The sequence below is a fragment of the Medicago truncatula genome, chromosome 1, assembly GCF_003473485.1.
Source record: "Medicago truncatula cultivar Jemalong A17 chromosome 1, MtrunA17r5.0-ANR, whole genome shotgun sequence".
NCBI classification, from domain to species: domain Eukaryota; kingdom Viridiplantae; phylum Streptophyta; class Magnoliopsida; order Fabales; family Fabaceae; genus Medicago; species Medicago truncatula.
Window position 1 is genome coordinate 52,157,874 of NC_053042.1, and position 119,815 is coordinate 52,277,688.

Below are 119,815 nucleotides of genomic sequence, written 5' to 3' on the forward strand. Positions count from 1 at the left end.
ATTTCCCAGAACTTTCTTGGAAGAAGCTCATTACCACGGAATTCCAATCAACTTGGTTAGTTGTAACATCTTTAATAACAACTAAATATAGACCTACGCGTGACTTGATAATAAATTTGATTATGTTTTATTCGTATATTAATTGCAATTGATTTCCAAAATAAAACAATTTTACGTTGACAATACACATCTTTTTTGATTTTGGGGTGGTATTAAGTTTTAACGTAATACTACCCAAAATCAAAAAAGATAACTTGCTATCATAATAGTAATTAAGAAAATAACTTGCTTGTAAATTGTTACCTATGATTTTTAATGATGTGGCACAAATGGTATGGGTTGTCATTACCAAAATTTGAGGGTCTAAGTTAATATAGATAATAGATTTTTTGAAGGATTATAATTTTTTTTTGGTACAAAAAAGAGGGGAGGCCTGAAGGATTATAAAATTAATATAATAGATGATTCACTTTAAAAATAAATTATAAATTGACCGATTTTATACATTTTACGGAAATCTTTAAATGTAAATCTTACCGTCGAAACCTTGTCGAAGGTGTGTATAAGAAGAATAATTCTTGAGTGGACACAAGGATTTGGACCCTCTATTTGGTCACACACACAAAAAAGTGGACATGATATAAACATTTAAAAATTAATGATATTTAATTATTATTTCTTCTACCTTTTTCCATTTTATGTGTGTGACCAAATAGAGGATTCAAATCCTTGTGTCCACCCAAGAGTTTCTCGTATAAGTAGAGCTGTCAAAACGGGCGGCCCGACCGGGCCAAGGGCTTTTAAGGACCGGGCTAAAAAGCCTGGTTTGAATTTGGGCTGGAAAAATAGAGCCCAAGCCCGGCCCTTTACGGGCTTTCGGGCTAACGGGACAGCCCAGACCCGTTTTTTTTCTTCATCATTTTTTTTCATTATTTAAGGACTGAAAACATAATAACATAAATGTACACAAAATTTATAGTGAACAATAAATTAAGTTTGGTCCAAGAGAATAACAATTATCCATACTAACATAGTAACATTAACATAATTGTACACTAAAAAAGTATATTTATTAAATTCATTTGCTAATCAGTATAGTTACTATATATAATTTTTTTAGGGAACAACATAGTCACTATATTGTCTTGCAAGATCCACATATATGATATAATTAATTAATTAGCCAACACATGTAAAAATAAATTAAAAAAAGAAAGAAAGATAAAGGGTACTAAACTGAGTTGATAGTGAGGAAAGGAAATCACAATGCAACCATAAGCAAAAGGGTTTCAAAAGTGGGGAGTAAAAGCATAACATTTTTAACATCATAGGAGAACAAGAGTTAAGAAACAATGATGAAACACGACCACTTTGATTTTTGTTTTTCCTTCATTTTAATTAGAAGTAACAAAATTTCGGTAAAAAAAAAATTAGAAGTAACAAAACAAATGAACATAATTATATACAATTTTTAGAAGAGAGAATGACTTAAATACCAAATGAACATAATTATTTGGGCTGTCCGTTCAATCCAGTGTAAAAATAACGTTTTTTTTTTTTTTTTTTTTTTTGCGGGCTGCCCTTAGCCCGAACGGGCTTCGGGCTTTTTCGGGCCGGGCTAAAAAGTCCTGAAAAAATTCGGGCTGCTATTTATCGGCCCAGACCCTACATTTTATTCGGGCTTTTGGGCCGGCCCGTAAGGCCCGACCCATTTTGACACCTCTACATATAAGAATACGCTGAAGGTGGAAGATAGCCCCACATGCAATAATAACACCATAACCGGTGAGGGTAATATTAATATGAGAAATAATATTTGAACAACAATTTTGATAACTTTGTGACAATTTTCTCTCTCATACTCACATTACCTTTTTACTTTCTCTCTCTATTGTTTTGGTTTCTGTGCCAATATCTCATTTCCTTTGTAAAATTTTGATTGTCACAAAAGTTGTCACATATATGGATGTTCAAATAACACAACTCGAAGCTATTGGAATGTTTATGCACAGGTTATTTGGAGATGGGGTCAATGCAAGCTCTTTCTGAGTATAAAAATAAAGGTGATATTTCACATGGGAAAGGATACCATGAAAAAGTTTTTTTAAACCACTAGATTAAAATGGAACATTAATCTTACCATAGACTGTCTACACTATATTTTTTCTCACTGTCATCAACCTCTCATGTTATTGACAGGCTTAGCTTTCTGCTTCTCTCTCTCAAACAAAAAAAAAAAGCTTTCTGCTATCAATACCCCCAGCCAACGAATTCAATGGCAAATGATAGAGATGATAAAATCATCTTCAAGGATAAGATGAGATCTTCAACATTTACTGCATAAATAAAAAATGGACAAAATCATAAATGTTTTAACCTTAAAAATTCCATGGAACATATAATGCAATATATGATTATATACGCCATCATGTGTTAAAAGCTTTAAAAAAATTACTTTTTTTGACTCCATTGATTTGGCCCCTTTTTTGCAATCCTGGAATATATTTTTTAATTAAATGTTGAAGAGTCCGTAAACCCCCCAAATTCTCAAGAAAAAATCATTTCTCAGTACCAATTTTATCTAAAAACACAAAACGTCAATAGTAAAAGATTGCAGAAGCTTCCGTTAAATAAGATTGAAGCTTGTTGGAATCAGGAAAAATGGGTTAAAGATAAATGGATTTAGAAAATGGGTTAGAGGTCATTTGATTTAGGGACAATAGCCAAGATATATGCTCTGTAACTTTTGGATTTGAGAAGATAATGAAATTGTTTTTTTTTTTTTTTTCGGTGGGGGATTGGGAAGAGGATGAATATGAAGATGGTGACTAGAAAAGATTTAGGCTGAAATCAATGGTTTAGGGGTGGCTCTTGGAATCGGTGGTGGGTCTATTGGTGCTTCATGAGAGGTTGAAGACAATAAAAAGAAAGATATAGTGTGGACAATTTACAGTAAGATTAATGTTCCCTTTCAATCCAGTGGTTTAAAAAAACTTTCCCATGTAAAATGCCACCAAAAATAAATAGCTAAAGTGCACTTTTCGTCCCCTATGTTTCAAAATGTTGCGATTTTGGCCCCCTATTAAAAAAAATGGCAATTTTGGCCCCCTTCATCCCAAAATTGCTGAGAAGACGCCACGTGTCCCAAAAAAGGGACCATAATCGCAACTTTTTGTAAAGATAAGGGGTCAAAAAGCATATTTCTCTTATGTTAGGAGGTCAAAAGAGCATATTTCCCTAAACATAGGGGGTCAATTTTGCCATTTTTTTTAATAGGGCTAAAATTGCAATATTTTGAAACTTAGAGGGCGAAAAGTGATGTTTAGCCAAAATAAATCCTTTCGATATGATAACGACATAACAAAAGGTTCATAAAATGTTGAAATCTCATTATTTGATGAAACTGGAAGTGAGGATCTTCCTAAATTTAATTACATTCCAAGTAATTTGATACATCAAAATGCTAATGTCAATATTTCACTTGCTCGAATTGCGGATGAAGGTTGTTGTTCTGTAGTTTTTTTTGTTTCGTTATGACTGTTAGATGAAGTTATTTTTGGATCAATCTCCTATGTTTTTTTTTTTTGTATCACAACGTTACTGTCTCAACTATCAATTCACTCACTTTGCTGCAACTGCAACATATTGTTTGATAAATCCTACAAAACGGTTTTTTGTCACACTGATTGTGCACATATTGTTGCTAAACTTATTGTGCACGTTGTTATCTGTTATTCTTTAGGTGTTCTTGACTCGAGAATGAAAGGGGTGGGGCGTTAGAACACTAGAAGATTTGCCCAAGGGATCCTTTGTCTGTGAATATGTGGGGAAATTTTAACCAACACAGAATAAGATGAAAGGAATGTAAATCGCAGCGTCAATGACAGACATACATATCATGTATTGCTTGATGCAGATTGGGGCTCATAATCTGGATTAAAGAATGAAGAGGCTTTATGGTTGGATCGAAGCATAATGGAAACGTTGCAAGATTCATCAACTATAGGTGCTTTTCAAATTATTAGTTATTAGTAGTTAGCTTTATAGAGTTCCTTTTGTATCACGTTTTTAAATAGTTGCATTCAATTAGTGACACATAAAGCATTCTTTTGATTGTGTATTTGTGTAGTAAATATGGTTTTCTGATATTGAATTCTTAATTTTCTGCTGTTAAATTCTATGAAATTGTTTTCAGGATTATAGCATTGACTTTGATAATCATACTCATCCTATTAAAGCATTTCAATTTTCAATGTTGTTGTGGAAGCGCTTTATGCCGTGATAAGAAAGAAAAAAAAAGGCCCTGATAGGAAACAAAAAGGTCAGTTTTTTTTTTTTTAAACAGCAACAAAAAGGTCAGTTTGATAATTTGGTCTCGGCTGCTATATCTTATTTCACTGATTTATCATCTGAACTAATTTAATAATTAAGCTGTTTCTATCTCCCCCACTGGTAAGAAATAGATAATTTGTGTTTGTGCAACAAAAGAAATGTCAGTGGGTGGAGCAAGGTGATTCCACAAATCGTATGATTTGTAAGGAATATAGCGTGCGTTTGATTCTATGATGATATAAATTAATTTGAGTGAATTAATTATGTAAAATAAGTTCCGTTTTAAAAAATGAGTTAAAAATAAAGTGATTTATTTTTGAATATATTCATGTAAATCGTATTGAACAATAAATTTGAGTGTAAAAATCAAATTTAAAATGAAAAGTGTTAGAAATTTCAGGGGAGCCATACACTTCAGGGTGGATCAAAGTATTGGGTTAAAGAAAACACACAAGTGAGTTTTGACCACCACATATTCATCAAAAATATTAAGACATTAGGTATACGTGTCTTCTCATTGATATGTTGTTCAACGCCTACTCTTTCATCCAATATGGTACTTTTAACTTACACTTGACAAATCAACATTCTCCCCCTTGAACGTGAGACTCTCTGCGTTTTTGATTCAACACTAGGATCCACTCTCACTCCCCCACCATCTTGAACTAGGCTTTGATACTGTTGTTGGGAATTCCTGGGGAGCCTTAAACACTAAGGTCGATCAATACATCGAGCTAGAGCAATCACATATGTTAGTTTTGAACACCAGATTTTCACCCAAAATATTAAAACATTAGGCATATAAGTCATCTTAGTAATGTGTGACATCTTACTCACACTTGACACATTAATAAAATATTTGAATTTCTAATTTTAAATTAGAATTAATTATATTGGTCAAATCAATTCGACCTGAAAATAATCTAACATGTAAAAATCAATTTTATCCGCTCAAAATCTATTTTGACTATTCCAAAATTAAAATCAAACATACATGCAAAAGTAGAGTGTAAGCTTTATAACTACCCCTCTCCTTTCTATTTTCATATATTATGTTGTCTATTGACTATTGCATCTCTAATTGCTCGATGTTGCGAGACCTCATATTAAACATTTTGTTAGTGAAATTGTCTAAAAAAAATTTGTGTATGTCCAAACATTTTTTCTTCTCAATGATGTCTTTTACGAAGAACTTTCTTGTTTTTATATCTTTACTATTATGGCTGATTGATGAGGACATAGGAAGCAAGAACACCAGTGAAGCACTTCAAGGATTAAGAGGACCAATGACAAGAGCACGTGATAGAAAAGCTAAGGAAGCCAAACCAAAAATGGGGACGACTATCGTGAGAGCAAGATCGACTTGTGTGCTTGAAATGCTGCCCATTTGCTTTGTTTAATTTGATTTAAGTTGTAATAAAATGTGTGGACATAATTTTGTTTTAATTAGATCCAACATTTTTTTAGTAATGTTATATCAAGCGAATACTTTTTTCTGACATTTTTACGAAACATTACGTATCTTTGTATTAAAAGAGTGGTCAATTTATTCAGAAGTCATAGCTTAACTGATAAAATGTCGAAATTGATAGGTTGGATGCCATGACTAGGGTTCGAATCCCGGTTCCTCCACTTATATGTGTGAGTTTATAATGGCTTTATCATTTTCGTCTATCTACCAAAAAAAAAAAAAGAGTGGTCAATTTTCACAACTCCCGTATTTGGTGGAAAAAACGGCAAATAGTGGCATAAACTTGTATGTATTGAACCTCGTAAAATTGTCGCTATTAGTTTTCTCGTGAGGTCTAGCATTATTTTTAGGGTTATTTATGCATTTAGTCCTTGTAATATGGATGAATTTGAGTTTTAGTATATTAAAACCTAAATTTAGACATGTCACACAAAAAGACCAACTTGACAATGAACAACTAACTTTGACTATTGCCACGCAAGCAAAGGTCGAGACTCACCATTTTTTTTTCTCATTCATCAATAAAAGAATTAAAAAAAGAAAAACAAAATTGTCAAAGGATGAAAATCAAAATCATGAACAATTCATGTTCATCTTCATCATTCTTAATCTGGAAATTCATGTTCTTCTTCTTCATCACTTTTAAGCTTCAAGCTCTTGCAACCTTACCTATATTTTCCGGTAATTCAATGAAAAATCCCATCTTAAAATTCTTATAAATGTACCTATATTTTCTTACCAAAATCAGTAAATTTAGCAACTTTTCAAAATCCAACAAAATGGTACGATTCTCAACCAAAATCACACAACATCAAACTCAATAAAGCTTCAATTTTGATTGTTTGAATAAAAAGTATTAGCTATTTTGATTGTTAATATGACAATTTATTCTGTTTGTATATATTTACGGTGTGAGCAAGACATGTTCAAAAGAGTGGTATTTTAGATAATTTAGCTCCCTTCAATCCAAATCAAGAATATACCAATGCAACAAATCAGGTGCAAACAAGCAAACTTGTGCTGCATTTTTATTGGCTCTTTATTTTGAGGTAATATGGTAAAGTTTTGCTATTAAAATACCAATTCACTTCATTCATGTCTTTTTGTTTTGGAGGGCCAACAATATGAATGCTCAACAATATTCATATAGACAAGGATCAACTAGAACTTCAAGGTTAAAGTTATTAGCCACTTGTTGAAAGAAAGAAGATGTCTGCTATTTCATTTTAAATATTTAGCTTTATTTTGTGTTACCATTATAATAATTTTACTTGGAAGGATCTTGATACTATTAACTTATGCAAGTATGTGCTGAGAGTAACTAAATAATGATTGTACATCTTTATACTTTAAACTGAAGTTCATTTTATTGTTACTTAAAGCAGTAAGCTCTTGTGACTTATACACTCTAATGTTGATGCCAAGATATACTTCTATTGCAAATTTTTAAAATTTTTATCCAGTTCATTCAAACTGAAACAAAAGGAATATTACACTGTGGAGTATAGAAAAGAAAAAAAAAAGTGGGGGTTCCCCAACCAAGTCTATGAAACTAACAAGGGTTTCAATCAACAAGTTCACGACCCTAAACATTCAAGGTTCTACTTATATGAGAGACGTAAACTACATTCAAGGTTTGCAATCTTGAATAATATGGTTAGTTGCAGCAATAACAGAATCTTTAACATGTATGTACCTTGCTCCTCAAGATCATGCTAAGCTTAAAAATTAGACTCATCTAATATGATGAACCAAGAGAAAAAGGTTCAATTTGAAAATTCCATTGTTGGACCTTTAGATTAGCAAAGTGATTGCAGTTACTTTATTCAAAAAGCTTATATTCAGGTGCAACATACAACAACCAACAGTCATGATCCAGGACCCAGGGTCAGGGTGCATAATGTTTTAAGGTAATACACACACACAAAAAAAGTTTTCAATGTAGTAATTTTTCTCTTTATTTTAGTATTTACTTAAACTACTAATTTTATCTCTTCGTGAGCATAATTCAGTTGATAGAGACAATACGATATACAAGGGTTGAGTTTTAGACACTAGACTATCCGATAAAAAAAAAAATTAGTTGTCCATTTTATCCCATTAAATAACTAAAATTTTTAAAATAAGCACATACTTTTTTGTATCTTCCATCATCATTCTTACATGGTAAATTTTAAAATTTACCATTCAAATTTGAAATGATAAATAATAGTCGGTTACTGGTCATAGTCACATGTCTCTTGAAATGAAAAAATAAAAAATAAAAAAGAGAAGAAATTTTAAAATTTTCCGACCTTCAGCTTGTTTGATCCTTTCTTATTGTTGAACAAGCTAAAATTAAATTAGAGTACCACAAATGATTCATCTCACACAAGACGTGCAAAAGAGAAGCACTCAAAAGAGATACAATGTCAGTTCATCGATACCACAATAACGAACACCAAGAGTTTAAACAAAAACAACAAGAAGATTGCATGAAAATACTCATTCAAGATATAGAGTGTTGCCACCAGTCATGGTAACTCAAAGCAAACGAATGTAAATTAGCTTTTAGCCAGTGAAATGAAAGTAGTTTCACCATGTCTGCTATATTGTTAATTGATGTAGCATTCTGATTAAAAATGTGATTGTTTCTCTCCTTCCAAATGGTCCAAGCACAAGCCAGCCATATTATATGTAAAAAAGAATGTGAAAAATGCGGTAATCCAGCCAAATGCCCAAACTGAAGATAATGGTCTCGACACCTCACATGAGCGACGAAGAAAAAACAAAGCCACTGTAAACCTCTGCCCCCACTCGCCCAAAAATATCACAGCCAAGCAGAAGGTGTTCGGCAATCTCTGGTGAGCCGCACCCTCCCACACAAGCTATGTTATCCAAATGTAACACTTGTCGACGTAACAAATTATCTTTCGTTGATAACCGGTTGCGAAGTAGTCTCCATGCGAATATCGACACCTTAAGAGGAACTTGTTCGATCCTAACATCTGCAACATGTGTTAATTGAGTCTGATTCGAAGTTTCAAAAAAATGAATTGAATTTGATTCTAAAGTGGCAGTGAATGTGATTAAGTGTGGCTATCCCAATATTTGTGTATGTCCAACATGTACTTGAAGACATCGTTTACATTCTCCATACTCCTAATATGAACCTTTAATTACATTATATTGGTCGCAACCAAAATGTGCAGTCCTTCTTTCGCACTGAGCTTATTCTACTTTTTTCAGTCTAGCGGTGATGAAAATTTCTTTTTCTTTATCAACAATAACAAAAAATATAATAAAGAAATGAGATTAAAGTACATGTACTATTAGTGTAAAATTGTTGTTTCCTCGTCCCCGTAAGCATATCTAAGTTGGTAGACATTGTATTATATATGCAGGGTCGGGATTCGAACCCCGTATTTTTCATTTATTCACTTTAAAAGGTGAAATTTTTAGCCACTAAATTATTTGACAATTTTTTTTTGTTGTATTCTCACTAATCACCGCCCATCAATTGCTACAATGTTTTACAATTTCTGAACAAAATTATATAATTTATTTTCTCTCAATTTTTTTTTATATAATCTGTCTGTTGTCTTGACGAATTGTGATTGGTTGCAATATAAAAATAATTTTATATTAACATTACATTTCATTCAACTACTAAATAAATCTTCAATCTCAACCTCCTCAAGCCTTTCTATCTGCTTTGGGGTGGGTGTGGAGATGGAGAAATCATAGGATCCTAGGTGACAACCAATGGAAGAAGTATGATGTGCTTAGGTACATTCATACTTTGCATGAGGATATAGATCATTATCTCCTGGGGAAAGGAACATATGCAAAGATTAGAAAAGAGGTGCGATGGGAACCTTCACAACCAGGTCTTGTGAAATTGAATGTGGATGGAAGTTGCAACTCTCATGGAGGGATTGGTGCTGGTGATCTTATTCAGGACGATAAAGGTGATTGGCTTGCTGGCTTCTCCTCCAATGATGGTCAAGGTGATGTGTTATTTGCATAGCTTTTTGCAATTTATCATGGTATCACTCTTTTGCTTCAACACGGGCATTCAAGAGCAATCATAGAATCAGATAGCCTAGAGGCTCTTCAGTTGTTGACTCGAAGAAATGAGTTAGAGTTTCATGAATACAGTTCGTTACTGCTAAGGATTACCAGTTTGATCGACTATGCTCCAGATTTGGTCTTACATCATATATTTCGAGAAGCTAATCTTAGTGCTGATTGGTTGGCAAAATACGGAAACTCTTCCACTATGGGTGTCACGACATGGTCCTCTCCGCCTTCTGAGCTCCTAGATCAGCTGTCTAGGGATTCTTTGGGCACTTAGTTTGTCTTTTGTTCTTTTCCTTTTGATTTTTTCAATTCACCAAAAAAAAAATCAATAGAATTAAAAATTCAAAGAAATTACGAGCCCATTTTTATATTAGATCGGATACTAAATTTTTAGACTAATTCTTAAAAAAAAAAACATTAGGCTAATCGATTTTTAGACCTAATACCAAATTTTTAAAAGGGGTGCATATAAGAAGTTGAAAGGTAAACCTTATCAATTTTTATAAAATATTATATTATCTATATTTGAAGGCCTTTAATAGATAAACCTAATACAATTCAGCCGATCCTTTGCTCATTGTTTGACCAAACCCTAAAATGTAGAGATACAACAATTTACGGTTAAAAGTTCATTTCTTTCACTCACGCTCTCAACTGTCGACCATCTTCTTGTCTGCAATCCGATAACTAATCAACTTTTATCTAACTAGACCAAACCCTAAAAATTAGAGATACAATATTTTACCTTAGAAGTTCCTTTCTTTCACTCACGCTACCAACTGTCGACCATCTTCTTGTCTGCAATCCGATAACTAATCAACTTTTATCTAATTAGACCAAACCCTAAAAATTAGAGATACAATAATTTACGGTTAGAAGTTCCTTTCTTTCACTCACGCTACCAACTCGTCCGTCTTCCTATCTGCAATCCGGTAACTAATCAACTTCCACCTAATTTAAGAATTATATCTCTTAGTTCTTTTATTTTTATTTTTAACACTGTTATTTTTTTTTTTTGACAAGAACACCGTTATTGTTCGTTCGTTTTTTTTTTTTTTTTGAGGGACTTATTGTTCGTTCTTGTCTGTTTTTATATTTTGTCATGCATCCTTTTAAATTTTTTTTTTTCTCTTTTTGTTTTTGTTGCGATGTTTTTATTTTTTTTTATTTTTTTGCTGTAATGTTTAGTATAAGTAGAAATCACAGCTAAATCGTAGCTGAATTGCAACATCGCTCAATGTTATTTTTTTCGCCATCTTTAATTCAATCATCATTGGCCATATATGTGGGTGGGTATATCAATAAAAACGTTATTTTGTTGTAAAAAATCGAAAATTTATTATCACACATAAACGAAAGTTTTTAATTTTTTTTTTTTTGTGGTGCAATGATAATTTTATTCACGTAAAATGTTTCTGTGTATTTTTTTTATTGGATTTAATTGATGGATATTGAAAGTGTAAAAAGTTACCAATCATAATCGTGTTGGATCATTAAGTATTGATCTTAAAAATCATACAAACTATGGTTTGTGATTGGTCTATTTTTTTATTTTTTCCGCGTTGAAATTGCCTGCCACCATATGCATTGATTCACTTCCATAATTTGTAACTTCGCAATTATCATCGCAAGCAAGAGGATGTTGGGACGTATGAAAACATGTAACCAAATGAATACTATTTAGAGTTAAATATACGTTTTATTTAGATCACAAAGTTAATTTTTTCTATATTACTTTCACTATTAATGTCTGAGCTATGTGATTAATCTCAAAGCTGAAATTTTGTTAGACACTATATCATCATCATTCTTCTGAAAATGGGAAAAGCCCAAGTTGCTGCAAATTCTAAGATGGAGAAGAGTTGCAAGAAGACTACTTCTCCAGACAATGTATGTATCTTTTATATTTCTCTTCTTACTCTTCCTCTACTTATTTCGTTTCTCAGTTGTGTTTATTTGCATTGTTGGAATTTTTGTGTTGTAGAATTGAAGCTGTAGCCATCCTGCAAGTATGATAATAATAAGTAGGAGTTATTTAAAAAAAAGTATGAGTTATGTTTTCTCTAAACTTGATTAAAGGATCATGCATGCCACAATTTAACTTGAAAATTCAATCATAACATAGGAAAAAAGGTATATTATTAGGCAAATTCTATGGTATACCCAATGAATTTGGGTGTATCGGTACACCAAGTCGTAAAATTAATAATAAATCAGTTGTTTTTTTGAAGAAAAATAATTATTTTCTATCATTGACAACTAAGATAATTAAATTTTATTTACCAAAAGTTTCGACGAAATAAAATTTAATTTTTAAGAATTTTTATTACTCATAACAATGAATATTGATTATTTTTATGACAAAATGTAATTTTTTTAATATAATCCTTATAAACAATGAAATGATGGTTTTTCTTATGAAATGATGTTTTCTAAAATATAAATATTGACAAATACCTTTTTATTTCATTAAAGTGATCGTTAATTTATAAATTTTGTGCAACAAGAGTACCGGTACACTCAAAATTGTGGGTGTACCATAGAAGTTCCCATATTATTAAACCATGAAAGAATGTGTTGAAGTGATGAGTTTTATTTTAAATAAAAGAAGGAGAAGAGAAATAAGAAAGACTTTGAATATTTTTTGGTCAACTAAAATTAAAGACTAACCCCTTAATGTAACTGAGATTTTTTTTTTTTTTTAAGGAATAGAATGAGTGAATCTTGAAATTTTCATTTCGGATTTTAAGTTTTTCTCTTAACCCTCAAAAATTCTTTTAGCGTGAAACCAAAAAATGCAATGGGAGAAGAAAAAATCAATCAATTAATAGACATTTATTATTTTGTGGTAATGAGTGTTGACTATAATAGAAAATGGAATTAAAGCCTACCATATCAATTAATCTAAGTCATTAATCAAAATTGAAATTAAATATCAAGATTTGAAGTAAGTTATTACACTTACTCTTGGAGTCAAAATATCCCCCCTCATAACTTAATATACTAACCTGATAAATAATTTGGTACAAAATACTAAACATTAATCCCTATTTATAGCGACACGATAATCCTTTTATAGCTCATTGTTGAATCAATGGTGTCTGTAATTTTCTTTGGATCTTGTTCGCTACTAGATCTAGTGTGTACATGACATAATTAGACCATCACATTTTTACTTCTTAACCCATAGATTATCCATCGAAAGTACGATATTTATGGCTGCAGTTCAGCCTATATTATCAAACCCATAAATATCTCGTTTTTAATCGAGTCCTGGTAGCTTCTAAATAGATATTATATTCTACATTTTTGTAGTCTTGATTTGTTGGTACTATTGGTATGATTTGTCTGAAGCCAAGTATTTTGTATGATTTTGGTTCCCTAACAAATCAAAAATATAATTATTTTTCTATATGGCAAATAGGTTTTCAAATCTTATTTTTCTTTTTGTTCAAATCCTGTTTTAGTTTAATTGCAAGAGAGAGTCTGAAGGTTCTCCTCGGCGTTCAAAACGCTTAGCCGGAGAAAAACCTGAGCTGACCATCGATGTCACCTCTAAAAGAACTCTAGAATATACAATCAAAAAGACTAGAGCTGCCAATGCAAATTTGCAACAAACAGAAGCTACAAAAGATACACAATCAGAAGCTACACAATCCTTCGCTTCCCCTCACTCCTCGTCTGACTCATGCTTGGAATCAACAACTAATGAGACTGGCCAAGAAGTTATGTTGTTTGGGGTTGTCATAGGATTTAGCAGCAACAAAAAGCTTCCACATGGAGTGTCTGAGGTAATGCAAACTGAAAGAGCTCTCATGGTAATATCTGCATTTTCTCTCAAACTCCTTACTCTTTTTTCATATTTGTTGGTTGGTGTACCTTGTTTAAACTTAGTAACATTAAGATCTCTTTACTTGTAGTCTACAATATCATAATGTAAAGGCTCATATACAAGTATTGTTTACAATGTTGGTCCCCAAACATATCAGAATACTTATTTTTCGATGAGGCAAATGAGTTTACAAATCGTGTTTTCTTTTTGTTCAATGTAGGTATCATCTGCAAATGAAAAGCAGCATATCGAGAACACTACAAGCAACCAACGACCTTTTGTAGGTAAGTAGTCTTGTATGATTATATTAAGAATTGGATTAGCTGATAAATTGTTTTACAAGTTTTTCCAAAATACAAGGACGAGAAATATGATATTGCATCTAAAATCTATTTCTTTCTTGTTATTGCAACCAAAGGCATGTATGATGAAAGCACCAAAGAATCACAGATGTAGCAGTGTCTTCTGAATTGATGGTTGCTCCTGCTCCAAAGCGGTCCTCAAACTGACTTGCTAGCAAGAAACCGGTTGTCGTGTCTAACGGAAGAGCACTCAAGCATGCATAAAAATCATGCATTGAGATATTTGGGACTACATTGGTGGATTTTTATATACTTTATAGGCTAAACTGACGGACTTTATATAGTTTAAGGACTATTTAATATATTTTATAATGTAGGGATTAAATTGAAGAGTGATAGTTTAGAGATTAAATTGATGGTTTATTCTTGAATTATACAGTAATCTATAATGAATTCTTAAATTATGCAGTAATCTACGACGAATGATGATGATATCTCGAGCAACTTCCCTCCTTCGGTTAGTATTGCTCGGCATTTGGTTCCTAATAATTTTCTAATCTTGGATTAATGGGTCCAATAACAAATAGTAACAAACGACACTAATATTCACACCCAAAACAACACAAAAATTGCTTTAACAAAATGCTTCTCCATTAAATTACATCTTCCGAGACTAAATGACTCGTGGAGAATAATTATAGGAAACAAGAAAATATACCAATACCATGATCCGGCAGACTATGTCCAATAACAAATTGTAAAAAAGTTATGCATGTCACTTAAAACTTTATTGGAAAATTGGAAGACAAAAAAGATTAAAGATTCACCTCATTAAGGGGGTATGTTTTAATACACCTCAACCAATTATTATACGAGTAAACTTTGCCTGGTGATAAATTTGTCACGACCATGCTCCCTTTATAATGTAGTCTCATTTTGGAATTCTGGTTTTGACACCAAAGGCCAACTTCATGCAAATTTCCTTCTTTCCAACAGATGTTGACCGTAACACCGCCACGCGCTTTTAATCCTTTCACACAACCATTTGCCCATTTATCACGAGGTAATGCAGGAAGTAAGTAGAGGTCCTTTGTTGTGCTCTGAACAAGCATTTCTGCAATTGCAGATGAAAAACTGACACCAAACAATGATGATTTTCTCAGCGAAACTAATTCAAAATTATGAGCACAATTGCCTAGTTTCATCACATGCAAGATATCTAAGTGAACATATTTCAGCTCAAGTTTTCATACGATGAAAGTGAAACCAACAAGATACACAAACAATACCGTTAAAGATGAGACTTACCCAAAGTTTGCATCAATTTGGAAAGGAGGATGTGCTGTGAACAGGTTACTATAAAGTCCTCCTTCGAAATCTTTTTCACGCTCAGGGTCCACCAATATAATCAAATGTTTTATCATGCGATACGCATGCTCACTGTTATGGAGATGAGCCCACAATGCAGCTTTCCAAGTTGTTGACCACCCAGGACCTTCGTCTCCTGTAACACAATGCAAGAATGAAGATTACTGTTGAATTAATTTCCAGTACTAAAGCTGAAAAATACAGCCTTATCTCATTCTGGCATACAAGGTTGTACATGACCATGGTAATACTTAATTTGAGAATGCAATATAATTGTTGTGATAATCTTCTACATTACCAGAGGTATTCACACATACAATAACTTAATATTTTCCCTAAAAAAAAAAAATTAACTATTCAAAACCAACATATATAGTTCCATTACGCTACAAAATATATAACTAAAATAACTATTTTGTCGTGAAAAAAACAAGTTCAGTATTTAAAGCTCGCGTAAAATACCTCTTTTAATTAGACTATAATCCACAGCTTTACAGAGATCTGGAGTTTTCTCAAGATTTATTGTGTGCCCCGGAAACAAACCAAACAGATGTGAAACATGCCGATGATGTACATCTGGGTCCTGGAAATCTTCAGCCTGTCAAATAAATAAGGTGTTAAATTCAACATGGAATTCCTATTCTATTCTACCGTCCAAACAATTTCATTGAAAATGAACAAGATATTATATGACATAAGTTGGACAAATTGACACTTGAGAGATGAAGAGAAGGAAAGCAAATATTGAATATGATTGCATACCCATTCCATAATGGACCCATCCCTAGCAATTTTTGTAGGAGGAAGCTTGGACTGAGACTCAATTACTCTTTTGATAATAGCATCATCATGTTTTCCCAAAACCTGTTTTTGACAAACTCAGTGACCAAGATAAAAATAGATAACTAGAAACCGGTATCTAGTATTGGTTTGAGAACTAAGATCAGTTCACCTCAGCAGCAGAAACGACTATAGAGAAAACTTCTTTTATGATTGAAATGTCCATGGTTGATGAGTAGCTCACACTAGCTTGCTTTTGATCTGGTGCAATGAACATGTGCTCTGGTGAAGTTGATGGGTTAGTTTCCAATAATCCACCAGGGCCTTTGATCAACCAATCCAACAAAAATAATGTACATCCTTCCAGCAAAGGATATGCTTTACTTTTAAGAAATTCCTATAATAAAAGAAAAATCAACTATCACTTCACTGAGCCAATAACCGGTATTTGGTGTGTGAGTAATAGCACAAAGCATAGAGCAAATCTAATTTATGAGTACATTACTATTATTTGCAAATAAAATAATGCATATAGTATTTTTTTTTGAAAGAATAATGCATATAGTATGTATCATCATAATATATTAGAATTTTCATCCCTCAACAGGTTGTATGCCTTAACTGTTGCATATGTATATAATCTTGAAGGTTTGTTGATAACAGCAGTAAATAAGTTGACCATTATACTCATAAAATGAAACATGAAGTTAATTATACTATTAATAATCATAGCTAAACAAGGTATTTGTTGGACTAATACCAGTTTGACATCTCATTTTGTAAGTTAAACATAATAACCAAAAATTGCTCAAAGGGGGTTATATTTCCATCATCTCTAGTACAACTTATAGCAATGCCATGGAAATTGAAGGTTAATTTGGCATGTATGGAATATTTAGCTCTTCGAGGTAAACTTGATAGATCCTCCTTTAGCAATAAAGTTGTTTCTACAAGATTAATTTTGAGACAATCATATAAGGCTCGGATAGTTTATTAAAAAACTTGAACTTACCTTGTCCATTGTATAACTGTAATGCTCCCATAGATGGGTACAAAGCCAAGCTCCACCCATCGGCCATAAAGCCCAAACAGCCTCACCTCGATCTGGCGATGTTTTAGCCCATAAGTCAGAAACTTGATGTGCAACCCAACCATTTGCTTCATAGTTCACCTGCATGCCAGATCAAATGAAATTATGTATAGAATATATAAGAGTTACAACATGGTGGTACAAAGTTATGATAGGTACTGACAGATATGAATAACTAATGGGTGGAATATAGTAATAATATTGGTAATATAATTCACACTGCTCCAGGGATAACTTCCTGCAGAGTTGGTTTCATGAAGCAGAGAGAAATACAAACTGCTGTATCCTAATAAATAATTGATGGAAACTAACACAACCTCTGGGAATTACTCTGCCAACCTACCCCAAACATAAACTACCCAATTGCAGTTCCATTCCTATCATTATTCTGTTTGAAACACACACAATTACACTAAATTGGGAATAATTACTTGGGCTTGCGCCTCACATACACTTGATTAATAAGAGGTTTACTAACAAGTTACTGATATCTGACAAGCATAATTATAAATGATCCTTTTCTTACATAGAATGTCAAAACTTATAGGAAAGAGTAAACAAGCAAAATACCTTTGCAGTTTTACTACCGGCGACAGACAAAGAGGAAATATAATCAAATAATGGCTCTTGACACTCATGTAGGTTGCAAGAAAGAGATGGCCAATAATTCATTTGAAGATTTATGTTCAAGTGCTGAGCCCCACTGGAAGACAAAAAAAAAGAGATTACAAAATCTCACAAATTCTTTAAGAAATTACTTCTAGGTCTTTATTCCATACTCCTTATCCATATAGAAACTTTAATCCTTATGATCTAGAAACTGTTGAATCAAATTTCTTTACTTTGTTTTTACATATTTATTCATTGCTAGAGAAAGGATGAAAAGAGAAGGGAAAACATACTCCCATGCAGGTGCAACTTTATTGTTCCATATACCCTGTAGGTTTGCCACCTGAGTTCCAGGACGTGAACAAGCAATTAGCAGATATCGACCATATTGAAACAAAAGTTCCACAAAGGAAGGATCTTCATCATTTTGAAACGAATTGACTCTCGATGAAGTTGGAACAGCAGAATCACCTCCCAATTGAGAGATGTTAGTTTGACCAGAAACCAATTTTTCATCCAAAATAGGTTTTCCTAAAACCGTCTTGGAACTTTTAGAGAGTTGCAATGAGACCCGATGAAATAGATTCTGATAGTCATCCAAGTGACGTGCGTAAATATCATCATATGAAAAGCTTTTTGCAGATTTCATTTTACTCAAGGACTCAGTAGTAGGATCCTTCTTTGAGTCTTCAGGATTAGTAAATGGACCATCAAAGGACGAGGAAGCTGTCAGAAGCAAAATAGCCCAATCTGAACCTTCAACTCTAAACTTCTTGTCGTCTAAAACATGTATAACACCTTTGTCATTACTAATCTGCATATCAAGAACTGCACAAAACTGAATTCCTTTTTGTTCACCACTTGAATTCATTTGTGGCGCGATCCTTTTGCCAGGACAACTTCCTTCCATTATTATCTGATTTTGGCCGCTTACCCGCGAATTGTGATGTAACTCGCTATCCAAAGATACTGTAAATGATAATGAACCCGACTTGCTTGTGGAAAACTTTGTCGCTAGCACTTGGTCCGGTTTAGAAGCAAAATGCTCTCTGGTAAATTCTATATCACCTACATTGTACTTTATTTTTGCTGTAGCACTATCCAAATCGAGCTCCTTGTGATAAGATTCTTCCGAATATTTAATATGAGAATCGTCGAACTCTAATTTAATATCGCCAAGAAGTTGGTATACCTTCATAGAAAAAGAAAGAAGTAGTTATGACTATACAAGGTTCCTTAACTCATGCACCAACACATTTTAAGGAGTGGAATGGGGCGAGGGAGTAAAAAATCCATGAATGAGAACACTAGTAAACTGAAAGCATGTGATTTATATCATAGAAAATAGCTACTACTTGGATTCCTCTGTTTATATATCACGTTCCTTGGTTTTCAACCCCTAACATTATTAGTCTAATAAATTGAATAGTTGCTCATAAATTACAGTAAGGGTTATATCAATTTATAGTGCGTTACATACTTCAGAAGGAGCTCCTGACAATTTGACAGCAGCTGTTGTAGCTTCAGGATATTTTTTGTCATCAACAAGTTTTCGGACTTCAGCCAGCACTTCAGGAGCATTTTTGTCGGTGTAGTTGCCAGGTATCCCAGTCCATAGCGTGTCGTCTATGAAAAACAATTGAATCCTCGTGTTAGTATGTTTTAAATGAGAAAGACTGATAGACATATCTAATTGTTTGGCTATGGGAAATGCAGCATGAACTTGCCTCTGATATGATTATAAATATAAATTTGCAAGTAGAAATGCCTATAGTACTATGATCCCCTTTATGCAAAAGTTGAACTTGCAGTACACAAAAAAGATCCTAAACGAACTACAAAATGATTGATGTTAAATTTAGTACAGAACAGTCTTCCCTTCAAATCGGAAGTATCTACAAGTGATGTGTCTCTCAGTTATTGTCCGAAATAACAATTGACAGAGTCGAAAAGAAAATCAAGCAATACCACAGTCTACAACCTCTGCTGCTCTTGTTAATTAAAGTTTCTAGCAACAAATGGCAACAAGAAGGAACCTTCTAATCGATCGTTAAATTGTTTACTACCATGAAGTATGACATTGATTTCACATTTGGATAAAAATAAAGAGAAAATCTGAAAGATTGGAACGGAAAACAAAAAAAAAAATGAAAGGTTGACTGATTTACCATTGAGCTGGAGAAGTTCAGTTTGAACACCACCCCAAACCATGGCACCAAGACGACCATTTCCAATGGGGATAGCATCAGTCCAATACTTTGCAGGCGCAGAAAAAGTAAGTTTCAAGGGTCTTGAAGGTTCATTATCAGCAGCATTTGGTGAACTTGGGTTCCATAAGTCTTTCTGTGAGGGGCTGCGTACCAGAACCCAATCTCCATCTTCCATTGTTGAGAAAAGAGAGTGAGATGAATTTGGAAGAATGAATGAAAGAGTCGGTGAAAGTGAAGTGAACAAAGTAACGTGATAGTTGTGTACTAGTTTGTAGAAGTAGGTGGTTTTAGCTTGAATGGGAGACACAAAAACATTTTTGTTGTAACTATTTATGTTTTGAGGGCCCCACATCGTCCTCATTTACCTCACGGAACAATTAAGAAAAAGAGGTATTTATATATTTTAATTTTGAGTTATGATACATAGACACTGGCAATACACCCTGGACATCCACACAAAAATCTGACATGTGGTCACGTGGATCCCGCACAAGCACATTTTCTATTTTCTCACCTCTTCTCTCTTCCTAGTATATAGGGTGTATAAAAGTTGGGTAATGATACATAAATCACCTTAGGTGGCATATACCACTTGTACATCCATATATAATTGTGACATCTGTCCATGTGGTCCCTACGCACACAAGAAACTCATCTTTTGTGTCTCTCAAACACTATCACATGGAAGTGGTACAATGTATGTATAGAGAAAATGGTGTTCATGAAACATTATCTATAAAAGTTTATGAAAATAAAGGGTATTTACGTAACATTTTCCTTTACTTTTATCTTATAAATCATCAATCATTCACGTGCAACACTGTCATTTTCATTAAGGCCTCATTTTCAAGATACATTTTAATAATAAATTAACATGCATAAAAAGTGTTTCAGTTATGTCTTTTTTTTTTTTTGTTAACATCTCTCAAAGGATAAAAATGACGATTTATCTTCTACTTGGCAGTAATAATCTTATGACAGAAAGTTTTGTAGACCAATATTCATTTGCCAGAATAACTTGAGATTTTTCTTTACTTTGCACACAAGCTGTTTGATAGAATGTCTACTTCATAGATCACTAAATTCTCACCAATATTGGTATGAACCTAGGAGTCAGGTTTGATTTATTGATCGCGTGGCAAAATAACTAAGGTGTTTTATTCATGATTGATACTATACAATTTGTTAAGACTTTTACTCCTATATGATCAATGCATAATGAAATCTTTTCCAGATCTTTCAGGTATATGTCTTGAAACTTGAAAGTTAGAAGTGTTGGTGCCAATGAAGAGAAGCAATACCCAGACACCAAAACTATTGTGGAACCAACAAATGGTTCATCTGGTAAGTAAATTATGTTTTAGTTCCAAAGAAAATAATGGAATGTTTGAATTAAGTATTTTTACATTAAAGTTGTAGTTTCTTGATTTCACATTAACGTTGGATTCTTCTTAAAAGCATTTTTCATGCCAATTTTCATTATGTTAAATGATGGTATTCTTTGCTGAGTTGAAAGGTTAGTATTTCTGTATATAAGGATGGATGCTTATGTGATTGTGGAAAAGAGTACTTATACTATAGCTTTATAAGGGTCTCCGGCATACAATTGATTTTAACATGTTTGAGTATTCTTCGGTATAATTGATTTTGCATCCAGAATTGATTATAACTCGAAGTTAGAATTTGAAACTTTTGCCTTCCAAATTGATTCTTTTATTGAATATTGGAAACCTTTCAGATTATAGGAAAAGAAAGCATAATATATTGGAAAACAATTAGTTGCTCTCCAATATTTGTTTTTTCAGAAGAAGAAAAAAAGTTATTTCATATTATTAAAATATAGTATCAAACATAGATAAACATAACCTTGAATATGACAACTTGTTATAGATATGACCACCATACTAGAGAACGACACCAAATTAGAACACATCTTAATTATGATTTTGATACTATCCACTACCAACTTAAAATCAAATTAAAAAATTACATGATCCATTTCTGCGACCCACCCCAATTTCAACGCAAATAGGAGAGTTCAAGCATTTCCTTCATGAACCAGTAGGAGTGTCTGATGTGAGTTTGTCAATGCTTGAACAAGATGCCCTGAACCGTCCCTGGAGCACCTTCTATCCCATGGCAAGGGTTATCAAACTTTGAGTTTTCTATTTTTGGATTGAAAAGGATGCGTAATTTAAAAACTTAGGCGGGGTTTGTGCAATTTTACGAAGGAACTGCAACGTAATTGATGGTAAATTAAGTACACAACACTGTCTTCTCTTCACATCAAAGTATCTAAGAGTGTTACTCAGTCGTTGTCCCAAATAACCATTAACATGACATTGCACAAAAGAAAATCAAGCAATACCAGTCTAATATTTCCAATACCCTTGTTAGTTAAAGTTTCTAGCAGCAATATGCAGCTCATATAGACAGCAACATTGTATTGTATCAACCAAAGACTACAAGAAGAAAGCTTCTACTGTCACAAACTAAAGAAAGAAGTGGCTGATTGATTTACCATTGAGCTGTAGTTTTTCTGATGGTACACAACCCCAAATCATGGCCCCAAGACGGCCATTGCCGATGGGGATGGCATCGACCCAGTACTCTGCAGGCTCAGAAAAAGTAACCTTCAATGGCCTTGGAGTTTCATCATCAGCATTTGGTAAACTTGACGGGGCCAGACAAAAAAGTTTGGGATGGCCGCCATCAAAATAAACTAAAATATATAAATCATATTGTTTACAACACACTTAAGTTGTAATAAACATAAAGTCAATTATGATGTTGTATTCAATAACGGCAATTTCATATATGGAATCATGTAGTCGGATTAGAGATAGAACAGAGAGCATTTCAAATAGGAAATCACCTAAATGCAAAGAATAAAGCTAGAGTAAACGGTGATATCACCCCTTGTCCAAATAGGAAAACCTCGCCCAATCTCCACTAACATAAAGAGCAGCTACCAGGACACCAAGATAGCACATAAAGAAACAAATCCTTAACTGTCTTACTGCACTTGAATTGCTCCTAGGAGAGACAAAAACAAACACGATAAGCCCTCCATCTCAATTTTGAAACAACCAAAATATCGACCACAAATCTAAGCTACACAACAACCAAACTCCAGAAGATTCTATCATTCGGAAGCTGCTAATAATCACCACACAGTCCAAAAGCAAAAAAACCAAAACAGAATACTACCAAAAATGCTGCAAACCCAACACACTGATGAGATATGACACAAAACCAAGAGAAATAACAAAAGAAATGCATTAGAAACTAGGGAACATATACAACCATTGATTGCTAGCTAAGAATCCATCCAATCTAGCTTTTATGTGATGAAAATATCCCCAATATAGCCCAAACCAGTTAAGCCACACTGTTGGATAGTGTCTTTGAACCGGTTTGTAATACTACTGTCAGCAAGATTACCTCCATTTTTTTTTTCAGCTTGACCCAAAATCAAATCGAAATCACCAAAAACTAACAACCTATTTCTAGAATTATCCCTGTATATCTGACTAAAAAGATCACAAGCAAGTTATTAAAAAAAAGCACATTGTCTAAGAACACAAAACAAAGAGTAGTAAACAATCCATAATAATTAGAATCAAGCTAAGAATTAGAGCTGTTAGTAAAAAATTGATCAATTAACCCTCATATTAGTAAAAAATCCATCTGATAATACAAGAAAAACATGAGATAGAATTAGAGCTGTTAGTCACTGAGTCACATAAGATTCTGATTCCTCAAATTAACCCTCACTTTAGCAAATTAAAAAGGGAAAAATTAAGCCAGAATTAGAAACAATTAAAATTGGCTTAATTAAACCTTTGGTCCTCTAACTTATTTGTTGTTTTCATTTTGGTCCCATAACTTTAAAATTTTCCTTTTTGGTCCCTCAAATATGCTCCGTCAGTCAAATTGATCCAAGTCTGTTAACTTTTAACTCCAAATGTCTATGGTGGACCAACATTATAATGGTCCACCGTAGATCTTATTAATTTTGTTAATTTTGACCCCTTGATTTTTTTATCATAAAGGAGACCATTAGATCATGTAGATCCATTATATCTTATGATGTACCGTCTATAACAAATTTATTTACCAATCCTTCTTCTTCTTCCTCCCTAATCGCCATATCATATTCATCATCATATCATCTTAAGATCTAAACCCAGAAATCATAAAACATAAATCTATCAAAATCCACAAATCAGTAATCACAAAACACACATAAAAGCTTTCTCTTTCATACACACTGCAATTTCTAAGATTCAAAATTTTCCCTTTCAAAATCAAAATCCATAAAAGCTTTCCCTTACATCTGACAACAATCGAAATCCATAAAAACTTTCCCTTTCACGCGTATAACCCATACACTTCTTGAATTCACCCAAATCCCTAATCGCTCATGGATTTCTATCAACCTTTTAACCTCAGATTGACGCCTCATATTAAACCCATATTCAATTCTCCAGCTGCATTCACAAAACCGCTTCCCATGTTAAAAGAAGTAGGTGGAGTTTGGCTTAGATCTGGAAAGGCATATGGTTGCTGAGCCATTATTGGTCCACCACTCTTGTCATTCTGAGATGCAGTAGTTGAAAGTGCATAACCAATGGCAGCGGGACTGAAATTTGGAAATTTTTGCTTAATTAGCGCAACAAGACCTGTAATATGTCGCGTCTCCCTTTTTGTTTTTGATTTGGATTCAACTTTTGATTTAGATACAAGGTTTGTATTTTGTTGTTGATTTTGAGTTGGATTCTTCATCTTTTGTGTTTCATGATTGATTCTGCGTTTGGATTTAATCTAAGAAGGAGAAGTTTGGGATGTTGTTGATTTGGATTTTGTAGATTATGAATTAACTATTTGGATTTGATGGAAATTGTTTCTGTTTTTTTTCTTCTTCTGAATTTCTTTGAATGTTGGATGAATATACGATGATAATGATGAATAAGAAGAGGGAGGCTGGGTTTGAAGATGAACATGAAGGGAGCAATTAAATTGAATTGAAAAGAAAAGGGTGGCTGAGATTTTAATTCAAGAAGTGTATGGATTTTTAATTCAAGAAGCTTATTTTTTTCGTTTGATATCAATATGCAATAAATTGAATTGAAATCCATAAGTTGAAGATGATGAAATCTATAAATTTGAGATTTAAGTGAAGGATTCGATCAATTCTAGCATTTTTTGAGTTTTGTTGTTAATTTTTTTTTGGGTTTATGTGAATAAAATGTTGAAGATGATGAAGATCAAGAATAGATTGAAGGAGATGAATAAAAGTCAAAAGATTAGGTGTTGATGGTTCACCATTAGAAACAATAGACAAGCAATCAAACGGTTAAAATTACATCATGAAAATTATGCATTTAAAGACTAACGGTGAGGACTACGAGGGACCAAATTGGAAAAATTTAGAGTTATGAGACCAAATTGAAAACAACAAATAAGTTGAGGGACTAAACGTTTAATTAAGCCATTAAAATTTATTCATGGGTATAATGGAATTAAGCCCTTTTGCTTTCAACAAACGAAATAATGGAAGCAAGGGTTCAAGTTTCCTACAATTGAATCAAACAACAATGGAAATAAAGGGTTCAAGTTTCCCCCAATTTTTTATTAACATAGAATAATTTCATACCAATGTTGAATTGAACCAAACGATAATTTTAAAGAACAAATTATTAGCAGACAATAACAACAACAACAACAAACCAACACATTGATTCTAAAATCGAAATGAAAAAAGGGAAATCAAATGTTGAGATTGAAAAAAATAACTTACAATTAGAGTTTTTGGTTGTGTAACGGACGAAGAGAGATGGATAGAGAGAGAAGATGAATAAGTATCAGGTGAGCTTCAACAGAGATGGAGGGCGTCGCTGCGCCGGATTAGTCCAGAGAGAAGAAGGGTGAACTTGGGTGGTCATCGCCAGAGTAGAGAGATGAGTGCGTTTCAAGAAAACTGAAGGTGGCATGGTTGTAAATTTCATATTAACTCAAGGGTATTTTGGTAATTTTCCACAAATAATGGGACGATCATGGCCATCCCCTGTCCCCACGTGGTTCCGCCACTGTGTGGAGGGCTATGCACCATAACCCATTCTCCATTTTCCATTGACAGAAAAGAAAATGATAGTGAGATGAATTGGAAAGGAATAGAATGGTGTAACAGAAAAAATAATCAAAGTGATGGTTGTCACTCTTAGATTTTTCAAGCTCAAGTAGGTGATTTTAGCTTGAAATGGACCACATTACCTTCCGGTCCAGATAATACTGAAGTGTCTATTGAGTTGATGTCAAACATGCCATGAAAGAGGTTTGATAAAATAACAAGGAAAAATGGACAATTCTCCGTTTTTGGTATCAAAGGAAACGTATCTCTTACGAAACAATCTCCTTATAAGTTACATGAAGACAAAGTATATATTTATTTCTAACATGATTTTTGTGTGGAATTTAATGAATTTATGATGTTTAATTTTTTTTTTTCTTTCTATTTCATATCAATGACAAGATAAGATGAGATAATGACAAATCTAGTGATAATGATAAATTTAGTGACAAAATTTGTAATTATACTAATAATGATAAGATTTTTTTGACGATTAGTAATAGTGATAATATAAGATAATAGATTTCGAAAAAATCTTACTGTGTTGTGGCTATTATTTCAACTCCTCACTTTTCTTTTCTTTTTTTGCCTTCGTCCAAAAAAGTACATGAATTTTATGATTCTGTATAATTTTATATTGAATTTTTTAGGAAAAGAACTCATGTAGTTGCTCGTACTTTTTGATAAGGGTCGATAGAATCATAGAGAGATATGGCTGGTGGAAATCATTGTTTATCATGGTGACATACACTGTGTCAAAAAAAATGAGACAAACATCAATGACTATTTTACGATTGTTTGACGTCGGATTTTAATTTTATTTTTTAAAATTACAAAGTTCATTTTTTACCACCGACATCTTTTAAGACCAATTATACCGAGGTTTCAATTATCAATTAAATAGTGTAACACTTCTTTATAAAAAAACATTATCCTATGAAAAATAATAGTTTCTTTGGATAATTTTGTTATTAACAAATCAATATCAGTGTCAATATTTAACCATTTACTATCAATTTGTACTCTGGTATATTTTTTGAAGGACTAATATGAGTAAAACTTAGCAGAATCAAGATCTTTTTAAACATTCATAAAGTCGAGGACCTATTTGATAGCGCTCTACTAAAATTAAAGATCTGATTAGATATTTTACTCTTAGCAGAATCAACTTCATTTATTTTTTAATTAAAAGAGGGTCGAAAGCAAAAAAAGGCATGATGCAAACAAATATCTCGAGGCATTAGTTAAAAAATATATATATATATATATATATATATCTCAAGGTAGTTAAAAAGACAAATATAGTAAAATTTATTCATTCTAATAAGCTTTTCGGAATCAAACATATCAATTTTTTATAAAAATAAAAATAAAAATGTGCATTATACGACACCATTAGAGTCGCCATTACTAGTATTAATTTCTCCTTCCTCGATTCTATTATAATTTTGGCTTATTTATGTAATTAGTCCTGAAAAATATACGTCATTTGAGTGTTCGTACCTAAACTTATTAATCCTTCCAAGCAGTTGTTGTAAATATTAATCATTTCGCTTTTGGTTTTAATCTCGTTTGATTACTAATGTGGATTGTGATTAGAGTTGTGGCACAAGCTGATTCGAAAAAGACCATGGCGAATTACATAAATAAGCATTAAGTTTTTTTAGTAGGCTAGATTACACTTTTTATCTCTTACTCTTGTGGATATATTTTCTTATGTTTTGTTTTGTTGATTAAATTAATCGATTCCTCAAACTTTTGTTTAGGTCAAATATTTCTCCAATCTTTTAAGTTAAATGTTTATAATAAGTTAGTCTTTTTAATATATTTTTTTGTTATAAAGTGGTCATTTATATTTGTTTTGGTTACAAATTGATCATTTAAGCTAAGTTATAAAATATTTACACTATTAATCATTATTTCAGTCAGCTTCGTTAAAAAATATTTATGAACCATTTAACATTGAGGTGGTAGGTTCAAAAGGGCTTATGATATCAAATAGGATTACTTACACAAATTTTATTCTTATTGTTTTTGAATTCAAGCTTAATTTTAGAGATGAATATTTTATCAACAACTTTATAAATCAAATAATCGATAATGATACAAATATGAACTCTAGTTTTGAGAGTAGTGAATTTTATTTTATTTTATTTTTGGTCAAGTAGCCTAGTGGCTAGAGAAATTTACCTTAAAGATGAATAAATGGAGTGTCCGGGATTCGAACTCCGGCCCCTGCACATATTGTGCATTATCCCTTACCAAATGAGCTAAACTCATGGGAACGAGAGTAGTGAATTTAAACCTCCCAACTTAACATTAAACGTCAACATTATCACTTTTTAATTGAGTTCGATTAAAACATGATAATGATGCAGATATTCTATAACTTAAAACAATTTATTAAAAAAAAAAACTTTATGACTAACTTGTTGTAAACTTCTAACTCAAATGATATATTTTGTTTATGTAAAGTTAGTTGTGGCTGACCAAAACCAAAATTAGAGGATTTATGCAATTCTCACTTTCTCATTTCTTCTCAAAATTAGAGGATTCTACTGTTCATCTTATTCCTCTTAATTCTACTTATCTTCTTCTTTTAATTTCGTCTCCAAAACCAAAAATTGTTACATACGGCCACACTGTTGCTGGTGTGAGATTTGCAAATACTTGAATACCTTCTCGTATAGCTGAAGCAGTTCTTTCTCTAGCTTAAAATGTTTCTTGTATTTATCCCATTTATAGCTTTATTGATTAAAGGCTTAAATGCTTTTTTGGTTCCTTAAGTATTTAATTGGTATCGCTCCGGTCCCTTAACTAAAAAAAAGATTGTTTGAGTACTTTAAGTTTTTTTTTAAGTCTCGTTTTGGTCCCTTCTGTTAGATTTCCGTTAGGTTTAATAAAAAATGTTTAGTGTGGGCACGTGTCACCTTGTCATTGGCTCTAAGAATATTTTTTTTATAAAAAAAAATATTTTTCATTTTTTTTATAAAAACATATTTTTCATTTTTTTTAAATATATATTTTTTTTTAAAAAAAAACTCAGCCAATGACAAGGTGACACGTGTCCAGGAGTTAACTTTTTTTTTTAAACCCTAACGGAAACCTAATAGAAGGGACCAAAACGAGACTAAAAAAAACTTAAATACTCAAACAATCTTTTTTTTTAGTTAAGGGATCAAAGCGATACCAATTAAATACTTAAGGAACCAAAAGAGCATTTAAGTTTAGATTAAACAAAACGATTTATATAAATCAAAGAGAGAGGAAAAAAAAAGTAACAAATATGAAATTGATAAGGTAAGCACCCTCCAATGAAACCAAGAAGAACGTCATCAGATTGCTTAGCAATAGAAAGGGTATCAACCACATACGGAAAATACTTGGGTGACATAGAGTTGGGTGACATTTGTGACATTGGTCAATCATAATACCACAATGTTTGTGTTTCTCTCTCTTTCACAAGCATGGTAACATTGTGATTGGTCAATGTCACCAACTCTATGTCACCCAAGTGCTACCCCATCAACATACATGTAGAGGGACTCTAGTGGCTTCAAGTGCAGCTCCACCCAATAGCTTCTTTGGGAATTGCAGTAGCGACAAGTCCAAACTAATTCCACTTTATGAAAAGTTAATTCGACGGAAATGGCTACCTTGACTAACAAGTTTAAGTTTGAGAACTAAAACGGAACAAAATATATTTATGGGAACAAAGTGAAACCACAAAATAAATTAAGAGATCAGTGTAATTTAACCCTTTTAATATAGTAAAATCAAATACTTCGGCTCCCTTATTATATCCCAAAAACAAATCAAATACATACAACTTCAAAAATGAGTGATGATACATGTACCACCCCATGTGGCAATACACCCTTTACACCCACATAAAATTCTGACACGTGGCAACTTGGACCCCACACAAATAGAAGATAAAGTGTGGTTGTGAGATGAACTTACCAAAATATCCCTAATACATGAGGTGTACAATGGAGTGTAGAAATAAAGAGTGTTCATGTAACATTTTCCTTCAAAAATTGATGGTGATGCTCTCAATGGTCTTGTTAAGAGGTGTTTATCAAAAGTCCTTTGCAAACATATGCATCGTCAATCGTTATGATCTTAAAGTGCGCATATTTGCTATATTTACGAAGAAATCATCTCTTGCGCGGATGTTCTTTTTAATATTGGCTGCTCTCAAGCTACTCGTCTGTTGATTTATGACCATCCATGAGTTCAAGTGAGGCATGCCCTCTGTGATATTATGGGAGTTGCTACTCCCTGAACTTGTTTCGTTTTTATGCAGTTTTCTTTTTGAGCTTCAAACTGATCCTTCCATATAAAAAAAATATATATGATGTATCCTTTCTTTATAAGGATGTTTTTCTCCAAGCATAAACTCACAAAACAATTCAAATTCAAGTGTTTGAAGTTTTTTTGTAGGGAAAATGCATACGTAGGGTTTCAAGTATTTAAATAATTTGGAATAATTCGTGATGAATTTCACTTAGCACCGGGTCAAATATACATACGTTAGTTCAAATTCTCATTTCCTCCTTTATTAGTTTGGCCAACATGCATGCTACACGTATTAGCTTTGTTCCTTGGTGCCTAGGCCCCTCAAAACCACAAAAAGAAAACACCGATTCTAATTTTTTTTTTGGTGACCAGGTTTAAACCTCAGACCTTTCATATATTTATACATTGTTCCTATCAGCTGAGCTAAGCTAACAACACTGATTCTGATTTAAAACTGCATATTGTGCGCTTACAAAAAAAAATTGTATATTATACTGCTAATCGTTCAATTAAAAGCAGACAATCCATATTTAAAAGATATTTTCTTTATTGGTTAAATAAAAAGTACGTGTTCAAAATTTAAACCACCAACCTTAGTTAGGCAGTTAGGAATGACCCGATTGTCGGATTATATGTACTCTAATAAAGTATATTACACTTGATCAGATGAGTAAGTATATATTATACATCCAGTACAGAAAAAGTCCTTATAATATGTTATATACATGATAAATAAAACATTTATTTCACTAATGCAGCACCAACGGCTTGCATACTACTAGCTAAGACCTAAACCATAGTATCATACACTATAACATTAACCTTGCCTTTCTCGTCGCACAGCTTCCTTCAATATAATCCACAAACTTTCCCCCTCCTTTTGTGGTTGATTTAATTTGAAAGGAGGTGTTTCATATAATTATTCACATTCAGGGTAATTTTCCATGAATTAGAGGCAAATCAACTTCATCACACCACTCAATACATCTAGTTTCAAAATGACTCCCTTTTGCTTGGTCCGGCAAGTAACTAACCCAAAATTCTCCCCCTATCCTCCACTTCAACACACTCCCTTCCATCTCTTTACTTAACCTCCACCCTACTTCTTCTCCGTATTCATCCCCTGCTATTACAACCGACCCGCTCTTACTAAACGGTCTATTTGCCCCGACATATCGCCCCCTCAACCCATGAATCGGGTCATCACCTGTGGGCTTCCACGAGCCCACTTCTTGGCCCGTCATATTATCATGCAAAACAACATCAAATATAGCTGCGTTCCCCTCCGCGTCTTGATCCATTCTCCAACTCTTTGTTCTCATTCTCCTTGAAGACTTCGCCGAAGCTTTCACCTTTGAAATATCTGATTTCTCGAAATTACCATTAACAACCTTCTCAATTTCCACTTCTCTTTCATTATTCTCCGTAGACCGACCCAAACTCAAGCCTGCCACATAACTAGCTCCAATTTCCGGGCCCACCCAAACCCGAGCCCGGGAAGGAAAATGTTTCTCGTCAACAAAATCCACATCATCACCGTGTTTAAAACCTAACCTCGCCACATGGAGACGCATATTATCAACACGTGTATTAACCCGAATGAATCCATCATAAAATCCAACTGTATATTCCAACTGCACGTGTGCTTCCAATTGGTGGTGAGCTAGACCGTACCTGATTATTGACTCCTTAGCATCAATACCTTGAAATTTACCATTTTGCCCATAGTTTCTCGCCAGTTTCATCGTCATAACCGGCGCGTAGCCTTTCAGAATCCAAAAACCATGAGACTCCGTCGCGTAAGAGAATTTCGGATTCGATGGCACGAGTGTTTGTAATCCTACACCCAATTCTCTTATAATGCACCATTTTGCTATTATGTACCCAAGGGTGCGCATGAAACAGAGTTCAGTGTCTACACCTACGGTAATAAAGAAGGTTCTTAGCACCGAAGCTAGTTTCTTTGACAACGCAGTTTCTAGAACCGGAGCGAGTAACGAGTGGAAATAGAGTGAACCTGCTTCGCTAGGCGCGTCGCAAGCACATAGCCAAAAGAGACGAATGGTGAAAACAAGGTTGAAGAAAATGGAGAGAGATTCTGGTGTGTGCGAGTCTATGATCCATGCAATGGGCTCTGGTTTGAGTTTTTGAAGCTGGGATCTAGGGCAAGTGCTATCGTGCGCTGTGGGTGAGTTGGATATGATTTCTTGGAGGAGTTGGAGAAGGAGTGGGAGGAAATTAGGGTTTTCTGAAGAGAGTGTGCATTTCTCGGAAATCCAAAGAGGTTTTTGAGTGTTGAATGGATGGAAGCCTTGTAAGAATACCATGAAGGTTACTAAGGCTTCTGAGTCTGACCCAGAAGTTCGCTCTGCTTTGAGATAAATAGAACGAGTTGAATCGTTATGTCCATCTCTAGCAAGTTCGAACTTTGGTGGTGAGTCAAACTCATAATTCCTCCACTCTACTGAGTTGGGGAGTTCAGATATCCATGACCAAATATCCATATTGATATTGTATGGTGTGTTGTTAACGGAATATGGATTGAAAGAGGATTGAGTTAATGGGGTTAGTTTTAAGGAGAGAATGAATGATAATGTGATTGCCAACATGGAAGGATTTTGAAGCCATGAAGAGAAGAGGAACGGGTGGTTGTAATAAGGTTTTTCTGTCTTATTTGAGACCTAGTTTGGATTTATAGATAGTGTTTGTAGTGAGTTTTTGTACTTGTTTGTTAGATGTATAATTGAAAGGAAATTGTTGTCGTATTCATGTACGCAGATTGGCATTGTTTCGGTTAGTTTATGGGGTCTGGCGCATTACACGTATGTAGTGATTAAATAGTAGTAACTCAAATGAATCACAAAAAATATTTTTATTTTGAGAAGCTACATCTTTTAAAAGAAAAATTGGTTTGAATTGCTTCTAATAAAAAGTGGTTTTAAGTATTTTATTCTTTTTGTACAACTATTTTTGGATGATAAAATTTTAAAAAGATCCGGATTCCAGTTGCAGCGTTGATCAGATAACTGGTAATTATATGTATACTTGCTAGCTTGATATTGTGATTAAGTTATGGATGTCACCCACTGGTTTGTGGTTTAGAATCTTTAGACCGATTGAACAATGTGGCACTGTTGAGTGTGGACAACGAAATATATTCATTTTCTCAAACATTTATAGTTTTCTTGATGATAAAAAAAAAATGAGAATGTTAACCCGTATCTCCGGAGCATTGGTTAAGTAACCTAAAGAGGTAAAATTTTATTAAAAAGTTGTGTAATAATTAGTTAGTCAAAAGTAACAGCTTATATTTTCAAGACAATTTTTCTACTTTTAAAATTTTTTAGATTTTTTAACCAGTGCCCCGGTTAACAAGACCTTAAAAAAAAAAAAAAAAAAAAGACATATTTAGTTATTTTCTTTTCAATAACGCCGAACAAAATTTGATAGCTTTAGGTTTAGCATGGTTCACTCAGTCCAAAAAAAAAAAAAAAGGTATAGCCTGCATGGTTCACCACAAAAAAAAAATAGAGTGATAATTGATTGTACTAACGATAAGCGGAAGGGAACAAACTTATTTTTGTGATAAAGGAAGAAGAAAGACCCACACAATAAACTTGGTACAAGGACTTTTTATAATTATGGCTGATCCTCCTTCAAAAAAAAATATATGGCTGATCCAATATATATTTAGCCTTGATTTAAGCGAACATATTCATTAATTATAGATGTTTTTTTAGCTTAATTGTTTAATAAAAATTGAGAAACAGATAAACTATTATCAATTAAAATGACACTTATGATTATTTGAATCATAAATTTGTAGGGGTTAATATGAAATTTTTTTAAAATATGGAGACCAATTTGTATAATTTGAACAAAAAATTATATGAAGAGAGAAATTTAAAATTTTTAACTTTTATGTGTCATTTGAAATTCTCTAATAAAATTAAGTTGGACAAAATACTTTATAAGTTGACGTTATTTTGATAATTCTCCAAATTAATCATCCAAACTCAAAATTTACCTAAAAGTATTTGAACTCACTCAAAAATTACATTACTTTAAAATATTCTTTTATTCAAACACACTCCAAATTTTGCACTATTTTTTTTTATCTACAGATAATTTGCTAAATAATACATTCAAAAAAATAATACTTTGTTTCAGTGAAGCTTTAGTTTGTTGGCGAATTATTTTTAATATTTGATTATAAGTTGTAATTTTTCTTGCACGTTGGTTATGGTGCACTGAACAATGAATATCAATATAATTTAACTGCATGCAAACACACCCTTGATGCTTTGTTTTATCAATAATAGGTTTAAACACCTTTTTGGTCTCTTGTCATTATTTTGGGGTTTATATTGATCCATTATTGAAAAAAATATTTAAGTAGGTCATTTAATTTGTTTAATTGTTACCACAATAGACCTTAGCGAATTCGTGGTAGATCCATGCAAATTTGTGTTGGATCAACCCTTTGCATAATTGTTCAACGATTTCATAAAGAAAGTTGATGAGAAACCTTATAAATTTGACATGTTAGCTCGGATGGGAAAGAGGATTGATTGCGATCTCTAAAGAGGTATTCTTCCATGTTCATAAGACCAAATCAATAATATTTGGACACACATATAAAAGGATTCTCATCAAAATACTCAATCAACTACAAGAATTTTGGTTTTTATTGGGGGAAATAAACCCTCAATAATGTAAAATTTCCCTCAGTAACACACATTAGTGGCAGATTTGCATCCTTCAGTAATACTGGCGTCAGTAATGTTACTGACGGAATTTTCCCTCAGTACTGATGATGCTATTGTGACAAAGCATTACTGAGGGATTATTCCCTCAGTAATTACTGACAGAAAAGTCCGCCAGTAATTACTGGCGGAATAATCCTTCGGTAACGTTCTTATCAAATTCGTCACATTATTACTGACGGAATATTCCCTCAGTAATGTTTGGATAGATCTGCATTTCTGACGAAAAATTCCGCCAGTAATGTAATGGACCTTTTTTTTTTCTTTTCATTTTGATCACTTCCTACTTTTTAATTCTAATTAATGAAATAAAATTAATTCAACACAAATAAATAAAAGAAATAAAATTTTAATTTAATAAGACACAAATTAATTAATCGATATATCATAATATTTGTACAATCCATAAATAGTTTTCGTAAAAAATCATAAATATTTAAATAATACTCATACAATCTAGAGAACTAACATAATAAGCTAATGATAATAATATTCAAACAAATTTGATCGTGGTCTCCCTCCTGGTAATTTGCAGCTCGTATTTCCTCTTGGTGGCATCAGAACAAAGGATGAATGATGGATTGTGAGTTTAGGTCCTCTTCTATATGGCTTTGGTGGCGGGGTGGTGGTGGCGGCTCTTCTTTGTCCATCTATAGATAGCAAAGGCAAAATCAACCCGAAGACAATTTTGCAGACATAAACAATTGTACACAAACACACTCCAAGAAAAATACAATTTATACATAAGCATTTATCATGTATATCCAAGTCAAACTGTAATTGAGATAGTGTAATTGAAATCTAGTTGTTAAAGGGAAATATCAAAACCATTAGCATCAAAACAGAGCCAAACCATATTTATTCACAAGCATTTATCATGTTTATCCAAACTATAATTGAGATAGTATAATTGAAATCTCTTTGTTTTTTTTAAAGGTAAGCCAATTGCATTAAGATAAAGAAAGATGAATACTTGACAGTAAGGCATCAGAATAGTCTAGGACAAGCCCCATCCATTTCTTAATCCTACTAATTTTGCTATACCCACTAGCTTATGGGCTTCACCATTGTTTTCTCTACTAATATAACAAACAGAAGCTGAAACAAAAGTGTTTAAATACTCAACACAGTCAACAATAATAGGATCTAAATTAGCATTTGAACTCTTGCCTGAGATACAATCTGCTATCACCAGAGCATCAGTTTGGATTTCCAATTTTTGAAGACCTTGATCACGCGCCAATTGAAGACACTATCTAACACCAAGCGCTTCTACCATACAAGGATCAGTCGCAATACTTTCTTTCTTGCACACAATCATCGAAATGTCACCAGAATTGTTTTTAAACACACAACCCCCAAGTAGTGTAGCCATCCGAAAAACATCCAGCATCCACTTAAGCAATACACACATCAGTATCACCTATGCTTGCAATCTTCTTGTACTTTGTCTCTTTGGATTGGCCTGGTTGAATTTAAAAAGGGGAAAATACAAATCTCTTTGTTAATTATATCTAAAAGGGGAAAATCAAAACCATAAGCATTTATATATTAGCATCAAAACAGAGCCAAACTATATTTATACATAAGCATTTATCATGTTTATCCAAGAGCCCACTTTATATCATAATACAATACCATTAATCTCACATTCTATTGCATTCAATTAGGGTTTCAATTAGGAAAAATACAACCTGCTAACAACACAAAAACAAAAAGGGAAAATCAATTAGGGTTTCAATTAAGGAAAATACAACCTGCTAACAACACAAAAACAAAATGGGAAAATCAATTAGGGTTTCAATTCTCATTCTATTGCATGTCAATTTTCTTAATTATAATTGCTAATTCCAATTCCCTTTTGCTTAAATTACAACCTAATTTAAGAAACTCACCTCAACAGATCCCTCAAGAATGAACACGAGCCCTTTACTCCTTCACCAAGCTCCAAACCTTCATTCTTTTGCCATTTACTCCTTCTTCAACACGAGGAGGGAGCGGAGTCACTTGAGAATCACAATCCACTGCCACTGCTTGCGCGAACGATTTCCTTGAAACTTCCGGCGCCACCGTCGCCGGTGATGCAAGAACCGGCCACGGACAAATCGATGAAGCCATCAGAAACAACAGAGATATTTGTGAAGGAAGAAAGTGTAGAGAATGTGAGATCCGAACAAACTGGGTTCCAGATCAAAGATGAAGGTTATGGATCGATTGGAAGAATTGAGGGTTTTGGAATTTCGATTGAAGATGAGGATAGAGGAATCGATTGGCAAAATTGAGGGTTTCAGAATTTCTATTGAAGATGGGTTTTAGAGGAATCAACGTGTTTGAAGCTTTGGGTGTCATCTAAATCATCCTGATACTCACCAAGCATATTATAACTTGAACTAATAATTGGGTACTGGCGGAATTAAAGAATCACCGGCGGATGTGTTTTTTGAAATACCGTCGGAATTAGTGAATTACTAGCGGATTCTTAATTCACAGATTACTGGCCGACTTTAATGGGTACTGGCGAATTGTTTATTATTACTGACAGATTTCATCCGCCAGTAATACGATGCCATGTGCAGCTGTCATGCACCATCATTATTGACGGAAATGATCCGTCAGTGATGTAAGAGAGATTTATCCATCATTCTTGTAGTCTTTTTTATCATTTTCCTCCTTATTATTAAAAAAATACTTCTTTATATGTGTGTGATCAAACACTATTTCTTTAGTCAGGTGACCATATTAGAATTTCTCATCTCTAAATTGGGAAAAATTGGCTTCAATGAACCCTAATTTTGATTTGTAGGAGAATTTGTAAAGTCGGAAGAAGGTGATGTTGACATACATGCCACGCGTATATTGCAGTTAACATCATTAAGAATGTAAACTTAATTTCTCATGAATATTTTATTTGTTCTAATCATATTTGCTTAAATCATATATATCTACTTGGATGAGTATAATTATAAATAATGTTAATTTTGCACGTGTATATAATAGATTTATTGCTATCTTTCGATAAACATTTTTTAGTTTGCACATGTATATTATAGATTTATAGATTTATTGCTATCATGTTAGAGTATATAATCAAAATAATACTTTTGTTAAAGCTAAGATAAGGAAAACAAAAATTGTTGTCTCTGATTGAACTTTGAAGGGTTTAAGATGAACCTTGTTTACTAATGCATTTGTTAAGCTACATGACTAGAAAGGTTTGTTACAGTGAAGTTTCTATAAAGTCCTACTTGTAACTTAAAATGCAAAATTGTTGAAATACTAGTGAATTTGAAAAGGTCATCAACCATAATTGAGGTTCTTCATACTTCATAGGCATATATAGCAAGAATTTGATGCTGGGAGTGGGAACTAAACTTAGAAACTATACGCCACATTTGATTATTTCAAATAAGTTGGTTTATCATGGGTGTTTTTGCATATTAGTTTCCATATAATTTTTATGTCATTGTGACAAACTTCAAAGTGAGTTTTAATTTGCTATGCTAATGCTATTATTATGTTATAACGTTGTAAGTTTATGTACAAGTTTTATTAGAACGTATATGTATGTTTGGTTTTGCAATGATAAAAATTAATTTTGAGTGATTTGATTATGATGAAAAGTGAGTTGAATTTTAAATTTTTGTGTAAATAAAATTAATTTTGCATCTCTATGATTCTAGAGACCATACAATTCATAGTCTCAAATAAAATCAATTTTAAAGACAAAATAAATTATACTCAAAAGCAATCAAATATGTTTGAATCAATCCTACACATCCATGATTAATTTTGACCATTTCTAAAACACTAAGAATGTGTATCTATTTATCTATTGAATGTCTTTTGGTTACTATGTCTTATTTGACTCTGGATCATATTAGCCTAAAATTTAATTTTTAAAGTGAATAAGTGGGATGTACTAAATTTAAACTCTGGTCTTTGTATACTAACAATACATTGTCCATGTCAATTTAGCTATAATCGCGATGACACTTCAAATTTTATACTCCCTCCGTTCCTTTTTAAGTGTCTATTTTGAAGAATTTTTATGTTCCTATTTAATTGTCACTTTACACAGTTCAATGCAACATTAAAAGTTATTTTACTAATATTACCCTTATTTATTATTGTGGAGAGAGAAATATATGTAATGAGATATTAAATAAATAAGGTTATTATAGTAAAAATAAAAATTATTGTATCAAAAGTAACAACATTTATTGATTATTTTGGTTTGTATAAAATGTCAAAATGTGACAATTAAAAAGAAACGGTGATAGTATTAGCTAACTTATTTAATATTTTTTATAAAACTATCCACTACTATATGCTAATAACTACCTTATGTCATGTGTTACTTTTTTACCAAATATAACCTAAAATCAAATCAAATTAATCTAACATAATTTTTTTTAAAAAGTCATCCAAACTAAATCATATACTCCCTCATGTCTTAATTATAAACAAGTCAAATGTATTTAGTATAAATTTGAATCAAATATATTTGACATTTTTCTTACGTGAAGATCTTAATTAGTACTTTTTTATTCTCTATTTGGTGAAAAATATAAGATAATTTATAAGCTTGCTTCTTGCATTTGAACTTACGACGGATAGTGATTAATAGTAAATTGAATTTACAGTATTTAGTAGAATTATCGGTTGAATTAGTTGATAAATATAAAAAAAAATATTTTCTTTCAATTAAGATAATAATGGTAAAACTGATAGAAAAATGATATCTATAAGATATAATCTCGAACACCTTTTTAATTAGTTTATAAAAAAAAATTCTAAGTCACTAAAATATTCCATAACTTCATAAAAAAAAATGTTTAAGTTAGTAAAAAATGTACCAAATGATAATTAATTTTTTTTGGTGTCTGAGGTTCGAACTTCGGATCTTGCATATGTTATGATTGTGCATTGTTCTTATCAACTGAGTTAAACTCACGGGAACAATCATAATTAACTTTCATAAGAGTGTAGTGAACATTCTTTTTCTAATATTCACTTTTTTATTTGACAAACTTACGTGAGTCTCATATTTCAGAAATTGATCCACATAAAATGGTCAGATGTGCATGAGTTTTACTAAATAAAAGAGTGAATATTAGAAGAAAAAATATGGTCATATTCATTGCATTCTCTTAACCTCATAATTGATTTAGCCTATATTTGGTTTCATTGTTGGAGAAGTCAAAATTGTTTCTTGGTGTAAAATTAATTGAAGAACACTAATGAATACTATTGGAGCATCGATTAAAGTATTAAAATAAGCAAGGCAAATGTTAACAAGTATTATGAAACTCAATAAAAGTCTGTGTAATTAATGCTAAGATAAAAATAAAAAATTTATATTTCCAAGACAAATTGTAGTAATGAATTTCATAATCAATACACTTAAACATTGGTTGTAAAATCCAAATTAATTTTGATATGTTTAACTGTTCTCGAGTGAATTTAATTTTACCTACAAACTTTCATTCTATCCCGATGCACAGATTAAGGAGGAAAAAAAATGTTTTAAATTGTAAATGACGTTTTTTTGACTTTTGAAAGATTGACTACACAATTTCTAATTAATGGCTATTATTCCCTCCGTTCCAAATTGTCGCTTTAAGGAAAAAATTGTCATAAATTATATGTCGTTTTATAATAGCAATGAAACATTTTGTTATTTTTTCTATTATAATTTTAACTATTTATTACTTACTCTTCTTTCAATTTTTTATTTATCTTTTCCATATTATTTATTAAGGACAATTTTATAAAACAACTCATAATATCTCTTTTCTACATAATATTAATTGCATTTCTTAATATGTGTGAAATACCCAAAACGTCATACAATTTAGGACGGAGGGAGTATATTGCATCTTTAAACACTGCTTATAACATTACCCTTAAATTTATCGTTGAATTCACTTTTAACCGGAGTCAATCTTAGTGTCTCTTTGGTTGAGTGTTTTTGCTCACCAAACCTACGTTTCCACCTCCAAACGTGACTTTATCACTTTTTGTGATATTTGGATACAATTAAAAGCAAATCTGAAAACGCAGGTTTGAACCCAAAACGTGGGTTTAGAAGAAGCCAGAAAACATAGCTTCTGCGGCAACTCAAACTTGGTTCAAAATTTGTTTTTAGCTGACAAATGTATTTTCCCTATTTACCCATGCTTCTCAAGCTCCAATTTTTCCCCCTCAATTTTCAATTTTTTATTTCTCTAGAACAGTTTCTACTTATTTTTTCAGATCTGGAGAAAAACAAAAATGAGTGAGGAAGAATAATTAAATCACTCAATCTCCATGAAAGCTTCAACCAACACAATAATAAAAAATTAGAAATTTTAGGAAAGAGATGAAGGAATTAGAGTGGTAAAAGAATATTGAAAGATGATAGAATGAGGAACTATTAAAGAAGAATAATGAAAGATTTGGAAGGAGATTGAAATGGAAGCAACCATAGAAGACTATGGAGAAATGGAAGTGAGGCTGTGAGAGCCGCGTGACTTTTTTAACAAGAAAGGCACACTTATTTGATTTTTTTAATTGCATTTTTTTATGCTCATGTTCTATTAAAAATCACCCGATTGATAAAAAAAATTATTAAAAAAAAAAACTCTTATAAATTCTTAAAAAAAAAAAAAAAACTCTTATAAATTAATATTATTTTAAAATGAATTTTTGAAGCAATAAAATCAATTTATAATAAGCTGAAATAATTATCTAATCAGAATGAGATATTTACTTTTAAATATAATCAAAAGGATAGTTTGATCATTACACACTTAAAATCAATTTTGATACATACTATTCAAACAACATCAATTCATAAGAATCACTTTTAAGCAAGTGTATCCAAACATAAATCAATTCACATTCAACTCACTTTTAACCAAAATCAATTATCTCAAACTCAATTCAATCAAAATCAATTCTCGCCGCCGCCATACCAAACACACACTTAATAGATCAATTAACTTAAAATCAATTTTGATCACCGGCAGAATCAAATATTCACTCGAATTAAGACACGAAAATCGAATATTAGTCTAAGTTAGAACTTAGAAGTGATGTCTATTGTCTGGTGTGATGATGGTGGGGGAATTGAAATGAGTCATTGGAGAGTAAAACACACAGTTTTCTCGGGCCAGGTGGGTTTGACCGTTGCTTTGCCGAATACCGAAACTCTTCTTGGAAACAGCCCACTCAGCCAACCCAATTCTTTCTTGTAACGCCTCTCTCATTTACTACTTACTAACTTCACATTTTTTGATTTTGAGTATAGTTTCACTTTCACACATATATCATCACAAACACAAACGTGCTTACAAATGTCTCTCACCCTCACTGCCACTTATTAACACTTTGTTTTTCTCTCTTTTAAATAACCCTCTTGTTCTTTCATTTTCTCTTCCATAAAACCCTCCTACATTTCCTTTTCAACCTTTGAAATCATCAATCCCATTTCAACTTGTAATGGAAACCAAAGATGAACTTCAAGTAATGGACCATTTGACCATACCAACAACAACATCTGGGACCAGTTTCTCTCAGTTACTATTAGGTGATGATGATAATGATCATAATCCATTAGGTCTTGATGTGGACCAAACTTTTTCCACCTCTCTTTTCTCTCTTCACAACACACCCAAAATGCTTTGTTTTGGTGACTATCAAAATGAAATTCATGAAACAACCACCAACTTAATATTAACTCCTCAGAAATCTATTATCACTTCAAGTGATTCTTCTTCTGCTTCTTCATGCAACCACCAAACCAACACTGGTTTCAATTCTTTGACAACAACTAAATCCAATGTCTGTGTTTATTTATTTATTTAAGAATGATGTTGGTGTTGATTGTTTTAGTATATAGTATATATTTTTCTCTCTCTAAAATCTATTTTTTTTTATTAAAGAGTTTGCAGAAAAAGCGGAATGGGTCAGGAGGACAAGAACTTGGGACAAAGGCAGGTGTTGGAGGGCAGAAAGGTCCTAAAAAGACCAAAGGAGACAACCCCACCTCAACTGGACATGCAAAGGTAAACATAAAAATCAACTATGAATATGTGTTTGCATGTCTCTCTCATCAACACAACAATATTCTTAAACAAAGATGACAAGTCCTTTTCTATATTAAAAAAAATGTAACATATTTTTGATTTAATGTTTTTTTGACTAAATTTGATTTTGGTATTATGTTATTATTAATTTGAATAGCCGAAAAAAGAGAAGCTAGGTGAACGAATTGCAGCGTTACAACAACTTGTTTCACCCTTTGGCAAGGTAAATTAGATATATTTTCCAGTGTTATTAAATTATTGTTTGGGAATTTAGTTTTTGAAAATTGTAAATTGAAATTGCATGTGCAGACTGATACAGCTTCGGTGCTTCACGAGGCTACTGGTTACATAAGATTCTTACATGATCAAGTTCAGGTTCTGTGCTCTCCATACTTGCAACCTTCACAAGTTCAATTTCAAAATCACCCTGTGAGTCCTATCTCTCATTCTAAATCTCATATTCTTCGTAATTCTATGTTAATGTTATTTATGGTCAATGGATGGTCAAATCAGTGATATTATTTTCGAGAAAATAGTTGTAAAATGATTATTCTTTTCGTAACAAAATATAAACAAATTCATATATGAAATCAAATGTACTTGGTTCAAATTTCGGACAAAAATATTTGACTTTAAAATATTTTGGAGTAATAACTTCTTTATTTGATGGCTGAAAAAAAACTTAATTAATTTTTTTATTTAAAATATTTAGTCTAGTACACTTTATTTATATATTTATGTTGTTTTATTATAAATGAACAAACAAAATATGTACCTCCCCTCAAAAAAAAAAAAAAAATATGTACCTAGCTAGTTGAAGGGAGGGTCCACTTGATGGGGACAATACTGAGTGAGCATAGCCTTACTTAAAATGTTCACATTGAGCAAAGTCTTGTTTGTGACAGTTTATCCATTTAAGGTAATACTTGATGACATAAGATTATAATTGTGTATGCGTTATTTCAGGGGGACGGAGATAACAATGTCAATATCAATGTCAATGAAATTGAAGAGATAGGAGAAGAAGTGAAGAATGATTTGAGGAGCAGAGGTTTGTGTTTGATCCCTGTTGGATGCACCTTACACGTGGCAAGTAGTAACGGTGCTGATTTTTGGTCACCTGCTTCAATAGGGAACAATGTTTCATCTTCAACTATTACTACTAAGCAGTAATAATAAATCATCAAATAGTATAAATCATCAATGAGTACTTTTTATATAAAAAAAAAAAAAAAAAGTTGAATATTTTGAAAAATGGGTTTCTATGTCTGCTCAAATTGGAGTTGTACTCAATATGACATTGACAGCTTATTTTGATATGGAAAGGAAGGATGAGAAGGTAAAGTATTTAGAAAAGGTAAAGAGGGATTAACAATTAACAAGAATAGTTTAAAGTTCACACATGGGGTACAAATGAAATGTCATGATTTTGTCCTTAATCATGTATCATCAGTTTTTTTGGGGTCACCTCTATATATTCCTATAGAAAGAAGGAAATATTTTATGTAGGATTTAGGTATGTGTGTAGCCTTGAACTAGGAGTTTAGGATGCCGATATATTTTACTTTGTCTATGTATATTTCGGTAGGCAATGAAAAAGAAATACAACTATGAAGCCTTTAAAATGTTTAAATTTTTCATTTCATGTATGTACGGCGAATTAGTTTAGTTTATTTCCTAATGTTGGAGCTCACATCATAAATATGGAGAAGTGTGGAGTGAGATTTGAAATCCAACCTATACACACATTATGTAATGTCTTTATTAACTGAGTTAAACTCACGTGAATCAGTTTTATAATATCCAGAATTTAACGTGATAAAAGAAGGGAATAATGTGATTAAAAAATTACTGTATTTTTTTTTTGTGTGTCGTCATATATGACAGAGATTGGCGTGTATATTGTTGGCGTCTTGTACAAATTAATTTGGTGGGACAAAGATGAATGACTGTAGGTTCATCGTTTGAATACGCGTGCTCTTATGACCCAATTAATATGTTTTCGTACAAAGGGTGTTCATGATTTCATTGGTGTGAAATTGGTATATTAGATAGCAATTTGCTTGGCACATTGTTGAAATAGCAAATCACCATTTATTTTTTTGTTTTGTTTTTTTTTTTTTATTATTAGTATTAGTATTCAGTAGGGATGGCAATGAGTACTTAATGGATAGGGTACTATAGTATCCATTCCCATACCCGCGTTTGTAAAAAATGCTCGTACCCGTGTCCGTACCCTCGTGGACAACAACTTTAGTGCTCTTTCCCATACCCTATGGGCACTTAAGTGCCCATAACCGTACCCATTACCCGCATTTTAGCCATGAAAAGATAATAAAAATCACCATACTTGAAATAACACTATGATCCAAAAAAAATTAAATCAACTTACGAAATAATATGAATCGTAATATTTAGCCAAATAAGAAAACATCCAAAATATTTATGGAAAGAAAAAAAAAATAGATACCCTACATCAGTTATAAGTTAAAAAGTTATAGTTGGATGTTAAAATCATAATAAATTGTTACTAAAGTTTTTATTAAACTGTTTTAGGTTTAAGGTTAGACTTAAATAGTTAAATTTATTAATTAATTTTACACCAAAAATAAATAAATTATTTATAATATATATAAATACATATATGCGGGTTGCGGGGCTGGGTAGTACAGTGCCCAAACCCGTGTCTATACTCATACAAATTTGCGGGTAATTACTCATATCCAAGCTCGGATCCATGAAAGCGGGGTTTTACCCTATCCATAGCGGATATTTTTTGCGGGTGTCTATAGGATCTGGATCCAATTGTCATCCCCAGTATTCACCTTCCGTTTATAGTTTGTTTATAGGCTTATAGCAACTAAATTTTATTTACTCAATTCATTACAATTACAAAACATAAAACTAAGGCAAAATTACACATGTAGTCACAAACAAACAATCATTGGTTACAAAAATAAAATTTAAAACAACCACAAGAACAAAAACTTCAAGTATGATTTAAATAGGTTGGTCTATCATTTTTATTTTTTGACAATAAGTTGGGGTCTATCCTCTTTGTTGTCTTGGTAGTGTGACTTGTTAAAGTAGTCTTGATGTTTTGTCATACCTCTTTCCTTTTGTTGATCTATTCTTAGCACACTTTGTGCTCATATTCATTTGACTTTCTCAAATATAGAACAAACGATATATGGAATGAAGGGAATAACTACAAAATGAGTTAAGTTTTTGTCCCTTTTTTCAACCCAGATTTTAAGGATATTTTTCTAATTTTTAATTTCTCTTCTCCATTCATTCACTTAAATTTGTTATAGGTCTCCTTTTAATGCAATCAATATTCAATAAGTCAACAATTATAATTCAACACATATTAATAACGTCATCTCTTATTAATGCAATCAATATTCAATCAGTCAACAAGTTTTTATTCTAGCACATACTACTGTATTACCAATACAGCTTAAACGTTTCACAACACATGTAAGAAAAATTGCCCTTGATTTTAGTCGATTTTCATGCATCTTTAGTGTCTTACAATTTGTTCTAATTTCAATCCATCTTATGGATTGTCAATGTTTCAACTATTTTGGATATCTTCGCAAGTAGAAGTAGTTCCACTAAAAAAAACATAATAATCACATGTGTATTTTGCTCAAATGATTGATATGCACAGTCGGTGTGTTGTAAATTATAAATATCAAGTTCATTCTTAACAATGAGAATGTAATAAATCAGCTAGTATTTTATTTTGAAATATTAATGAAGACTTACTTGAGAGTAGTAGTAAGGTGACATGATGGTTTGGGCAGGAATATAAAGGTTGGAATGATAAGGAGATCACAAAATTACATATGATAAGGAGGTCGTGACAACTATGAATGAAACTTCACCCACAACCACAAACAAAAGAACAACTAATCGCTAATATTTATCATTTAAAAAAACTTAAATTTATCCAAACAACATGGTATTTACAGAGTATACATATGTTTCTAGTTATTAAATTGGTAGAATTGTATTAGGCCACTTGATCAAAAGGCATTAGATCTAAAAGACACTCTTGGAACAATGTATGCAAATCTTTGTGAAATTCAAATGTGAGATAACTTGATCGGGAAACAAAGTGTTGGTCGTTAAACCAAGTTTCACTCCCATATATCTCATGCAAGATTGGAAACATCGTGGAGCCAACATTTTTTTTTTCTTTTTGTGTGTTATCCGTCCGGCTGGCTCTCTGAGAAAGAGCCACTGATAATTCAGAGTTCGGCCATGAGTTAAGGATAGTGTGATAAAAGATTGTTCCAACCAAGAATGAGACTCAGATTCTCTTAAACGGTTGTTTATGGTTAAACTCATTAAACACTTAAATCCAATTGCTTGGTTTGGAGCCAACAAATTTTGACCCACCACACTTTTAATAATTACTTAACATCCTCATGAGTCACTAGCAGCTAATTCAGTTTGGCTTGTGAATAGCCTTAAAAGTTAGTAAGTTCGTTGCTTAAAAAAATCTTTTAAATTTCTAGATTGTTGATCATGATTGACTAATATATACGAATAAGGACATCATATTCATATTGTATCAATATGTTTGGAATTGGAAATATGAGACTTTAGAGAGTCTGAATCTCCAACAGACTTCTGTTATATAAGAGTTTACCTTAGACCACTGACTTGGATTTGGATAGCGTAAATATTAAGACACAGTACAAACATTTTATTTCTTAAGAATAGATCAATTCAAACGCACTTTCCAGTCTTCTCCAATATGGATCATTGATTAAGGCAGCTCTATTAGGAAACTAGTGCTTGAGTAGGCGGCATGCTTTTATAGTTACAGAAATCTTTTATTGTATTAACACAAAGTTTCAATTTTTTTTGAATGACTTTTAGCCATTGCAACAAAATTAAAATAATTTGTTAGATGATCTTGTTGGGATCGGTATGATGGCTTCCAACGAGCGTCGGTGGTGCGAGTTGGGAATACCTGCAAAAACTTTGACACTCAAATCAATAAAAGAGCAAAGAGTGAGAGGATAAAGAATGGATAAAGTGTACCTTATAACGACGACAATGAGTGCCTTTAAATTTATAGGTGTGTGGGCATGAAGCCTTCCAAAGTATTGATGGGAGGCTGTTATGATCGGTGCCCATCAATGGGTTTGACGGCGTCGGATCAAGTAATCTGATTTAAAATGTTATTAAAAAAATATCAAACAATAATTTGATTTGATTTTGAAATATGATTTTACATTTAAAAGTAAACAAGAATAAAAGACTAAGATGAAAAATAAATACTCTCCTTATTCAAACTTTAAATTCAAAGCACTACACATAATGAATAACCTTATAATTCCGCTACCTAAGTTGCCATAATAACTAAAGTCAAAGAACATATAACATACTTAGTATCAAATTAATTCAATTGTATTGACCTTCACACACACAAACTGTATATAAATACTACATTCACCATACTCCATCCTGCAGTTTTGCAAAACAGTCTTTGTTTATTTGCCTCTTCCCCTCCCTAACATTAATTTGTCCTAATTAGTAAAGAAGCTTAACAGCTACAAGACTGTATAAGAAAATGAAGGGTTACTCTCTTATAGTAGCACTTAATGAAATTTCTCTTATCATCTTCCTTCTCCTGGTCTCGTACTCCATGAATGTTCAAGGCATGAGACCTCTGAAAGATCAATCTCCTCCATCATTCTTAAGTTTAATAATCAACCAGGCTTATTCTGGACCAAGTCGCAGAGGACGCGGTCACTGAGAATTAAGACTTTGAATTAAAATTCTTAAAACTTATTTTTATTTTATTTTCTCCATAGTATACTACAAGCATAAATGTTGCAGTAGTTTTGATAATTCTGTTAAATATTGTTATTATGACTTGAAACTTCATAGAGTTGGAAGTTAGCCAAGGGGAGACATTATGTTAGTTGCTTATAACAGAATGTAACCAAGTTAGTTAGTACGTTACTAGTTAGTGATAATTGTTAGGCCTACATAAGGATTGTAATTGTTCATCAAGGAAATAATAAAGATAATCCATTCTACAATTTACTCTCTCTAAAGTCTCTCAATTCTTTATATAATTGCCACTATATTCTTGTTCATGTTTGTCACTGCAATCAAGTTGCAGGTTTTGTTTATATAACAGATTGTTATCAGCAGCTCTGGTTAATGTTTCAGGGTAATTCATCAAAGGCAAGGACGGGTTCTACTAAGTTCTAGGTGGAGAAATTCAAGAACAATAATGATTCCAGTCTTTGGAGAATGAAGATGAGGATTTTCTTGGTTATTAATATTAAATTTATTTAGTGTAATTAATTTAAAAAAAAATCGTAATTAATATTGTGTGAATGATTAGGTAGATGAGATCACATTATTATTAATAAGACTTAAATCTAATCCATTAAATTTAGATAAAATAGAGGGTGACGATTTAGAGTTACTCTTGGAGTCAATATATCCCTCCCGTAATTAAATAAGTTAAGGGGTTGAAAATGGGTTAATTAATTTTAATGATTACTTTTTGATATTAATTACAGGATAAAATACAATAACTAATATTAAAAAATTGATTAAATATTAGTAATTACAAATTGATATTTAGATTTACTGGATGTCGTTATGTTTTGGCCAAGATTTAATGGATGTCTTCGCTTTTTGATGTGGATTTTGGTGAGGTTTTAGGTTTATTATCAGTCATGTACTGGGTTCGCGATCTGCAGTTAGGTATTGTGGACTTTGAACTTGATTCCAAAATCGTGGTAGATATTCTTTGCGGCAGTAAAAGTGACGTCTCTGATTTTAGCGCAATAATCAATGACTATAGACGTCTGTTAGCTTCTGATTTAGTAATCTCTGATGTTATGTGTAACACTCCGTTTTCCCAACATAAAAATTTCATAAAAATAATCAGAGTTCTCTACTTAAACGGAATGCTACACTTCTTTTCTTAAAATCATAAACGGAATAATTAACTAATTATCCATTAAAGTTTAATAATAAAATATTCAATGTTTTGCAGCGGAATTTATTCAACATCTAAAAACAGTCTTTGGCACAAAGGCCTCATCATTAAAATCTCATAAAATCAAATCAACAACTTGTTCTTGAAAATTCATAGAGTAATACGTAAGGAATAGAAAATAGCAACAAAATCCCATCCCGTTACGTATCAGAGCACCTAAGACACACGAGAGAGAAACATCACACGACATCAACTATTCTTGGTTACCTGCAAGTTACCTTGTTCTTGAAAATTCATAGAGTAATACGTAAGGAATAGAAAATAGCAACAAAATCCCATCCCGTTACGTATCAGAGCACCTAAGACACACGAGAGAGAAACATCACACGACATCAACTATTCTTGGTTACCTGCAAGTTACCCATGGTGGGTAACATTTCCAAGCAGAAGGGGTGAGATTTCACAAACAATAATATTAAGCATATAATTCATCAATTACATTTAACAACTTAAACATCATCAATTTATAATAATAATTCTTCGTATAGTACTTCATTAAATCATCAATCAACTTCTAGTCATCATTAATATCATATTCATCACATCATATAACAACATAATCATCACTTCATAAACATCATCATAATCAGCATCATAAATAACATAACAACATCATAATCAATATCATAAACAACATAGCAACATCATAAATAACATAACAACATCATAATTAACATAACAACATCATAATCAACATCATAATTAACATAACAACATCATAATCAATATCATAAACAACATAACAACGTCATAATCAATATCTTATAATCTTCATAAGCACTTCATTAACAACACGTGGATAGAAGACAACTCAACAACTTAACAACTCATGGATGACAACTCGTCAACAACCTAACAACTCATGGATGACAATTCATCAACAACTTAACAACTCATGGATGACAACTCATCAACAACGACTTTGACTCAGCAATGCAACTTCGACTTGACTATGCAACTTTATCTTCTTAATCATGCATGTGGTACCAATCCAGAGCATTAAACCTCCAACGTATTGAGCGTAAATAGACTCCCAGAGCATCAAGCCCTCAACTTATTTGAGCATTAATATACTCCCAGGGCATCAAGCCCTCAACTTAATTGAGCAAAGGCTCCAGGGCATCAAGCCCCCAACGTGTTGAGCAAAGACTCCAGGGCATCAAGCCCTCAACTTAAATGAGCATGCATGGACTCAACAACTTACAACTTGGACAACATCGACAACTTAAGACTCCAATACTTTGGAACGGCAACTTACAACTTAGACAACATCAACAACTTAAGACTCCAATACTTTGGAACGACAACTTGCAACTTTACAATTTAGACCAACACCTGCAACTTGATCAATATTCAACGGCAATAGAAACAGCACAAGCAATTCACAACATATCAATATTAATGAGAAGCATCAACAACTTAAACATTATACATTTTCCACATAAGGCATATAAATATTTCACATAACCAACAGCAGCAACATAGGTAGAACATGAACATCTCAGATATAACAATATCAAATAATAAACAACATCAACTTAAAACATCTTATATAATTCACATAATGCATATACAACTATATCACATTATTTATAACATCAATTCATATATATATATATATATATACATATATATATATATATATATATATACATATATATATATATATAACAAGCTCACAGAACATCAGCAGTACTATAATCAACCTCCATTCCTACCCCAATGATCAACTTATAACATCTCGTGCAAAAAGAATCGCAAAACCCTAAACAAGGTATTCTGTCTTACATGAGCTCGCGAGGCGAGGGACATTACTCGCTATGGCGAGTTCAGAAAAGTGGCTATTCGCCTTGGCGAGTAAGCTGCTCGCCTTGGTGAACAAGAAATGGGTGCTCTCGGGAACTTGACATTTTTCACCCAAAAATCCCATTTTTAACTTCCCCATGTTCAATCTCAATCTAAAAACTTGCCTAATCATTATTATACATATTCAGGTACTCAAAAACATCTAAATCTTGACTAAAGGAGTTAAATCACAACATCCGGTTTTCTCACTGATCAACTCGCTATGACGAGTGATCTGCTCGCTATGGCGAGCGATGAATGCAGGCTCGGGCAAAATGCATATTTTTACGAAAATCCACCTAATCTCAAGGTTCAAAGCTTAAAATTGATTCTAAACATCACCCTATGAATTATCTAAGGTCTGTAAACACTTTCTACATAAATGTAACACTTTTTCATCATCTAATCATCAATTCCTCACTCTTAACCTAATTCTCCAATTCTCAAAACTAAACCTCCAACATGTTAAATCTAATTATCAGAATCACAGGCTTAAGAAGATTGAATGTTAGTCCCACCCTTACCTTAATCAAAATCGATCAGCAGACCTCTCTTGGTTCTTCTCTCCACTTGTTCTCCCTTTTTCTCCAAAACTGGTTGTACGTAATCCTCCTTTTCTAATTCTAACTCTCCCTTTTAAATAAATCCTTAACCTACTTATTTTCTCTTATTTCCAAATCTGCCCTCCAAGTCTTAATATTCTATATATATATATATATATATATATATATATATATATATATATATATATATATATATATATATATATATATATATATATATATATATATTATATAATATAATATAAAATATTTCTATAACAATTAACATATATTTTTACACCAAATAAGAAATATATTTCCACAACAAATAACATATATTTCTACAAGAAATAACATATATTTCTACAACAAATCATATATATTTCTACAACAAATTAATAACATATATTTCTACAACAAATCATATATATTTTTACAACAAATAACATATATTTCTACTACAAATCATATATATTTCTACAACAAATAACATATATTTCTACAACATATAACATATATATTTCACTAATAAATATCAACATATAACATAACAAAATATCACTCATCTAGTTTCCAAAACAGCTCCCACAACTTAATCTTATTTTATTTTCAAATCCTATTCTATTAAATAATAAAATAAGCCACTTAATAAATCACATAATAATCATATAAATATATTCTAAACCTATTAAAACAATCAAATAAATCAAATAATTGAAAGAGAGTGTTACATTAGGTTTATTCGGAGACAAGTCAACGAAGTCGCTCATAGCTTTGCTAGAGTGGCTTTGCGTCATGCTAGTTTCCATATTCATATTAAGATTCCATCTTATATCTCTACTATTATTATAAATGAAATGCAATAAGTTTCTTCTTGTTAAAAAAATTGATATTTAAAAACTACAAGAGTTGTTCTTTCAAAAGAAAACAAAAAAACTACAAGAGTCTTGTTAAACTTGCCGTATGGGTTTTAATTGATTTTTGCATTGGAGTGAAATATACTTAGGTGATATGGTAAGGATGATTGACCCACTAAGGTTTAAACACATTACCCTGTTAACTTTTACACACTACTAAAAAAATAAAAATTAGTGAGGGATATGTAGTGAGGGAAAACATGAAATTCCTCTTAAATTCCGTCACTAAATTTTGCGACCAAAAAATTTGTGAGAAATTTTATTTTTTCTGTCACTAATTTTCCTCGCTAATTTTGCTTTTTCTAGTAGTGACACGTCATAAAGATCATGGCCAAAACAAAAAATATAATCTTGTAGACCAAGTTCTCCCCTTCCCTTGACATTTCTTACTAGAAGATTTGACTTGGTCATGAGTCGGGACCATACCACACAGCAATTAGTTGGAAAATTCAATAGGTAGCTACTTAACAAACAAGCATTTAAAACAAAATCAAACAATGACATGATTATACATCATTAAATTTTCCACCACTTGCTTCCCCGTTTTTCTATATAAAGCACTACTCGTTGCGCATTAATCAACCACAAACTCATCCTCCAACAGAAATTAACCTTAGAGCTCTAAGCACAAGCACAAACACAAACACAATCATGCATACTCTCTATTTTTTCTTAGTACTCCTTGCTATAATACATGGAATTCAAGCAGTTGATTACAGTGTCACCAACAATGCCCTCTCTACTCCAGGTATTACTATTTTTTTATAGAAGTTATGATAAAAACTAATTAATCTAACTACTAGTGTAAGTAATTAATGTAACTAATATTTTACATTTAATACCAGGTGGAGTACGTTTCCGTGATCAACTAGGAGCACAATATGCGACACAAACATTAGATTCTGCCACACAATTTATATGGAGAGTGTTCCAACAGAACAACCCTGCCGACAGAAAAAATGTTCAAAAGGTGAGTTTATTTGTGGACGACATGGATGGTGTAGCATATACAAGCAACAATGAAATTCATTTGAGTGCAAGGTATGTTAATAGCTATGGGGGTGATTTGAGAAAGGAGATTACAGGGGTATTGTATCATGAAATGACACATGTATGGCAGTGGAATGGTAATGGTCAAGCTAATGGTGGATTAATTGAAGGTATAGCAGATTATGTAAGATTGAAAGCTAATTATGCACCTAGTCATTGGGTCAAACCAGGGCAAGGAAATAAGTGGGACCAAGGTTATGATGTAACTGCTAGGTTTTTGGATTATTGTGATACTTTAAGAAGTGGGTTTGTGGCAGAGTTGAATAAGTTGATGAGGAATGGTTATAGTGATCAATTCTTTGTTCAACTTTTGGGGAAGACGGTTAATCAGTTGTGGACAGAGTATAAGGCAAAGTATGGCAATATAGCCTAATTAATCAAGGGATGAATAAATTATGTAATAGTATCTTTATATTAATGTAAGAATAAGCGACGTTTTGTCGTTATATCTATGTAAGTTTGTATGATATTCTAAATAATTCAAACTTATATGAGTTAATTTATGATCTATAAAAAAGAAAACGTATGGCTTACACTGTAATATTATTATTTTATACATGATGAGAAAATAGAACTTTTAAAAAATAATCATTGGGAAAATAATTTTAATATTAGAGTGAATCAAATATAAGGCAATAGTTCCATAAAAAAAATGCATTAGACAGTAGTAAAGGTGAGAAACGTATGCCTCTTGTTTTTCTTGTTTTTATTTTTATTTTGAAGGGCGTATGTGTCATGTTTTATTGAGCTTGAGCAAACAACCAAATTACAAGTCTTCTTTAGTGTAACGACATTATAAGACTTGACGGTATATTGGATCATGATTCTAAGGAATTTTAAAAGACTTTTTATCATAAAAAAGTTTTGCAGTATTCAATCAAGACTCTTTCCAATTTAAAAAAAGTCTTGTGTTATTCAATCAAGATTTTTTGTCATTTAAAAAAATTCATGTGGTATTTAATCAAAACTCTTAATCACTTAAAAAAAGTCTTGTGATATTCAAAATCATTCAAATTTTGAAAGATTGTTTAATAAATCAGTTTTTGATGGATTTTGTGGGATTTTCTAGTGAAATTTTAACATGAAAAAGTCTTGGCAAGATTACACTTTTAGTCCCTTAACTTAATTTCAGTTAACAGTTTGGTCCTTTATCTTTTTTTCATTTCAATTTGATCCTTTTTGTCCATTTTTATATACATTTTCAATCTTCAAATCTAATATTTTTATGCAAACATAGATGAGGATCATAGATTTGAAGATTGAAAGACCATAAGAAAATAAAATCATGAATTTTAAGCTTAAAAATTCATATGAAAATGGACAAAAAAGACCAAATTGAAATGAAAAAAAGATAAATACCAAACTGTTATCTGAAATTAAGTTAAGGAATTAAAAGTGTAATTTTGCCAAAAGTCTTTCATGAAAACATGAGATTTGTTAGGATTGGTTTTTTCTTTTAAGATTTTACTCCCTCTCCCTCCCTCTCTCTCCCTCTCTCTCTCTCTAGCTCTCCCGTAAAAAATAAAGTAAAATAAATAAGAGAGTCTTTTTTGAGATTTTGTGAAAGAGAATGTGTTATGATATTTTTCAATTATTAATTAAAATCTGTTGAAATCTCTTGAAATCCATAAAATCATTTCAAATCCTTTAAAATCTTATGAATTAAATCTATTGAAATTCTTAATAGTCTTTTAAAATCATCAAAATCCTGCAAAATCTTTTAAAATCCTCAAGTCATTTTTAAACAAAAATTATCCTTTAAAATCCTAATCCAATACACCCTCCTACATTTATTATCAATAAAACAAATTTAGTGATCAAATCGACTAATGAAAAAGATATTTGTTGATGTATTTACCATTTAAATACATTTAAAAATTTATACTTATCAGGCCTCACATATTCAGGGTTTAAAATTGTGGTTTACTCTATTTTATTTCATGAGTGCTGATGATTTATGGTGTATATAATATAATTTCCTCTTGCCGACAATACTATATTCGGCAATCACCACAAAACAAAAAAAAAAAACACTATATTTGGCAACCAGCATTCATTCTTTGTTGTAAATTCTTGACTTTGACTTCAAGTCAACCTCGTAATCACCCGGGAGCATTATAAAATTTATTTCAATAAAACACCATTAATCGCTTTACTATCTAACATTTCCCCAATTTGATCTTTTAAGTTTTACTATAAAAATATACAAACTACTCCCAGTTATATAAATTCCATCAATTCTCCTTCAAAAAAAAAATCCATTAATTTATTGTAAAAAAAAATATAAATTCCATCAATTTAATTTTAGTATATTTTTAATAATTTTTGGATTAAATTAAAGAGAGAGCGATACTTTAGAAACTAGATTGACGAATAATTCAAATTTGTTTCAAGGAAAAATTTCAAACTTTCTAGGCTTTTTTTTAAACGAAATGACCAAATTATTAAGATTAACAAAGAGCATCTAGAAGAATTTATGTCAACCAACTTTTTTTATAATCATTAAATGTATCATTTTGTTTATAGACAAAATTTAGATGTATTTTCTTAGGTGTTTTCGTACGGTTCTTAACTTAACTATCCATGATTTTCTTAAATCTATAATTATTTTTAAGTTTGTTATAACAAAAAAAAAATAGTTAAGAACCATACAAAAATACTTGAGGAAATGCACATAAATTTTATCCTTTTTTTATTTATAGACGGAGCGACAAATATCGGCTGAACTAGATGACTAAAAAATGTCTAACCTAGTAATTTTGGCATTAACATACGACCTCATGAACTTAAATGCATTTTGAGTTTGAATAGTTTTTTGGGATGGACCAAATGGTTATAAGTTATGACACACATGATATACAGGTACTGTAGATTAAATAAGCAAAATTTATTGTTGGTTTAGTTGTAAGGTGATCAATGCTTGCGCAAGGATGATGATACACAAATTGAGAAATTGTCCAAATTTTAACACCATAAAAAAGAAAAAAAACATTTTTACATTCTTTTCGGAACATTGTAGTTTGAGATTTAGAATACTTGTCATGTCTAATAGTTGCTTTTATTAAATTTCTTTATTAATGTTTGCAAACCGTGGGTGGATTCATAACTTAGGTTGTTTTTTTATCCGATAGTTAATCATAGTTATCCATGCAAGCTTAATTGTCGGTTCATTGATTAGTTTTGCGATCAAATTAAGCATGAGTAGAACCATGAGAAAGTGAATTTGTCTTTTGTAATCATAAGGTTTGGCTTGTTTAAATGTGAAGACCAAGGTTTGAATCATATTTTCAAACGTTTTGTTTTAAAATATATTTCACCGTCAACTACTTTAGACATGTTAATACACTACTTTGTAAGTTAATATTTTCAATTATCAAAAGTAGATTTTTTTTTAAATATTTTGAAAATGTGTATATCAAAACAAATTGAATATTTTATATTACATACTAACATTTATATTTATAATATTAATTAAAAATATGGTCAAAGTAAATCATGTAAATAATGTACATTGCAAAAATGCAATATCTATTTTGAAACAGAGTGTAAAGTTTTGCGTAATTTTTGGCTGGTTGAAGAAGAAAAAAACAAATGAAAAATTTAAAATGTTACAAGAAAGACTCAATCTTTTGTAAAAAAAAAAAAAGGACTCGATCTTCTCTCCTATTAGGAGGAGAAAGACAACTTAACCATTGTATTATATTCGGTTCAGAGCGAAGAATCCTTCCAGTTCTTGTATGCCCAATGGATTTTTCGACGGTGAAAACTCTAAACATATATTATATTAAGATAAATTCTTAATTATCCTGAAATTTGGTTGAGTATCAATACTCTATAGGTAAAACTCAATAAAAAATTTGATTTGATTTTTAAATTAATTAACTTAAAAATATGAAATGACATTGAATAATTGAATGATTAATACATATTCAACCAAACTTTAAGGGGCCGGTCGTTTGATGATTATGGTATGTAGAAAGGATATGATATATTTATCATATCTTGCTTAAATTTCATGTTTGATGCATCAAAAAGATATGATAAAATAAACAATTTTCATATTTTATACTGACTCGCTTGATAACTTTGTTAGAAACTATCCTAATAGGATTAAAATTTTATTTCTTATTTATTAGGCTTAATTGGATTTTTGGTCCCCTAAGTAATTTGTTGTTTACATTTTGGTCCCATAACTCGTAAAATTAACATTTTGGTCCCTTAACGTTTGCTGTGTTAATCAAAAAGGTCCCTAATTGTTAACTTTAACTCCAAATGTCTATGGTCGACCAACTTTAAGAGTGGTCCACCATAGATCTTATCAATTATTTTAATTTAAACTGTTTGATCTTTTTTTTAAATGATGACCATTGGATTATGCAAGTGTATTTTATCTTCCGGTGAGTCAATAACAACTAATTAATTTTTCTTTTCTTCATCTTCTTCCTCACTCTTGTTCATCATCTTCAACATCACATTTATCAACACCATCATCATCTTCATCATTTACCCAGAAACATCAACCATGAACAACTACAACATCATCACCGTTGATTTCTATCAATTCCTAACCCCACTAATTCAATTAAAACTCATCACCATTATCAAACACACGGTCAGTTTAAGGAAAAGAAGGGAAATTTCAAAATTCAGTCCCACTCCCAAATTATTAACAACCCCAAATTTTCCTTACGTTCAATCCAAAATCTGAATCATGAAACATAGATGAAAAAACCAAATCAAAATCAATAACAAAATCCAAACCCAGTATTGTCCCACAACAACAAAATGCAAATTCAGTATTGTTTAATTTTAATTTAAACAAGGAAAAAAAAGTCAAATATAATGCAATGTTGTTCTATAAGACGGAAACCAATCCTTCCTCTACAAACTCTCGCCACCACCGTTCTCACACAACCACCGGCGTTGTCAAACAACCACCGACGTTTTTTTCCATCTCTAAACACCTTTTTGGATCTGGGTATGAAAGAAAGAATGAGGAAAGTAAATATGGGTTTGGGCATGGGAGCTGGAACCAAGAATCTGGATATGAGTATAATTATGGTGGGATAGAAACTTGGTGGTGTTTAAATAAGAAAGTGAGAAATAAGGAAATTGTATGATGAAGAAGCAAAAAATACCATTAAGTAATTGATTAGAGTTAGAGTGGGGTCTGAAGCAAACAAGGAAGGAAGGATAGAGTGTATGCTTTGAGATTTTGGTTCGGTGAGAGAAGAAAAGGATGGTGGTTTGGTGGATGAGTCTGGAGAGGACATGGTGGTGTGGTTTGGTGGGTGGTTTTGGAGAGGATGAGTGGGTTTAGAGAGATCTGGAATAAATGACGGTGTTATGAAGATTACGTTGAAGAAGATGAATAAAAAGAAGAGAGAAGATGATGAAAAGTGAAAATAATTAGGTGTTGACGGTTCACTATTAAATACAATGGACATGCAATCTAATGGTTTAAAATCAAATCAAAAGTTTTAGATATTAAAAAACTAACGGATGGGACCAAATTGACTAACGGAGAAAAATAAGAGGGACTAAAATGTTGATTTTACGAGTTATGGGACCAAAATGTAAACAACAAATTACTTGGGGGACCAAAAGTCCAATTAAGCCCATTTATTATCATGATATTATGTTATTTTTATGCGTTGAGCAACCCAAATAGGTTGAGATATGAGAGCAATTGTGTGTATGTCATCAGTCTTCTATCTACAACATGCAGTGTGTATTCATGCAGGGGCGGAGCCCCTCAAGGGTCAAGGTGGGCCATGGCCCACCCCCAAAAATATAAATTTTAGCGGGTATATATATGCATATTGTATCTTACATGTATATTATATATATTACTTTTTGTGAACCATACATTGATTTTGTAACTTGCTGTAGCGGTTGGTACCCCTTTTGCCAAGCTTAATGTGCTTGGTTCTACTCCTGCCCAAACCATTTTCATTTATTCTTTTATTTTATTTTAAAAAAAATCTTCATCCGTGATCCTGCAGGTTGGAAATTGCAAAATCTAAACTTAAAATTCATAATTGTTGATAAAACATAACTCCTTTATTCTATTTAAAACAATCTTTTCTTACTTACTCTTATTTTTGGATACAATTGTTTCTTCACTCTTTTTTTTTTTTTTTTTTATACAAAGGGGACTTTAACTCTCTTTTTTTTTTCTTTCAAAAAATACTCTTTTTTAAACTTTTTATGCCATGAATTTTATTTTAACTTTTTTTTTTTGACTTAGTCGTTTGATTCAATTTGATTTAATACTAGTACTTTTGTTTATAGAAGTCGAGTCATTCAATTCAGTCGTGAGGTTCAATCGATGACCTAGTTGTGCGATCAATTATCTTATACTTTGTCTTAGTTGATAATCGATTCAGATTTTAAAATGCTAGCTTGAACTATATTCAACAAATAACAAGTCTATAGTTATTCGAACTAACCAATGATAAAATGTACTTATAAGAAAATTAAGTTGCATCACTATTTATAGCCCACCCTATCTTTTTTTCCTGACTCCGCCACTCTATTCATGGGATGCTGAAAAATTGCAAAAATGTATAACGCTTCCAGCTCCTGATGAAACAAAGGGCTTATGATCGATTGGTGTTTTAGTTGAGTATCTTGCATATTATACGCCGTGTCATTTGTGGCATTGTGTTTCAACCTATTTTCTTTTTGTTTAGGAATATAAGTATTGATGATATAAAGAAATACATTGATTAGTAGTGAGAATAATTCAGATCTGCATAAGAATTGAATGTGTTGAACATAATAGTTTATTGATTGTGTAATTATTGCTCTCAAATGATATCTCTTACTGTATCAACGATGAGGAAATCATAAAATATTTACAGAATATGAAAAGTAACTTGTGATTATATACAATTTGTAGAAGCATTCCTAGAACAAAAATACAATTTGTAGAAGCATGTTTATGAGTACTTTGTCATAAAATTATGTACTTTATAGAAGTTTATAATATTGCTATTCATTGAAAAAGTTACAAAATATTTTTGTCCCGATCAACATATTTGACATTGCCATTGAGTTAACAATACACATTCTTTTTTGTCAATAGTTTAGTAGATAGGGTCAATGATTTTAAATGTAGAGAAGTGGAAATTCTAGAACCTCAACCTCTGCATAATATTATCATTGCACTTACTAATTGAGTTGTGCTTATATGATACACACACTCTTTCTATTTAGATAGATAACCCAACACTTTCTTTTGTACCTCGATATATTGATTTAAATATTTTAGTTTTTTTTTTTTTTTGCTAATAATGAAATTGTATTAACCGCCGAAACTTCTTTTTTTGAACAAGCCAAAAATGAATTATATTACTATAGAGAACAAAATCTTTTTTTTTTTTTTTGTGGTGGCTGGGGTTTGAACTCCAGACTTTGCATATTTATGCATTGTTCCTTTCAACTGAGTTAAACTCACGAGAACACAGGGAACAAAATCTACTCTCTAGCACAGCAAGGTGTGCAAAGAAGAACAGAGCAAGAGTACAAAGGAAAAGACAGTCAACTAATCCCTAAACAAATGACAATCTCTAATAAAGGAAATAAAATCGACATATTTATTCGTCTCACAACCAATATGATGTAAATCAAGACCGGAGGGGAATGCAAAGGATGTCTACAAATACATGTTGCACATATGGAATACTTATAAAAATAGCTGATCATATTTTTATGTTCTTTTTTAATTCATTTCAATCAATTTTTCAACATAAGTTGTTAATAAACTCTCAAATGACAAGTATATATGAGATATTTTTAGACAATATTAATTATATACTGTAGAAATGACAGATTAATTAGATATACCAACAGTTTAAACTCGATGGTTTGTGCTAGGTCGCCATATGCCAACATCAATAGAGTGGCATAGTGAGACATGAATCATGATCTCATTTTATTTTTTTATAAGAGAAAATATAAAGTAGGAATTTGATTTATTTTGCTACTTGTCTCTGAAGTCTGAACGTAACTCCTTTCACAATTATCAATTGATAATATGTGTCATGCTCCCAGCACCCCCTTACTCTCCGCTAGTTTATAACTGCACAACCCTCCAAACTCCTATAAAAACACCTCAAATGGCCTGATGCAAAATACACCTAAAACAACAATGGATCAAAAACACCTTAAGAATGTCCTGTTCTTCCTACTTGCTCTAGCAGCTGCTCATTGCGCTAAGGCAATCAACTATGTTGTGTCCAACAACGCCGAAGCCAGCACCGGTGCTGCCCGTTTCGACAAAGAAATAGGTGGAGAGTATGCCAAGTAAACACTCAGCTCAGCCGCAGAATTCATACAGAAGCTCTTTCAACAGAACAATAGTGCTGACATCAAAACTGTCGAAGAAGTCGGCGTAATTATAGAGAACATTGATGGACTGGCATTTGCTAGCAATGACATTATTCATATAAGTGCGGGTTATATCGAGAAATATCGTGAAGATGTCAAAAAAGAGATTGCTGGGTTGATCTATCATGAAATGGCTCATATATTGCAATGGGATGGCAACGGCAAGGCTCCTTCGGGACTCACGGAAGGTATAGCTGATTTCATGAGGATGAAGGCTGGTTATGCTTCAGATCTATGGAGTCCTGCAGGTGTAGGGGATCAATGGGACCAAGGATATGAAGTCACAGCTCACTTTTTACACTACTGTGATAATCTCAAAAATGGATTTGTGGCAGATTTGAACAAGAAGCTGAAGACAGATTATAGTGAAAGTTACTTTAATGACCTGCTAGGGAAGCCAGTTGCTCAGCTGTGGAGTGACTACAAAGCCATGTATAATAATTAGATCAACTAAGGAAATAAGAAACCATATCTGGTTCTAATAAGAATAGAGATGATGCCATATGTAATAACATAACAAAGCTGTGTAAGCTAAAAAGGAAAACAGTATGTGGTAATGGAACTTTATCCTTCCTTAACAATTTATATTATGAATGCCAATTTTTTATGGTTAGCATCTGAAGTATAACTAGCAAGGTGTTGAAGTGGGGAAAATCTAAGCTTTTATTTTGCACAAGATCTTGTTGAATGTTGATCGATTATATAACTCATTAAAGGTTTAAATATATCTTTAATCTTTGTAGATATAGCAGTTATTGCACAAGATCTTGCAGAAAAATTCCTAGACCTTTTTTATGGGATTACCTCCCTACAAAATAAGATTCCATTATTTTTGGTCTCAACCTATTTCAAAAAACACTAATATGGCCGAATAACGCCTCTTTTGTGTACGGCTGTGAGCAGTGGCGGTCGGACCCTTTGTTTTGTTTGGATATCGGCTGATGCCTGCCTTTGTAATTATTTGACAAACACTTTGTGCTCGAGTGCCCTCTTTAGTACACCTTGTGCTTAAGAGGCGTCTCTGTTTTTGTTAATATATCCCATTTTAGTTTCTTAAAAAAAAAAAACACTAATATGGAAAATGGATGTCTATTTGAGTATTTGGCAATGCTGGCTCAGATTAATGAGCAAACATGACACTGCAGTCTCAGATTCCCTTTTAAAAATATATTCAACAAAAAAAAAAAAAATACTTGCAAAATTTGGATTTTCCCCTCTTCCCTTTCCTTCCTATGTCGCCCCAAATTTTCTGTACAACCCACCATGACAATACCATGTAGACACACATCCATAATCCAACAGCCATATACTTTACTTCCACTAACTAAAAGTTAGAGGATAATAGAGAGAAGGCAGTGAACAAGGAATTAGAGAACCAATGAAAAGGGAAAATTAGCACCATTGCAACCATTGAATATTATGTAAAATATACTATCTAAATCCGAGAGCATTAAAGTTAAAATATTAAATCGGTAGAAGCAGCGCCGGATCCATCATACTTGATAATTAAGTATCGTAATAAAAATAACTTCTAATGGAATCTTAAGTAATCACACGAAACTCCAGAACAACACATTTAATGATGGGGTGTACAACAATTAGAAACTGTTATGCTATCAGTACCATCTCCCAGCTTCCCATGGAGAGGAACCGAGAAAGTTTATTCACTATACATAATTTGATAGGGAAACAGCTATCAAGTAGTACTCACTCGGGAAAAATCTAAGAGATGATATATTTTGAAAACAGATAAATGATGGATGTCAAGGTATTGATATAGCAAAACCTTGTCACAACTAAAATTGCTGAATTGCTGAGACAATTTCAGAAATGCTCTCAAATTTTCTTCTTTCTTTGAAAAGCATCTTAGCTAAATCAAGTGCCCGCCGTTCACAAGTTGCCCGTTTACCAGTGTCAGCTATAGATTCAAGATCCTCAACATGTGCCACACCAACAATTCTCCTGTGTATCAAATAATTGAAATGGAAGAGTTAGTCGTGACACCTCAATCTTACTCTGGACTTGACACGAACAGGTGTTTTGGAACCTATTTATTTTTCCTGGAGGCCTAGTGAATATAACACCAGAACAAAAGATGCGTAATGGTATCCACTGTTTTATTTTTTTTAGATTAGCATAATGGTATCCGCTGTTTTTTTTTTTTTTTTTTTTATATATCTAACATTCCTGCTCAAACAAGAGCCCTTTGGACTTGATTACTTGGTCAATAAAGCTGTACTGTGTAAATGACCAATTATCCTAAAAGTTTAAGCTCTTAGTTTGCAAGACCGTGAATATATATTAAAACAAAAACCATACATTTTTCCACAAGGTAGGGTCGATTACATGGATTATATCACTATAACGCTCTATCAATGCCAGCCTAAAGATAGATAATTGACCTCGTAATCTCTCAATACAATTTGATTTATAGTTTTCCCCTTCTAATGCCCAAATAAACTAAGATGCGACTCTACCATCTTTTCGACAATAGAAACTACTCCATTTATCTCTCTAATGATTGTATTGTAACCCATAAATCATAAACATGGACATTCTGTAGCATTTAAGTGAAAATGATTACTGCAACCTCATATTATATTTTTATTAAAAGAGGAAAAATATATTTAAGAGAAAGAGATACCTTATCATCTTGGCAGCACCAAATCCGAGACTGTCATGAAATAAATCTGTCATGTATTTCTTCTGTACAAGTAGTTGAACATCAGGATTGTTATAGATTCCTGGAAGATATGCCTCACCAGCACCATTTTTATGCTCATCCCAAAGTGCAGTGAATTTATGGTGGAAAAGATTCCAAGTGTCTGCAATTGTCTTAAGAATCCATTCCTTATATGCCTGCATAACATAGTGTGTTAAAGAAAGATATAGAAACGCAAAGTTTGGAGGATAAAAAAACCTCAATAAAGAGAAAACTGAAACACAGACAGAGTACTCCTAGAAACTAGTCAATGTAGGAGAGCTGTCTGATCATTTTGCATATCCACAATGTTGATTCCCTAAAAAATATCATATGCTGGACATCAAAGAGAAACCATGAGAATTACTCTATCATGTAACCAAGTCTTCAATTGTTACTAGTGTTGGGCTAAGAAATCTAATATTATCTGAAAAAAATGGGTTACGCATATACAAATACAACCCCAAATCCCACAAGTCTATTTGCACAGGCTTACAACAACCAGTAGAGCGGAAAAAAGTAGTTAGGAAAGCGAAAAGCCAAAAACATGTTCAACGTACAGAGTAATGGGAGAGAGAATGGTAGTATAAGGGGTCAAGGGTTGTTCACGTGAGGCATGATATCGTCTTTGTTTATGCCTTGGGCAAGAAAGCTTCTTCCACAGCCAGGGGCTCTACTCTTTCTTTTCTGTAATTTACCTTTCTGAAATTTCCTTTTCTTTGTTTGTGGCTTATGCATTAGATTTTTCACATGGTGTGACCCTGATACCAGATCAACATGCATACCAAGGGTTCCTTCTCTGAATTAGGCTAACAAGGAACTAGTTATGGTCACCATGCAGACGAAGCATGAGAAAAATACAAATTGATTCAAAACTGTAAATAAGAACAAAGGCAACAAGTTTTCAGAAAAAAAGAACAAAGGCAACAGAGATAAAAAACTTAATTGCAAGAACTAATGTCATGATATCCTAAAGATATGTAGGACTGCTTAAAGATAACTAGCTTCTTCCATGTACAAATCCGCCAAAGTAAAATAAAAACTTCAATATATTAACCATAACTAGAGATGGAGATCTAAGTTTGCAAGTTAGACCACAAAGAACCACCAGAAAATATATGTCTAGTAACGAATTCAGAATAGAATGAAAAGAATGGGCCAATAAAGACATGGAAAAAGAGGACCTACTTTTCTATCGTTTGCTTGATCAGCATGTCCATCCTGAGAAAAGAAAGCCAAAATCAAGTTTCCTAGGAATGCTCCGATATCAAAACCCATTGGTCCATAAAATGCAAATTCAGGATCAATAACTTGAGTTGATTCACGTGTAACCATCACAGAACCAGTGTGTAGATCTCCATGTATTAGTGCCTGAGCCCTCTCACAGAACCTGAATGAACATAAATTTTCATCAACAAAAACCCAAACAACAAAACTACTGCATTAAAAGAAGAAAAAAAGTGAGAGTGTGAGACATATATAATACTTTGATTTTAGCTCAGCAACTTCAAGCTTTAGTAGATTGTCTTCCCGAACAGCCTCAGCATCACGGTCAAGATTAGGTGAAGTCCAACGATTATACTCAGAAACTTTATATGGGTCAGAGAAAACAACCTGCTCAGTGAGCCTGCATAACTCCACATTCCCGCAAAATTCAGCAACTGCATGAAGCAAGGATAACTCAAGACTACTGGTAACATAACATGTCTTAAGGTGATATCAATATAAATAAAATTATGTTTATTTTTTTAAAACTCGGCATCCGGCCCAATGACCAACTGATCCAGGGGATCAATCCCACCGTCCATTAGTGGGGGCCCATTTAAAGCCAGAACAAGCTCGGTATGGACTAGCCCACAAAAATTTGCACTATGAGGATCCGAACCTGAGACCTCGAAAGGAACACACCTCAAGGTCTAAAGCCTACACCACCAGGCTAGCCCATGTGATTTATATACTATTATGTGTTTAAGAACATTAATTGTCTGTAAGGCACAAGAAGGCGACATCGTTTACTCCATCCATTTTCAAATGAAAAACTTAACAAAGGCTCAAATATTTACTAAAGGCTCAAATATTTACTCCATCCATTTTCAAATGAAAAACTTAACAAAGGCTCAAATATTTACTAAAGGGCCGTTTGAACTGTAAGTACATGTGAGACTGTTTGGGAGAACTTATGAAAATAGCTTATTGCATGTTTGTAAGTTGCTATCAGCTTATTTTTTGTTTGGGAGAACTTATGAAAATAGCTTTTTTGTTATAGAAAGAGGGAGCTTATACATAAGCTGCAAAATGAGTTGTTTATCCAAACAGCGCCTAATAAGAAGAAAGCAAATCACAGACAATTGACAACTACACATCAAGGAACCAATGTTTCCAATACAAAAATAAGCTCAATTGAATTTCAGGGAAAGTACGATGCTTTCAAACACTGTATTGGACAAATAGACTTAGAGTAACAAACTTTTAATTGCAAATAAATAAATATGTTGAGGGTATGAAAAGGTGAAAAGGGAAAGTTCATACCATCCCGTTTATGCTCCGTCGTAGAACGGTAAAGCAAAGAAGTAAAGAAGAGTGTATTAGCCATAAAATCAGACATGTGATCAGCCAACAAAGGATACTCAACACCAGCAATCAACCCTTTTCTGAGAATTATATGTGGTGGCTCCAAATAACGCATACCAATCAAAGACATAGTACGATCAAAATGATACACTTCAGGAACATGATCAGGACTCAATTTACCCTCTTCTTTCAATGCCAATGACTCAAAATAGGCTCTTTCTTTCGTCATTGGCCATGATTCTCCTATGCAACGAACATATGGTAAAGCCTACAACAATGCAATGAAACCCGTTATTAAAAATTGAAAAAAGAAGGAATTTTTGGAAGGTTATGTATGATGATACCTGTTTGATGACAAAAGAACCGTTGGTGTTGGAAACGATGAAGACAAAATTAAGGTTGCCATCTCCGACTTCTTTGACGGATAAGTCGGAGAAATTGTTGGCGAGTTTGGATGAAAGTGCAGGGATGGATTTTATGTATTCGATGAGCGTTTTCTCGTTCAGAGGTTTGAACTCTGAGAAATTCGACATGGTAACGTGGTTTGAGCAATGGTGTTACAGAATGTTAGATTTTACTTTTGGAAGAGAGACGCTGCTGTGTCTGTTGTTGTTTTACAGTTGGGTCAGGAAAGTGTAGTGAATTGACTGGAAGTGTGAATAACTGGCGTTCATTGAACCTGGTCATATTATAATATTTTGTTTTATTTTTTCTCAAAGGCGTGCGTGATTCTTGTTTGTAGACACGCTACAATAATAACGTCATTCAAAATGGAATGCAATTTTATTTTTTTGAACAAGATGGAATGCCGTTAATATATCTGCCAAATCAGATTGAATTTGAAGGATTTTCTCCACTTTGATTTGGTTTAGGTAGGTTTGAGTTTTTTTCGATTTTAAAATATGTCCGAACTCATACTCAAATTCATCATGAATATAAAAAATTAATTTATTATCTTTTTATAACTAAAAATGCAAACCTTAAATTATTTCAATCACACGATCAACGTCTCGGTCTTTCAGATAACACTTGTTAATTATAGCCATCTTTTTTCTCCTTCAATATTTCACACTCTTGGCATCTCTTCTCCATCATCATGGTCATCGATCGTCATCATCTATTTGCTAGATAATGTATTACAACATTATGCTCGGGACTGCAAAATACTTTTATTTTTATTATAAAAAAAAATATCCACTTTGAAGATGGGATGTGAGATATCCGAACCCGAGACAGGATGAGATTCGATTTCCCATCCTTACTAAATGAGTATGGGTAGGATAACAGACAGCGGCGGAGCCAAGTTTTGGTCAGCTGGTGCAGCTGCATCCCCTCAAAGTTTTTAAATTATTTCAATATTACTCTTTTTTATTCATTTTGAACCTCCTCAAATTATAACTTTGCACCAGACGGTAATCTTGTCACTTCACACACAGCAAGTCTTCCAAGCAGGTACATAGTTAAAGGTCAGGGAAATTCAATATATAAACCCCTTACTCCTTAATGTTATTAGGTTAGCAATCACTTAACCCTAAAAATTTCCCTCTAAAACTGTTTCATTAATTGCCGTTAGTGTTAACCCTAAAAAATTCTTTCAATATTCCACCAAATGAATTTCAAAAATCAGAGTATTATACAACGTGCCATTTTGATAAATTTCTGATACAATGAATTGCATTTATTTGCACCTAATTCTATGCCGTATGGAAAACAGAAATCTCTCCACTCAGCCTCTCTTTTCAGTTTCCAACACATGAAGAATGGTTTTCCCTTACACCTTATTCACGTTTAACTTTTCTGTTTCACACCTAATACAGAATCACTTTTCTTCTTTTTTATTTTCTCTCCATCGCTGCTCCTCTCTCTCTCATTGTTGTCTTACCATTGCCTTACTGGTCTGTAGCTCCTGCATATCTTTTCGTTAATTACACTAAGTTTTTATACCTTCATAACAAGTTCCTTCTTATTTATATGATAGGTCCTTTGATCGATAACTCTGACATATATTGACATTGAACCAAGAAGATTGTTTTCAAAATAGGTTTTGGATATAGGTAATGGCTGAATTGGAGAAGAGAATGGTTTGGATAGAAGAAATTTTCATGTCTGTTCTTTGTTTGTTGTCCATCATTTACTGATTTTTTTTTCTTCTGTTTTTTAAATAGGGGGCTGTTATGTTATCTCCCATGAAATTTGTGATCGACAAAACCTTTGTGCAGCCAGGATTCAATAATGATCTCCCCCCATTGCAGCCGCTCTCTCCTATCGCCATGACTTCAACAACTTGCAAGTTGATTTTGTGAAAAAATTGACTGAGTATGATGTGACGAAAAAGCTTACTGATCATGATGTTAACAAAATGATTTGGTATATAAGTTTATATGTGTGGTTTTTGTTTAAGTTAATATCATTAAAAACGTAATCTAATGATTAATTTTTTGTCTGTGAGATGTTGAAGTATGAAGGAAGACAATGATGCAAAAACTATGAAAATGGTGGATGATTGTGGAAATTGTTGGGACTGTGTTTTGATCTTTGGCTCGACTCCTTACGAGCAATGCTAGATAGGTGGGGAGTGGAAGTGGTTTGTCGAAGCTCGCAACGAAGCTCGCAATGTTTATGAAAGTGTAAGGATGAAGATTGGTGCACCAGTTGCTGGAAGCAACTAGACTGTCTATGTTACTGTCATACCCAATGAAGCTTGCAATTTGTGTCATGTGGTTTCTATTGAGGGATCTCTTTAAAAAAATTGTGCAACTTTCTGTTTTGTGTTGTTATCATTATGTTGTGATGTCGTTTTTTTTTTCTCTTCAAGTCTTGATACTTCAATTTTCCCAACTATCAATGTAATGAAGTATCAACTTTTCTTTTTGATCCATGCCCACTATAACATTAATCATCCTGTGAAATCATTTGGCAATTGAATGAATTTTGTTTTATGTTATAATCCAATTGAGCAATTTGATTATTTGGTTGAATTCTGTATGTCTGTATACAACCTAGCCAACAGAATGAATCTTTATGTAATTGCATTTAAAATTAATTAGCAGGGAAAATCAATAAACGCTAAATCAGGAAAAAAATGTTCAGAATAAGCTTGCTCCAAGCAAGGACATTGCCAATCCTTATATGCTAATTAATTTTAAATATGGAAGAGAGAGTATAACATAGCAATCACTTAAATAGACCAAATACATTAACTTTTGTTGACCCATTTGTTTCTTATAAAAAGGGTCGGAAGGAGTATAACTTAACAATCATATAGAAGAGAGACGTTTCCCTATAACAAAATTATATCAAAGAGAGACAAAATATATCTGATAATATCTGTGTTTTAACATTATTAATTGAAGATATTGTTAACCAATAAATATGGTGAAGATACTGCTATAAGGTCAAATGTGGTCTATGAAAAAGTATTTCTTAATTTATGATTAAGTATGTTAATGTTAATACAATTGTATTCCACTTTTTATTTAACATCTAATTTTTTCTTTTTCTATGATATATTTTTATTCCTTTATATTACAATCAATCACATGGGTTGGTAAAATAGGTCGGTAAGACTTATTGATCTTTATTCTATGATATACATTTTTCTACGATTATATTTTATCTGAGATCAAAAATTACTTATTGGTCTTTATTACAGTCGATAGGACCTGTGCGGCGCACGGGTCAGCGATCTAATGTATTAGAAAACTGCTTTGTTGCACTTGCCCCTGAGCATCAAACTTGGTTTAATGAACATACACAGAACAACATGCCATTGGGCTAATAATAATAGGCCAATATATATGTTACTCTTAATACTTAAAAAAAACCAATGTATAGCACTCATGGGACATTGGGTGCTAATGTCATGTGACATTGATCGACCGATACGTCAAACTCTCTCTCTCTCTCTCTCTCTCTCTCTCTCTCTCTCTCTCTCTCTCTCTCTCTCTCTCTCTCTCTCTCTCTCTCTCTCTCTCTCTCTCTCTCTCTCTCTCTCTCTCTCTCTCTCTCTCTCTCTCTCTCTCTCTCTCTTATAAGGAGTTTTTTGTTCTTTTGTACACTTGTGATATTGTAGTTAGCCAATATCACCTAAATGCTACCCAAAAACTATGGTACACTCTAAAATTGAATTTGTATCGATATATTCGGTCTTTAAATTAATAGTTAAATGAACTATATTTTGAAAATTTTAATTTATGAATAAACTGTAGCTGTATCCTTATCTTCATACATACATATATAATAATAATAATAATATGTATAAAAAAATACCAATAATGATAATAAATATTTTTAAAAAAATTGCACCTCCTGACCCGAGGTCCTGACTACGCCACTGATAATGGATATGTATATATGGTTGGATATGGGGACAGAGAAGGTAAAACTCGTCCCCACCCCTCGAAAAAAGTTAAGTAAAGTATAAATTTCCCTAACCACCATTCACGAAGATCCAATTTAGTCTCTAATAAATTTCTCCCGATTAAACTAGCTCATGACATTTTTAAATTAGGGACAAACTAGTCACTATGTTATAATGAGTTGGAGGTTAATTCGTCATCATATAAAAATGTTAAAAACTAATTTGATTATTATTTTTTTATAAATGATTAAATAATAATTTTATAAAATTCGTTTGTTACTTTATTAAGAATGATTTTGATATTCAATAATTTTTAGTTAGTAAAATAAGATTGGTGTTAGTGACACAAAAAAAAAACAAATTACACCCCAGAATGACTAATATACCCTTTAACTAAAATAAAAATTTCAAATTAATAAATCATTTCATCTATCGCTTAATCACCAAAACCTGAAAAACGTAATCCTAATTCACGTATTCCTCTTTCCAAACACTCACACCGCGTTTTTAAACGTAATCCTAATTAATGTAAATTGAACATAAGTAAACTTAATTTACATGAACCTAAATTGAACGTAAGTAAACTGAATTTACACTAACCTTTTATATACATACTATATACATACGTAAACTAAATTTACATTAACCTAAATTAAACATAAGTAAACTTAATTTACATTAACCTAGATTGAACGTAGGTAAACTGAATTTACACTAACTTAAATTGAACATACGAAAACTTGAATTTACATTAACCTACATACGTAAACTACACTAACCCCTTTTATATACATACACGTAACTTAATTTACACCAACCTCTCACGTAAAATCAAATTGACAGACATATCTCATACCAAAACAAACAATAAACAAATAGAAACTCATCGAAAATGAAATTCATGAAATTCACTAACCTTTATGAATACAGTACAGATCAATAACAAATATGTTGATTCAGATATTTGTTGCACATCTATGGTGATTTGTGGATGAAAGGGGGTAAGGGTTCAGAATGATCATAAAAGATGTGTTTTTAAAAATTTACATGAAGAGGGCAATTTTGGTATTATTGTAAAATTTTAAATAAATTTGGGTGTAACTTTTTTTTTTTTTTTTTGTGTGACTAGCACCGGTCATAAAATAAATGGAATTAATTGGTAGATAATTCCTTAAAAAAAATAATTCTTAGACAATTAAAAAATAATTTACCATAATCAAAATCAATTATAAAAATATTTTAATAAAAAAGGTGGCTCTGATTCAGTTCAATTTTCGTCGTTCGCACTCGTAACCCCCTCTCTGGTACGACTGCACCCCAACCCAAACCCTAAAACTGAAAGCACCGTCCCTTCCTCCTACTATCGCTCATTCTTCCCTCTGCATCATCACTGTAAGTTCTTCTATGCTTCTTTAACCTTTGAAGAAGTTCCCATCTTTCATCACTGTTTCATGCTTGCTTCATTTCCGTCTTTGCTCACTGATTTCATATAAAAAAATTGCTCAATTTTCTCAGTAAGCCAGCAGTTGCTGTTTTTCTTTAGATAAAGAAATAATTGATATAGCGTGTGTTGTGAGCAATAAATAATAAATAGAGGATTTGCTTTTAAGTATTATATCAAACATGATGATGATCTATTTACCTCATTGATTGGTTAGATCTCAAATAATGTAATCGTTCTCATTTTTCTGTAGGGAATTATAGTTTCGATTGCGACTTTTGCTAATAGAAAGCGCTAAACAAAATCCTCAACAGTTCAATTGTTTTAGATTTTGGAGTTATCCAGAATGGCAGCTGCAATGGTGGCGGAGGGAAAAAAGGCACCACGTCCTGGGAAAGGTGGCTTTGAAGGCCATGGTCTTAGTGAAGAAGAAGCACGCGTTCGAGCCATTGCAGAAATTGTGAACTCCATGGTTGACTTATCTCATAAAGGCCACAAAGTCGATCTCAATGCTCTCAAGTCCGCGGCGTGCCGAAAGTACGGCCTCTCACGTGCACCCAAACTTGTTGAGATGATTGCTGCTCTACCTGACTCCGAACGAGAGGTTCTTCTTCCTAAACTCCGAGCCAAACCCGTCCGAACCGCATCTGGAATAGCCGTTGTTGCTGTCATGTCAAAACCTCATCGTTGTCCTCACATTGCCACCACCGGTAACATTTGTGTCTATTGCCCTGGCGGTCCTGACTCCGATTTTGAATACAGTACTCAGTCTTACACTGGTTATGAACCTACCAGCATGCGTGCAATTCGAGCAAGGTAGGTTCCTTTTCATTTTGTTAAATGAAATTATCCTATAAGTAAAATAGAACACATCTAATTTGATGACTTTCTTTGCTTTGGATTTAGGTATAACCCTTATGTGCAGACAAGAGGTAGGATTGATCAGCTTAAGCGTTTAGGTCACAGTGTAGACAAGGTTTGGAGCTCTACTATTGTTTGTTGAGTGATTCAAGTACATAAAATATACGTGTGGATGTATCATGTTGTTATATTAATGGATGTGGTTTATTGTTTTTCAGGTTGAGTTTATATTAATGGGTGGAACTTTCATGTCACTTCCGGCGGATTACCGTGATTACTTTACAAGGAATCTTCATGATGCTTTGTCTGGACACACCTCTGCCAATGTAGAAGAGGCTGTGATGTACTCTGAGCATAGTGCAACCAAGTGTATTGGCATGACAATTGAAACGTGAGTTGCCTGCCATTTAGTTATTTGCAAGTTGCAACAAATGTTAAATTTTACTTTTTTGTTGTTAAAAGTTTTGAGTGGTGCTTTGGAATTTTTGGTATTTGGACACGTGGGGAGGAGACTTGTAGAAAATCTTATAGGGAGAATGGATTATATGGAGGTCAATTAAATAGTTAGAACTAGAGAGAGACCAAGAAAAATTACATATCAGGCTATTAAGATGGATTTTGGTTTAAATGATTTGTCACTAGACATGATTCACAAGAAGACATTGCGGTGCCATTTAATTCATGTAACTAAACTCCCCTTGTGAAAGAAGACTTTTTCTTTTGTTGTAACAGAGATAATGAAACAAGATATACTACTTGTAATAAATTTGCTGTTATGACAACTGTCTCCATGACATAAACTGGTTTAGTTATGATTTTCTAGGGTTTTATGTATTTCGTTTTTGAGCATATCAATGATTATATTCGTGGAAAACTTTGAGTGAACGTTAACTGCTAATAGTTAATGTAAAGCATCAATTCGCCGCTTATCAAGTTTTGGACTTCTTAAATTTCTCAGGAGGCCAGATTATTGTCTTGGGCCTCACCTGCGACAAATGCTTTCTTACGGTTGTACACGATTGGAGATTGGAGTCCAAAGCACTTATGAGGATGTTGCTCGTGACACTAATAGAGGACATACTGTTGCTGCTGTAGCTGATTGTTTTTGCCTAGCTAAAGATGCTGGTTTCAAGGTTTGTTACTGTCCTATCAATCTGCACTTCGTCACAGCTGTCCTGTCAAACTATTCTCCTATATGCTCCTTATGCTGAATGTGTTCAAAAATTGATATATACATATTCCTGCACTCAAAGTTGTAATGAACTTAATGACCTTGTGTGCTGTCTCATTATCTTTGTCTAGACAAGGACAAGCTTTAGATAGATTCATTGGTATAATATTAATAAGCAACTTTCTATAGGCATATTACTCTCTACTCTAGTTGTTTGGATTTCCCTAATTGTACCCCTTTTGAATACAAACTAGGCATTAGGTTGGTCATGAGAGTTAAAAGATATACTTACTATTTGTTCTTATTTTATGTTTTCTTTTTCTTTGCCTTTTGCTTTAGGTAGTTGCTCACATGATGCCTGATCTTCCAAATGTTGGTGTTGAAAGGGACATGGAAAGTTTCCGAGAGTTTTTTGAAAGTCCCTTGTTTAGAACTGATGGGCTTAAAATTTACCCCACTCTTGTAATACGTGGAACTGGGCTTTATGAGCTCTGGAAAACTGGCAGGTACCTATCTAATGTGACGTGTTCTTTCAAATGCTTCTTTCTCAAACTCTTTAGTTTCTATCTCATTATTCATCAGGATTAAAAGGCATGTGGAAAGTCAATTTGTTTGTTAACATCATTGTAGGTATAGAAATTATCCACCTGAGCAACTTGTGGACATCATAGCAAGGATCCTTGCAATGGTACCTCCATGGACACGTGTTTATAGAGTTCAGCGGGATATTCCAATGCCTTTGGTGACCTCTGGGGTTGAGAAAGGGAATCTAAGGGAGTTAGCATTAGCTCGAATGGAAGACTTGGGTTTAAAATGTCGTGATGTTCGCACCAGAGAAGCTGGAATCCAGGTAATTATCTAGAACCAATCTTGTCTGGAAATTTTATTTAACTAAGATTTTTAAATCTTGACACACTTTGTTAACCAGTATTATTTTGGAGCACCAACCGACATTCTGTGTTTCTTTGTAGGATATTCATCACCAAATTAAACCAGAAGAGGTGGAACTTGTTCGTCGTGATTATATGGCAAATGAAGGTTGGGAAACATTTTTGTCATACGAAGATACACGGCAGGTGATTTTACCTTCTTTCCTCAGCCTCTCTTAATAGTGCCTGTCCTTTTGTCTATCATCATTTTCTACTTTGAGTTGTAACGTGTGAGTCTAGTTTGTAGCTGGTACTGTTCCTGTTGTGCATATTTTGCCTTCTTTATTTTGAATCTAGGGGACATCTCTTAACCTGTTCTTACCTTTAGTGTTAATTTGCTGTTGATGAAACATGGCCTTGACATTGGTTGTGCTGTCTGCTCTTGAGCAGGATATCCTTGTTGGTTTGTTACGACTGCGAAAATGTGGCCGTAACACTACCTGTCCAGAGCTTATGGGTAAGTGTTCTATTGTTCGTGAGCTCCATGTTTATGGAACTGCTGTACCGGTTCATGGGCGGGATTCTGACAAGCTACAACACCAGGTAAAACTGTCATGCTAATACATAGATGACATGTGATATCATTACGAATATTCACATGTTCTTATCGGATACTATCTGAGTGCTGAGTTTTGGTTTTGAACTGTATCAAATTCTTTAGCCATGTATAATATCCAAGAAGATACATATGGATATCCACGATGCAGCTTTTCCAAGGATACCAATAACATGTCCCTCATTGTACTCCAATTGACCTACTTTTGACCAAAATTATTGTTAACAGGGTTATGGTACGCTTCTTATGGAGGAGGCTGAGCGGATTGCTTCGAAAGAACACAGATCAACTAAGATAGCTGTAATTTCTGGGGTTGGCACACGCCATTACTACAGAAAATTGGGATATGAGCTTGAAGGGCCTTACATGATGAAATACCTATTGTAATAATAATTAGTAATAGTTTTTTTAAGGGAATTAATAATAATAGTTATTTGCCATGTAATTTTGTAGCATGTGTTGGTGATATGTATTTTATATGCCTATCATAAGGCATTCATGTTTTTGCTCAAAGGTTCCATTACCTCCCATTCTCTCTAAAGCTAGTACTGCAAATTAAGATACTGGTTTTTGCAGTTCGATAGTTTGCTGCCAAACTTTAATGGATTACATTACATTCACTGTTGTATGCATTAGCTACGCATGTTTCAGTTTAGGATTTGCAAATTGAACATGGTAACAAATTGGGAAGGCGTGATAGTTTGCTGCCGAACTTTAATAGATTACCATCCATTTGAATTCTAACCTTACATATTTTTGAAAAACAACAATGCGTGTTGGTATATGAAACTCCTGTAAAGTATGGATCAGCAAATAACTCATCTGATGACAACATTAATAACAAGGACACAACTCTGGATGTTGTGATCCAATCCCTGAGAACTGCAAGCTCACAATTATAGACTTGAAGCGTTTCCAAGAGTCATTGTCTGCTTGAGACAAATAAACCTTATGTTGAAAGTGAACATGTGGTTTTTTGGACGAGCAAAGGCGAAGAAAAATAGAGAATTCATTAGATTTAATAGATGACTTCGACAATCCTCTTTTGTGTAAATCTAACACAGAAAGGAGAGAGACCTATGATGCTAACTGATCTATTTTTTTTATCATTTGAGGCTACTTGTTGATAAATTGTAGAGTTTTGTTATTTAAACACACATTTTTAGATTATGTACCATACCGTATAATTTTATCTTTGTCTTTAGCTCCCTTTTTCATCTTATATGCTTAAACGAATTACAAAAATACACAAAAACATAAAGGAGCATTATATTTTTATCAATTCTGTATGTTTATCATCTATCAAGAGATTGATGTTTTATGACATGCACTTTTTTATATGTACCGACCAAAGATTAAACTTTGTTCGAATAATTAAATTATCTAAATATTTATCGTATTATGCTATGAAGCACGGACACTCCTCGAATTAGGCGTATCCGACACCGACACGACACCAATACTTGTAATTACATTGAATTATGTGTCGGCGTGTCATTGTCCGTATTGTGTCCGGTGTCCGTGTCCGTATCCGTGCTTCATAGGTATTAAGTAAACATATTCTCTTGAAGAGTATGAATTTACTAAGTACTAACTACAATTTATCTAGATTTCCTCTAAAAAAAACACTATATTTAGAGTGATAGGAGGAAGGTGCTAATCAAAACACACTCCAGGTTCAATGACAAACACTATTCATGAAAGCAAATAGTATTATTTTTACAGTGATAAATGAACAATAATTATATAATCCATAAATTTTAAATTATATAATTAATAAATAAAAGAGAGAGTAGAGAAGAAGGGCGAGAGTGAGTGCAAAAACATCATTTCAATTCTACATTTGATTTCGCGGCGGCGGCGGCGGCGGCGGCGACGGCAAGGAATTCACAGCGGCGAAGAAGAAGAAAATGGGGAAGAAAACAAAGAAAGTCGGCAAAGGCAAAGAGAAAACAGAGAAAAAAACCGCAAAAGCCGATATGAAACGAGCTCGCAGGGAGGAAAAAAAGCTTTCTCCCGAAGACGATATTGATGCCATTCTCGTAACTAACTATACCTTATGCTTCTTCGTTCAATTTTCTTCAAGCAATGAAAACCTAACAATTGTTTATCACACAGTTGAATATTCAAAAAGAAGAAGCTAAGAAGAAAGAAGTTCACGTTGAGGATAATGTTCCCGCTCCTTCTCCTCGCTCCAATTGCTCGGTAACGTGACTCCATTAGTTAACACTCCGTTTTATACTGTTTACATTTTGAATTTGATTGTTTGATTGCCTGATTGATTGTGCAGCTTACCGTTAATCCATTGAAAGAGACAGAATTGGTTCTATATGGAGGTGAATTCTACAACGGGAACAAGGTTAGGTTTGTCATTTGTTGAATTGAAGCGTTTTGATTTTGATTAAGTGTAATTGATTTTGAGTGAATGTTTTGACTCAAATTGAGTTGAAGGTAAAATGATTTATGTTTTGATACATTTATGTAAAAGTGAGTTGAACAATAAATGAGTTTAAAAATCAATTCTAGAATCAGAAGCTACAATTTCTAGCTTCAAGTAGAATCAATTTTGGAGGCAAAGTTAATTTGTACTTTAGAGGAACCAAACACATCTAGAATCAATTTTGGCTCCTCGAAAAGTGGAACATGTGGTGGTGAAAATTGATTTTGGTTAAAAGTGATCTGAATGCAGCGGTATGTGTTTGGATGCATTTATGTAAAAGTGAATAATGTGAGTTCATGTTGTTCGGATATTTTAGATCAAAATTGCTAGAGTGTATCATTACCAAAAATAGTTTTAACATGTATATAAAAATTGCAAAAAGTTAGAATTGATTCCACCTCAACTTGAAAGCTACGAATAGTTGCTTTAGATCAGAATTGATTCTCAAAATAAAAACCAAACATAAAAAAATCTGGTCAATTTGACTTCTGCAAGCTCAATTTCGGAGTAACCAAACAGGTACTAAGTAGTTGCAACTTACCATCAGGTTTTGAATCTATGCAGACTTTTGTCTATGGTGATTTTTATCGGTATGATGTTGAAAAGCTGGAGTGGAAACTGATTTCGAGTCCTAATAGTCCTCCTCCCCGCAGTGCTCATCAAGCTGTTGCTTGGAAGAATTATGTTTATATTTTTGGTAATTTGATTCGGTTTTGTCTTGATATTTGTGTGGATGTGTTGATCACACTTGAAAGTTATGTGTCTTTTTTTTTTTTTTTATGTGCTTTAGGTGGTGAATTTACATCTCCAAATCAAGAGAGGTTCCATCACTACAAGGTTAAATCTGCATTACCTTGCTTCTGTTTGTGGTTAAGGAAAATGTGATTCACTTTAATGGGTTTTGACTGTTTGAGATGTTGCTTTTGAATTTTGATCACTGTAGGATTTTTGGATGTTGGACCTGAAAACTAATCAGTGGGAACAACTTAATTTAAAAGGGTGTCCTGGTCCACGTTCGGGACATCGGATGGTATGTTCGAGTTCTTTTATGAAACCATGTAGTTAGTTACCAACTTTCTTGCAAGAATATCCGATTCATACATCTTAAGTCAAACGGGTTTTTGGTATATTTGTTTCTGAAAATTCTTTTTTATTTAACTCAAATAACATCACACTACTGTCTGTTTGCATAGCAAAATTCCTCAGATTATTCTTTATGACATCAAATGCTCAAATGACATGAGCTCTGTTACCTGACAATCACAGATTCCATCTATCTTGGTTATTTTCTTCTTTTAATTTGCAACCCAAAAGTTGAAAACATCACCACACGTTTTGAGAGCATAACATACTTCTAGTCCTGTTAGAAACACAAGCTTATTGATCTGCATTACATTTCATGTTCGTTCATCTCAAAGTAATATTCCATCTTTGAGAATTCCGTAAAGCCATATCAGAATTTAAACAACAAAAGAAATTATTGTCACTGAACGGCTGAAGCTGATTTGATTACTAATATACTTATCATTTGCAGGTATTATACAAGCACAAGATTATTCTTTTTGGTGGCTTTTATGATACACTTAGAGAAGTGAGGTTGTTAACACTGCTTAGTTCTTTTTTATTTGTATTAAAAAAATATTTTTTCTGCATCTGATGAAAAACTTGCTATGGAAGCAGAGATTGAGCTTCTTTTTTCTATGTGCATCTTCTTTGGATGTTTTCGTTGTTAGTGAATGTTAGCTTAGCAACATTGATTTCTAAGCTTTGGTTTTGAGGGATGGAATGGAAATCGTTTTTGCTTATGCCATATTTTTTTGTGTGTGATTGTAGATGCACAACATATATGTTTGAATGGACCCTCATGGGATTTTTTTCAATCCTTATAGTTTGAAGTTGTATTTGGATGGTTGTGTTGGCCTGTAGAAAGTAAAGTTATTTAGTAGCAAGCATGATATGAATAAGGGTCAATATGAGATTTTAAGTTGCGGCAAGTGGAATAAAGAAGGTGAGTGATATGAGTGTTGTTAGAGTAAATGATTAAAAGTAGTGAGAGGGAGGGAGTGAAAAGGGGAATTGGTATAGTAGTTTTTTTTTTCCTGATAAATTTCATTTCTCCTATTCCGTTATTGCAAGAAATTCCATGATCAATGCTGTTGACTCTGGAGATAGAAATATGGAATCTACACAACAAAGTTCTCCTTTTTAATCCGATTTTATTTCTTTCTTTAAGTTCTCTTTTATGTTTCTCACGAGGTTACATTCTTTGCATTTATTGTATGATATTGAACCGTTTAGATTTTGCATCTAGATGCTCTTCACACGTGAGAGTTAAATGGAGGCCTTTAAACCACATACAACTAGAGACTGATTATTGGTATTGATTCACTGGATGACCTTTCTATGTCACTTCTTAATTGGTTTTGCAGGTACTACAATGATCTATTTGTATTTGACCTTGATCAATTTAAGGTAAATTTATTTTAATACACTATATTGTGTCCTAATTATGTTAATGTACTACTTGCTATTCCATAAGCAAAACTCAAACGTCGGGATGTATGATGCAATAGTGTTGATATAGTTTTTATTATGTGATTAATACCAATCTGATTTTGTGCTGCAGTGGCAAGAAGTAAAGCCTAAGCCTGGAGCAATGTGGCCAACTGGGCGTAGTGGTTTTCAATTATTTGTTTACCAGGATGATGTGAGTAAAATACTATTCCCCTTATATCAAGCTAATTTTTGTTTTGAATTACTTATAGTTATGCTTTTGTTTATCATAATTGTCAAATTTTCCCCGTGTCGTTTCATCATTATGATTAATCAGGGTGGCTAATTGAAGAATTTTTTAAGTTTAGAAGCTGTCTTCTTTACATTGTTACTTTTACATTGCAGATTTTCTTATATGGTGGCTATTCAAAAGAAGTTTCATCTGACAAGAATGCCTCTGAGAAAGGAATTGTTCATTCAGATATGTGGTCCCTTGATCCCAAGACTTGGGAATGGAACAAGGTTGTGGTTTGGAGTTTTGTATATTCCTCTTCTTAGGCAACTCACACCCTTAGACCCCCAGAAAAATACCGTATGTTATTATTTAATAGTTCAACTGTTTTCTTAACAATCCTTTCTCCCTTCTTGATAGGTTAAGAAGAGTGGGATGCCTCCTGGTCCTCGTGCAGGGTTTTCCATGTGTGTTCATAAGAGGAGGGCTCTGCTATTTGGTGGTGTTGTGGATATAGAAGTTGAAGGTAGCCTTTTCTTTTCATGATTATTTTTGCAATTTGTGACCGTCTGCATATACTTATAATTAAATGAACTGGACTGCACAAGATCTCATCAGTGTGGCCTTTTTAATGTTTATAAACAACTAGACCTCTACCCGGGCAACGCCCGGGCAATATATACACAGTTATGTTTATTAGTAGATATACTCTAAACATAGAGTTTTTAATATATTGGTACGAATGTCTATTATATTAGTTGTGAGTTCAATTTATAAATAATAAACAATAAGTTACATGTAATATTTGTCATACTTTCAATTCAAAAACATGTGAAGTAGAAGAGAGGTGGAATCGTGAAATTAAAATAAAAGAAAAACAAAACAAAACAATACAAAAACAAAAGCATGAAATTAATATAAGGAAAACATGAAAGCTCCCAAAGTACATATTCAAAGGTATACAGTTCTATTTTGGTGAGTGACCATAAATATTATCCTCTTTTTATTGTCTCTTCACCACTTCCTTTGAAATGCCTCAAAGTTGCGCACAAAATTTAGTACATTTTCATTTTTTTTACTATAACACATGCATCGTCCCTACAACAAAAGTATATAGGAAAATCATAATAAAAGAAAATAATAATTTGAGATAAGGAAGACTTAACAAAATTAATAAATAAGGAGGGAAAAAATTAGGTTAAGTTGCTGTAGACTTAACAAAATTAATAAATAAGGATTTAGAGCCAAAATTTTAGGATTGAGTTGTTGCAAACCTAATAAGGGATTAGTGGAGGGAAAAAATTAGGTTAAGTTGCTGCAAACTTAACAAAATTAATAAATAAGGATTAATATGATCCGACAGTCTGATTAAATTCTTTTTTTTTAATGTTAAAATTTTTTAAGTCCCTTTTTCATAGCACAAAAAAGAAGAATAGGAACGAAAAAAGAAGAAATCATAAACGAAAAGCAGATCTCTTTTTTGTTTATGATTTCTTATATCCATATTCATGGAGATCAAATTCACATGATAATTAAGAAACGAATGTGTAATTCTTTTTCGTAATTCAAAATGCGGAGGGTTATGGAGAATTCTAAAAGAGTATTTCATTGAAGAATATAAACAATTAATATGATCCGAAAGTCTGATTAAATTCTTTTCGGAGGATGTGTGTTTATTTGTTTATGCTTGCTGTATGGTTAGTTTTTCTAATTGCACTTAAAACATGCAGGCGATGCAATGATGAGCTTGTTCTTGAATGAGCTTTATGGCTTTCAGTTAGACACCAGTCGCTGGTAAGTTTAGATTGCTTCAGTGATTAATACACCATTTTCTTAAGTTTCCATTTATGTAATAAATTCTTCCATTTGCTCTTGACTCGAGGCCTTCGTAATTTTTTCATTAATTTGAGCTTTTCTGCATATGCTGGTTTGAGTTAAGTTGTGCTCTCCTATTAAACGATTCGTGGTTAGCTTATTATTGATGCTGTTTGTGTAATAGGTACCCTCTGGAGTTAAGAAAGGATAAATCAACAAAAGATAAGGTAGATTTGATACACAGTACATTTATTACTTCCAATTTTTTTTCTTTTTACTATTGTGTATGCAATAGTTTTGCTGCCTAATGAAAAATGGGTTTTGCAGTTAAGAAAGACCGAACAAAATTGTACTCACGATTTCGACAAGAAGGCAGAACCACTATGTACTGCAAGAGATGAAGCTGAGGATATGGAATACGAAGAAAGCAGTATTAATGATATATCCCAGAATATTGCATCAAAGATTACTATTGCTGACAATGAAACACTTACCAAACCTGAAGGAAAGTCTAAGGAATCTGGTGCTAAATTCGACATTCAAAATTCTTTGCCTGAGGTTTGCATTTTGGACCAACAATCTTAGTTATGACACTGCTTTTAGTTTTGCTCATTTATTTATTTTATTGGATTTCTCCAAACTTTCTAGGCAGTGAAACCCTGTGGACGCATTAATTCCTGCATGGCTGTTGGAAGAGATACACTATATATATATGGTGGCATGATGGAGATTAAAGATCGAGAAATCACTCTTGACGACTTGTACTCTCTCAACCTTAGCAAACTTGATGAATGGAAGTGCATTATACCGGTTTGTGTTCTTTCCTTGACTACTTTTGGCTGATAGATGCATACACTCCACTACTAATTGCAATTGATGATGTCTCATTTGTTCTTGACTACTCTGGAATATTAACATAAGTTTTCTGTTCTTCTAACTAAATACACAAGTTTTCTGTTCTTGGCTGATCAATTTTTTCTGCCACTGCTAAGTTAGTGAACGATTTTATCCTTCCCAGATAAGTAGTGGAGTAGTAGTAGTATATCATAGAGGTTCTGTTGTACATAATGTATATTTGTAATTATTTATGTTAGTTGTATTTGGCCCATTACGTTTATAACTCTAGTTAAACACATTAGTGTCTAACTCTCATTACAACTTTGAATATATCAGAATTATTTTCTACAGTTTATATAAAATCTAGTAAAATAGTAAATCAATATTATGGTTCCTGAAATTGTAAGGGCTAGGCAGTTTAGTCTCTCAAATTCGTAAACGATAATTTAGTCGCTTAAATTAAAGAACACTAGTCAAATTAGTCCTTTTTTCGAATTTAACATCACAGTTTTAAAGGTTTTATATTTGTCTTGATACGGTAAGAGACTATTCAAGACAATATGCAGGTCTTTCATCGATTTTGATGAATATTCCTTAAAGAGATACTTTGGTAGATGAACTAAATTGACTGAAGTTCTTTAAATTAAGGGACTAAATTGTTATTTTGCAAATTTGAGAGACTAAATTACCCGACTCTTACAATTTTGACTACCAAAATGCTGATTTACTCATTATAAATAATAATACGAATTGTGGTGATACTTCTTTTACATTAGGTTGTTGGATATAAACCGTGCAGATACAGTTGATATTGCTGTCTCGCAAATATTTAATCTAGAATGTATTATGCATGCAGCTTTATATTTAAACGTTTATTTTATCTGCTATAGTCTGACTTCTTTCTTCTTCCACCCAGGCATCAGAATCTGAATGGGTGGAAGTTTCAGAGGATGATGATGATGATGAAGAAAATGAAGATGATGATGACGATGATGAATCTAATAGCGATGGTACAAGTGAGGAGAATGAAGATGATGATGATGATGAGGAGGAGGAGGTGCCCATTCTAATCTCAAAACTCAAAAATAAAAATGAGCGAACTAAAACCCCGTTTTACATTTATGTAACAGTGAGAACCTAGAGAGAATCCCTTTTTTCTATAGGAAAGGAAACATTAATGAGTCATACCTCATGCAAGTTATGGTCAAGTTGCCATCCCTTATTTAGACTTAGATGCGGGGAACAAATCATTCATTTGGTGTGGCTCCAATTCAGGTTCAAATATTTGGGCACCAAATGAAGAGTTCTTCCCCTTTTCTCTAAAAACGAACCTGGAAAAGGTTGAAAAGTGACATTTAATAACTGTCCGCACAATGTCCATGAGAAAAATCTCTTGTTAACAAGTATACTAGTGCAATAGAATTTTGAATTAGTTGTAGTTTTTCTATAAATAAAAGAAAATTCCAGATAGGTTTTTTTATAATAAAGGTCTGTGTTGTAACCACAAAATACAAGGAAAGGAAAGATATTTTACTAGATCTATGCCATCTGTTATGTTATAGTCTTATGGAAGAAACTAAGAGAAAAACGTAAGATGGTTCACAATGTTTCTTTAATGAGATTATGAGTTCTGAGGGTATTGAATGAATGGAGGTGAGCCCTTATCTTTTATCTTGATTCTAGATGAACTTGATGAACATATCATTTAGATTTTTTATGAAGTGAATAAAAAGTTGGAGATACACAAATCATAACATAGTGATGCAAATTGGGGAATATACAACATCACAAATCCGATGTTTTAAATACCATCGACTAAAAAGTGATGGGGGGATAGAGATGTCAACCTAAGATCCAAATAGGATGGATGGAATGAAGGGATGTTTTAAGTGTGAGTTTATTGAAAGTACCGCTCAAGCTAATCGGACTACAATATTCTATGGAATTGCAATTTTAGGCAGTAACTAAAAATAAGAAAATAAACTTGGTGTCACAGAGATGAGATTATTTTGTAGGATGAGTGGTCACAAAAAAAAAAAGATTTAGAAATACAATCATTAGAAAGAAAATTGGGGTGGTCCCATTTTAGAATGATGGAAAAGTGTCTTAGATGTAGAAGTACCCCTAATGAGGGTTGACTATCCGGAGTATAGTTCAGTAGAGGGAGACCAAGAAAAACTATGTAATGGTCTATCTGTGAAGTGTGAACCGAATACGCATAGGGCTTTACAGTGTTGGTTGATCTCTGTATTGAACGCCACCTAATGGAAAAAGGTCTGATTATTGTTGTTGTAACATGCCATTATAATCAAGAAGGGAGAGAAGGCAACAAAAGTATATTATCTTTTTTTTTGAATTCTTCCTTTTAGGTCTTCACTTTCCTTTTATTATTTCAACTCATTTGGTTGTTGTTGATAGCTTGTTTTTTTCTTCTTCCCGATATTCTAAGCATTTAGTTTTTACCTCAAAGCTGTACAATGGGAATACAAAAGGGCTTCTCTCCAAGACACAATTGATTTTGCTATATAAGGACGAATTCTTAATAATTCAGTCTATAATATTTTGATGGGCTTCAGTTTCCTTTTTGAGACAATAACCTGCAACATGATATTTGTCTTTTCCTATGTTTAAGATCCATGATAGACACTGAGCATTTCTTAGTTGTTTGTCCTTAAATTTGCTATAGCTATTCTGCGCACATACTGTCAAACATATGTGTGATCAACTCTTCATAACCAGGCAGTTTGTTTTTCCCTGAAACAATGAGACTTTCTGCATTATTTATTTGGCTTTACGTTTTGGTCACCAGGTTCTGAATGCATCAGATCAAGTGGGAGATGCTGTTGCTTTAATCAAGGGAGGGGTAAAGAATCTGCGTAGGAAAGAAAGAAGGTCACGGATAGAGCAAATCAGAGCTAGCCTTGGCTTGTCAGATTCACAGAGAACACCATTGGTAGTTTATCAATATTTATTAAAGACACTTTACACAGTTGATTATAGATTGAAGCTAGTGGATGCATGCATTTTTTTACAAAAGCCTTGGCTTGGCTTGGCTTGTCAGATTCACAGAGAACACCATTGGTAGTTTATCAATATTTATTAAAGACACTTTACACAGTTGATTATAGATTGAAGCTAGTGGATGCATGCATTTTCTTAATTTTTTGTTCCATTGAGCTCTACTACATTTTTTGATTGTGTCTGGTTGTATTTTTGCCTACAAAAGCCTCTTTGAGCTTCAATATTTTTCTTCGTTCCACTGCTTTCTTAACTGTCTTGTTGCATGTAAAGGCAGGTGAGTCCTTGAGAGATTTCTATAAGCGTACAAATTTGTATTGGCAAATGGCAGCCCATGAACATACTCAGCACACTGGAAAAGTAGGTTATCTCTTTTCGTTTGTTATATTCATACATACAATTTTACCCATAAAGCTATACGGTCTGTAGTAGTTTGACTAGTTTCCGCCTTTCCTATATTTCTTTTACCACATATCATATTTTACTTAATGTATTCTGGGGGAACGGAGAAAGACTTCAGTTGGTCTTTCTGTTTTCCTCGTCTCAAATTGGCCAAGTCCTTGTTCTAAAATTACAAAATGTTGGTCTGATCTGCATGCAAGTAATATTTGAGGGAGGTTATATAACCCTGAACTTTGATCTTCTTGCAAATTGAAACAATGAACTTTAAAATCTTCTTGTTCACTAGCTTGATTCTTATAGATAGCATAATCTTGTTGAAATTTGGGGCTTAACTCATCCTTACAAAACCGGCTTGTAAGGTGAGGATTGCTTCCTCTTTATATACTCTTCTCAAGAGTCTTATCTATCCGATATGGGACTTGGGTTTTTCCCAATAGTTCTGAAGGTTTTATAAGCAGTCACTGGTGTCTTGTCAATATATAACATCACAAGGACTAATGGGATAGCCCCTAAAAAAAAGAACTTAACAGGATAAATTATTGTATACTTAAAGGACTACTTAATATATTATAATATATTACAATGTTGTTTATGTAAAGAGACAAGCTCAAGGAGTCGCCCATAATCTAGCTAGGGCGGCTGCGTCTCAGTCTTGTGCTCAGGTGTTTAACTATGTTCCTGATTGTATATGGCGCCTTATTGAGAATGAAATGGCATAGATATCCTTATGTAAAAAAAGAGACTAAATATTTTTATATACTTTAGGGACTAAGTAGGAAATAGTGTTACTTGAGGGACTAACTTGAAGGTTTTGTTAAGTACTTTAAATATTTTTAACATTAAATTAAAATGAAATAAAGTTATAAAAATATTTAAACACTGTTTCTATATTTTAGTTATTAAATTATTAATTTTTTATTCAAATCATATATTTATATATTGATATTTTTAAATTTTAGTTGTGAAGAAGCTTAGAATTGCATGATGTGTTAATTTCAACTAAAAAGGACTGCTTAGTGAAAAATTAGTGGATACGAACTAAATCGAAAGTTTTTAAATAAGTCCATGGTGTCAATATGGAAAATTGTCAAAGTTTAAGATGGTTTGTATGTATATCTTCCCTATTTGATTTGTAGATTGTTTATCTTTTATAATCATTTGAAACAAGCACAACCAATTTGAAATAAATTTGTTACTCCTCTAGCTCTATTTGAACTTCATCTCCGTCGCTGTTCCTTTTTGATATGTGAAGACACTTGTTCATATAGAAATACATGAATGCCTAATGTTTGTGGTGAAATTCTTCTGGGTTATAGGAACTCCGCAAGGATGGTTTTGATCTTGCAGAAACACGATACAGGGAGCTAAAACCTATTCTTGATGAGGTACTGTTTTTTTTGTGCTCACATCATTGCCCCAAATTGACACCTAGGAACTATATATAACTACATTTTTCATGAGGTACTGTTTCTTTCTTTTGTCACTGCAGCTGGCTTTATTAGAAGCTGAGCAGAAAGCTGAAGAGGCTGAGGGGCCTGAAACTAGTATGAAGAAAAGAGGCAAGAAGAAAACTAGAAATTGATAATTTGAGGCTAGGGTGCCGAAGAATGATGTGATTTGCAATTTTGTTTTTAGTGTGATGTCATTATTTACAGAGATGGTGTTGAGAACTTTATGTACACACTTGGTACGCACTGATCATTTTACATGTAATCAGTGTGAATATGCGTGCAAAGAAATTAGTTACTAATTATCAGTTACCCCACAAATCTCCTCAAAATTAAGGATAGAATCCATATAAAAATGGAGAGCTAAACGAGTTTGTTGGATACTGATTTTATCGGTGCCATGTTCTCCAACTGCCTTTAAAATCCAAGGTCCGTTGCCCATGTTCTACCTGTTTAGAGTATTTAAGGGGTGCGCCGATGCTTTAAGTTCTAATCAAGTACTTGGCTGTTGTATACTGTATTCCTTATTTATCATGAAATCATTATTGGAATTGAGCATCGTTATTGAGAATTACTCTGTTGATAAAATGTTCATAGATTGCTTTACCAAAACCCGAAAAATGCATGTTATGTATTATTAAAGGTGAGATTGTATTATCTGTATAAGCAAATTTATCGCTGGTATTTTATTATTATTATTTGTTGTCCTAGGGGAAATTCTAGGTGCTGTTGTCCTAGCTAATGGTGTGAATGTCTAGATGCAAAATTTGAGTCTAAAATCTGTGAAAGTTTTGGCAGAAGGAGTTGAATCTACCGATGGAAAAATGGGCGTGGATGAGAAATATGAGAATTTAGTGAGAATTTTAAGACACATGCTGATGACAAGTTTTTTAAAAATAATCTTGAAAGCAAAATAGAAGAATGAAGACCAACAATCAATTAACAAGCAATGAACTATGCAACAAATGAAGTAAAATGCTTCTTTGTATACTATAGAGACCCAAGATCAAATGCCATTTTGGGATGCAAAATAGAAGAAACTAAAAAATGAGAGCATCACACACTGGCGGAAGCTAAAGCAAACAACCACATGAAGCAAAGACACAGAAAGATTCGGCTTACAATTCACAAGGTAGAATGACGGATGCATGTTTTTCACAGCATTGTGTGACTTCTTGATCTATCCGTCAGCTGTGATCTGCTCTTTCATTCCATCGCGCATTGTCACGTGCAGCCTAGTCGTGGCCGACCCGTTCTTGCTTCAATTGAACTGCCATTATGCATTATGTGATTGATCCGTCTTCATTGTCAAGGATGATTTGTTAAACATGATCATAAACAAGGATGAATTCTTGAGTTTCAGTTAGTCGGAGCAAGATCATATGTTATAAATATACCATTTTATACTCAAAATTTTGAAGATACGTTAACATTTTTTTTTTAAGACGTTAACATCTATTGTTAAACAATCTTTTTTTTTTGTTGCAATTAAACAATCATTTAACAATTCATCATATTTCAACTTTGTAGAAAGAGTCGGGATCCGTGACACCAAATCTCAACCGTTTATTTTTTTAAATCAATAACCCATAATTACTTGTTTAATTTACTCAGATGATCTTTTTTCATTGGATTCCCCTCCCTGCTGCAAACTCGTTCCACTCGTTTGTTTCCTATGTGATCTCAACTACAAAATAATCTCTATTCATAACTAGCAAAGATAATAATTCATGATTTTTTCTCTATACAAAGAATTGGCATCAATTCAAAAAAAAAAAAAAATCATTTTCCCAAAACGATACAGCCTTGTGAGTATTTTAATTAACTATTCAATTATGGTTAAATCACTATCTTTCTCTCCAATTGCAATCATTTTCATGAACTTGGCACAAATTGCCTTCGTATACTGAAATCCATACATGAATTGTCTCCATTGTTGTTCATGTATATTTTGTTCCGCAAGATTGAAAAGGAACAAAAAGAAAACAAGAGTGGGAAACAATGGGAAATGGAGAGGAAGCTATTGAATCCAAGATTGACAAATGAGATTCTGAAATTTTATTCCAATTTCATAATTATCCTTAAGTAATAGAATTCCCAAAATTTTTACATAAAACAATGGAATTCTCAAATTCAAACCCTAAAATATATATTGAGTTCGAGAAGAAGACCTAATTTTTATTTGGAACATTGATCGATGGTAGAGAGGGGAAATCTGAACAACAATAATAAGAAGAACAATGATATTTGAACAACCATTTGGTATAACTTTCATGATAACCTTTTTTTTTTTTTTTTTTCTGTTTTCTTATTGATAAAAAACAATGAAGAGAGAAAATTTTGTCTAAAAATTGTCACAATGGTTGTACAAATATCTTTTCTGTAGTAAGAAATATGGAAAGCAAAGATTTATGGTAAGAAATTATTCTGGAAATGGTGTGATGCAAAAATGATCCAGGAAAGTGATGATCATGTAAGATTTCAAGTAAATAAATATGAGCCTTTTGATTAAATGAAATAGACGGTTGAGATTTGGTTTCAACAAAATTCGTTGACTCCTGGTGTCAACGAATCCTAACTCTTGTAGAAATAAATATAATATGAAATACGCTTTCTAGTTTTTTCAATATTTATAATAAAGGCAAAATTATTCATAAAGTCTTTTATCTTATTTATTTGTAACACTTACATCTTTTATCTTTTTTTTATCTCATTCAAGTCCTTTATCTTTCAAAACATGCACAAATAAATCTTTTTTTCATTTTTTATTCAAAAAGGCTGAGTTGGCATGCCACATACGAAAACCAAATTTTTTTAATTTTCTTTTTAATTAAAAAGAGTTTTTCTATCATAAGTAAATTTACATATCTTCGTCATCAACCTCTCTTTCTTCAACAAAAAAAAAAACATCCTTCTTCATATGTTCATCATCTTCTTCATCACCATCTTCAAACCCACAAAAAACTTATTATCAAATTTCCAAATCTCCAAATTGCATTGGTTAAAGATAAAAAAAAACACATAAAACACCACCCTATATGTTTGGATTGATGGTATGAGATGGAATGGAATGAAATAAATCAATGTTCCATTGTTTGGATTGTTATTAAAAGGATAGAATGGAATGGAACCCAATGATATTCATTCCATCATATTCCATTACTTACTTACATTTTGGTTCCCCTCCAAGTTAGGCGGAATGGAACCACTGACTACTTTATTTGTTCAATGATTAAATTACAAATACAACCTCGTCTTCATTATATTTCTTCTTCTCCCAGCTTTACTTATGTTCTTTGTGCGTCAGCGTTTCTTCTCCAGCGTTTATGGAAGATCCATCCTTCGTCGATGGTTTGAAGGTTTTAGGTTGTTTTTGGTTTGCTCCGGTTTCAGTTTCGTGGGTTGGTGGACCGTTTGGTCTCAACGTCGAAAGGTTTGGTTTTTGTTTTGTTTCCGCCTGCTGTTTCGGTTTGTCGTTTTTTCGTCACCGGTGGGTTGTTTGCTTTTGTTGGATCTCCGGCTTTTTGGTTTTGTGTTCCCTGTTTGGGTTGGTGCACCCTCTTTTGGTGCTGGCTTTTGTTCGCGCCGAAGGTTGGTTGGTAGGCAGAGCTGCCGTGTCTGGTGGTTGGTGTTGGTTTGGGTTGCTGGTGGTGTGTATCCGGATGTTCTTCACTGACGTCTGGTATGTTTTTCCTTTTTGTTCGTGTTGTTTGTGATCAGAGACTGGGTGGTCGAAGACTTTTGGCCTAGTTTGATGTGGTTTGGTTTTATAAACCTGAAAGGGTATGGTTCTATTAACCTGAAAGGGTCTGGTTACTAACATATTGGACTCATCCCACGATCTAAGTTCTTACGCGTATGTTTGAATCTAGTTGTGTTTGGTTGCTTGACTACTTTGACTCTCTGTTGTTTCCAGGTCTGTTGAGATCTGCAGGTTTCAAGTCGTCTTGTATGCCTACAGTCTGGTATTTGATGCTCGAAAGAGCTATTATGCTTGTTGTTTTGTTCAGGGAGTTGTTGGCACTTGAATTTTGATACTATGTTGACGATCGATCCATTCGCCGTTTTAAACTCTAAGTGTTATTGGCAAATGTTTACTTCTCATATTTTTTTTTAACCTAATTTCGCGCCCGTATGTGGGTTCGTTGGGTTGCACCTGTGATTAGTGAATCGTTGTTATGATAGATTATAGTTGATCCACTAGGTCTGTTTTTATCGATGTATCCCTACCTGAGTTAGATTTTATGTCCCTCCGATCTTTGTATCTCTCTTTTTACTTATTTTATATTTCCTTTTGATTAAAAAAAAAAAACTTATGTTCTTCTTCGATTCTTACCATTGGCTATCTTTTGAGTTGATTTCACTAACACTTACAAAGTTACAATTCAACAAAAAAAACAAGTCGAACACCAACATTGTTTAAAATTTATTATGTTTATATGACTCCCATTATCATACTATAAAAGTGCAATTTATTTTTTTTAGTTCTACTTATTTAAAAGGTATAAATTTATATAAGAAATAATTTTCTTTCTTTTATTCAAAAAATAAATAAAATCGTTTCTTTTCTAAAATATATTCATATTATGAGATTTATTTTAATATATAGTACAATAAAACATTGATATGTTTCATAAGTACAACTTAGATGATAAAATATTGCAAGAATATTTGATATACATTTTAAATGTTCAACATTTTTTTTTTTAAGAAGCTAAATTAACTTATCTAAATTGGCATATTAGAAAGGAAAAAATTCAATAGAAGAATATATTTTAACTAAGAGTAAAAATGGAACAAAAACGTTATAATTTTATTATATTCCGTCAACTTTCCAATATTCCACTCCACTATAAAATACCCAAATAGTAGAATGGACTCTCTACTCCATTCAATTCCGCTCCATTCTATTCCATTCCGTTATGTTCTATCAATCCAAACAGAGTCAAAGCAACAAAAAAAAATAGTATTGAAGCAAACACGTGTTCATGCAGTAATCAACTGTATGTAAATAACTCAAATAAATAAAAAATAAATAAAAACTGATAAAAATAACGTAATCAAAATATCCCTATTTTATGTCTAATTCTTTTTTTTTTTTTTTTTTTTTGAGGAAATCCCTATTTTATGTCTAATTCTGTTTTCCCCACTACTCAAACAATTACCATATCCCCAATTCAGCTCATAGTCAAAATGAAAATGAAAGCTTTAAAGTAATTCATCCTAAAAATCAATTATAGGTAGAAATGAAACCGAATCAATAGTGGAAAATTTCAGGAACAAAAAGAGAAAAAGGGTACATCACTTTTTATTCATCCTTTTTTGAATAAAAAATGAAAAAATGTGAATTTTTGATGTTTTATTTGTGCATACTCCCTCCATTACTTTTCTTTGATGTTTTAAAACTTCAACTATATTCCAAAAATTTTGATGTTTTAGTGAATTTATTATTGTTTTCTCAAGTTTACCCTTGATGGAAAACACAATAAACTATTAAAGTAGTTGTGACTTTTGGTTTATCACATGTGAATTTAATGATAAATAAGGACATTTAAGTAAAAAACACACAAGTGTTTATATACTTTAATTACTCCTTAAAACTTGTGTCAAAAGCCAAAACATCAAAAGAAAAGGAATGGAGGGAGTATTTTGATAGATAAAAGACTTTCTTTTTTGTCAAGTAGCTTAGTGTCTAGAATTCACCTTTTTCAAAGTAAATAAGTGGGGTGTCCGAGGTTCGAAACTTAGTCCTTGCATATAACAATGTTTATCCCTGCCAACTGAGATATGTTCTCACGGAAACTCAAGAGTAATTTTGCTTGATAATAAAGAATTAAGTGTTACAACTAAATTGATAAAGGACTCAAGAGTAATTTTGCTTTATATAAAGCACTAATTTAATCTGACAACATGTAATATAAAGCTCCATTGCGTAGTTTTTTATTTATAAAAAAACATTAAACGTTCAAAATGAAAAGAAAAAAAGTGAAAAAATATAAGGTACAAGTTCAAAAGCTAATTTCTCTCAAAAAAAAAAACAAGCTCAAAAGCTAATTAATGCATCATCTTAAAAAAAACTACTTCCTCTAGTCTTTATTATAAGAAATAATTGATTTTTTTGGTTCATAGAATAATTAAAGTATCTTGTTATAAATATAGACTAAATACATCACCTACACAATGAACTTAAAAAGTTAACTTTTTCTTATAATAAGGACCGGAGGGAGTATAAGATAGTGAAAGAAGCTTGTTATCAAATATAATTTATTTTTTAAAACAAATTTATAAGCTAGTTTATTGTTTTTATCAAACATAGCCTTCATCTTTTTTACGTTCATCCCTACAATACTTGTTTTCTTTCATCCTATTCCTTTACTTTTTTTTTTTTTTTTTTTTTTTTTTTATCAATTTACATGTAAATATAGTAGACAATCCTCTCAAAAAGAAAAAGTAGACGAATCGATTTACATTAGTTAATTCTTTTTTTACTGTTTGACCGAAGGAAGGCAAGGCCAAAACCAAAACCATTTCTACCAGCAATAATGGAAAATACATAAATATTTGACAAGACGTTTAAAGGTATTTTTCTCTCTCTTTCATCTATACTTTCTTCGTCCTAAATTGTAAGAAAAAAATGCACTTATTAAGAAAACTAAAACATACTGTAAATATTCGGAGTATAGTTTTTTGTATTTTTATTTGAAGTATAGAATGTAATTTACATTTAATTTATGAGAATAAACAAAAGTTTTTCTTGAAAAAAAAATATATATATATATTTTTTTTTTAAAAAGATTAAATAGAATAAAAGTTTATCTTTTTTCTTATATTTTAGGATAAAGAAAATGAGTTTTTTTCTTAATAATGTGGTAGGATGGAGAGAGTATAATACATGAAAAAAAAACTGTAGTAGGATGGAGAGAGTATAATACATGAAAAAAAAACTCATATGTTCTCAATGTATTTTTTTGAGTGTGCTTGAAGTGATTAAGGACATTTTGAAATGATTAGGGACGTTTTAGAGGAAATTAAATACATGGATGAAAATAGAGGAAGTTAAGGAGACGTATTGAATTTACCCAAAAAGTCATTAAGGACGTTTTGGGAGGACATTAAATGCATGGATTAAAAGAGAGCAAGTTAAAGAGACGTATTGGATTATCCCAATTATGATGAACAAGCATTTGAATTTCAATTAGAATGCTGCTTTCACCCAGCACATTTTGCTCGTGTTATGCAGCCATGCTAAAAATGTTCTTGCGTAAGTTAAGTCACGTTGCGTGACTTAACTTGCAGACCTTATAACCTTTGCGTGACTTAAGTCACGCATTACTGGCCTATGCGCGAGTTAACTCACGCACGTTGGCTGGTGGTCAGAACTGAAGAACAAACGTTTTTTGGACGGTGGTCAGGTTTTCAACCTTCAATCCACATGTTTTCTACAAACTTTACATGTTTTTTTGACCACATTTATGGTGGTTATAACCTACACTACCATTCCCACCTATAAATACCCCTCCATATTTCCCTATTTCCTCACACCATCTCACTTTCTCCCGCTCGTCACTCTCTCCCTCTATTTCCCTTCTTTCTTTCTTTTTTCAATACTCTCTTTGGGGGCAAAAGTGATCAAACTTCTTCTGGGTAAAATAGTGAGTAGCCGACTTGGGGAAGTGATCAACCCTTGGGATATGTTTAAATCTGCTGTTTTTTTTACTCCATAAACTTTTTATCGTGGGTAAAAAGATTCTTGTTGGGGTATAAAAAAAACCAGATTTAAATTTAACCCAAAGGTTGGTGATGTATTTTCCCCAAGAAGGCTGTTCACTATTTTACCCCAAGAAGATTGATTACTTTTTACCCCAAAAGGGAGAAAATAAGTAGAATAAATTAGTGAATTGGAATAAATTATTGTATCAATTATTATATTGTATGAATTCTATTAATAAAATGAGATATTGTTGTATGCCTCAATTTTGTTCATTCCTTTTTATATTTGATTTTATTTTCTAATTTTGTATTTAATGAATAAATATTAATTTAGTTCATTTACTTTTATTTATATTTGTATTTATTTAATGAATAATATCGAATCAATATTAATTTAATAAATATTAATATATGAATAATTAGAATAAAGTAAATAAAATAATGTAGAATAAAGTAAATAAAATAAATTAGAATAAATTTAATAAAATAATTTGAATTAAAAATTGCGATTAAATAAATTTGAATAAATATTGCGATAGCATGAATTCGAATAAAAATTGCGACAGCGTGAATTCAAATAAAAATTTGAATAAAAAGTCAATAAATAACTTATATAGCTGATTTTCACTAATACATGTTCTTATCATTACATTATATTCCGGAATGTACCTTCCAACTGCAACAATTATCTTACCACTGAATGGGGTAAATTCAAACTTGCTAAGCAACATGACTCCAACATACGATCAACATCTTGAATGATCGTATTCAAGTGTCAAAAGAATGAGGTGCATTCCTTGACACTTGAATACCAGCATTCAAGATGCTTATTGAATGTTGGAGTCATGCCGATTAACAAGTTTGAATTGCCCCATCTAGAGCAAGACAATTGTTGTAGTTGGAATGTGCATTCCAACTACAACAATTGTCTTACCTTTGAATGAGGCAAATTCAAACTTGTGAAACAACATGAATCAAGCATTTCACCCGGCATTCATGTTTTCCTTTGAAAATAATAAATTTTTGTTAGGCTTGCTTTAGATGATGGTATTCAAGTTCCAACGAAACGAGGTTCATTCTTGACACTTAATACCTTCAGCTAAATCAGCCAAACAAAAATTTATTCTTTTCAAAGGAAAAACATGAATGCTGAGCGAAATGCTTGAATCCTGGCCATTTGGCAAGTTTGAGTTACCCAATTTCAGAGGTAAGACAATTGTTGTAGTTGGAATGCACCTTACCCTAACTAATGACAATCTTCTGGCGAAATCAAGTTGTTGATGATATCTTCAGTTGATCTCAGCAACGTTACCCGCATATCGATCCACTGGAACATGTTGTGCTCCCAAAACATGCTCGTCACGTTTTCATCATTCTTTAACTCCACCCAAGTGAATGATATTCTCCCCTCGTCGAGCGTTGGACGTTTATACCGAACTAATTCCACCCTCCTTGTGTCTTTGGGGTTGACTCCTTGGTTGAGTTCATTCAGTTGATTCTTGATATCTCTTAACGTTACATCAAGGCACCAAACCTTCAACCTCTGAGGTTCTCCGCCGTTGAATTATGCATGAACGTGGATCCACCCGGCCATTGCTTCAAATCTAATCTACACAATAAGAAATTAAACACAATCAATGAAAAACTCATTCCAACATTTTATCAAACACTTGGAGTGCAAATTATACATAAACCCTAAAAATGATAACTACAACATAAACATGCAAACATCTAAATAATTAAGCAATATTACTCGTTTGCATGTAATATTGTATCATATCTTGCAAAAAAAAAAAAGTCAAAATTTAAACAAACCCTAAATCTAAAAAATTTCTCTAAAACTCAAAACTACAACATAAACATGCAAACATCTAAATATTTAAGCAACACAAGTCATTTACATGCAAACATTGTATGATTTCTTGCCAAAAACACCAAAATTTGAACAAACTCTAAATCTAAAAAATTTCTAATTTAAGAGAAAAAAATCTAACATATAAACATAAAAGGTTAATGATGTTTGATCATGAAAACTTACTTGTTATTGGAATGTTGTTTGATTTGAACTTGAAGGAATTTTGGATTTTGGTGATTTGAGAGAGATTTTTGAGATTTTAGATGAGAAATGAGGAAATGAGGTGCTCTGCCTTGTTTAAGACAGCACGCAGCGTGACTTAACTAACGATGCGCTAGTTAACTCACGCAGCGTTAGTTAAGTTCCGCAGTGATTAACACTTGCGCAAGTTAACTAGCGCAAGGGCATTTTTGGCATGGCAGCAGGGCGCGAGCAAAATGTGCAGGGTGAAGAGCAGAATTCTTTCAATTAAGTCTATGTTTGGTATTACAGTGGATATGTAAAAATCACGATAACATACTCTATAGCTTCTGAAAAATCACGGTGGATCACTGTGATTCTAACATATTCACCGTGATATCAGACATACATTAAAAGAGACACACATTTGAGATATCTCAAATATGATTATATCTACACCGTCAAATGTGTTGAGAAACGTTCTAGCAATCCATCAACAATGATTTAGAACCAAGATTTAAAGAAATTTTTTTTTGAAAGGTTTTTTTTAGGTAAGGTGATGATGATGTAAGGTGATGAATGAATAGGGAGATTGTTGGAACAAAATGTGTTTAGCAATAATAACCCTTAAGAGTTTTGATGATAACAAAGTATTAAAAATTGTCAATTGGATATGCTAATATTGTTCAAGTGTACATGACTATAGACAAAAATTTGACATCTTAAAAAGGTCTTGGAAGAACAAATAAAGAGCAAATACATCAACAAAAAAAAAGTGAAGCTTAAATCGTCTGAAGAAAACTGCTCCTGAAGATAAAGCGCTCCTGAAGACAAAGTGCTCCTGAAATGATGACGTCATCAGAAACAAGTTCATCATAAGCAATTTTATCAGAAGCTGAGAATCACCAGAAGCTGTAATTCATCAGGAGATGCAACTTAAAGTTTCAAAAGCTGTTTAACGGATTCAAACTCGTCTAAGATTGCAGAAGACTAGAAAAGTATAACAACGACTATTTTGGAAGGATTAAAAGGCATTGGATGCTTATTCTTCAAAGAGCGTTGACATAGTACGTTTGTACGAAGTGTACAACCACTATCTCCACTACTCTGTTTTTGTCTCTGCTACAGGACAAGAAAAACAGCTATGCCTGCAATAATGTTTCTTCTCAATGGGAATACATTTGAAATCGATCTTTCTAAGGACAATAACCATATCAGGCAAAGGATCGTTGGTGATTGATCAAAAGCTTCAAACGACTCTATTTTGAATGTGCTGACAATTCAACGTCTCTTTCACACCTCTATATAAAGGAGTGAAGACTAAGAGTTTCACCAAAACAATACCAACAATTAACTAAGCCAAAACTCTGCTGAAATTGTTCTGCACTCAAAGTTCACTTAGAATTTCTTATCAAAGCTCATATCTTAGGAATTCTAGAGTCTTTAGAGTCTGTATCTGATTTGTATTGTGAACACCACTGATTGTATATCAAGTGTTCAACCTCAAACATTTTTCTTGTAATTCTGTTTGAATTAAGAAGTCTCTTGCAGTTGTGCTTGAGCAATAAAAGTCTCTTGATTGTGGTCGAGAGCATAGGAAGTCTCTTGCAGTTGTGCTTGAGCATTTGAAGTATCTTACTAAGTTTAGTAGTTAGCAATTGTAATCAGATATTACATAGTGAACTCTCCTTGGAAGTGCAAGGGGGACATGATTGACTTCCGGTTTGTGGAAGGAACCTGTATAAATTGCTTGTGTCTTCTCTCTCTCTCTCTCTCTCTCTCTCTCTCTCTCTCTCTCTCTCTGTTTTATCCGCTGCAATTAGTTATGAACATCTCTTTAGAAGTAGAACTCTATCTGTTTCTAATCTGTATTTTCAGTTAGGAGAAAAAGAAGAAAAAATCAACACAATTCAACCCCCATTCTTGTGTTTTTCTCACCTTCAGAGGTAGCATACACTAGTTTTAGGGGGAAATCGCGAAATAAATTAACTACTATTGAGCTTAACAATAGTTAACTGCTGCCAGGTCCTCAACGGTGGTTAACCACCGCGGGAGACATTTTAGAATTTTCCATGTGTTATTAGGAAATTCTTGAAGTCAGGTCAAAACTCTCTCTTTCAATCCAACAAAATTTTCTCCTCAAGTTAGCATTTTTTTTCAACTAGCACGTTGAAGGGGAGCTTTAATGGAGAATGAACTGACCCAGTTAAGCTATTGTTACCAACTTTGGAAAATAAAAGTAAAAATTGAAACTTTTTCACATTCTCACATTCTAGAGTTAAGCTATGTGTTCCAACGTCAACAATGTTGTGTAGGGGAACAAAGGAGAGAGAAAGATAGAAAAAATCACAATCACAAATTGAAAGATAGTGACTTGCAACAATGATAGGATCTTATTTGTGTTTTGAAGATTTATGAGAGTTTTGGGTTTAAATTTGTGTTAATTTTAGATGATGACGATGATGAAGATAATATATATATATATTTTTTAGTTTTGTGATGAAGTTTATTAATTTTTTTGGATTTGGTTATGAAGATGATGAATTTTTAGGTTTGAGGATGAAATTGATGATGGAGGAAGATGAATGTTAACGTTTTTGAACAAAACTTAATAGAATGAATTTATTTGACTAACGGAGAAATTTATGGAACCGTATTGAAACGAAAATTAACAAGAGGATCAACATGAAATCTCATAATTAGTTAAGAGACTATGTAATTAAGCCTTTTTTTCCCTCCATCTTCTTCCTTATAGTTCTTCTTCATCCCCAAATAAAATAGATTTGGATCCTCGACAGCCAAATTCTCTGCTGCCATCCTGCCTCACACCAACCGTTAGATCCACTTCGCTTAAGATGCTAAAAGCGCATTAAAATCTGTTTTCAAGGCCGCACATATTTACTGTTTTCAATATACATACTCTTGCACATATTAAATAACCTATTCAAACTTTCTTTGTTGATAAAATATTCACAGAATAATTAATTAAAGGGGTTTGCTACAATAGACCCACCTCTTCGTGTTCTCTCTATCACGGATTCTCTCTCTGTTCCCTTTTTCATTCTTCTTCCATCTTCTTTTCTTCAACAATTTCTATCAACAATTCCGTAATGCAACATCAAGGAGGTCAACACTTAAAAGTTAAAACAATCTCTTCATTCTTAAAAAATGTACCCTTTACACATGTTTGTCCCAAATCTATAGTGAAAATTGAAAAATCAAATTAACCCACAAACAATTTTAAATCAATAATAATAAACTGTCAATTTGTTCTTATCTATGAATTGAAAAGATCTACCCTTTACATATGTTTATCCATTTGTGATTGAATTTGTTCTTTGCCATAATTAAAACAACACTCTTCGACCAGCATTTCCTTCTCTAATCTATCAATCTTCTATCTTAAGCATATTACAAAGAACAAAAGTCATAGGAGTGGATTTAAACTTGATTTTCGTCAACTGAAAATGGAGGAATTGGAATTATTTTGTAGAAGAAAGGAACAGGGCAACAATCAAAGGGAGAGAGAAAGAGAGATAATCAATGGGAGAGTGAAATTAATTACAATTTTATCCTTTAGTTTTTGTTGTTTTAAAATGCAAAAAAATGGTTTTTTGGTCTAAATGAAAAGGTGCATGATGCTAAAATAGACCTTAACAAAAAGAGGTGGGTCTATTGTAGCAAACCCCTTAATTAAAAATATCTCTAAAAAAAAAGACTAAGTAAAATACATGTTCCCATAGTACATTAAATAATAAAAAAAAAATAGTATACTTTTTTGACAAAAAAATAATAATATATACTCTCTCCGTCTTTATATATAAACATCCATTTGATTAAAAATTTGTCCCTAAACATAGACCTTTTTTTACATTATTAGATGCATTTTTTTCCTTCTTTAAACATACCCCTAAATCCTAATTAGTACTACTAACTTACCTTAAAATATGAAAAATTAAATTTAATACACATACAAACAAAATACATTATAGTAATAACATACAAAATATACACATTAAATGCACTAGCAAACAATTTACTATCGAGCAAGAATCATATTTGTTTAACCCTTTAGTTCATAGGAAAAATGTGTTCTAATAATCTTTAGTTTTGCAAAGAGGCAAGTAAAATTTGACAAAAAATTGTTGTAAACAGGAATCTAAGTTATGTTCTCCTGAATAATTTGTGTTCGGTGAGTTTATTAACCATCGGAGCTCAACTGAATTGTTTGATTAAATGAAGATAAAGTATTTGAATTAGTAAAATAGTGTTTTTTTTTTTATAAGTTAATTCAAGTAGGTTAAAGCTTATAGCTATTCACTTTTATCTCAATTTTACCCCTACAATCTTAATTGAGAAAATATTAATTAATACACATTTTTTTTATATCATTTTATATTTATAATATTATACGCTAATGATCCCACCTCTAATTTTATCAAACATTGCAAAAATAATATTAGCACCAAATTAAAACCTGGTTTGATAAAAAAAAAAAAATACGTAAAGGTGTACTATACATTATACAAAGGCAAATTTCCCTCAAAAAAAAATTATACAAAGCCAAATTAAAATAGTACTATGAACGAAAATAAATTACTTTACACCATTGAATGCAGTGTTTTTTTCTTTTTCAATGAGCTATTGATATTTGATAGCACTTTACTTTAGCCGAATCTGAACAATAACAAGTGGATCCAACGGCTGATGTAAGGCAACAGGATGGCAGTAGAGATTTTGGCTGCCGAGAATCCAAATCCAAATAAAACTCATTCATCTTTATTCATCATCTTAAAAAAAAAAAATATATATCAAACTCTCATTCATTATTTTTAATTAATCTTTAAATCACTAATAAATCTCCAAATCAAATCCAATCATCAAACTCTCATTTATGGTTTAGAAGAGAAATTGATAATTTTTTTATGTTTTAATCGATTCATGGATTTAGTAACCAAAAAAATTGATTCATGGATTTAAATGCTCATTCATGATAATTTACGGGTTTGTTTGTGCTGACAATTTTTATGAATTTAAATGATGATTCATGATGATTTGTTTGTTGCTGATTCATGTTGTTGGTAATGAGATTTTTTTTCTGAGTTTGTTTTTCTTTGAAGATAGACTAGGTCAATTCATGATTTTTCTGAATTTCTGATTCATGTTGTTATTGATTCATGAATACCAAAATGAAATGAAATAAATAAAAAATGTCAAAGTGGAACTTAAACATAATTTAGTTTGTTATCCATTTAGCTTTTTTTATTTATCTCAATTATTCTCAGAGCTCTCGTCAGATCCGATTGACGGATTAAGTATATTTTTTTTTTTATAGAAAAAATGTAAAATCTATTATTCTCATAGTAAAAAGACGGGCACTCAAGTATCCTTCACTTCTTCCATTCCTCGTCTCTTTCAGGTTGCTCTCAAATTTCTATCCATGTTCTGGATGTTAAAGCATTTTTTTTTAAATAGGAAGAATCAAACGTAGAGCTATACAAAGACATCTCACATCAGATTCACCAAAGAAGAAGAAAAAAAAAAAGTCATACGTCTATCTCCAACCTTTTTAAAACCACAATTACAAGTTCTCACTTCAATTTCTTCAATTGAACTCTAAATGCTATCAGATCTATGAGAAAATAATCATAAGAACAATTGAAGAAGAAAAACAAAAGCTTATTCGTACTTGTTCTCCTCATCCTTTTTTCGGAAAAGAAAAACAGAAAATAAGGTCTGATTTCTGTTATAGTTTTATCAACCACTAGATCTTAGTTTTTTTTAAAAAAATCTCTCATATTTTTTATTTCTTTTCTTATTGATAATGCTTTTACAACCCAATTGAAAGAAAAGATATGAACAAGGAAGAATGGCGTTGCATTTCAGGTAGGGCCGGCAAAGAACCGAACTAACTCGAAAATAGTATGAGACTCAATTCGGTAATTAATTCGTTGAACTTGGTTCATGAACCAAACGAATCGAACTTGAATTTAAAATTAAGTTCGTCAAATAAATGAGTTGAACTTGAGTTAAGTATAGTTCGACCCGTTTGGTTAGCCAACTATACACATATATATAATTCACTGTTAAATCAATTACACTATTTTAAGAAAAAATATTATTTATCAGTGTTTTTTGTTACTACTTTATTAACAACTATAAAGTAAAAAAGAAATAAATCCAATAGAGAAAGAAATGGCCACTTGAGTCAAAAGAAAATAAAATGATAATGTATAATTGTAATGCCCACTTGAAATGTTGACAGCAAAATAAGGTTAAAATTAAGCTTGCAGTTCACATTTCCCACATCGGAAGATTACATATGGGTATTGAGCAGCTTATCTTATAAAACAACAAAGCCTCATTTCTTATTTACTACAGGAAGTTAATATTTTCTTAATTAGTTAAAAACCAATTGAAAGGTTTTTGAGCTATTTCTTGCTCATTTAAACCTTAGCTGTTTTTTTTCTTCTTCCTCTTTCTTGATTCATTTTAGTTGCTCTAGTTATAACACACTGAACTTAATGAGTCGAATCAAATTGTTCATGAACTTTAAACGAGTTGAACTCGAGCTGAAAAAAGAGTTCGTGTTGAACTTGAGTCGAGTTTCGAGTCAAATAAATTCTTATCGAGTCGAGTCGAGCTCAGACATGTTCGATTCGATTCGACTCATTTTCAACCCTAATTTTACGTGAGAAAGAAGAGAGAGAAAAGTATAAATGAGAAGAGAAAGAAAAGGATGAAAGAACACCAAATCTTAACAATTCATCTATTTTTAACCAAAAGCTCATAATTACTCATTTAAGACCTCATGAAATATCAAATTCTTGTTGTTCATGTGAATCTTGGCTATCCATGGGTATCCTCCCGAACCAAATCCAAATTGATGGGTTTTCCCCATTTTGACTAGGTTTGGGTATGGGTATGGGTTAGAGTTTTCCCCAATCTCAAAACACAGGTATGAGACGGGTAATGGGGATAAAAGTGCCCACTCTGAACCCACGCCTAAACTTGTCCCGAATGAAGAAAATCAATTTATAATCCTTTTTGTATAAATAAAATCTCAAACCCTAAATCATTTCACTTACACGATCAAAATGTAAGTCTATTGGACAACATTCACTTCTCTAAGTTCTCTGCTATGTGATTTGTTTGTTTGTATTTGATATCAATCTTTTTCAGCACTGAATATTATAATTAAGAGAAGTGATATTTGTACAACTATGTGTGACAACTTTTATGACAACTATCATGTGCTCTCTTTCTATTGGTCCAAAACAATATAGAGAGAAAAAAGAAGTGAGAGAATAAGAATATAATGCGAATATGAGAGAGAAAGTTATCAAAAAGTTGTCATAAAATGGTTATACAAATATCATTTTTCTATAACTAAAGAGCTTGATTGACTTACCATAAAAGAAATAAATAGCAAGATTCACATGTACAACAAGAATTAGATATTTTATGAGGTCTTAAATGAGTAATTATGAGCCTTTGATTAAAAATAGATGGATGGTTAAGATTCAATGTCAATGAATTCGTTGACATCCGATGTCAACGGATCATATATATATATATATATATATATATATATATATATATATATATATATATATATATATGAGTTAGGATCAAATGACACCATGATGTCAAAATTAGTTTGACATCAAATCTCATCCATTCATTTCATTTAATCCAAAGGTTTAAAACTATCACCAAATTAATTAATATACACCACATACTCTCTATCACCTAATTAAGAAGCATATCTATCATCATTAATTTATAATCAAACATTCCATTTTTATTTCCCCAAATTTATTTGTTCCTCTTTTTTATTTCCCCAAATTTATAAATTTTTCCAGATTTCTATAATCATACTCAAACTTTTTTTCTAAACTTTTTTATAAAATGAATGGTTAAACTCATATACCTATGGTTGTTTGAGTCATCATCACCATCAATGATATTTCTTTGTCTTTATCTCATATACTCATTTTTTTTAATAATTAATTAAATTGTATTAAAAAAAAAATAACAAACTCGACAAATGATTCTTGAATCGTTCATGCTAATTAGATTATTCTGTCACTCATAGGTCTAATTTTTTTAGAGGACTCGTTGTGTCTCATGTTTAACTGAATTAAGATTTATCATGATTTTATAAAAATTATAAAGTTTGAGTTTGTGTTTATGGCCAAAAGAAAAAAATTAGGGGAAAATAAAAAGGGTTTGAATCTACCAAAAACAAGAAGGTATTGTTTGATTATGAATTAATAATGATAGATATGTTTCTTAATTAGGTGATAAAGAGTATTTGATGTATGTTAATTAATTTGGTGATAGTTTTAAGCCTTTGGATTAAATGGAATGAATGGATAAGATTTGGTGTCAAACTAATTTTGACACCATGGTGTCATTTGATCCTATCCCATATATATATAAGGGACATATCACACGAGAATGGGTAACTTATGTGAGAATGATAAGAATAAATCCCAACCATTAGATCAAAATCGTATGGATGAGATTAGAATCCAATTTTTTTGAAGTAACGTGACTCTATCTATTCTTCCTGTTTTCCCCCAAAAAGCTATGTGACGACTTCTCTCTCCGCCTCTAAAAAAACGTTCTGGGAAAAAATCGACCGACTGCTAACATCACCATCATCGTTTACCTTTGAATTAAATCAATGGAAGATGAATTCATAAATCTACAACATTTGTCTGGGGAAAATCTGTCGTGCCTTAATACCCTTTACACTTCAAGCTGACCTATAACCATCTCCCACTCCCATAAAGCATTTTCAAAACCGAACAAAACACACATAATTTGTTTTACCTCAATTCCTTTTGTCAAAGATGCAGCTATGAAGTGAAATTTGGTTTTTTTTTTTTTATCAATCTACTTATTCAAATCGATTCATGCTAAAAAAAAAAAAATTCCCAATTCATAAAATTAGGTTTAATCTATCACATCGAGACATTAACTTCAATCCTGTAAATAAACATTAAGAGGAATATAGAGATGGCAGTGGGTGGTATTTTACCCAAAACGGTTTTTAGAGGAGAAGAGCGAAAAGTCACAGCTTTTGGGGAAGAGAGCATCACGTGACTTCAAAAAATTTGGATTCTAATCTCATCTATGCGATTTTGATCTAATGGTTGAGATTTATTCCTATCATTCTCACATAAGTTACTCATTCTCATGTGATATGCCCCCTATATAAGGACATATCTAGTGAGAATGCCTTCTTTATATGAGAATGGTGAGAATACATGTTAATCATTAGATTAAAAATGAATGGTTGAGATTAAAAAAATCCATTTAAGAAACACATGTATCTCTCTCCATTAGATTGTTTCTCATAAACCCATTTTAACGTTTCTTCTTCTTCAACCTTTAACTTCCCATCACAGTGATTAATCACTGGTATCGATCCCACCATTAACGTCAAATTTTATGGCATAAAATAAATCCAGAAAATACACCCAAAAACTTATAACTTCATCAAACAATTTCATAAATTCATGAAAAATCCATCATCTCTCGATCAACCTAACCTTAAACTCCAAGAATATCAAATCCTCAAATAAAAAGATCACATCTTCATCATCGATCTTTCATCAATCAAGAGATCTTCCAAAATAACAGGTTAAATCTGATCAGAAAAAATCGTGTTCATCTCTTCTTCATAATGTTCTTATTGAAGAAATTTGAATTTCTCCTCCTCCCTTCTCTTGCTCATGTGTTGGATTAGATCTTTTTGAAAATACAACTTTAAAATAAATAAATTATAACAATAAAACAAAATCAATACGTTGGAGTATTGATTGTCATATTAAAGTTGTTTGATTTCTACAACTTTCAACCAACATTACTGTCAACGGTGCTTATACCAATATTGCAAAATATATGAACACTTGAGAGAGCTCTTGTCAAACGTTGAAGATGAAACGTTAAAATGGGTTTATGAGAAACAATCTAATGGAGAGAGATACATGTGTTTCTTAAATGAATTTTTTTAATCTCAACCATTCATTTTTAATCTAATGGTTACCATGTATTCTCACCATTCTCATATAAAGAAGACATTCTCACCATTCTCACTTGATACATCCTGTAAAAAGTATAGTACAATCATGTAGTTGTTTGGTTTGAGGGACTTGCATGGTTTCTAGCTAGGTCTTGTATGTATAAATGATCTCCGTTGTATATTGATATTTTTACAAAATTCAACTAAAACATAATAAAAACTTTATAATCAATGCTAAAAACACTATATGACAGGTTGTCATTACTATAAAAGTATCCTTATATTATATGGACAAAAGGGAAGGAAAAATCTTTTTGACCAATAGTGGGAAAACAAGTCATCTATGTATGTGAATAATAACGATGAAAATATATAGGGGCGGAGCCACACACAAGGTTGTGTGGACTCCTCCCGCCTTTACCAAATTTTGACAATTTTTTTTTATAACATTAGATATTCATATTGATAATCAAAATTAGATGGGATTGGTCATCTTAGTATAAAAGTTGGCGTATCCAGCACCCTGGATCACAATATTGGCCTTAACCAAATTTGTTTATTGATATCTTTACGAAACCCAACAAAAATATAATGAAAACTCAGTGATTACTCTAAAATGATTCATCGAGCATCACTCATTTATATTTTTTTAAGGAGAAAGCCAACTAGTGTCCAAAACAGTTAATGATCTAAATAAGTAAGATTTTATGAAAAAAAAGTTGTGTAATCATTATTTGATTAAAAATTACATCTTATATTTCTAAGACAAAATTTCTATTAGTAGATTCCTCAACCAATGGTTTGAGGGCACTGATTGACAATACCTATGTTTTAATAGTAGTACACCCAATCTCTTCAACAAAACATCTTACACAAACATCGTACCCAACATCTCTTCAACGTAGCATCTTACACAAACTTCAATTATCAATGACTTTATATTATTACATTTTAATTTTTTAACTATTTAAAAATACGAGTCCCATTAAGATTAAAAGTTTTAAATGAGATAGTGAGTTTATAAGAATTTGAAAAAGTCTTTCCTAAATAAAAAGTACATATCGAATCTATTTAAGATCCTCTAGTTAGAGAGAGATGGTCTAAGTCATAATGCTAAAAACACTACAATGTAATGTATTGTCATTGCTAGAAATAGTATCCTCACATTGTATGGACCAAATGGAAGGAAAAAGATCTTTTTGACAAATTGACCAATAGCGGGTAAACAAGTCATCTATGTCTGTGTTCTTAAAAAAAACGTCATCTATGTCTGAGTAATAATGAAGAAATAACAACGACGTTTTTACACGTTGCGACACAATGATGATTTTTTTGACCAACGCAACACAATAATGATATGAAGATACCAACGACTATTCGGCAGGGGTGGACAACGGGCGGGTTCGGGTCTGAAAGCTCGACCCAGCTCAACCCGCAGTTTATGTGTACAGACCCATTTAAGCTAGCTTTTCTTCTTCGGTTTGCACGGGTTCGGGTCTTTCGGATTGCGGATTTACGGGTGGGTTCACGCGGGTTGAGAAGATTCATAATAGAAATTTGAAAAAACAGCAGCCTCACCTCAGATCTATATCATTCATCAACCAACAAAAACATCAAGAAGAAAATAAAAACTGAAATAAAAACTGAGATTTGAGAAGTAAAAGAAGATGCAGAAGAGAAAAGAGGAGGGACGTAGTCAAAAGAAAAATAAGGGAGCCTGACAGAGCATGGTGTTAATATTTGTAGAAAAGTGATACTGATGGAGCATGGTGGTGGTGAAGAAGCCGTGAGAGAGATGATGTTTTGCTGTAACGTTTCAATGGAAAACATAAAAGGAAATAACTACAAAGTAAAATCCTAGTAGTAAATAAAAATAAATGTGATATAAAATATTGAATTGGTCAAATAAAGGTGTTATTATACCGCAAATGAAAGCATTTGTTACTCTCTAAATGCATTTGATTATCATCAATTTCCATAAGTTATTTGTATTCACGGACGGGTTCATGTACCCGCGGTTGAAGTTCATCTACCCGCACCCGCCCAATTAAACCCTTAAATATCCGTATTTATAACCCGTAGACCCGATATAACCCGCACATATCGGGTTGTTTCCTCCGGTTTTTTGCAGGTTGGGTCGGATCGCGGGTCCTTGTCCAGCCCTAACTATTCGTTTCTTAAGAATATACAGCTTCAGGAATTATTCCCTCAATCTCTAAGTAATAGTCGTTTAAGATTTTTGCACATAAATTAAAAAACGTAATAAATTAATCAACAAACATACTAATTTTACTAAACTAACTACATTATTTATTTTTATTATTATTTAAAGTCATATTTAGTTTTTTTTTTTAGAGAAAAGACACATTTAGTTAAAGTTGAATTCTTGGAAAGATTAAAACTCGCGTTAAGGATTAATTACAAAGGTGGTAGTATAAACTTTGTCAACATAATTGCAGCCAAGTACTTACTTCACACGTGGCTCAAAATGACTTTTTCAAAAAAGAAACAAGCACGTACATATAAATGAGGAGTAAAAGGCATGAAGGGCAAAGTTGGAAAAAGTGATTTAATTATGTATAGAAAACACAAAACGACTAATATTTTGCTACCTTTTTTATTTTCTAAAACGTCAATAATACTAATACTGTGAGACAGAGGGAGTACATTAATAGTTTTTCATTGAGAATGTTAATCATTGTCCCAACCATAATGGTTAAACATTTAAAATAAATAAGTTTTTATAAAAAACTTGTTTAATTATTAAATTATCAAAAACAACATTTTATATTTATAACAAAGTTTTTATTTATAGATTCTTTAACCATTGTCATGAGAGTATCGGTTAGCAAGACAATTTTTTTTATTGAAGAAGGAATACATAAGTAGTTAAGTACAAGTAATTATATTTTGAAAAAGATACTAATTTTTGTCATTTTAAAAAATAAAATATACAATTTATTTTGATAGTGGTCGTACTCGATCAGAGGATGACGACTGCCGATACGATACAAGATGGTGGTTGCAAGCACCGAAGAATGCCCTGCAGAAGTCTTTCAACTAATCAGGATATAAAACAAACATGAAGATTCGTTTATTGGTGGAGTTTAACACGGAAAAGGGTATTCCTTTCCCACCATGGGTCAATTGGCTTTTTACCATTTGATCAAAAGAAGACCATGATATTATCATGTTCCCTCAACACTATATTTTTTCACAGTTTCTTCTTTCCCAACCACTATCTCTCCTTCATGTTTTTAACACATATCTCCCCACACCATAGCAACCCACCATCAGTCCACCACCACCAACCCCACTCCTATATCAAAGTAACATAACCCATAAAATCAATTGAAGATAGATAAACAACTCCATATTTAATTTGAATAAATAATTCATATTGAAATCTTAGTCTTAGCGTGATATTGAGCAAAAATTTCATGCCATTACTTAACAACTCCATATTAATTTCAATAAATAACTCATTAATTAATTTCTGTTAAAAAAAAATCATATATTAATTAATTTCAAATTAGAGTTCAAGCATCATGATTTTTGGAAGGGAAAATCTTGGCATGATATTTGACCAAAAATTTCCTGACGGGAATGGCAGTGATATCGCAAGAGATTGTTGATGAATAATTTAGTTTTAAGAAATTTGCAAAATCAATTTTCTATCAACTTGTTTTTTTGTTTGTTGAGGAAAAAACATTTCAACTTGTTAGATCTAGAACAACACCGGTATAAAAAAAAATTGGATCTTTGGATGAAATGTAGCTATTATAAGTTTTATGACTTGGATATTTGAGTTTAATGAATATGATTAATTTTTTTGGTTTTCAATTAGAAGCCATTGATTGGTAAGTGACTAAGTGTTATTGTGATAGTAAGGTTGGTGGTGGTGGTGGATGAGTTGCTGCAAGTGGTGGGTGAAAGAAACCAGAGTGAGAATGGCTAGGGAAGATGGTGTGGAAAAAAATATAATGCTGAGAGAGCACAGTAATATCATGGTTTTTTTTTGATCAAATGGTAAAAAGCCAATTGATCTATGGTGGGAAAGGAATACCCTTTCCCATGTTAAACTCCACCTCGTTTATTAGAAGAAAATGTTATTTCTTTTTATATTTGTTTGACAATTTTAACTTCGGACACATTTTATAATTTCTTAATTTTTTATAAGTTGTACATTATAAAATTTATTATTTCTTTACTAACTTACACTTTTAAGTTTGGTCCCCACTAAGCTTAATTTATGGCTCCTTCCCAGAATCAAACAATTAAAAGTATACTTTAAACTATTAATAATTAGGGTTAAATATGTTTTTGTCCCTTATAAATATTTTAATTTTTTTTTTAATCCCCTTAATTTTCCATCTACACTCTTAATCCATGTTTTTAAGTCAAGTTATGTGTACCCTTCAAATTTTTGAATGAACTTTTTCATGAAAGTTTAAAATATTATAAGAATCTATACCAACAAAATTTGAATTTTTTTAACAAAGAAAAAATTAATTATAAATTTTTGTTGGAGTTTCACATAAAAATGATTTTTTTTTTTTTTTTATTGAAGTAGTTCTTAACCAAATTTTGCTAACCTTCCAAATTAAAAAACAAAAGTAATATTTTAATTTACAATATTTTTTTTAGTTATTGTTGTTTAGTTTATTTTTATCTCCATAGAAAAAAGTTATAATTGATCTCCCTAAAATTTATATAAGTTATTTATTAGCTATTCTTTGAAGAAATAAATTATTTACTAGTTAATTAACTAAAATATTGTAAACACGTATTATAATCAAACTTATGAAACGTTTACACCAACAAAAAAAAAAAAAAACTTATGAAACGCACGGGCTTTTCATCTAATAAATATGATAATAATATTGATCTGTGCCTTAATCAAGCTAAACCTATTCTTGCCTAAGGAGATTAATATTATCATTACACTACTATAAGAAAATTATGAAACTTGTTTGAGCAACAATCAAAGTTAAGAAAAAAAATACATATTTGTTCAAGTTGTGGAAAGGAAGAGTTGAAGGGACAAAACATATGTACAGTTATTTTGAGGTTTAAGGAAGAAAAAAAATTATATGTTAGCAGAGATAAGTGCAATAGAGGATCCAAATACTTTTCCATAACTTGGTTATTTTTTATTACAATTCTTAAAACACACAACATATATAACTGCAAACACAAAAATATAAACTGCATGAATAAAATTATCCTTATCCATGTAGTGAGGAAAGGACAGTGAAATGGATGATATTACATGTTCTAGATGTTAACATTATTAATTAATGATGCATGTTTCTTAATGTCTTCCATAAACTCATCAAGATTCCGATCAGAGGATCCACCAACGGCCAAAGCTTCCTCCGCCTTCTTCTTCCACTTGTTTGCATTTTGCTTCAACTTCTCTGCTTTTTCACCTATTGTTGCTTCCAATAAACACTTCTTCACCTCATCTCTTGTTACCAATTTATTATTTACAGCCCAACCACTACCCATTTTAATTCCTACCCCAAAAACATCAACCAAGAATTTTGCATTTGTAAGTTGGTCACCTCTTGATGGAAATGTCAACACAGGAACTCCTAAAGAAAGAGCTTCAATTGATGAATTCCAACCACAATGTGTTATGAAACATGCAACTGAAGGATGAGCAAGTACATCTACTTGTGGACTCCACTCCACCACTTTCCCTCTCTCATTTGTTTCCTCCAAAAAATCATCAGGCAAAACACCAGGATTGCTTAATGACCACAAAAACGAGACTTGAGAATTCAATAACCCGTATACAATTTCATTCATTTGTTCTTGAGGATAGTTTACTAGAGTCCCGAAAGAGACGTAAACTACGGAATCTTTTGGCTTTGTGTCTAGCCACTCTATGATTTTATCATCATCATTGCTCTTGGCGAAATCACCATGAATGTTGCTTGCTCCTTTTGCATTTGGATTTTTAAATGAAGGACCAACAGTTCTTATGGGGATTGATTTTTTCGAAATATAATCTATGAATTCATGCTCTAGTTCTTCATAGGTATCCACTAATACACAAAACACTTTAGATAAGTCCTTAAACTCTTCTAAGACAAGTTTACCTAGGAATGGAAATGAACAAAAAGGATGCACAAGATCTGAGATTTCATTGTATTTAAGAACTCTAGAAGGGATGAGTTGAACATCAATATAAGGTTCTTCATTTGTAGGGAAAGGTGTTAATTTGTGGACATAGTTATAGTAAGTGGTGAAAACAGCAGCGGAATTAGTCCATGATAAAACAGAAGGAATATTGTGTTCATTAGCAACATCACAAACCCATGGAAAAAAATAATTGTTTATGATACATGAAAATGGTTTGTTTAAATCAGCATGATTCTTGATCATTTGAGAAATAGAGGGTCTACCAGCAACCTCAATTTCAGCGGAGTGCTGAAGAGCTCTGAAGGCTGAACGATCACCGTCTGGTAAACCATCATCAAAGAACTCGAAAGCGAAAGTACCATCACCAATTGGAGTTGCTAATTTGTCAATGATGTTGTTAGCAGCTCGCATGTTTTTGCCAGCCGTCTCTGTTGTGGTGAAGATAACAGTGGCACCCTTTGCAGCAAGATACTTTCCTAGTCCAACAAGATGGTTTATGTGTCCTTGTGCTGGAAAAGAGACAAGGAGAAGCTTAATGGGATCTTCGTATGTCATTTTTCTTTTTATTATTTATTGAGTGATTTTCTTCTTCAAAGTTGGAGATACCTATAGCAAGAGAATACTTGCTCTCTTATATTGGAAGAAAGACTTCCTCTTCCCTTGTGTCACAGCACAGGTTTGACAACATTCTAATAAATTAATAATAATATTTTGTCTTTGTCATTTGTTTTGGCAAATTGTATTTTTTCCTTGTCATATTTAATGCAAAAACGATAATGAAATTAATTATATTTGTGGACTACATTTTACCACACTTCATCTCCCATCTGGCAGTGGTGGCTATAACCATCTGGTAGCTAGAAAGTGTGGTAGTCCGTAGGAGTTAAGAGAAAATAATAAACTGCATTTAGTATTCTCTCAAAAAAAAAAAAACTGCATTTAGTAATAAGGGTCACGTTAAATATCTATTGAAAAAAAAAATTATTTTCAATTTATTGAAAAATAAATTTACACTAGTTTAATACTCTGATTTCTACATTTGATATTGTAATAAGGGTCACGTTAAATAGCCCCTAACAGCACTTGTGATCGGCAGTAGCATTTATAGTCTGAAAATGATATCCTGCATTTAATTAGTATTAATAGCCCTTACTTGTGATCAGCAGTAGCATTTATAGTCTGAACTTCGACCATGCTCTAAAATAAATTAGCCAAAAAATAGTTTGTTTTCGAGTGAGAGAAAAGAAGAGGACAAAAAATACTCCCTAGTCTCTAGAAATTGTTAGTGAACAAGAGAAAGAGTTAAGCCACCAAAATTAAAGTTAAATTATCGTATTTTTCCTTCATCCACCAATAGAATAGTAATTTAAGTACTTGACTTTATCCAATTGATGTGGTTAAATATTCTATTATTATGTTCTTTCTAAATTAACCAAACACATCAAAACCAAATTATATATATATATATATATATATATATATATATATATAAAAGATCGTCAAACTTTTGAATCGTCTGTTACAAGACCAAACTGCATAAAATGGTCTGAAATATTTGAAGGATCAATTGAAAGAGAAACCAATCTAATGTCGAACGTGCATCCAATGTCGAACGTGATGCCAAATATTGTCGAAGAAATTACAATTTAAAAATAAGTGATTAGCCAATTTTATAGCACCACACCCACTCACACAAAGCCGAGAGTCTTGATTAAAGATGTCTCACTTGCATAAATTGTCCTCGGTAGGAAGTTGATTTCTGAGAAGATGCCAAACAAACACAAATAATTTCAAAGGAATGTCCTTATTATGCCAAAGAAGATCCAAAATGGGTAAATGAAAATGAGGAACAAAATTAACTAGCAATTAATGTGTACCACTGACATAGTAACAAACAATAAGATCGTTTCCATGGCCACTTATCACCACCGTTAACTTGTAAAGTAACATTGTTAAGCAAAGTCCTACACTCCGTACCAATTCCTCCTCCCACGCAAATAATGACGCCTCTAATTCAAAGCCTCTCCTCCCTCTTCCCACCCCAAATAAAACATAGCTGTCACTGATGCCCACTGATTCACAGATAACTCAAACAACCTCCTTAAGCGCTCCTTGAGAGGAATATCCCTAATCCAATGATTAGACCAAAAATAAGTATCAACACCATCACCCACCACCTTTCTTAAATTCTCTTCAAATCAACTTCCTTCTCCGAACCCAATGTCATTACAGATCCACACCAACTCCTTCCACCAAACAAACTCATCTCTACCCCTCTCCTTCGAGCGCCATCACTCCTCACCATATTTCACCATCAACACCGTATACCACAACCCCCTTTAATCACCAACATCCTCCGGCACCACTTTTTTAAAAGAGCGTTCTTAAACCAGGATAGAGTGCAAACAATATAAATCGTGTATTATAATTGTATTCTTTTTATGTCATTTTTTTTTTTATAAAACACTTATTTTAAATAACTCTTTAGTATCCGACATTAGTCTGGTGTATGATTTTTGTGATAAAGTAGAGTTTGTATATTATAATTATCTTCATTTTATTTAAAAGATATAAAAAAATTTAAATTTGTCTAATTAATTAATGACAAATTGTTGTTTTGTTTATGAATTGTATGCCCGACCGGTGTATGATTCGGTGACTCTTTTTCAATAAAACAACGTGAAAGTAGAAGGATAAAAAAGTTATAATCGGTGTGTTATAATTTCTTTTTTATAATGAAGATATTATATTCACTAATTTTTAATAATTTTTTAATGACATACATTTGCATGGTGTACTTTTTTTTTTTTATATAATCAGCAATAATTTGTATATTACAATTATTCTCATTTTTATCTAGAAGATATTAAAAAAATTAAAAGTTTGGTGAAAACTAATTGTCCGTGTATTGTCATGTAATTAACATTAAATTGGTTTTTTTTGTTGGAGTGGGGTATACGCGGAAGCTCTTCCTTTGCCTGTATCGCCGTTCCTGCACAAGGAGCCACTTGTTGTTTGTATCGTCGTTGCGGCTTTCTGCGCAACAACCGGCTGCCTCGGTTGCACCCTTCGTTGAACCGGGACTCTGATACCACTTTTGGTTCAGTGAGGGGAACTTTGGGCGACCGTCCACATCGAGGCTAGAACAACCGCACAAGTAAGAGAGACACCGCACTCTTACCCAAAACCTTAAGGCAATGAATTTACGGGTCTTCTTACTTATAAGGTGTTCAACCTTTACTATTTTATCCGATGTCGGACATAGAACTCACACTTGCAAACCAACACTCCCCCTCAAGTGTGAGTCCATCTATTCATCATGCTACCCCTTCAAGCGGAAGCTCTTATTTTGCATGTATCGTCGTTCCTGCACAAGGAGCCACTTGCTGCTTGTACCGTCGTTGCAGCTTTCTGCACAATGACCGGCTGCCTCAGTCGCACCCTTCGTCGAACCGGGGCTCTGATATCATTGTTGGATCATGAGGGGAGCTAG

The 119,815-nt window shown here is 32.4% G+C and overlaps 8 protein-coding genes, 3 long non-coding RNA genes and 1 pseudogene across 13 annotated transcripts; 7 read left to right on the forward strand and 5 right to left on the reverse strand.

Annotated features, from left to right (window-relative positions):
- The first annotated feature begins 13,070 nt into the window (after window positions 1–13,070).
- Window positions 13,071–14,517, forward strand: LOC120577933 (uncharacterized). The gene is made up of 3 exons (XR_005643896.1): window positions 13,071–13,656; window positions 13,918–13,981; window positions 14,116–14,517. It is a non-coding gene; the product is annotated as an uncharacterized lncRNA (long non-coding RNA).
- Window positions 14,518–14,604: 87 nt separating this feature from the next.
- LOC25485375 (alpha-L-fucosidase 2) lies at window positions 14,605–20,355 on the reverse strand. The gene is made up of 10 exons (XM_013614568.3): window positions 20,015–20,355; window positions 19,327–19,472; window positions 18,140–19,038; window positions 17,808–17,940; window positions 17,160–17,318; window positions 16,320–16,544; window positions 16,130–16,231; window positions 15,830–15,965; window positions 15,308–15,503; window positions 14,605–15,133 (listed from the first exon to the last, which is right to left on the reverse strand). The coding sequence occupies exons 1-10, from the start codon at window positions 20,229–20,231 to the stop codon at window positions 14,815–14,817; spliced, it is 2,532 nt and encodes an 843-aa protein (XP_013470022.2). The 5' UTR covers window positions 20,232–20,355; the 3' UTR covers window positions 14,605–14,814.
- Window positions 20,356–20,915: 560 nt separating this feature from the next.
- On the forward strand, window positions 20,916–24,959 carry LOC112416756 (uncharacterized). Its single transcript, XR_003007174.2, has 2 exons — window positions 20,916–21,208; window positions 21,291–24,959. It is a non-coding gene; the product is annotated as an uncharacterized lncRNA (long non-coding RNA).
- A 6,160-nt stretch (window positions 24,960–31,119) lies between these two features.
- Window positions 31,120–33,157, reverse strand: LOC25485378 (uncharacterized). The gene has a single exon (XM_013614571.3). The coding sequence runs from the start codon at window positions 33,098–33,100 to the stop codon at window positions 31,421–31,423; it is 1,680 nt and encodes a 559-aa protein (XP_013470025.2). The 5' UTR covers window positions 33,101–33,157; the 3' UTR covers window positions 31,120–31,420.
- A 2,469-nt stretch (window positions 33,158–35,626) lies between these two features.
- LOC25485379 (uncharacterized) lies at window positions 35,627–38,025 on the reverse strand. Its single transcript, XR_003007176.2, has 2 exons — window positions 37,153–38,025; window positions 35,627–36,722 (listed from the first exon to the last, which is right to left on the reverse strand). It is a non-coding gene; the product is annotated as an uncharacterized lncRNA (long non-coding RNA).
- A 4,351-nt stretch (window positions 38,026–42,376) lies between these two features.
- Window positions 42,377–45,057, forward strand: LOC25485380 (transcription factor bHLH113). The gene is made up of 5 exons (XM_024771193.2): window positions 42,377–43,081; window positions 43,183–43,305; window positions 43,484–43,549; window positions 43,636–43,755; window positions 44,293–45,057. Exons 1-5 carry the CDS (start codon window positions 42,740–42,742, stop codon window positions 44,497–44,499), a joined length of 858 nt encoding a protein of 285 aa, XP_024626961.1. The 5' UTR covers window positions 42,377–42,739; the 3' UTR covers window positions 44,500–45,057.
- A 9,182-nt stretch (window positions 45,058–54,239) lies between these two features.
- LOC25485381 (uncharacterized) lies at window positions 54,240–55,221 on the forward strand. The gene is made up of 2 exons (XM_013614574.3): window positions 54,240–54,420; window positions 54,518–55,221. Exons 1-2 carry the CDS (start codon window positions 54,324–54,326, stop codon window positions 55,093–55,095), a joined length of 675 nt encoding a protein of 224 aa, XP_013470028.1. The 5' UTR covers window positions 54,240–54,323; the 3' UTR covers window positions 55,096–55,221.
- A 7,511-nt stretch (window positions 55,222–62,732) lies between these two features.
- LOC25485382 (uncharacterized) lies at window positions 62,733–63,674 on the forward strand (annotated as a pseudogene).
- Window positions 63,675–64,614: 940 nt separating this feature from the next.
- Window positions 64,615–69,067, reverse strand: LOC25485383 (methylthioribose kinase). Its single transcript, XM_013614577.3, has 6 exons — window positions 68,733–69,067; window positions 68,347–68,656; window positions 67,304–67,478; window positions 67,006–67,207; window positions 65,761–65,975; window positions 64,615–65,078 (listed from the first exon to the last, which is right to left on the reverse strand). The coding sequence occupies exons 1-6, from the start codon at window positions 68,919–68,921 to the stop codon at window positions 64,913–64,915; spliced, it is 1,257 nt and encodes a 418-aa protein (XP_013470031.1). The 5' UTR covers window positions 68,922–69,067; the 3' UTR covers window positions 64,615–64,912.
- A 4,930-nt stretch (window positions 69,068–73,997) lies between these two features.
- On the forward strand, window positions 73,998–78,334 carry LOC25485384 (elongator complex protein 3). Of its 2 annotated transcripts, none has more exons than XM_013614578.3 (10): window positions 73,998–74,140; window positions 74,443–75,005; window positions 75,096–75,165; window positions 75,269–75,441; window positions 76,009–76,183; window positions 76,561–76,727; window positions 76,852–77,071; window positions 77,193–77,297; window positions 77,541–77,693; window positions 77,935–78,334. In XM_013614578.3, the coding sequence occupies exons 2-10, from the start codon at window positions 74,536–74,538 to the stop codon at window positions 78,091–78,093; spliced, it is 1,692 nt and encodes a 563-aa protein (XP_013470032.1). In that variant the 5' UTR covers window positions 73,998–74,140; window positions 74,443–74,535; the 3' UTR covers window positions 78,094–78,334. The 2 variants fall into 2 exon arrangements, with proteins under 2 accessions (XP_013470032.1, XP_024626982.1); XM_024771214.2 differs by having other exon boundaries at window positions 74,005–74,140; window positions 74,504–75,005; window positions 77,935–78,236.
- A 1,144-nt stretch (window positions 78,335–79,478) lies between these two features.
- LOC25485385 (kelch domain-containing protein 4) lies at window positions 79,479–90,962 on the forward strand. Of its 2 annotated transcripts, XM_039830002.1 has the most exons (20): window positions 79,480–79,748; window positions 79,825–79,911; window positions 79,997–80,065; window positions 80,711–80,843; window positions 80,937–80,983; window positions 81,090–81,176; window positions 81,681–81,742; window positions 82,576–82,618; window positions 82,773–82,853; window positions 83,045–83,161; window positions 83,292–83,397; window positions 84,602–84,665; window positions 84,871–84,913; window positions 85,014–85,244; window positions 85,335–85,496; window positions 86,440–86,580; window positions 88,333–88,476; window positions 88,815–88,901; window positions 90,260–90,328; window positions 90,433–90,962. In XM_039830002.1, the coding sequence occupies exons 1-20, from the start codon at window positions 79,617–79,619 to the stop codon at window positions 90,523–90,525; spliced, it is 1,998 nt and encodes a 665-aa protein (XP_039685936.1). In that variant the 5' UTR covers window positions 79,480–79,616; the 3' UTR covers window positions 90,526–90,962. The 2 variants fall into 2 exon arrangements, 1 of the variants encoding a protein (XP_039685936.1); XR_005643897.1 differs by lacking the exon at window positions 90,433–90,962 and having other exon boundaries at window positions 79,479–79,748; window positions 88,333–88,604.
- A 24,320-nt stretch (window positions 90,963–115,282) lies between these two features.
- On the reverse strand, window positions 115,283–117,008 carry LOC25485386 (gallate 1-beta-glucosyltransferase). Its single transcript, XM_013614581.3, has one exon. It carries the CDS (start codon window positions 116,875–116,877, stop codon window positions 115,450–115,452), a length of 1,428 nt encoding a protein of 475 aa, XP_013470035.1. The 5' UTR covers window positions 116,878–117,008; the 3' UTR covers window positions 115,283–115,449.
- Window positions 117,009–119,815: the final 2,807 nt, after the last annotated feature.

Coding starts and splice junctions, on each gene's coding strand:
- LOC25485375 (XM_013614568.3), bottom strand. CDS start 20,231: ATGGAAGATGGAGATTGGGTTCTGGTACGCAGCCCCTCACAGAAAGAC. Junction 19,473..20,014: donor TGAACTTCTCCAGCTCAATG/GTAAATCAGTCA, acceptor TGTTTTTCATAG/ACGACACGCTATGGACTGGG. Junction 15,504..15,829: donor TTATAGTCTAATTAAAAGAG/GTATTTTACGCG, acceptor ATTGTGTTACAG/GAGACGAAGGTCCTGGGTGG.
- LOC25485378 (XM_013614571.3), bottom strand. CDS start 33,100: ATGTTGGCAATCACATTATCATTCATTCTCTCCTTAAAACTAACCCCA.
- LOC25485380 (XM_024771193.2), top strand. CDS start 42,740: ATGGAAACCAAAGATGAACTTCAAGTAATGGACCATTTGACCATACCA. Junction 43,082..43,182: donor TGACAACAACTAAATCCAAT/GTCTGTGTTTAT, acceptor TTTTTATTAAAG/AGTTTGCAGAAAAAGCGGAA. Junction 43,550..43,635: donor TTGTTTCACCCTTTGGCAAG/GTAAATTAGATA, acceptor TTGCATGTGCAG/ACTGATACAGCTTCGGTGCT.
- LOC25485381 (XM_013614574.3), top strand. CDS start 54,324: ATGCATACTCTCTATTTTTTCTTAGTACTCCTTGCTATAATACATGGA. Junction 54,421..54,517: donor CAATGCCCTCTCTACTCCAG/GTATTACTATTT, acceptor ATTTAATACCAG/GTGGAGTACGTTTCCGTGAT.
- LOC25485383 (XM_013614577.3), bottom strand. CDS start 68,921: ATGTCGAATTTCTCAGAGTTCAAACCTCTGAACGAGAAAACGCTCATC. Junction 68,657..68,732: donor GTTCTTTTGTCATCAAACAG/GTATCATCATAC, acceptor GCATTGTTGTAG/GCTTTACCATATGTTCGTTG. Junction 65,079..65,760: donor GGTGCTGCCAAGATGATAAG/GTATCTCTTTCT, acceptor TTTGATACACAG/GAGAATTGTTGGTGTGGCAC.
- LOC25485384 (XM_013614578.3), top strand. CDS start 74,536: ATGGCAGCTGCAATGGTGGCGGAGGGAAAAAAGGCACCACGTCCTGGG. Junction 75,442..76,008: donor ATTGGCATGACAATTGAAAC/GTGAGTTGCCTG, acceptor TAAATTTCTCAG/GAGGCCAGATTATTGTCTTG. Junction 77,072..77,192: donor CCAGAGAAGCTGGAATCCAG/GTAATTATCTAG, acceptor GTTTCTTTGTAG/GATATTCATCACCAAATTAA.
- LOC25485385 (XM_039830002.1), top strand. CDS start 79,617: ATGGGGAAGAAAACAAAGAAAGTCGGCAAAGGCAAAGAGAAAACAGAG. Junction 84,914..85,013: donor ATAAATCAACAAAAGATAAG/GTAGATTTGATA, acceptor TGGGTTTTGCAG/TTAAGAAAGACCGAACAAAA. Junction 85,245..85,334: donor TTCAAAATTCTTTGCCTGAG/GTTTGCATTTTG, acceptor CAAACTTTCTAG/GCAGTGAAACCCTGTGGACG.
- LOC25485386 (XM_013614581.3), bottom strand. CDS start 116,877: ATGACATACGAAGATCCCATTAAGCTTCTCCTTGTCTCTTTTCCAGCA.